This window comes from Pungitius pungitius, chromosome 10 (genome assembly GCF_949316345.1).
Source record: "Pungitius pungitius chromosome 10, fPunPun2.1, whole genome shotgun sequence".
In the NCBI taxonomy this organism is placed as follows: Eukaryota; Metazoa; Chordata; class Actinopteri; order Perciformes; family Gasterosteidae; genus Pungitius; species Pungitius pungitius.
Window position 1 is genome coordinate 11323659 of NC_084909.1, and position 112733 is coordinate 11436391.

The 112733-nt window shown below is 44.3% G+C and overlaps 3 protein-coding genes across 8 annotated transcripts; all 3 read right to left on the reverse strand.

The window, feature by feature from the left end:
* Positions 1 to 3779: 3779 nt before the first annotated feature.
* On the reverse strand, positions 3780 to 78676 carry myo16 (myosin XVI). Of its 6 annotated transcripts, none has more exons than XM_037488060.2 (36): positions 78534 to 78676; positions 77859 to 77939; positions 60701 to 60970; positions 54275 to 54345; positions 53610 to 53753; positions 49098 to 49206; positions 47476 to 47600; positions 47205 to 47330; positions 43830 to 43905; positions 42121 to 42271; positions 41823 to 41973; positions 40887 to 40997; positions 39126 to 39191; positions 37879 to 38006; positions 36568 to 36673; positions 35301 to 35418; positions 34732 to 34879; positions 34482 to 34599; positions 33044 to 33161; positions 32252 to 32323; positions 31821 to 31962; positions 31173 to 31245; positions 26365 to 26517; positions 25723 to 25923; positions 25000 to 25075; positions 23777 to 23973; positions 23134 to 23214; positions 21657 to 21862; positions 17251 to 17353; positions 16499 to 16595; positions 16115 to 16388; positions 14959 to 15341; positions 13613 to 14863; positions 11523 to 11678; positions 11102 to 11187; positions 3780 to 5502 (listed from the first exon to the last, which is right to left on the reverse strand). In XM_037488060.2, the coding sequence occupies exons 3-36, from the start codon at positions 60933 to 60935 to the stop codon at positions 5332 to 5334; spliced, it is 5823 nt and encodes a 1940-aa protein (XP_037343957.2). In that variant the 5' UTR covers positions 60936 to 60970; positions 77859 to 77939; positions 78534 to 78676; the 3' UTR covers positions 3780 to 5331. The 6 variants fall into 6 exon arrangements, 5 of the variants coding, with proteins under 5 accessions (XP_037343957.2, XP_062420778.1, XP_037343958.2 ...); XM_062564794.1 differs by lacking the exon at positions 78534 to 78676 and adding an exon at positions 78367 to 78383; XR_005121515.2 differs by lacking the exons at positions 77859 to 77939; positions 78534 to 78676 and adding exons at positions 9511 to 9620; positions 64724 to 65189 and having other exon boundaries at positions 5363 to 5502.
* A 2144-nt stretch (positions 78677 to 80820) lies between these two features.
* On the reverse strand, positions 80821 to 84556 carry tnfsf13b (TNF superfamily member 13b). The gene is made up of 6 exons (XM_037489660.2): positions 83883 to 84556; positions 83666 to 83777; positions 83142 to 83195; positions 82861 to 82985; positions 82250 to 82400; positions 80821 to 82002 (listed from the first exon to the last, which is right to left on the reverse strand). Exons 1-6 carry the CDS (start codon positions 84117 to 84119, stop codon positions 81890 to 81892), a joined length of 792 nt encoding a protein of 263 aa, XP_037345557.1. The 5' UTR covers positions 84120 to 84556; the 3' UTR covers positions 80821 to 81889.
* Positions 84557 to 84775: 219 nt separating this feature from the next.
* abhd13 (abhydrolase domain containing 13) lies at positions 84776 to 89297 on the reverse strand. The gene is made up of 2 exons (XM_037489231.2): positions 89037 to 89297; positions 84776 to 88113 (listed from the first exon to the last, which is right to left on the reverse strand). The coding sequence occupies exon 2, from the start codon at positions 88078 to 88080 to the stop codon at positions 87025 to 87027; it is 1056 nt and encodes a 351-aa protein (XP_037345128.1). The 5' UTR covers positions 88081 to 88113; positions 89037 to 89297; the 3' UTR covers positions 84776 to 87024.
* Between the last annotated feature and the right edge of the window lie 23436 nt (positions 89298 to 112733).

The window sequence follows — 112733 nt, forward strand, 5'->3', positions numbered from 1 at the left end:
AAGTGACCCCATCGCCATGTCTAGTGGGGGGAGTGAAATAAGAAACAACCCTCCTGTGACGGGTGTGTCCGTGGGTTAAGACTTTAAATATTATCTTTTTTTTATTTAGAAACATTGCAGTTGAGGAGTGGAAAAAAAAACTTCTAAATTTGCTATTTTTTATAAAACTGAATCAAACTACACCCTCTCATGGAAATGTTGCTTCTATTTTGAAGAATATATACAGCCTGAGAAAATGAAGGGAGCTTTTTTAAAGCTTTTTATAAAGGTATGAAAGATGCTTTTTTAGACAAATCATGTGTGGTTGTATGTGGTTATAAATGATCATGTTAACGCATAGTTAAAAGTCATAAAAAATCTTCACAAAAATACACGAAATAATAGGTTTGAAAACTAATGGCTGTATTTTTTGAATTTCAAAAAACGACATTTTCTTAATTTCTTACTTTAAAATAAAAATTGTATTTAATATTCCCTTTGCCCATATTTTATACTGTAGAGTTAAATTGTGTTGGAATGTTATTTGCCCTTTTGTCCATTGTCTCATTGTCTTACTGTCCAATGTTATGCAACAACCACCAGTCAAATTCCTTGTATGTCTAACATATTTTGGCAATAAATGTTCCTGATTCCAAAAGAAATAAACAACAGAAATTCTGGGTAGCAGTATCAGTTGTGCAAGTAGTAACGATGAACAAAATAACATGTGTTCTATATCTTGGGATTTCTCTTGGGATCCCGTCAGAGCTGGTGGACGTGGACGGGAAAGGAAACTTTGCCCCCCCGCGACCCACCGGGAAAGCTGTTAGAGATGAGATTAGAGATGAGATGACACAGGTTCAGACACTTTTCGCTATAATATTAAATAGTTTTGTTTCACTCAAAAGAAGCGGTGTACACACTTGTGTGTGTGTGTGTGTGTGTGTGTGTGACTGACGGATAACCTTCAACCTCCCACGCTCTTCAGGGAAGCTTCTCAGTGACTACAGCTTCGGGGAAACATTCCTCTAAGTTACTTCAGCGGATCGTTAATGTGGGAAGACACGGTTGTTCCAGCTAACATGACTACTGCTTGTCTTGACCTGATTCAGAGTGAGAAACAAGGCAGTTTAGTAAACACCTGGAAGTGCTCACTTCACACCCCCTTTACTATCAGCTCTGCAAACGTGTTCAACTTGGCAGTGGATCGTTGTCCAAAATGTAACAGAAGAGTTTTTTCTTACTTTGTTCTAGTTAATGACTGAATGTTTAGCTGATTTTGCTCCACACATCACAATCTGTGCGCAGGATTTTAAAAGTGAAACACACACATCAAGCCTCAATTATGGACCCTTTTACAGTTTGTCAAAGATGAAGTGTGGAGTGCAATACTTTTGCACTGGTCACATCTGCTCCCTTTGCCGTGGACACACACGCAAATGGACAAATTGACTTTCCAAATTCGTGCTAGTGGGTAGAACCGATTAGTGGACCAATATTTAGTTCCCAGATAAATACACATATTTGGGGAAGAAAACGAGCATGTGACCAGATCCAAACGTTTTGCCAAGAAACATGTGAAACCTTATTAAACATATTAAGTGGGTGATTGAAGTATCCGTGTCAACTGGTGACTCTCGCTGAATGCCCCCGAGGTCGCTTGTGGTGAAGGTGAGATTCCTGGTTCTTTAAAGATTAACAGTTCGCTCCAACGATTTAGAATTTCACTCCAATAACATTGTCAAACTCAAAGATCAGAGGTAATGCAGAAGAGATCTTTTTCATTTCATGCGTTCTTTTCCTTCTCAAAACCGGTCACCTTCATTCCCCTCCATGAAACTCAACCAGTTTGAGTATGATGCTACAATTTGACCTCACAGTGATGCCATTCCCTACTGGTCCCAAGCAGAGAAGAGCAGCCTCAGAGGTACGCTGTTCTGCTCTTAGTACTCTCAGCAGGCTCCAAGTAGTCTTAGGATGTGTCTTAGTAGCTCCTCGCAGGCTGCTTTGCTTTTATGCGTTGAAAGAATCAGTTGAAGGAGTATGAAGAAAAAAAGCAGTAAGTTTTGGATTTTATCTTGTTAAACTAAATTGTCACTATTGGCAGGGTCTAAAAGCTGGTAAATAGTGAGTTAGTTTTTTATAGAAATTAAGCTATCCCTGGATTTCCAGTAAAAACCACGAGTCCAAGCACCTAAATACTATCCAGAGAGAAATTGAATTTCCACCTAACGTGATAAGATTCTTTGGGGTGTTTATACTGTAATAATGGGAGTTGTCAACACAAAAAGTCTTCTGTCACTATTAAAGTTGAATAGTACCAACAAGGTATAAAGTGTGAAAACAATGGTTTCATTTCAAGTGTTCAAATCGGTTTACAGCTGGAGGAGTATGAATGAGTACTTAAGTTTAATTTAGAAATTCTGTTGATGTTTTAATGAAGGTTTTTGTGAGGAAATAATAGACAAAAAGGTGGTGGAATAGTAAGCGGGAGCTAAATATAGCTTGTGAGACCCAATGATGACAGAAATTGAAAAACTCAATTCCCAACGGATTCACTCTTTTATGCATCCAAGTCTGGAAATCTGCATTCACAAACACTGACGCCGGCATTGACACAATTGTGCTTTATTGCTGTACAGGTAGAGACTTATAAAACAGTGGAAACATAATGATGAAATATCACAATCTTTTCCCTTTAAAAAAATCATGTACAAAAGAAAGATTACCATAAAAAAAAAAACACTATGAAAAGCAGTGAGATAACCCCATTCAGATGATAAAATATTATGTCTCCACGGCTATATGTGGACTAGGGACAATAAGTTGGCCAATGTGCACTGGCTGTAGCACCAGAGCGCTGACGTGGGAGACGAGCGTTTTAGATTCATGCCCAACAGGAGTGACTGGCATATACAATACAGCCGATATGTTAAGGTGGATGTAGATGGATGAATAGTGTTGGGATAAGAGACAGGGGACAGTGTAGTGAATCACAGTGCAGGAAGAAGCAGTTCTTCACATTAGAGCATTCAGCATGAGCCCAACGTGTGGTCATGGAAGGTAAAAAGCACAATAAAAAACATCTCATCAATTCTTAAATATACACAAATACATACATCCATGATAGACATGATTAACCGAACCCGTATCATAATGAAGGGCCAATGGAGGCTGTAAATTCTTTCATTGCCATGGTTCACTAGCTTGATCTTGGTTCCTTTCTTTTTTTCTTGATCACGGGTAGGTTTGAGTCCTTGTGTGAACGAGCTGAACTCTAATGAAGATGTTTGCCATAGTTCTGCATTGCAGTACTGCACTATTCATGCAACCCCAATAGCAGCATCCAAAGTGTGAATCATGGAGCAAATCTATAGATTATTAGAAAATGCTGCATCCTTATGAGCCACTTTAAAAGAACTGGATGCATAACCTCTGAAGACAAGAATCACATTAAGGAGTCAGGTACACTGTATGATACAGGTGCATGTTCCAGTAATAAGTTACACAGGGTTTCAGGCAGAAAACGTCTATACAAAATATAAGTTTATACATTCAGCCAGTCAGTCCAAAACACAGCTCCACACATCTCTTGAATATCAGTGATCTTCTCCATTTCCTCTTGAATATTTGTGCGCCATGGCGCACTGACAGCAGCCGACATCGATCCTGTGATGGGACTGCTAATTCGTAAGGCTGAATCAATCAGTGGGAAATGAGGAATCAATTACAGCTATTGATACTTTGTGGCTCTAAACAATCCGAACCGATCTGTAGATCTAACAGCTTGTTGAGACACACCCAACCCATTGAGAAGTCAACAAGAAACCACATAAACATTGTGCAATAAAACATCCATATTGAATGGAAACATCTGCATTGCACATAGAAACGGAACCACAACAAAACAACTAAAAATGAAGAGAATAAAGAATTTCATAGCCATAGACAATCATTCTGAGAAAAAAAAGGTATTCCATCCTAAAATAAACTTCTCTTTACCTTAGTCATTGCATCTAACCCAAGACATTCTGGAATCTTAGTTTCACCATCATAGACAGTATTATCTTACCTCTTCCTCGCCTTTTAATTCTCTGTGCTTTTCCATTATAGTGAAAGCTAGAACATACAACACTGGTCACTATTTACAAAGCAGTTACCATGGAAACACCAGTAAAGCAGGTTTCATCCATTGAGAAGGGCGGAGGGGAGGGTCAAAGACCAAGTGGGGGAAGGGGTCTGCTAGTTTGGGTTAAGGGAGGGAAAGCAGATGAAGGGAGGACGTGGAAGGTGAGCCCCACTGGAGGAATCTATACAATAGTCGAGTTTGTCCGTGCGCGAGTTCCTGAGCTCTGCACAACCTGCTGAACAACATCGCTCCTTTTTTTTTTCTTCCTTCTGACCGATCTAGTCGCAGTAACAGCTATTTGGTCATTTAAAGTCAGTCTGTACATTTCAACATATGAGGACTACGTGTGTGTATATATTTGATCTTATAACTATACTATCTTTCACAAGTTGTGTCACTTTGGCACAGTTTTTGTTCACAACATAAACTGTATACCTTCCAGCTAAAGCTTTGTAACTTTGCCTTTACCTTCAAACCTTAAACCAAAGCGGGATTGTTTTTGGCTCTGTTTCCTAGTAAAGGTTAGCGCAGTAGGTGGCATTTAAGCTGGAGGTTTTTGTTCCTCAAAAGGCTGGTCTTAACAATGGGAAAGAGAAGTAGAGAAGTGCACCATGGGATATAACTGAGGTCACGCTGACCTATGTTTGCTCGATGCCGGGGCCGCAGTGGCACTTGGAGCCCAAACACCAGAAGCTAATTGAGGACTGTCCCTGAAAAAGGTCCCATATCTGAGCCAGTCCACTGATGCTAAAAACTGGAGGTGTACGAAGGCGTCTGTTGACATGTAAACTTCTGAGCCTCTGGGGCGCGCACACACACACACGCATTCATGGGAACCTCACAGGACGGCATAATCAGCACCATAGGGTCGAACTCCTTTGTCTGCAGCAGAACAACATACACAGACTAAAAAGGACCCTTTAACATCTGACTACTATTAAAACACTGCTGGTCTGATCTTTAATTCAGCCTAGACATCATACTTCTCAGAAGAACTGAAAAAGAATCATCTAAATGACTGTCGGAAGTTCACATGTTTGTTTTTTTGTCAGTGCTACAGAGGGCTGAACTTGTGTCCTCCACAGTCGAGGTCTAGAGGTGCCGAGGCAGGCGCTTCGGCCCAGGGACAAGGCTCATGCTTTGGGGCTGAGCATTGAGGTTAGATGGTCCACGTAAAAAAGAAAAGCAGGGCCAACACATAAGAGTGCATCTCCCAAACTCGGTCATGGAGAGGCCTTCCTATTGGTCCAAAGCAGCGTGGGGGGCGGGGGCGGGGATTGGGAAGGACTGTGCCTCCAGTCAGCCCGCCCCTCACACTGCACTCGCCGCCATCGCAGAAGCTCCCTGAGGGTGACACTTCCGTCCCTGTTGGACAGACGCAGGCGCTGGAACACCTGGAGCACCGAGGAGAGGGAAAAACAAAGCATGTTTACATTGAAAACACACAGTAAATAAAGACTCACTCAGGTGGATTGACACGCAGATGACAGAAAGCTGAAATGACTACGCCGTGACTTGGAGGAAGGAGGGAAAAGGAAGTATGAATGACAAGCAGTGTTTTTTTTTTATAAAAGAAGAAAGTCTCTCATTTCATTCAGAGCCCCAACACGGACAAAGCTGTTCAAATTACCATCATGACTCCACTACAGAGCATGAAAACAAGGACCTTTTCGTCTGCTACATCCTTTTAAAAGAGGCAGCGATCACTGGCTTTTCCTCTTAAAGTACGGCAGATTTAGTCACGAATCAGTCCAATAACCGACAGGTGGCTGAATGTGGAGCTGTCCCCAAGCCGTGCAATGGGACAGTTGACACCGAGGGAAGCACTGGGGGATCCCTTCTGTGACTGACAGCGCTAACAGTGACTCATTTCCATATTCTGTCCCTGGACCCACTAGAAATCCCCTCAAAGGTCCTGTGAATTACCCTGGGGATCCTTGTGCAGCGAGCAACTCCAGCAGCTCCGGTTTCTTCTCAGAGACACTCGGGTCAAATACCCAAAAGGTGCACACACGGCTTGCACATCGTTCTGTGCAAAGATCATCATCAGTCATCTGCCAGTCAACCCCACTGTAAACTGATCAGACAGGAATTCAAATCCGCCTCTTTCTGTAACCCTAATGATCAAAAACAGATCAGGAAGCTGAGGTTGTAATGGGGGCACTTGATGGGCTGCAAATAACTGTTCCTTCATGCCCGCAGATAAGATCTATAGGATCAGGTGAGCATTACTATACATGAATCTTACGGACTTCTCTATCCTGCCCCAGCGCAGCCTCATGCCCATTGGTTCCTCCTGCACACTAACGGAAACCTTTAACAAAACCACTCGTGTAGTTTCATGAAAGAGCTCAAACTAATTCCTAAAAACGTGGGTACTAGGGTTTTCAATAAATGTGATTCGAACAGGACTAACTAGTATATTTTCAACAGTGTTCAGCCAAGGATAAATTCCCATTAGTTGCACTGGGGAGTGATTACAGCTAAAGGATGTTGCTCAGAATGAGCCCATATTGATCCTGAAGGAACGTGTCCTCCTGTGCAAAGCGCTTTTGGACAACAATGACACCATGAAGACGAATACACTATATTGTCCCCTTTATATTGTTAGTAATGTAAATGCATTTTTGATTAAAGTCTTTTGATAAGATTTATTCTAAAAAGTACATCACCAGTTTATTCACTGATTAAACTTGAATCAATGCTTTGATCTCAGTTTTGTAAATTGTTTCTTGCATCAGGCGCTCCCTCTACCTCTACCTCCTTAGCCTTAAGCTAAGTTAAGTAAAGCAATAAATAAAATCTATTATTCACTCTGCATATTGCCACATACTTTGACAAAAACACGTAGGTGCACATATTTGGACAACTGCACACCTGTGAGTGTCCATATGCACATGCACTCAATCACACATACACATTGATTGACTGCACAAGCACCGTACTCAGTGACCTAATCCATAATTTACACCTCCCCGCCAGGCTATTCTCTGCTCTGGCGCCGGCCAGGAACACCGGCTACTGGAACAGTAGACAAGTAGGAACACTGTGTCCTGCGATGCATGACTGTACATGGACACACACACACACACACACACACACACACACACACACACACACACACACACACACACACACACACACACAATAATGCAACATCAGATACCAGGAAATTAGAATGCAATAGTTCAAAGAACATTTTAATAGATTCATAGTTTGCGGCCTGATCTAAATGGGGCCCAATGCAAGGTCATCTGGCAAAAGGTATCGAGCCCAAGCTCAACTTTCTACAGATCACATTGAGACTTAGCAGGATGCAGTGTGGGATAATCACATAGCCAAAACTGATATGAATTAATATAAAATTCCTGAAACAATTTAATAAAGTAGTTCAGACATCCTCATACATCTCACATCTTAACCCTTTCTTACAATTGCCTGGGGGAGGGAGCCCATAACCTGACCAGCATGTTAATCGTTAGTAATGTTATGCTAATAACATGGTAATGTCGCAAGTGTAGTGATCACTTCAAACTGTCACTCAAACACAGAATGCTGTGAGGCGAGAGTGGCTCAGAAAACCCACAAATATGTGCGTTTTATGATTGAACAATCATGCATCACAAATACACCCTGTTTGCAAATAAACAGCTCCACCAAGACAATAAAGAAGTTGTAACAATGACCTCACCACATAGTGAGACTTGATCCAGACTGTTGATACAAGGAGTAAAGCAAAGGGCGGCAAAAAAGAGGCCCTGCTGAGAGGAAGTGATGCTGTTGAGATCTTTCTGGGAATTTTGCGATGAGTTAGGTTTCATATTTCAGTGAAACTACTATGTCCTTTTATCTAAAACAATTTAGCCCAGCCAAACACTGAACACTATCATTGTCATCCTTATGGTTGTTATTCTAAATTGCAAATGTGGCACAATCCTCTTCTCACTTGAATCAGAATGACTTCAGCCCAGATTTAGTCTGAAGGAGGAAAGAACTAAAAATATGAATGTCCATATCACCAGTCATTTAGTAAGCAGACAGTCTACCTGGTGTTCATATGATAAGTCTAGCCTGCTGGCTAATAACTACAGGAACCAAAACAGACCAGTCCATTCATTCCTAATGGAGTTGTACATCCCCCTCGTCTTCCTTCATCCGTTCGTTGTCATTCATCCCGTTAGATCTGCTAATCCTATACAAACACGCTGTGGAATGCAGCTAATTGAAAGGCATTGTGGGTCACTGAGTTGTTCCCCATCTTTTGAATGAACTCATGGTAATGAACCTGTTCCAGACATCGCATTACTGAAGTAAAGAATCAAGATACAAGTTAAAGGATACCAGCAACTAACCACTAGTTTTCATGTTTTTTACACTGAGATTATGTCAGACATAGATATAGACTCCTTAGATGTGCCACTTTTAGTCAGAAGTAACTCCATTGACAACAAAAAAAACATTTTGATGCCTTGTGGCCTTTATCCAATGAACTACATTTTCCACTATTAATTTGAAGGAATGCAAACTGGACTAAAATGTTGGAACTTTGTCTTTTTCAAAGCTTATATTTATATCTTCTATTATCTCCAGGCATTTACGTTGCTGCAATAAATGTATATATGATATTTAATGCAAAACAGAAATTTAAAGAAATCCCCTTGAATGGACGAATACTGTTGGATATGCGGACAGACCATGTGCAACCCACAAGAACAACGTAAATCTTTTTTAAATCCAGCAGCTTGAAAAGAATCAAACTGAACAACTAATAATGTGGATGAAAAGGGGAAATGATGAGCAGGTACAGCGATGCAGAGAGAGGAGGGCGGAGCAGCAGTGTCACTTATTCTTGCATCTGACTTTTGATCCCAAATAGGACAAAGCACAGGTAGCTAAACTGATTCCGGACTAGTGTTTAGAGGAAAAAGAGCACAGTAAACAAGGGAAGTCGAAGAAGCCAAAAAGCAGCAGTTTTCAAGATTTTTCCTCTCAGGGTCCACCCCATTTTTTTATGTCTGAACCTTTGGGTTAAAGTAACCAGAAATTTTGGTCACATAAAATCTCTGCCTTAAAGATGCCGCTTCAAGCTACATTGTTTGTTGTTTTTTCAAATGTATGTTGGAAAAATATGTATCTAGGGGAGAACTGTCCTTTCAAATTCTGTTTATAATTGGAAAGCTAAATAACTAGTAAATGCAAGATGACCAGTTCCTTTGTTATCCACGAGGGAGACGACTAAACATTCTTTAAAGCCATTCTCCAGGAGGGTAGTTCCTTCCTGAATAATACCCTTTGATCTTTTTTATGCATGATAAGGATCCTTTATTTCACAATCCCACAATGGGTCTGTGAAAAACGCTGCTATTGGTGCCGCAGAGTAGCGAGGAATGACGTACACTCACCACATCCCTACATGTGAACAGGGCCTCCAGTGGGCCCCCCTGACCCCCCCCTCCTCGCTGTTTTAGAGGGCTGCCCCCGCACCGAACGGAGAAAAGTTGAGGTGACCCCTCTGAAAGATAAAAGCGGGAGTGAGGATAACAGCAGAGCTCATTAGAACCAAAAGGAGGAAGAGAGAGAGAGAAAGTCAGAGTCATTTCCATTCAACCTCACTAGTCAAAACTTGGAAAACTGGACCATTACATTCGCAGCCAAAATGTGATTCACTTTCACAGCAGCCTCAACTGGCTGAGTTCACCCCTAATGTGTAGGCAACCTGAGAATTGTGAAGTGGGTACATTTCGTGCCCTCCACGTCTCTAGTGGCTGTATCTTATGAATGTCCTTAGCTCCTCTGAAAGAGACACTGTGTGCTTTGTTCATTCTTGTGCTTCATGCACCACTGACAGTGATACTAAATCACTGACTGAAGCATGTGGAGAAACTTCCTGGAGCGGGACGGAAAGTCTGTATTCTGTAATAAAGGATGCAGCGCCACAGAATATAATATTGATCAGGGAATGTCCTTTGTGATTGTTGTTATGCAAGACATTCGAGATGTAATTCGACTTCCAGGTGAAACCAATCCAGTTATCGAGTACCTGGATAACCTGCAGTAAAGGCTGCAATGGTAATATTTGTAGATCCATTGTTGTTATGACAGCCGGTGACTTAAATAAATCCAATTTCCTGTTTGAGTCCGAGGGTTCACTGCTGAGCCCGTGGACATGAATTTAGTAACAACACGGTGGAAGTCTGAGGCTGTGTGTGTGTGTGTGTGTGTGTGTGCACGTTCAAGTGTGTCGTCCAGGCTCGGCGGAAACATTTTTAATATATTTTAAAGTTTTTAAAAATATTTAAAGTATATTTATGAAAGTTCTTTCATGTTTTAGAAGCATAAGAACACATCTACAGGTTATTTAGTGTAAAAAAAACGTGTGGCACAACATTAATAGAATGACTGCAGTTGCTTTCATTAACTCGTGCAAATACATCCACCGTAAACATAGGGGCCGTTGGAGACAAATGCGCATTAGTACTGACTGTATTGTGTGTATACAGATCCCCTTTTCTACCTTCCCTAGATAAATAAATAATAAGGAAGTGGAAGTTATAAGAAGCTATAAATCCAATACCAAATGATTTACTCAACAAGTTAATTCTTCAGTATGGGTCAACAACTTAAATGCCAAAATTAAGTGTTATAATATTGTAGTAACTTGTTGTAGCTTTGTTAATAAAAGACAATCCCATAAAATATCTATTTTTGTATGAGGTGATGCTGCAGCACAAGATCACTGTTATAAGTGTGTGTGTGTGTATTCTGCATGAGAGCATGCGCACCTGACATTTCATTTAATCCTGTAACCACACACCAATCTGCAGAGCCAGAGAAAGATCACATGTCATGAGTGATACATGTTGCTCAAAGGAGGCCACTTTCCTGTCCACTCAAAATGTCGACCAACCCCCCCAAAAATACAGGCCTGATACAGTTGTGTAGCCATTGTCCCCGGGTTAGTTTGCACTGTTAAGTGGGTGTCTATGCGTTTACCTGAGTATGATGGCTGTCCATGTGTCTGTGCAGAGAAGTGGCGCTGGAAGTGTTGGACTTGCTGTGACTCTCATCCTCTCGTGACCCTGAACACACAAAATCAAAAATACATTACATAGCAAAACAACGCGAGAGCGAGTCCTCCCACACACAGACGCACATCTCGCCCTTCAAACACAAACAAGGGTAAAAAGGCTTTTCTTGAAACATAAGAAAGGTCAAAAAAAGACGAGGATATTCAATATGTGAAGGGTATTTAAGTTCTACTGTGATTCTGTTGTGGTTTGGGCAGAAGGAGTGTTAGCTGCTACTTTCCTAACTCCACAGGACAGTCGCATACATTTATAAACAGTCGACCCGGACTGGATCCTTGCTGGACTCTAGCTTCTTGAGTTGTGCGTGTAAATACATTGGCTGTTACCGTTGGAGATCTGGTTGCCGTTCTCTATGGGGGCGGGGCTTGGGCAGTGAGGATGCGTGTGGTTGTTAGCGTTCTTGTCCTGAAGCTGCAGAGATGGCGAGGTGGGGGCCGAGCCATAATCTTCCCTCCCTGGCAGATTTATATTCGAATTGAATCCTGGGAGGAATAGAAAATACACTACATGTAATATGCAGTAGACAGCAGATAAAGTTGACAATGAATAATGCATAGTATTTGTGAGGCATAACAAAAATCCAAAACCGCACAACCAGTCATCATGTGTTCATTTCCAATATCTTCTCTCTATCTCCACCTTTCAAACTCCTTCTATCCTATGAAGTATTTGAAAAATGATTCATCCGCTCTGTCTGGCAGTGCGGTGACGCCACACGAGCTGCCTCTGCGCCTCGAGGCTCACATGCTGTGACACACCGTAAGAGTAAAAGACTGTGGGCACATACTGTATGTGCATGAGTGTGAATGGGAATTTGTCAGCTGCTGTTCCATACTGAGAATGTGTGCCTCCTGGTCCCGCCATGGTCACAAGATGCCTAAATATAAACTCGACAAACTCTACTCTAGGTCCCACGGGGCAGGTGTGCGTTTCTGAGGGAACTCAAGGACAGGTACAGGAAGGGTTTCCATGTGAGCGCTGCATGCTTGAGAAGCCTCATAGACTACAAATCTAAATCAATCACTATCGGGGAAAAGTTTGGACTTTTAACAGTTTCGGCCAATTTGTCCGTCGCTGTTGTGTAATGGGGCGATGACAGCAATTTCCGTCCCCAGGCATTCCCGTGGGCTTCTCACTCCCTGACATGAGAAAGGGGAGGAGGAGGAGGGCGAGGCAGCTGCTCTTCACAGAGATGTCTGGGATAGCAACTGTAACCCCTGGCTCCTCCCACAGCGTCAGGTATCACGCTACCCGCCGAAAGGGAACGGAAGTACGCCATCCTGTTAAGCCCATCGGCATCCCTCCGCGCTCTGATCTAAGTGGAGCGCCTCGCTATGCCTACTTGAAATAACAGCCAGGTTCATCGGTCACTGTTTCCATGACGCCAGGGCTTTTCCTTTGGAGGTCCAGGTTCTGACGAAGAGTGAAGGATAATATGTAATTTGAGGCCTCAGGATTTCAGCTTCCTTCCGCTTGAACTTCTTATGACACAGACAAACACACACCACTTTGTCTCATCTAAATTAATCAGATGCACAATAACATGAGAGCGATTATGGACAGCAACACTAGATTCAACAGCAGTGACAGTGCTTTCAGAAGAACATGAATGAGCTGTTCAATATTTGATATCCATACTCATCACTCTACTGCTCATGTATTATTCACCCAGCCACAACAAATACAAAGACTGCGACAAAAACACAGTTGGACAAGACCACAAGCACCTTTTCCAAAATACCCGTCCTTTCTCCAGCTGATGGTAGAAATGGAAAATTGTGGGAAATGGGAAAATTCAGTCTCATCAAGCCAAGCAAAAAGTAACCTCTGACCTGAGGATCCTCTCCTTTTCTTGTTGTAATTGTGAACCGTGCATGAGGCCTCTTTTTGCAAAGGACAACCTGTCGACCTGAATGTCCTCTGAATGAAGCACATGGAGCTACAAACCCAGCTAGAGCCACTTTATAGTGTCTATAGATCACTATGGAGCTGAATGGGCAACACCAGCTAGCTCATTTGGTACCATGTTAGAAAGCCGCGACCAGAGGGCACCTCACCTGGGACTGTAAGAAATGGGTTGCCTCAAGGGTGGCTGGCCACACCATTTGAATCAATGGAAGAAGTCTAACAGTAGAGAGGGAGAATTTATGAAAACAGCTGCTGCCTCCATCTCACCTCGCGACAGAGCACTTGCGTGTAAATCCACACACACGCAGACTCGCAACCCCACATGAAACCAGAGGTTATTACTCCCCTACAACCTCACTACAGAGAGGTGATAACCCAGTGCCCAGTGAATCATATGCCACGGAGCAGCCTGAGACTTTCATTGTGAACCGATCGCAGCCGGTAACAGACTGCTGCGCTCCTACCCGAATGTTTGACGGCACAACGCGTGTCAACGTTACGGACAAACCTCCATCTCGCAGCTTGCGCCCTGGGGTGGACTTCCTCAATAAGCTGCGTCCAGAGCTGAACAGAGTGTTGAGCTCGTCCAGCGGGCTGGTCAGGGGTCGGCCATTGGCTGGGTTGAACAGCAGGGGAGAGGAGGAGCACGAGTGCGCTCGCCGGGGCTCAGGGCGTGACATCTTCACGGGGGAGTAGGGAGGTGGCTTGCCAAGGGGTTCCCCACCTGCCCTATTAGAGGAGGAGATTTTGGGGGTCTCCGAGCTGCCTGTGACAGACGCTGCTCTGGTCAGAGAAAGGAAGTTAGCCTCAGGCGGGAAGGGGAAGTAGGAAGGAGGTCTGTAGGGAGGAGGAGCAGCATTTGGAGCAGGTGGTGGAGGTGGAGGGGTGAGAGGAGGTGTGGACCTTTTCTCCGGCATGAGGACGGTGAGGCTAGGGGAGGAGTCCGCTCTCTGGCGGGAAAACTGTGGGGAGAGGGGGCTGTCTGGGCCAGTAGCGTAGTTCAGGTTGGTCTCAAACACAGGCAGCTTCTTGACCTCTAGTGGGGTCAGGGGTGACTCATCTGACGCAGGGGAGCAGGTGACGGGAGACGGGGGAAACACCAGCAGAGGGGGACGGTGGGGAAGCAAGTTGGGGAAGGGAGCGGGGATGTCACAGTTGCCGTCTTTGCCATGAGTTTTGAGAACTGCGGCGCTCTGGGGGTGAGAAACGTCGGCGGCGGCGGTTGTCCCAGCTGCCATCCGTTTGCTGTCCGTGTGAGAAAGAGAGGGCCCCAATCCAGCCAGGCTCAAGCCGAGTGCCTCCAACTTGGCGGCCTTGCTAACCACAGTGGCCGGCTTTGCACCATCCTCGTGAGGATGATATTTCATCTCCTCGTAAACGGCCTCTGAGTCGGCCGGCTCTGGACTGTCGGGTGGCTCCTGGAGACTTCGAGCCCGCGGCTGGGCGCCCACCATCTCTATGTACACGTCCTCTTCATCTCGGCTCTGGTAAAGACTCAGGCCTAATCCCTGTGGGGCGTCCACAGAGGCCGCTTTCTGCAGCAAACCGCCGAACCCTCCGAACCCTCCGAATCCCCCGGCGCGGGACAGCAAGGCTAGCTTTATGTCGGTAGGACGCAGCTGGTGGATGTGGGGGGATACAGCGTTAATCTCCTCGTAGGAGCCCGAAAGCTTGGTGTTGGGACTGCGCTTTGGTTTCGGAGGCGGCACCTTCCTCATGGTTGTGTAGTCATCACTGTGGGGACGGGGTTTGCACAAGGCTGAGGAAATGACAAAGGATGCCATTAAATACAGAGAAAGTCAAGGTAAAGCATCGTCTGTTGCATGTTTTAAAAGAAAAGGTGAAGCCAATTACCTGCGGGGTCTGTGGGGGACAGCTGGGATTTATGGGGGCTTCCGGCTGGCGAACCAAACCCTTCAGGAGTGGGGCACTCTTTGGCTGCCATCGTCAACCCTGCGCTGACTGCTTCATAAGATGCACTCAGACGAGTGTTGGGGTCCCTCTTTGGTTTGGGCGGAGGTTGCTTCCGGGGAGAGGAAAGACCTCCCCCGCCTGCCGTGTCCTCATTGGTATGAGCAGCCTGCTGCAGGGCTGGTTTGATGGATGGACCGGCAGAGGAATGGACCAAGCTCTCCATGGCGAGGGGGATGGGGACGGAGCTGGACCGAAAGTGGCGAATAACTCGACTGCCCCCATTGACAGGACCGTCATAGACTTTCACGCTTTTATCCACAACCCTTCAATAGAAAAATATATATTTACGTGGCAGAAAGATCAAATATTTGACTGTATAATCTCCATCACTTCTGCTTCATGATTTTCCCCGGAGAAACATTGAAATTACAGGCACAACCTTTTTTCTCATCCACTGGTTTTGTGATCCAGATTGAGTTAATTATGTAATTTAAATCAGCATGCTCAAACCCAGCGTAGTCCTGCTTCAACTGTCATACCACAAATATGACCTAAGGAGGGCAATTGGAGGATAAAAACCAAAGAGATTATGCTTTAAATCTAATCTCCTTCCAGTGAAAACATTAAGCTTGATATTTCGGTTGCTAATCTGTATGAGCCATCTGTTGGTTGCAGGATTGCAGGCGGGGGGAGGGGTGTGTGTGTACATGATGGGGGGAGGAATTTTAATAACCTGCAGAGAAATTAGGTGAATATAATCCCCTCTACAACCGTGACGCTCCCAGTCTGACTACTGTCACCAGTCCTCCTGTTGGAAGCCTCGTGAATCATTTTCTACTTTTACAGCCACTTTAAAGTTGAATACATGCTTTATTGGGTTGGACAACAAATCTTAAACTAATGTATTCTCACTTTGTCAAATATTGGCAGAAAAAAATATGCTAATGAAATCAACACATGAATTATGCAGTGTAGAGCACATACAATATATTACAAGAATTAAAAAAAATTTGGAAACAATGAATAAGTGCACATCAATGTTGCGTCGTATCTTTATGAAGGCGTGTGAATCAAATGGGGGCGTTTGCTAATTTACCTTCTGACAGGCTGATCCTCCTCCTTGCCCACCGGCTCGGGCCGCTCGCCGAGCGGTGGGCTATTGCCTAGGGCGTTGAGAAAGCCGTTGCCGTGGCAGCGTAGGCGGTCGCTCTCTCGTGCGATGTCGGATGCGTTCTGGATGACCAAGTGGTCGTAGGTTCGCAGCCCCATGTTTTCTGCCCCCTGCAGGAAACGCTGAACACTGCACTCGTCTTTCTGCTGTAACAATAGCCGATGGCGAACGCGCCGCCGGACCAGCCAACCACGCGCCACTGAGACACGGGGAAGAGGAAGACAAGAGACGTCAGAGGTCTCAGGGAAGGCTGTACGGATCAACCCAAAGGAGAAACACGGCCTGATGGTTCATCATTTTGAATATTACCTTTCTGGCAGGTGATGATCTTTTTATGAAACCGGTAGCAGCGGTCGTTGAGCTGTTCCGCCTGCCAATATCTCAGAAAGACCTTGCTGCTGCCCATCTACACACACAACAACACAAGCCATCATTGATGTTCTCCACACTGCCATCATCATCATCAGCTTCTGGGAGTCTGGCTGTCCTCTGTTGGGGATCTGAGAAGGGTGCGTCCTGCTGGCTGAGAGATGGGACAGCAATGATGTAGCAAAGATGGAGGATAATAGCTGGGTGGGGTTGTGGGTTTGAATGTTGACCACATTCACTTTCTGGATTTTAGAGGGCGTTTAGGGGGAGGAGGTCACTAGATACCAGGTGCACAGAACTGTGTGTGGGGACACACACACACTTTGACACTATGCATTCCAGCATACGCTACTTAAGGGAGGGGCTTAAGAGTGTGTCGAGCAGAACTGCATGAAGAGGTGTCTGCGGAGCATTGTGGAAGAGTATATATGCGTGTGTGAGGGGGGAGCTGAGGTGACTTGTAGGGTCACCCACTCAGACACAACAGCAGCGTGGCAGACAGGGCAGCGGATGGGGTGTGGGGGTGCTTCTGTGTGTCTGTGAGGAGAATGATGATGAGGTGGGACAGCTGGAGTGAGTTGCCAAAGATTCCATGGGATCTTTCGAATAGAGGGTCAGGGATTAAGTTATTTGGCAAATCTTTTGTTATTGCTGGAGACAGAAAAAGAGGCAACACACACACACACACACACCTGCCATCCTTGGAGTTTGGACTGCTGCAGAACTGAGCGACATCTCTCCTCTGGTGACAATTTCTTCTGGTCTACCAAAGTTGGGACAACAAGGTCTTTATACCTGAAATACAAATAAACAACTTTAGAGCTGAAATTATTAAATTATTTAAAACAGACTGAACACGACAACCTCTTTTCACAAACAATGGGTTTAAAGGTCAGTGGGGTCATACGGCAGACCAGCCAAACAGCATCTGCTCCTATTGGTGTTGCCCTCGGCAACCGTTGCTATGAATGGTCAGCTGGCCGGACACAAGGTTTGTTTGTGCCTGGGACGGAGGGGCTGAAAGGGGGGGAGTGAGCAAGAGCAATGTTGACACAGAATCAAATGATAGAGAATAAGCAAGCTCTTAAAATATGGAAAACTGTAGACGTTAGAACTTGTAGAATGTTTTTGTAAAGACATTCTGAATATGTAGACATATGTGAATATTGTTTGACTACAGTAATGGTGGAAGGAGCTTATGAAGTGAGGCGATAAAAAATATATTTCCCCTCCATTAGCAGTTACTCCTTCCACCGATGTGTCAGCAGGAACAAAGGTCACACTGAAAACTCCAAAGGAGGAGTAGGGAGAATGAGAAAAAGGGGAAAAACAGGAGGAAGAGAAAGAAGGCTCCAGAAAACTCACTTGTTTCCGAGGACATATCATTTGACAGACTTATCAGGTGCAGTCCTCGTTTTTTTTTACATCTCAATGCTGGCAACCAGGCTTTGATGTCACATTGCTATGAATTGGTCATTCTGCTAAAGTCTGTAGAAATTCAGACTTATGGAAAGGGTTCATAAAAGGCTCCGAATGTCTGCGAGAGTCCTCAAACACTCAATGACTTAACAGTGGGAGCTGTAAACCCTCAAATGATTAATCAAAGATAGTATAGTATTCCCCAGAGTACATTGGTATTGGGTCACGTACAGCCTCATAATACAGATTAACACATACAGTTGTGTTAAACTGTAATGAGGGTAGCAGAAACCTGACACAGCAACCCAACCGGATGTCACATGAAAAGAAATATATAACAAGCAGTTGTAACTACTTGTTTTGTCAACAGTGACTTAGTAAGTGCATGTGAATGGATGAGTTTAATTTGTAGAAGAGGGGTCAGTCTGATTTCTCCGTTACCTTCTCTGTGTACGGTAACACCAGTCCTGCAGACGGCACACACGGTCCCCCATGGACCATAAAACCGAAAGGAACTCTGTAAACCCATGACCTCCGCCGTGTGACTATATGAAAACCATCAATGGTCTACTTTTACAAGACCCTAAGAAGCTTCACGTGGAGTCAAAGAATTGAAATAACCCCTTTGATTAGAGTTTAAAAGGAGACCAGGGCGTTAACGTGGTTCTCCGACCAATAGGACATCAGATAGCTGTTAGTGAGCATCACAAAAGGAGGTGAAGGCAAAGCAGCTTGAATTTAAACCTCCTCCCTAAAGCCAAAATTGTTGCCCCCCTTCACATTTTCATCCCAGTGTTCAGTCTGAAATGATTGAGGTAACTAAATAACCTACAAATGTGTGTGTTCATCCACCAGTGGGAGGTAAATAGGGCTTGAAACTCCCCTTCTTAGAAATCCTGACCTATGTGCTTGGAAGCTGTGTTTCTGACATGCTCTATGAATTCTGAGGCCTTTCTCATCCACTTTTTAAGAGACAAGATCTTAGCAAAGAAACAAGGTTCAAGTGGAAGCCTTTGACCTTACATATTGGCACAAAAGAAATCCCCTCACAAAACACATAGGGTACCATAAAAGACAAATAAAGGCAACAATAAAATAGATTTCCTCATAAATCACTGTGCTTTCTGGCACAATGATGTAATTAACTTCAGGTGTCAACTGTGGCCCGTGAAGGGTGAACTGGCCTCCATGGTTCTAGTAGGCAAGTCTGCATTTGGGTGAGCTTGTGTTAATAACAATATGGCAAGCTGAAGATTACCGGCGGATTTATTGTCCCGTCGGTTTGATTATCAAGGGCCGTGGCCTGTTTGGAAAAGAGTGGCAAATGGAAAGAAACAAACAGGACCGCAATCGTGTGTGTGCGCTCTTGAGAGAAAAAGAGAGGAAAGGACGGAAGAGGGAAAAAAAGGAAATGGTGGTTCACAAGAGGCAGCTTGTGAGGAAACGATAAGAGCTCTGTGAAGACACCAGTTTAGTCCACCCCCGCTCAGCAGCAGCTCCCCGCTCGGCCAAGGCTGTGTTCATTCATCGGCCGTGTCTGCGTTGAGCCAGATATGAATGGCACTTGGGCTCAACTGACTGGTGTCTTTGTGAGTGGCAGCCACTCGAAATGAGCACGGCATTAATGTATACACAGCAGAACGGGGACACACGTCAGACAAACGCAACGCTCCAAAAGGTCCATTTGTTTGCAGATAGCACACACGCTCGCAATGCACACCAACCGGGGCTGTTGAGTAACGCATTGATAAATAAAGTGAAACCTTAAATACACTTAGATTATAAACTGAATTCAAAGTCATAATAACTTGAGTAACGCGTTTCCATTCTTTAATTCCCAACTATCTTCGTGAGTGAATGGAACTGGCTATTCTACTAGCCCCGTACCCATTGGCCTAATAATTTGCATTGATTAAGATTAGGTCCTTATCCCTAACCTTTTACCCTAAATACAGCATGATAAATTCTGCAAATTATCATTGATGTCACTCAACCAGCAGATGGCCGATCCTGCCTCTCCAAGTCAAAGTTCATCTGTGTTCAAGCATTAGAGTATTTTTATAGACTATTTGGGGAGGAGCCTAACACTATGTCAAGTAGAAGTGATAGAAGGGCTGCAGCAGATAGCGGCCCAACAATGGACAACAGTCACCACACAGAGGGTGAAAGTCTCCTTTAGATACCATCCTCACTGGAATAAACAAAAACTCTTTACTTTTTGATGCTCAGTTATACAACATTTGCCTTCCTAATTTCATTTGACACTCACTGACTCAGACTTAACAAAGGCTCTCAAGAAACCCTCAGTAGGAATCTTTCAAAAACATCTTGAACAACGGGAGTGTTGGCTCTACACGGCATATTCATCAGATGCTTCTAGACAACTCAAAATGTAGTGGATTCACTTCTCCATTTGACACAGTTCTGCAAGTTAAATTCCCCGTTCAGGTTTTCCTCCTTGTTGGTGAAGCTCTCTATTCTATATTTTGATTCTTCACTCTAGTAGTACTTTTCTTTTTTTCTAACTGTTTATCTTGACAGCTACTCACCAAAATACCAAGAAAGGCTTGATGGCTGTAAACTAGTTTCTCATTTGCATTTCCAGTGCACCATCTTTTATCATGAAGAATTAATTCAGGATGAGGAACATGAACAGAAACTCTTGTTGACAAAATAAAAAAGTGAACTATAGTCTGTTTTTTAAAGTAGTAAAATGATATATTTAAAGTTAATACAATAATTCTTCCTTAAGAGAGATTCATCCATCTTTTAGGAAACAACTACATTTTGTGTGTTTCAAGGCTCGTGGAGTGATGTAATGATATCTACAGCAGGGAAGTGGAAACTTTTTGGGAGGTCATGTGACCAGCTTTGCGCCCTCTCGTATTATCTGGCAGGAATGTTCTTTTTGATCCCTTTCTAATCGTAAAAAGTGAGAGACAGCCCGGCAGACAGTTTCATAACTTTTTGTGCATTAGTGGAATACTTTAAGAAATGGGATTTGTTCATCCTAGACTTTACAGGGCGAGGTGACAGTGAAAGGCAACAGATTCTAATAGGGACATGGGAGGGAAAGTCTAGAGATGGATCTACCACTTTGAAGGGAAGCCGGAAACACAGTAAAGGGGATATGAAAAGTGGTCATAGGGAAAAATAATCATGGGCATTAAAGTGTGGGGGCACGGAGACCTGACACACAACTGACTGGTTAATGTGTGTCTCTGTGTGTGTGTGTGTCAGGCTGACATGGGAAACGTGATCGTGCCATCATCAGCTGCAATACACTTATTCTCTAAAAAAGCCATTCAAGGTCACGTCGTCCTTCCAAAAGCAAAGGTTGCCGTGACTTATAAATGCAAATGTGTCCATCTGCATGTGAACACATTATCATGTCCAATATCTACCGCTGCTTGCGGATGTAGAGGAGGAATATGCTCCCAAACCACATGCTTGCTTTGAGCTGCTCGCCCAGTCACTTGTAAAGCGATCAAGATCACCGTGACCTGCTGGGAGGTTGATGTATCTGTACAATTGAGGAAGCAGAGGAATCCAACATCTTAAAGAACTAACCCTCACAGATGAAGCCGAACGAGAAAAGGAGGCTTTTCAGGGAACGAATCAGCAAAGAGCGAATTACAGTCAGTGCACGGTTAATTATGCAACATGCTCTGAGACCGACCTGCTGAGGAAGCCTGGGAAGGACAGGCGGACAGGGTATCCATAGCGGATCATGCGCACCATCTCGAGAACCCCGATGTACTGCAGCTGGGCAGACACATGGAAGCTGTCAAAGCTGTCGGGCTGAGCGCTGGCGTCAGGGCGCACACACTCCACAAAGTGAGGCGTGCAGGCCTGCAGCTTACTGATCACCTCCGACAGAGAGTTCTGAAAGAAGGGCACAAAAAAGAGGAGATGCAGTCAAACTATCATTTTACAATCATAACAGAATGAGCAACATGTCGCGCTTTGATTAACGACAGAGGCTTGGCTCTGGCCGTTATTTGCTTCTGATGTGAGATCACGTTGTGTTTAAGATAAAGAAGGCTGATTTGGGGGGGGGGCGGGGGTGTTGCCTTTGGAGGAAGCAGAAACACAAAGAGCTCTTTTGAAGGGTGTTTTTCCTTCAAGCCCTAAATTAACAAACATCCATTGGATACAAGGTCACACATACGCACGCACCCTGTGCTCGGCATGCCGTTAGTTACAAAGAGCAATTAACACCCCAGCACTCGTCTTTGAAGTCACCAGCGTCTACGTCGCTGTCCTCCGAACACGCGCATGCTCACACACAAAGTTGTGCGCAGGCCCCACAGTGTAATGGTGGTTGTTCATTGTTCATTCATTCATTCACGTGGAGGGCTTCATGCTTGGCCTGGTACAGCATCATTCTTCAGCCCACTCTCTTCCTCCCTGAGGGACTTGTCCACCACAAGCCCACAACTCTGATTGTGTAACACACTGGCTGCATTCAAGCCAAAAGGTACGGATTCTCAGAGCCACATTTCAGCCCCTTTGCGTCACCAGCAGACATTGAACTACTTTCCTCTGACTGAATAGTATTGTCGGTTTATATAGTTATGAAATCTTAACCGGCCGTAATTTCTCATTTTACACAAACCCTAAGGTTACATTAACAAATCTTTCTATTCATTCAGCATTTCAGCCAGATGCTTGGCTGTAGGTTATGTATTGAATAGGGTATTCTGTAAAATGAAGACAAAAGTGAGATGAACAAAACCTCAAAACCGTTAATTCAGTTGTTGTGTATGTGCTGCAGTAAATGCGTGTTAAAATAATGACAAATACTACTTTAACAGTATGCTTTTGAAGAATCATTATTTGTTCAAACTTCTTTACTGTTTTGCAGAAGGACTGAGAGACTTCTATGACCCGCAAAATCCATGCGTTGTGCAGGAGACATGGTAGCTACAAGAACAGAACATATTCAGACAGCCAAAAACCTTCACAACCTGTGGACAATGAGTGCAATCACCTGACGTACACACATGCTCAGTTTGAGGAAATGAGTGCAAAAGCAAACCCATGCAGAGGACATTCAAACAACACACAGACACCTCGCTCATTAAAGGCTATGGTGGAAAAAAGAGCAAAATGAAGAATAATCCTGGCAAAAACTAAAAATGTGTGTTTCTTACCCTCAGCTGGACAGCCACTGTGATGGGCCCGCAGCGCTCAAGCCGTTGGAGGAAGGAGCTTGAGCCTCTCTTTTTCAAGATCTGGCAAAAGACAGATATAAGATTTAAGGAATCATTAAAAACAGAATGATCACATATGAACATCAAATTAGGACGTGTGGCTTTGACTGTAGATAAAAAAATTAAAAAAATTAAAATCAAAATCTCCCAATTCTGTGCAGAATGTTTGCTAAGCACATCTTCCACTCCTCGGTCAATTGCAAATGAGTTGCTTCCATATGCTTTGCAGTGTAACTCGACCCATTATTGTCTTCCATTGTTTCATCAATTGTCTCAAAGCTCAAGTCTGAGGTAACCGTTTAAGGCTGCTCGGACAGGTCAGGAAGAGGAAAAGGGTCCAATTGATGAATGTTCTCTTGTTGCTATCGGGCACATAGATGGAGCCCCAAGAGATTACACAACCAGCCTGCTTTCTAAACATTCAAAATAGATCAGAAGTGTGCATTTCGCATGACTGTTTGCATGCTTTTGTAGTTTGTTTGATAGCAATCCAATTCCCACAGGTTTATATATAGTTGTTGTGTACCTTGTATTTACATGGCCTTCAACACACGCTCACCACCCTGTGAAAGGTCTACTGTACCTTGGTATAGTCATAGCATCTCTGGGACTGTTGTGCCACAATGTTGGCAGTGACCAGGGAAGCTGATGGCCTCCTGTGGAGCAACAGGGCAGCTTTGGGGCCCCTCAACCCGACACGGCCATGGGCTGCTGGCACCAGAGAACCGGTCTGAGTCGGCTTGGACTGGAAGAGCTGCTGCAGTAACACGCTCTCACTGGCTGCATGGCACAAATCACATGTAGAGACAGAAGCAGAGGCGGGGGAAAAGGGATTGAAAAGAAGCAACAGCATTGGTGGAAACAAGGGGGTGGAGGGGAGTAAGGCAAGGTGGAATAAACAAAAGACCGATAGAATGAAGGAAAAATCGAAAAACATTAAAAAAAGAGGGAAGAAAGTAGGGAGGAACAGCAGGGATGATGTAAACAAGGGAGGAGTGAAACATCAGATGAGAAGTGGGGAGGAGGTTCAAAGTTAGGCATCACGTAAACAATAGGTCAGGCGACAAGAGAGGTCGGACCAACACGTGGAGTGTTCCACGATAACAATGAGCTCATTCAGTGGGCCAAACAACATGCATGTGAACGTGGGTGCATGGCTCTCATCTGAAAGGCTGACAGAGTCAAAGAGGAAAGGTTGATGGGAGGTGGGCGTACCAAGAAAAACACAAGGCCTGGACTCATTTAAGGGTTTAACTACACACAGCTCCAGGTGCAATTGTCTTCATTTAAAGCAATCATTGCCACCACCTGAATACGGACTTGCGTCGATCCCTTTCCTCCCCTATTGGCTTAAGGCTTAAACTTCAAGCAGGGCGGTGAGGACATCCGTTAGAGGAAACCACATAGTACGTATGTTAATGTGCGCGGCTGAACGGCGACGACGCATCGTCTCTGTCAGACAACAGCCAAGTGTGAGTGAAGGGCGAGCCTTTAGTAGATTAGCCTCATCATGGAAATTACAGCAATTAGGCTGCTGGATGCGTGGCCAGCCTGGCAGTCACACAACGAAGGCCTCTGTCCTGCTAACCACAACACCCCACATCTGGCATCTTCTATAGACAATATACACGCGGATGGTGCAGTCTGCCACATACGGGATGAAGCGCGCATAAACAAAAACAACCACACTTGGAGAGAGAGCAGCTGTGTGTGCAGCGCTGGTTTATGCAAGGAGTAAATCTTTGTGTTCTGCTTTGCTCTGACGTCACAATGTGGTCACACATGTTTCATTTATCGGGTACTTACACTTCATCGTGAACAGGATGTTCTGAGGAAGAGAGTCCTTGTTTCTAGCGAGGGATCCCGTGAGATCATAGCATATCTTTAAAAAAATGAAAAACATACATGGAAAATCAGTGTATTAAAAATTAAATGAAATGTAAAATAGTTTGGATGTGATCAGTTATAATACACGCCATAGCAACTTCTCTGGCTGCATAAAAATATTATGTATACTTTTAAAAGAAAACCTACACATTCCAATATTTTTTTATATTTATCTTATTTTTCTGGAAAGTATGGCCAAACCCCACCTAGTGGTGTCCATTGCATTATTTCACTGCATAGTGTTTGCTGTGAATAAATAAACTATTACGTTTCATTTGTGTGCAAAAAAGTTTGCATAGTGACTCATTTGTTTCCTGTAAGGACATTTAATTGTTATAGCATTTATGAATCAAAATATTGTTTTCTCTATTTTGTTTTTAAGATAATGTTTTTTCATTTTTTATTTAATTTTCAGCGGTGGAGGACAGGAGATCAACTTGGTAACTTCTTCTGCCTAGCAACTGCCAGTTTATTAGAAGAGTACTGAGCTGAATTAATGTTTGATCAGGTCGTATTTAGGGTCCATGATTTATGTTGGGTCTTTTGAGGTCTACTGCAATGAGTCAAGATATATTTCATGTTAGAACATGCCGCACTGGCTCCAATAAATGGGATGAAGACCGTTCTTTAATGCAGACAGACCTGTCCCGCATAGTGGCTGACAGTGAATGCTGGACCCTGGTCTTTGGGCGGCGGGTTTCCGTTGCCATCCTTAGTTGTGAGAGAAAGACCGTGAGTCGGATTGGAGTCCAGCTGATTTGAAAGTCTCTTGTACAGATTCTGCTCTGCCGGCCGCAGGCTCTGGCTCTCCTCGTCCAACACGCACAGCAGTCCCTGGGGCTTCTGGGGGATGAACAAACAAAAAGCGTCATTTAAGAACTGTTGATAAGAGTAATCTATTCTTTTTGTCATGGCACTTAGTGGTCCCTACAGGGTGAAGCTATCCATCTGATTTGAAATAACTTTTGGGGGGTAAATTATTAATAGAGGTAAAAGGGTAACATGCATTAGGGTTGAAATTACGTTATAGACATCCTGACTACTGGCCTACCCTCAGTCTGAACAGCAATAATCCAGTCAGTTTTTTTAATCAATACATACCTTTAAATCAATTTTAAAATAAAAAAAGAATTATAAAACAGCTTTTACATAGCTGAAACCGTGACAAAAGTGTGATTTTCATTAGTGTGATTTAAAGGCACTCAAAGCTCTGGGTGGGCTTGCAACGTTGAATTGCATCACAAGACATCAAACTGGACCAAACAAAGCATGCAGAAGGCCTACCTGAAGGAAGAAGGCCAGGACGGATGTCTGGTTGCCGGGGGAGCGAGGGGTCTCCATGGCAATGCCCTCCTGCAGACACTCAGACAGCTCCTGCTGGAATAGCACCTCAGAGACGTACTGCCTCAGCCGCTCGTTGGTCATGTTCATGCACAGCTGGAATGCACACAAAGAAAGCATTAACCTATAAACTCACACTTTGATGCACATTGTATGAAATTCCTTTTTAGGAGGCACTAAACTGAATGTTTTAGTTTTAGAGAAAAAAATACATGCACAAATACAACCTGGCACGTAACCTGCTGTGGCACCAACAGGGAAGTCGATGAGGCATAAATGAACCGACAACACACATCAGCACAACAGAGCCCAGAGCTTTTTACAGGTACACCACGTGCATGGTATACATAGTAATAGATGTTCCTATGTAGGGCCTTTATTCCACTGTGATAAGTGTTCCAGCTGGGACACAAACTCTTCATAACCTAGCAGTCAACCAATCACAGCACAGGAGTCAATTAGATGATGGTTTGTCTGGCGTGTGTAGCACTGGGGGGACTCAAGTGGGACATGTCACATTGATGTAATGAGAAGAAAGACAGAATATGAAGTGGAACAACACAGGACAGCAGTTGGCAGCAGAAGGCCTGTCTGAACTTCTCCTGAACCTGAATGTGTCACAACGTGGAACACAAAACCATTCTCAGTGTTTTAGTCTAGAAATTAAGTTGCCATCCTTGTACTTCAGTGAGTCCCTGTCCTCATGTTGATCCCAAAATCTGATGCATCTTTTCTTTGTAGTCCCACCTGACTCGAAAACTAATGCCAAACCAAGGCCATCTGAAGCATGAATGCGGTCTTTTAGGTAATAAAGGCAAGCTCACGGATAGAGTGAATATTTGAATAATCATGTTGTATTCTGTGCCAAAGAAAAGCAGTTTTATCTACCATAGTCATACATTCACAGAAAAAATGAATGTTTGGGGGGAGAAAAGTGCAAAAATATATAAACCTGCTTAAGTTTTTTTTCTGGGCCTGTCATGCGATTGAATTACAAAACAATCACAACTTGACCCACATTTTGTCTGACGGCTCGCTGAATGACACGTGCTCATCTAGAGGTGCGTTGTGCTGTGTCGGCCACGGCCCTGTGTTTGTCTACTCTTTGTCTTCAAGCTAGTCTAGTACATTAAAGGCTTAGTCCTAGCAGGTGGTTGATTGAGTTAGTGCATTAGCAAAGTGCTGAGCAGGTACAACACACCCCTGACAAACACGGCTCTAATTAACAAGCCGTAATGACCCCGATCATGCTGCGCATGTGGAGCCTGCCCGTGTACGAGCCTGCGCGTGTGTACAAACATGTCAGAGCCTGAGTGCTCTTTTGTTACTGATGAACCACATCTATTTGTGCGGGATCATCCAGTGGGTAACGTGTGATTTGCGGACAGGCGCATATTTAATAAAATGTCTGAGCATTCATTAATGTAGAAGATGTCTAGGAGAAAGAAGTGGGCAACGGTCCCAACAGCCAGCGAGGGCGTCCCTTTGTTTCGCTCCGTTTTATTAGCCACCTCCCCTCTGTTCCCTTCTGGCAGATGCCAGACCCGAAGGGGAAAGGTTGCACAATCCCTCGCTTCATCCCTCCCTTAGATTAGAGAATATCCAGGGAACGAACAAGATGCTGACATCTTAGTGCCAAACACACAAACGGACATCAAAGACAAAGACACACTGGCCTTAATAAAGGCTCGGAGGAGATTGGACGATCCTCAAGGGGAACGTAAGCTCTAAGTAGAAGGAATAAGCACTTAGCCTCTTGCGCACTACGAATTACACCCAAAACACCACACCGTGCGTGTGTGTGTACGATGATGCACAAACTTGTCTGCCCATCTTAGAATGGTCAAGTCTATCAACAGTGAATGCTTGAAGACAGGTTTAGCCTGCGACGCACTACATATCATGTTGTGTAATACCACACCCTGGCATGATCAAAACCAAGTATAGCAGACATGCTCATCCATTTATGTAAAGTAAAAGAACAGACAGAAATAAAAAAATCTAGATTCCTTAGCTAATCAAAATATACTACTGGCCGTCCCCTGTAGCTTCTGTATGAGGAGAAAGCAAGTCAGACAGTTCTAATTCAAACACCTCTGTAGGAAGAAGGATTATTATTGTTGCTTAGCCGTTTTCAGGCTCCCACTTAGCTTTAATACAACAATAATCTACAATCGATTATCAAACATAACTGGAAAATTAGCTTACTATATGCCCACAACACTTGACAATTTCTCCTGTTGGTTGTTTTTTTGAAGTGAACAATGTCCCCATTTGAAACAAATGTTAACATTCCCTGTAGAAAAGAACCATCTTTATTGGACCAAGATTTGATTCTGAAAAAAATGATTTGTATCGTGACACCAAAAATGCACTTAATCATAACGGTAAAAATAAGATTCAGACAAAGACACAGGTCTGTAGCAGCCCATCGATCCAACAGCTCACACACAGAGAAGCCCTTGTTTTTCGGCCCTCAGTTCATTTAAGGACAGCTGAAATCAGGCCAGAGTTAGCCACAGACCTCATCCCATTCATTACAATTAGAGAATAAAATGGGTTAAAATAGATCAAGTCCCAAATATGGCACTGGTGAAAATTACAAATGATCTTCTACTTGCATCGGACCAAGGACTTGTATCTTTTCTTGTATTGCTGGACCTCAGTGCTGCATTTGACACCATCGATCACCGTATCCTGCTGCAGAGACTGGAACACTTGATTGGCATCAAAGGAACTGCACTCAGCTGGTTTAAATCTTATTTATCGGATCGATCCCAGTTTGTGTTTGTGAACGGTGAATCATCGAGGACCACGAATGTTGGTCACGGAGTCCCACAAGGTTCTGTGCTTGGACCGATTCTATTTACCCTGTACATGCTTCCTTTGGGCGACGTTATCAGAAAACACCGCATAAACTTCCATTGTTATGCAGACGATACTCAACTGTATCTATCGATCAAGCCAGAAGACACCAACCAACTTGTTAGACTTCAGGACTGTCTTGGAGACATCAAAACCTGGATGACCTGCAACTTCCTGATGTTAAACTCGGAAAAAACGGAAGTTATCATGATAGGCCCAGAGCGCCTTCGAAGTCAGCTGTCACTGTGATACAGTCTCTATGGATGGAATTGCTCTGGTATCCAACAGCACCGTCAGAAATCTTGGAGTTCTCTTCGACCAGGATATGTCCTTTAACTCTCATATAAAGAAGACTTCAAGGACTGCCTTTTTTCATCTACGGAATATATCAAAAATCAGGAACTTCCTGTCTCAAAGTGATGCAGAAAAACTAGTTCATGCATTTGTTACTTCTAGACTGGATTACTGTAATTCTTTGTTATCAGGCTGCTCTTGTAAATCGCTTAAACCTCTCCAACTGATTCAGAATGCTGCAGCACGTGTATTAACAAGAACTAAGAAATGGGATCATATAACTCCTGTATTAACTTCTCTGCACTGGCTTCCTGTTAAATCAAGAATAGAATTTAAGGTACTTCTCCTCACCTACAAGGCACTTGCTGGTGAGGCACCGTCTTATCTTAAAGAGCTTGTTACACCGTATTGTCCTACAAGGCATCTACGCTCCATAGATGCTGGGCTACTTGTGGTTCCTAGAGTTTTAAAAAGTAGGATGGGGGCCAGAGCCTTCAGTTATCAAGCTCCTCTTTTGTGGAACCAGCTTCCACTTTCAGTCCGAGGGGCAGACTCGGTCAGTTCATTTAAGATAAAGCTTAAAACGTTCCTCTTTGATATTGCTTATAGTTAGGGCTGGCTCAGGTTAGCCTGGACCAGCCCTTAGTTAAGCTGCTCTAGGCTTAGACTGCCGGGGGACTTCTTAGGACACACCGAGCCCCTCTCTCACTCTCACTCTCTCCTCCCACAATCATCCATGCTTTATTAATGTACATCACTAATTAAGCTTCTTTCCGGGAGTTTTTTGTGCTTTCTCGCCTAGCAGGTCTCCGTGGATCATAGTTTCGTGCGGACCCCGGTTCTAACTCCTGGCTCATGGCTCTGCTGACACCTGCTGCTGCCATCATCATTACTTTAAATATGATTCATATTACTGTCATCAAAAACCAACATCTTTCTGCTCTCCCTCCCCACAGAAGCCTCTGTGGATGGTGGTTCGATCTGATGGAGGTTGTCCCTGCAGTGGTCCTGCCGTACACCTCTTCTGCTACTTGCAATTACTTGTATCATTTCAGTTAGAGAAATTGAATGTATTGTACATCTTTTACATTGTTGATTCTGTACACATGACATCCATTGCAGTCTGTCCATCCCGGGAGAGGGATCCCTCCTCTGACGTTCTCCCTAAGGTTTCTTCCCTTTTTTCCCCATTGAAGGGTTTTTTTCATATTTTGGGGAGTTTTTCCTGTGCCGATGTGAGGGTTTCGGGACAGAGGATGTTGCATGTGTACAGACTGTAAAGCCCTCTGAGGCAAATTTGTAATTTGCGATTTTGGGCTATACAAAATAAAATGAATTGAATTGAATTGAATTGAATTGAATTGAAATATCTTCACAATTTGATTAAGATCTGTTTAAAACTACAAATCCAAACACAGCACAAAAACCTTTTCAGCAGAGGGCGGACTTCGAAACCAATGATGTTAATCAGGGAATGTCATGAATGCATTTGGCTTGATTAGGAAAACAATTGTGTCGGCTTGAGAGGGTCACAACATTGATGCATATCTTCTGGAATGACAAAAATGGAATTTAACTAGGCATAGTCCAACCTGTTCAAATCCGTTCCTCTGAACTTCTTCAAACCCAAATATGTCCAAGATCCCAATTTCCATAGCAGGGTCACTAGAAGAAAGGGTCAGATAGAGAGCAAAAGTATGATGTTATGACTACTTCAACTTCACGATCAATATGATGACTAGTTTGCTTGCTTGCGTCACCCTGACGGGAATTATCATGTTTGTGTGCGTGCAATAACACATCTGAAGAGGGTGTGCCAGTAGTAAGTAGCGTGGTTGACAAATCAACTATGTGGTTTGTGTGTAGACAACGCAAAGCAGACACATTCCAAAAGATGGAACAGGGGTTATCTGACAATTTGTGATAAAACCGCACAACATCAACACCACCAAGGATCCATCAACCTCCATCCAAGAGTGTTTGTGTGTGTGTGCGCGCGCGTGTTTAAGTTGTTGTGTGCAAGACCTTCAAAAAAACCTTCAACGTGTCCTCTACCATGTTGTTCTGTATTTATCATTCGAGTGTACATGCCAATCCTGAATGTCATGTAAACTATTATAAACCTTCAATATAGAATCTGTCTATCACAATATTAGTGTTGTTACTGCAGAAGCCCTGAGGGAGAGACGCCTCTCATGACAGACAGACAGACAGACAGACAGACAGACAGACAGACAGACCTGATGCTGTCATCTTGTCCATGTAGGTAGTCGTTGATACTGTTGACCAGATAGCTGAAGAGGCGTCCATAGATCGCCTTTGCCAGCTGGTCTCTGTACTGCTCCGACATCTCCACTGTGTGACCCCTAGTGATTACGTCACCTGAAACAGAAGGGACATGGCAACACAAGTTGTTGATGATTATGTCGATAGCATAGTGAACATTGTAAAGTAAATCTGTAAAGTTCATTTGCTGACTTTAGGCCTTAAAGAAATGGCATATGTCCTTAGTGACAGGACGTCAGAAAAAAATCTGTGTTTCTGCACCTTGTTTAGAGATATGTGGATAACTTGAACAGTGTTTAGGTTAATCCAAAGATAAGTAATAGACTAATTCTGCTTTTGCATGTGGACAAGGGAGGGCCAGTGAAGGAGGCTGGTGAGTGGATACCTTTGAAGTACTGAACGTCAGAGGTGAGGGCGGTACTTAAGTCGCTGGAGCCCACCTGCAACAATCCGGCAACTGTGCAGAGGAAGATTGGGACAGAGAGAACCAAACCGTCAGAATAGCAGAGTGACTGTAAGTCAAAATAGCACAAATCATTGAAAATGAGGGTGTTAGAGAGGTAGCTCTGATAGAAACAAACGCGCTCTTCCCTTCACTGACGACAACATCAAGCTGCCAGCACAACCAGCTGAGCCCTAATTCAGATGACTCAGAACTAATCGATTAGCAGAACTGGCAACAATGAGTCATCAGTGGATTGCTGAGCGGAACCCATAAACAAGCAGAAACAGGTGACAACAACCCAGAATCCCTCTGCTGACATCACCAGCCCTTTATATCACATCTCCCTGACAACAACTGTCTCTTTCCCATGCAGGCACGGTTGTTGTTTTGTTTACCATCACACTAAGGTCAGCGGTTGCGTAATTGCAGAGATAGTAAGAGAAAAGAAAAAGGAGACACAAATAGCGGCTGTAGAACAGCGTTAAAGCGGGGGCTGTCTCCTCAACGTGGTTACGCTCTGGCAGGAAATGCAGCTCACCAAACAAGCGACCCTCCGGCCTTCGGCCTGTGCTGGCACGCTGCCGAGCAGAACTCCAAGATGCAGCGAAAGGGAGGAGCCAAGGCCGAACGAGGTAAACACTGAGTGCGTGTGATGCACCTCTTCTTCCTGCCCCACCTCACCTCCACATAGGGTGGAAATGTGAACCCGGTAATGTGATGGAGGGCACTAACCTCTCTCCAGCAACTGGAGGTCAGAAGGGAAGGCTGTATTGGCATCCGGCAGTGCAGTAAAACGTAGGTCCCCAATATGGAGCACAGCAGATAGCAGCATAAACACAGAGTCAACCTCCTGGCAGAGAGAGGGGGAATAGTAGGGAGTTAGAGAGGAAACAAATAGCAACTGGACATTTTGCAATAGTGATTAAAAACTGAATATTTTCGTTTTTGACTGCTCAATTCACAATGCAATTAGGACATCTTAAAGTATACAAACTCCACGAAAGAAAAAATAAAACAGAAATGCAATGCTATTTAAAGACCTCATTTTGCTCTCTCCGACTCTCCCTTCCTCTATGCCCTTGGGTAGAGGACGCTTAATGGAATACCCCATTACCCACTGCTCTGAATTTCTGAGAGGGGGATGCTCCAGTTTGAGGGTGTGTGCTTGCATGTGTGTGTCGCTGCGTCGGCTTGTGCACTCTCTCAAGGCGGGATATTGGAGCTGATATGTGGGAGATAAACACAAGCATTACTCTCTGTCTGACACTCTATACACAGACCGACTCCCCCTACTTAGGAAGGGGGAAGGACGGGAACTAGGGCACAGGGGAGAAAAAAGGAGGGATAGGGAGCGTTAGTGGCAATTGACCTTTGAGTCTGGACTAGGAGTCTCCCTCTGATTAGACTTAGACAAAGACCAATAGGTGGTCTATCACTTCCACTCTTAGCCCCGCCCCCCCTCCTTGCCACGTCCCTCTTATCCAGGGGACACTAGTGGTTTCTAATATAAGCCTACATACCTCCCTGGCCTCGGGTGCATTGATTGCTGCTGGATTAAAAGGTGAGCTGGTGGTCACTCACCGCTGACAGATGCTGAATGGGAACCTAAGAATAGAACCTGATAAGGGGCTGGGAGCACAGCTGGTGGTGCACAGGACGGCCCGTCCCACACACTGGAGCACACTACATGCACTCAGCAGGCATGAATCAATGTCTTCATGTGTTCTTTGGATAGATGATAGAAAATGGGAGATCAAAATATCGAGGCAAGATATGTTATCGGAAACAGATGACAGTTATTTCGAGGGCCTGAAGTCGGAGGACACATTGTTGTGTCCTTTGCATCACTCATTTTCCCGCAGCGGTCAATTGTTTAGTGGAGCATGGGCAATCCCTTTCGACCTGAAAATGTCTTTTGACCGTGGCATTATTCACCGCTATGATGTTTGTATATGTTTGGTATAATGGGTCAGTAGTACTTCAGTCCGTGAGGTGAGACACACTCCTTTTCAGCACCTGAACGCCAACTTACAGACTGTTCGTGAAGGAAAAACCTGTTGTGAAATGCCATTGACGACCTCATACGTGGCTACTTCAGGGTCTGTTAGGTCAACACTTTTAATGATCCCCGCTGTCAATACCAGAAGCCATCCGCAGTGCTAATCGATACCTGTTTGTTAAAGCCCAGGGCTCGCAGGGCTTGTTTTACTGCTGCGAGGCGTTCCCTACTGTGGGCTGAGGGTGTCACCATGGGAGGGTTCTCCCCTAGAAGCCCTCCACTCAGGTACCTGGAGTAAGGACAGAAACATTGGACAACGTGGACAAATATCTCAACAACAGTTCAGCAACCACAAAAACTAAATGATCCTAAAGTGAAATTAGTGGATATATTGTACACAAGGCAGCTGACAGATACTAACCTATGGGCCAGGACATTGTTGAGGTAAAGTGCGCTGTTCTCCTCAGGCGAAAGGCCTTCAGCCATCAAATAAAAGATGTTGAAGCTGTGTTGGTGAGGAGGCAGGTGGACCAGGCGAGACTTCTCCAGCATGTGGGTGTTCACACGGGCTTTAAACATGAGATTTGTTTAAATCTTCAACATCATGTGTGGATTACACTTCATCAGATGATAGTAGTAGAACTGAACATTCAATGGGTGCACATTGACCAAATGAACTGAGGTAAAAGAAGGTGCTCCAAGGACAGACTAATGGTCGTTTACTGCCCCCTGCTGGTGTCATCACAAAGTAGTCTGTGCCGTAGATATATTGTCAAACTAGTTTGGTTTATGTCCATTATCTCTCATTTTAAAGTAATGATCCAGAAATCCGATATCTGATCTAATTAAATAATTATGAATTTAAATGTGCGGTAATAGTAAAATTAAACTTATTGTGTTGAGCGACAGAGAAATGAAACCTTTCATTGTGAAGTTGACACTTGAGCATAGCATCATTCTCTTATGAGAATAGAGAGGAAAGTATGTTACCTCTGAGCAGGGTTTTCCTCTTGTCGCAGTATTGGATGGTCAACAACTTGATAAAGCGGCTGGAGTTGTTGTTCCTTAGAGTCTTTGCATGACCGAAGGCCTCCAGAATGCAGTTAACCTGCAATAATTTTTTTAAACCAGAGGAAATATTAACAGTGAGTTAATATTGCAGAGTATGCACTTTTCTCTTTTCAACTTGCAAAGTATATCTAGTGTGTTCACACCTGAATATAAAAAGTCCATTTCCACCACTAGGTGTCAGCATGCAACCGGTAAATGGGAACCCGGTGTTTTGCGTGAGACAGAGCTGACCCAGATATATTAACTGTATAACGATGACTTCATCAGAAACACATCACTTGTATTCCCAGCTACACATTGCTTTGTTTGTACACAGCAGTGAATTATGTGTTAACCACCACCAACATGTCGCAATCTGAACCCCGTCTACACATCGGGAAATAGACAAGGAGGCAATGAGGCAAGAGTTTCATTTCTTGTTGACATGCAGGATACCAACATCTGACATTAATTCTGACCTCAAATGCCTTGTTGAACAATATGAGTTTTTACAGTCGTAGCCTCTCTTGATTCACTGGAAAACAGTGTAGGGGATATGTCTATTTGGCAGTCAATTGTACTCTAATCAATATACCTTCAGTAGCCTGTAAAGACAAATGGACGACAAGAACAACAGCAAAATGATTCAGATTTGATAGCTGCAAATGGTTTTGTTCTTGAGAACAGTAAAGATAAGACCTTCTTAATAGCAATCTTGATGACGCAATCAAACTCTGGGTCTGAACGCTGTCTTTGACCACGGAACAACAATGAAGAAAAGACAACCCCCCCGCCCCCACTAATCCCTACGTCTATTCTCTCCTCCAGCATGGGGCACGGGGACAACAGCAGGAGATATTAACACCACTACGACCGCTGTCGTTTTATCATCTAATTTTTCTAAAACAGGTGACATGCAAGAGGGAAAAATAAGTACATAAACATTAACAAAACGCACAGAAAACCTGAATGTCGTGAACTTCTCAATGAGGACCAATTTTGCGGAGAATTTAATTTGAAATAAAAAAGAGGTCTACCATAAAAACTGTTGATCTAGTTGCAAATCCAAAGCAAAGACTCATATGCAACAAAGGATTCCAGACTAATGCTCAGAGATGTGCGTTACATCACTTATTCCAAAACCATTTAAGCCCACAAGACGCCTGGTGACTGTTTGTAGTGGTAGATGTATCAGGACCAGACTTACGTGCTTCATTCTGGGCTCCAGCACAAAGCCTTTGGGGCTGGAGCGGGCTGCCAGGTGTCTCACTATGTGCTTACAGGCCTCCGTTTTCCCAGAACCACTTTCACCACTGTAGAGACAGAAAAAAGGCTGATTCAACGACCTTAAATGATGCTCATAATTTGTCCAATCATATTTAATGCACTAGAACATTGACTGGTTTTACTTGCTATGTGCTTTCGAAATACAGTAAGTGACGGGGATACAAAATCCCCATATAACACTGAACGTTGGTTTAATATTTCAAGAGATTGCTGCAACACCTGCAAAGCATCTGGACAATGGGTTAGTAAAACTAATGAAATAAAGTTATTGGCTGCCATTCGTTTGCCAACGAAGACCATATCAATACGAAAACTAAGCACCAGTGTGAGTTACTATTCTCTGGGTGGATCTTTGAAGAACAGATGCAATGCATTAATCATCAGGGTGTTTCCCACATCTGTCCCCTCTGTTACACGTCTCCACCTACAATACATCACCCCTTGAGGAACCTCACCCATCACAATCTATTCCTTCTGGTCTGACTTAACCGACGTTGCTCCTCAATTTCCACAGTGTTGCAGCCACAACTTATGTGGCGGGTGGGCGTCCATTAGGGAACTTCTACAGTTCACGCCCTGACACCCACCGACATGCAGAGAGTACCACGGCAGCAGCAAGCAGATGGCTTCAGAAGGTCAGAAGCTAATGAACGGGCTGTTTGCCTGTGTCCATGTAGGTGTGTTACCTACAGCCCTGCTGTGAGCAAAGTCCGGAGGCCTTTCCCCGGTCTTTTCACTTAGCACTTTTTATTTAATTCCAAGGGCATTTTGTTAAATTACTAGCCTAAAGGAGGAATAAAGCGGAGCAGGAAAAGAACGAAAGGAGTGTGTACATGACGATGCATTGTGCAATGACCTAGCATGTGTATCTTTGTGCGAGTGAGATGGATAGCCTGTGGCCAGGGCACATTAACTCTGTCGGATTGGTTACAACTCAGCAGGAATGTCACTGCAGAGCCAGAGCGGGATTTAATTGCAATCAGGACGCTGCCTCCGTTTGCCGAGGACAAGACGACTATAAAGCTCCCAGTGAGCCCCATCCCGGGGTGCACATTGAGCTTGTACTGCCCGAGGGACTGTTTAACAGGTGTGTGGCAGTGTGAGGGTGGAAAAACCAGGTGGCCGGCCCAACGTCACTATAATTTGCAATTATTTGGCTCTGTAGAGATTCTTGTTTCACAATCCCGAGGCAGAGTTCGGTGTGAGTGTGAGCGTGTTGTGGTGCGTGTACCTCAAAATGAAACACTGCGGGCGTCCTTCCTGCAGCATCATGTGGTAAGCCCTCTCTGCTGAGGAGAAGATGTGAGGAGGCAGGGAGGAGCACAGACGCCCCGTGGAGCTCAGGTACAACTGACTCACCTGTGAGAGAAAGAAAGGTAGAGTCAACAACAATCGGAGCACTATTTGAGTCACATGGACACATGTGAGAGTTTAGCAACACAAGAGGATAATGTGTTTGCTGAACATAACCTCTCCAAGCCCAAAGTGAGTGAGTAAGGAAGCTCAACTCATTGTAGTGTGTTTTCTGCAGAAAGAGTTCTGCTCTTCCAGATGTTCTTATCTGGATAGTAGTGTTTCTCATTAAGTTACAAGAAGGGATTGAGTGGTATTACAACCCCTTACCTACAAGAGAAAGTAATGTAAATGCTGCACAATGTATGCCTTAGAAGAGACTGGCTTCCCTCCATCCACTGTTATACATCTATGTGCCACACCTTCTTCCTGGAAAACCCTGAGAAGATGTGTACCAGTACTAGTTTGGAGGATGGGCTTTGGACCATCAGACCAGAAGGGGGCAGATGGCCAGCACATATATCCATCACACTCTGGCTCCTCCCTGCTCGTCCACACATCCTCTCAGTCGAGTGTGGACGCCTTGAGAGAGTCCAGATGCAGGCAGGGATGGGACAGCCAGGAGGGGGCTTGCCTTCATTCTGTCAGGGCAGGAAAGAGACGTCTCCCCTCCATCCGACCCCTCCTGGGTCCACATGGGCAAGCACGAAGCTGGCGTTTAATTTAGTCATTTCAAAATGAGCCAACCACAGCTATAAATAAAGGTGACACACACTGTTAATTGATATCACAACATTAAAACACAATTGATATGTTTAATGATGTCTTGCACAGACAGCCTGAGGTGTTGAAAAAGCCGAATAAAGTCAGTCTTTGTGTGTGCTTTTGTGTCTGTAAGCTAAATTGGATACTTCCCTTCTCCTGCAGTTGGGTGTGTGCTGTGTACCATTGACAGGAAGACTGCATTATTTATCAACTATAAGGTCCATTTCATCTGTTCATATCCTGCTTATTATGCAGCAAACATACTCTACATTATGCTTTTGAATACAAAATGCATATTCTACCAAGGGTAATACCCTGTGTTTCAAGCTGAGATCATTTTACACAGAGCTGCTTATTAAATGTTAAGAGAAAGCTTTGCATATAATGTAAGCCTTTAGTTCATTTAAAATACCTGCTTACCAAAGTGGAGTAGATGGGGAGCTCTTTGTTTGGATTGACCAGCAGGAGGATGTGTCCAATGTAAGTCTACAAAAGAGAACAAAAAAAACACACCTGTCTTAATAAATCTGTGAGGAGTTTTTTAGTGGCTGTTTTGACATGCAAACAGGCTGAAGCTGGTTTGCAATTACTGTCAGACTGCCGGGTTTTCTTTCTTTAATCTTTTAATCTATTGCAGCGACAATCTCATCCATCAAAAGAATGTGGTAATCTCAGGCCAGAGAAAGGTAAAGAAGGAACCACCGATGATAATAACCTCAGCAATAACCGTTGTCCAAAAGAGGAAAAAAACACACCATTGTGCTCTCCTGAGGTCATTCAGATAAAAATGAACCAACTCTTAATTCCTGACCCTTTTCATTAGACTGCTTGCCCTCCGTTTCTCTCAGAGCCCCAGAGGGCGTTTGAAAGGCAACACTCTTTCCCCGGGAGGACGCTACCATCCTGTATCGGGTTGCTCCATCATCAGGCCCCGGCTCAAGGTCGACGACTTGAACACACACTACGCATTTAGCTTTTGGGTGTTTTGGAGGATAGAACTTCAACACTAACTGGGGAAGGCTGAACAGGGAGTTGACTCGTTTAAAAAACGTGTCATGTCCTTCCCTAGTTCCTTGCCGATTCCCCTCAGGGGCTTGGCAGTGCACTTGTCCTCCTACATTGGCAGAAGAACGCGCCTCAAAGCCCCCCTCTGAGCCCCCTGCTGGGAACATATGGAGAAATCAACAAACTTTGTCCTCTCCCTTTTTGTCCTTCATCAAATCTCTGCTTTCTTTACCACTTTCTTGAAATGCCTTCCCAGGTGTAGGAGGGCGGAAAATGTTCATTATGTATATCAGGCTTTATTTAGGAATATCATTGCTACAAAACCGAATCCTCACTGTATCATGTGAACCTTCACGAGGAGTTTTACACAATCAGATCAGAAATACTCCTACGGCCCCATGATGGCTTCACTTTGTCCTTTTTCCCCCCTATTTTCTTCTGCCAAATTGGACTGCATCTCTAGTGCTCATTATTTGGATTTCTTCTCATTTCTCTTTCCTTCACCAGACACTCTTATTGTCCTCCCCTTATCTGCTGTCCCCCGCTGTCGGTAACTGTACTGTGTGTCGCCCATCTGGGTTTCTATAATAACACACTATTACTGCTTCTTCACAGAGCTCCACGTTGATCTGGATCCAGTCTTTACAGCGCTCAGTCGGCATGGAGAAGTATGAGACAAAATACAGTTTTAAAGGAAGGGAGAAAATGACAGGACAACAAAGGGGACCAATTGTTGGAGTTCAAGGCACTTTTCTCCGGAATGACAGTTATAGATTCATCTGCCAATCGATTTAATGGTCACAGTTGGAATTGTAACCAGTGTATGTATGTGTGTCTTTGTGAGTGCTTTAGAATTGGTTATTCAGCAGGCCAAATGAAGAGGGATTCATCCTGGGATATCTGACTAAAAATCTCAATTTTATCTCCACAGCAATGTTCAGGAGAGAAGGTACAGTGTTTGTTTTGTACTGTTTTTACTTCGGAGTACACCTGCTGCAGTGCCCATGTGTATAAAGATTCCCAGGTTGTAAACGACAAAAACTCCACTACAAATGAACCAATGTAGCTGCCCAGTTATGCCTTTGAGAGTCTGCCTGCGTTTGTATTTCTCTCTGTCCTGTGTGTGCTCTGTGTATCCTGGTTCAGTGGCACAGTGACAGTGTAGATTTTTCTTACGTAGATTTGGTCATTTCCAAATCGCTTCTGCATCTCGTAGAGCAGGCTGCTGTCGGTCAGCTCACTGAGGGACGACAGGTCGTCATTGGGAGCAGGAGGCATCAGCTTGACCTGGAGGAAAGACCAACAGGCGGCCACTAAGTTGGAGTAGGTCGCCATGAGAAATTTAAAATGTGGGACAATGGTCTTCAGTTAAATTCCGCTGACGTTGAAAGACATTGGAACACTTTATTCCTATCAAGTTTTACACCCAGTTATTTCCTTCATTTTCCAAACTGGACGAAAACCGTTTGCATCCCTTCCATCTGGCAGGAGGCTGAGGTCCATCAGGACCAAGAGCCGATGCCAAACAAACACTTTCTTCCCATCGGCAGTCGGGGCTCATTAACAGAGCCTTTGTCCTCTTGTCCTCCACTGACTGGCTCTACTCAAAACACCTTTGGACACTTTCAATAGAAACTACATTTTTTTGCCTGCGCACTTTCACGTTTTTATTCTGTATTTTATCTCTTATATTCTATTGTTAATTTCATTGTACATTATTCTTCTGTGTTCCATGTATGCACCAACCACCATGACAATATCCTTGTATGTCCAACACACCACAAATAAATGTTTCTGATTGAGAATATCTACAATGGTATTGTGACTTAAATGCATACTATTAGAGACATCTAATTCACAAACCTATTAACTAGTACAGACTTGATTACTTCCTTATCGAGTAAATGAGTCAGATTCCCACTAAAGAAATGATGGGCTGTAATGCCCTGTGCTGGTTTCTTTGGCGTGTGTAAAGCATTTCATTCATTATGAAAACACGACAGGGTAACACATTCAATACATGAACTTTCTTCTTGGGGACATTTACAATTATCCATGTGCTTACTGCCTTATTGCGTTTTATGGTGCGTGAGCTGTAAGACGACAAAGTACCTGCTCCAGTTTGCTGGCTCCAGAGCTCAGGGGGCCGTCCAGGCCGTTGTCCTGTGAGGGCTGTCGGCTCAGCGCTCCGCTGGCCTCTCTGAACATGGCGCACCTCTCCAGAAGACAGTCCCGCTTAGAGATAGAGAGACCCAAGGGGTTCCTGTGTGATAGGTGGAAATGCAAAGTGTTTGAAAAGACAGTGAGAAAATGAACAGGAGGATGAGATAAATGTAGGAGGCAGGGGGACAATATTAACGATTAAGTAACCATAAAGATAAAGATTGAGCTCATGAAAGTGTTAACCTACAAGTTCTTGACAGGAGTGTTAAGGTCGTGAGAACCACCATCATAGCGTTGGTCAGTGGAAGGTAAAGGAGTGGAGGGGTCCTTTAGTCTTTGCAGCCAGCTCTCCTCTGCATTCTGCAGCATTTCAGCAATGGGCTCACATGTGGAAATGTCTAGTGAAATTGGAAATAGTTCATCTTTTACCATTCTGTGTCATCAATAAAAAAAGAAAACATACCATTGTTAAAGGACAGAGTACATTTCACTCTCAGCACACCAACCCTCCTTCCCTCTCCGGGTGAACGAGCCTACGCTGGTATCCAAAGTGAACCCCACTGAGGATCATCCGACTGTGCTTAAGGGAAGGGGGAGATAAGGCCCCCATCTGTAATGAGGTCTAACAGGGCACTAGGGAGGAGAAGGGCTTAATCCCGTCTTCATTTAAGTACGACTGATAACCCCCTGGACTCCCATCTCTTGCTTTCTCTTGTCATGTGACCGCTTCAAGTGAGAAAGAGGGGGAATTGTCTCAGTCTCTGAGGGCTTGTCTCACATTTTTTCTGAGCCTACATGCTAGAAGGAGCAATCGATTAAAGCTGGACTGATGCAGTCAGAGGTGTGATGAAGCCATGGGAATAAATAGTCAGAGGCAGCTGTGGTATTCTGTCCCCCTGATCACTGACATTTCCATTGACTACACTGCATTCACCAGCAGCCGGGTTCAGTGGATGGTGTAAAAGTGGATTCAGGTTTGCAAAGACTTCTTGTGGATTATGGCCTGCATATACAACAGGTTGCGTTACACACATAACCCCCTCTGCATCTTGCAGGGATGTGATGGAAGCATATTTCTCCATCTTTGTGCAGAAAAACACATCATTGGGCCAGAGATGAGCCTTTTGCCTACACAAAACATTAAAATATACCGTTAAATGACCTACTCCACTTCTACACTGACAATGATTATGAAAGGATTTTTAATCTTCAATCTTTCATATGAACCCCACTCGGTACACACCGACTTGGCTAAATGGCTCCTCCGAAGCGGTGAACCGCATTGAGCTGCCCTCACTTTTTATCATCACTCTCTGAGAAAGAGCAAAAAACTGCTTACCAGGCACCTTTAATTTGAAAAGGTAGGATTCTATGGGTTTTTTTCATTTAAAATAGCATTGTAATGGTCAAAATGTGATACAATGCTATTACATATAACGTAGCATTGTAGTGGTGGAGACCATTCCTCCAATGCTAGTTGCTTTAACTGTAGTGCATACCAGTGCAGACAGAATCCTCAAAGATCTACAGTCAAACAACTTGCCCCACATTGAATTAGGGCAAATTCAGCAAACTAATCACTCAAGCCTCTTTTGATTACTACCGACACTCCATTTAATCAATGAATGACTGAATGTGTGTACGTGCACGAGGATGGTGTTTTCTTTCATTAATAAATGAAACGCACTCAGATAAGCAAAGCTCAGCAGTGACTGATTGTGACGTAACCTCAGTCACTGTGTACCCAGTGTGTTTCATATTATCACTGATTATTAATGCATTTGCAGCTGAATAAGTCAAAATCCATTTAATCCGCTTTATTGCCTCATTAACTTTTGATTGATGAAAACGCAGGACCATCCTAGCAGCAACCTTGTGTGTGTGTGTGTGTGTGTGTGTGTGTGTGTGTGTGTGTGGGGACACATGCATTTTTGAATGACTGCTTTAATGTGTTACCTGAGGGCTTGTCTTGGCTGCAGTTCAACAGAGTCGGGTTCGCTCTGTGCCTCAGGAGCTGACTAACGATGCTCGTCTGTAAGAGAAGGGGGGAAACACCCGCATCCATTTCCATTAGATCCTAAAAGCTAACATTTCTAGCGCACTATTTACTGCAGCAACATAAGAAAACGTATAGAAAAACGTTTTTTTATAAGGCTGAAGGAGATTTTCCCACATTTGCTGCTACAGTGTAGATAAATGGATCTAAATGTGGGATATACAGACCTGGAGTTCAGATGATACAAACTATGTACATATGTCACACATGACACGTCTATTCAACCGTTGTCCCTGACAGGGGAGAGCCTTCGATAATAAGCCTATCCTCCACCACATGTCAGTCACACCATGTAATGGCGGTCACCTCCGTCCTCTATTTTTCAGTCAAGGTTTTTCAGTCGGTCAGGCTCTCAATCTGACATGTTCTTCCCTCCTGCTCATCGCCACCTTTATATTCTCGCTATTAACACTCCTATTTGACTCCAGGGACTATCCGCTGTAAGGAATCCAGGATGTGTGATCGGTGAATATATGATAAAGGATAATCTTCCGTTCTTGGTAATATAGGAATAAGAGCATGACCCGGCAACTATCAATCACCGCATCTAAATTAATAAAAAGGCCCTGAACTTACTCACCAAGAACATTCTGGGAAAACAATAAACCTAAGACATTGCATACTACTTTCACTATGCTACCCAATCACCAGAATAAAACAATCTTGTTAGGCTCTGCAAACCATGGAAATATTGAATCTTAGGAGTAAGAAACAGACAGAAAAAGGTTGTTATTCCAATTAGAGCATTGAATAACACATCTTTATGTGGTTATTAACTATATTTTCTTTCGGTTTTAAGTCAACTAAGAATAAATAAAACGCCTTATCTCTTCATAAGTGTATTGTTTTATCTGCGTGTGGCCGCAGTTTAAAAAGCAAGCACACCTGGAGATTTGCAGGAAAATCAGGACACATACAACACATTTCCACTGTTGTAATTCACTTGTGCAAAGAGACTATCAAACAGCAGGAAACCAGTGTTATCCTTAACCCAGTTGGTCAACAGTTCACTGAATCAACAAGGCTTCTGGGACGCTTCAATAGAAACAAACCTACAGGATAAAAACTAAAAATTGACTTTTTAAGACATGCTCATTTAATTACCATTACAATAAAAAGCCCCTCCACTGATTTTACACCTGAAGATGAATTTATTCATCCTGTGCAGTACCACTCAGCCTGTGAAAAAACACCTGTGTAATTTTATCAGTGGTTCCAAAGTAGCAGAACTCTGTTTTACCGAAGCAGAGCACCAGGCATCGCATGCAGAACGGAAGCGGGAGACTGAGCACATTCAGCGAACAGCTGTTTGGCTGTGAGTCGTAAGAGTCTCCTCTGCCAACAGGCCGTGTCAGCTTCACCCACACCCTTTAAATATGGACAACACACACGTCAGTGGCACCACACAACCGTAACTTGTTAATCGGTCAGGAGGATGAGGAAAAGGTCGTTACATTGGTTCCGCAGGCTCAGTCAAACATCATAACTGATGCATATTCACATAGACAGTGTGGCAACCCACGGGTGCAGGCCCCCAGACATCACCTCAGAAGACTGCTCAGGAGCAGAGATCAGCACCCAGGTCAGGTGACCAAAAGGGGAGACAACGAGCGGCCCAGCTGCGGCTCATGAGGCTGATGAAGGTTGGCCACACTATAAAGGACCAACCATTCCAACAGCAAGGGGAACCAGACGTGAGCAGGAGCTGGCGTCATGCCGGGGCATTTTTTGGGACATGTGTGTTTTCTGCAGTGAGGAGACCGAAGGCCGGACAGCGGGGTTGGACCGAGTGACCTGATCCCTCAAAAGAGGAAAAACATGTTTTTGCCCTTTTCCCTTTTGTTTGTCAGTTAAAATAAACCGTACCATTTTTGGTGCAGCCAGTCGTGACTCTAAGCGAAATCATTTAGCCCATTTTGCCACAAGTCTTTTTTTGTTTTTTAAAGGCCCAAATTTATTTTAAAAACATGTCGGTTCTAGAAGATGATGATGAGATTAACATTTAAATGGTTGCTAAATTGCAGCAGCTTCCACATGTACCGTCAATCTAAAAACGGATTAATTAATCCAACCCCAACACAAAACTATTAAAAATCCTTCCCTTTAGAGAAAACACCTTGAAGAGCCTCCAATCAAAGCGAAGACACCCAGAGCCGGGGTCTTACTTATCCGTCCATGAGACAGGGAGGTTTAATTAGCTGCAGTGATGGGGTCATGAATCTTCTTAAAGGGTCAGTGTCGTGCGTATGCCACGCTGCAGATGGGGATCGTAGGGTTCAACAGTCCAGCTCACGTTACCATTCAAGTGTTTCCAGCCAAGAGTTTGCTTCCTATAAGCGGAGCCCGTTCTTGGTGGACCAGTTGGTTTCATCCATTTACATATCTTGAAGCCATGACATGTCACTGTCAGTTTAAGGGAACCGTGAGAGGAAATGAGTGTTCGGACAGCTCAGGGAGTAGTTGGTATGCACGAGGCAAAGCACTGGCACCAGGAAAGAGTCGACAGCTGAGGTGATTTAGCACTGCAAGGGAAACTAATCGATTCTGCAATCCTCTGGAATGCCACTCTCAAGTCGGAAGCACTCACATCTCACACACACGCACACACACGAAAAATTTTGTTATTCCAATTAGAGGATTGAATATCACATCTTTATGTAGTTGTTAACAATTTTTTGGTCGGTTTTAAGTCAAATCCGAATAAATAAAACTCCTTTGCAGTGTGGGGAAATGTGTTTTTGTGCTGGATGAAACAGAGCGACTCTAAATACTGAATTCATATTCTTCCTTTTTTCTAGCAGCATAAGCACAGAGCTGAGAGATCTAATCAAATATCCAGTTGGGTCAGCAAGATCTGAATGTGTTCACTTCCCTTCTTTCATAGTTGGACCCCTTCCAAAGCAGATCTCATCGCGCCAACGAACCTCCACCCCATTTTGAAATCAATCTCCTCTCTGAGAGACCATTAAACTGCTAATCTAAAATGCTGTAACAAATGCATGTGCAGTACACAGCTCAGCGCCAGCAGTTTGACTGCTACTAATCAATATGCCCAAAAAGAGCAGCTTATCAGAGCGTGTACAGAGTAACTAGAGGCAACTTCCTCAGAGGAAGTACTCCTCAATCAATAACTTCCTTGTTATTTCTTTTATCTATTCATTCAATTGATGACCACAATCATATTGGATCAATGCAGCTAGATGAGTAGAAATTAGGAGAGTACTTCATTAATGTCAATGACCTTGTGATATCTTGTGAGAGCGCCTCAGAGTTACCTGTCCATATTTAGCAGCCAGGTGGAGAGGGGTCCAGAAATGGTTGTCGGCTGGATGAGGGTCAGCTCCACTCTCCAACAACACAGACACCACCTCTGTATAACCGCTGGCACATGCTATGTGCAGCTTCAGAGACAGAGGAAACAAAGATGAGCACAAGCTACCGTATCTCATTAAATCAGAGGTGAAGAAACAGAATAAACTACGACATGGGGGGGTGGGGGTCAATGCACGGACACACACACACACACACACACGTGAATGTGCTCACCAGCGTGACGCCGTCGTCGTTGGGCAAGTTGAGGCCTCCCCCGGTGGCCACCAGCTGTCTGACATCAGCGAGCATGGTGCTGGCGCTCTGCATCTTCATTGTGTGCCCAGATGACACGTCCACCCCTGAAACACACAAAAACAATTGAGACGCTGCTCAGGGAGGTTATTGGTTACAAGTAGTTTGACATTTTGAAGACGTCTGGCATGTGCGTTAGAATTAAAGCTGGAATCCCATGAAACAAAAGATAAAACAGCGAGCTGGGCTCCGTCTAAAGGAGACTGGCCTACGCAGCGGTTCTGACACTTTACATTTAAAGATTCTTTGAGGATTTGGCGTGGTGTCATCACGGCGCTCTCCGATAGCGGCTGAATTCCAGCACAACCTCAGTTCACAACTTACGGGAAGCTGTGTATACAGAACAACACAGGGAACATCTGGCTGAAATTAAAGCCAAATAAAGTGATTGCCAAAAGTGATCCTGATTAGGGTTATTCTTATTTCCATAAGCAATCTGAAGTCATCCAAGTAATAAAGAGCAAGGCTGCAGTAGCCGTCTCTCAGGCTGACACAGCCGAGCATCTATCCAAAACTAATGATAAATCAAAGCCAAAGGGCGAGTAGTTTTTTGATACATGCTCATGGGAACATTACCCCAACAGAAGAAAATTCCTATTCTCTAAAAGGCCAATGGCTGCTTGGTGAATTCCAGTATTACATGAAAAATAAATTACATGCACGCGACAACAAGAAACAGAATTCCCTTTTCTTTTTCCCCACAAACCTGATGGGGATAGAGCGAGTACAGCCAAGTTGCTATAGCAACACAGTATGAGTAAGAGTGTGGTTCACGGCGGCAAAGCCCAGCGTGATAAAGAGGTGGCTGAGGAGGAGTATCGGGGGGGGGGGGGGCACAGGAGGGGGAGTTCACCACAGGGGCTGCCTCTCCAAATTTTAGTCAGCCTGTGCACGTGTGTGTGCGTGTAAGGTGGTATTGACTTTGATTTGTTAGCTGTCTGTGTAGAGTCTTGAATTTCTCATATGAACTCGAGGCCAATGGGAGAAGGATGAGGGAAGACCCTCCATCAGTCTAAATCTGTGTCTAGCTTTGTCAGCATGATGTCCGCTCCGCTTTCTCCACCCATCTTTCGGTGCTGGCACTTTTCCCTTTCTCTCCCGCTGCCACTCAATGTCTGAGCCTTCATGTGTGCTTCCACCTCTCCTGTGCTTTCATCTCCGTTATGTGCAGCTGTGTTGTGTCTTGTGTTGACCTTCTCCGTTCCCCGTGGGAGACAAGTGTCCAAATTGTAATCCACCATCATTGGGCCTGTGGGTGTACTTCTCCTTCAAAACACACCCACACACGCGCGCAACGAACACTTCCCGTTTTAACTGCTGGTGTGTCATATAATAACCATTCATGCCACCCCTATGACTCTTTGGCAAAGAAATAGACATTGAGTAAGCTTAATTTCATTCCTTCTGTGGAAACATGTAAATGAGCCCGTGTTGCATTGATTCACACTTTTAACGGAGCCCTTGTTACGTGGAAAGTTAAACGTTAACATCCTCCCCCCCCCCATGGAGCAGTGCAGAACAAATGAGGTGCGCAGAGCTTTTACCTTTTTCCTCCAGGTGTTTTCGGAGAATAAAGCCGGTCTCGGTTCCTTCGGAGGCGTAGTCCAGAGGAAGGTTTCCGTTGACGTCCTGCAGCAGAACATTAGCCCCCGTCTTCCACGCGCAGACGGAAGCATAGGAGGGACGGAAAAAAGAAAATTAGTTTTAGCCGGGGGTCATTCATCAGACTTGAAATCGCTGACGTGGGCACAATTACCGTGGCTTCCCAGAGGCGTACACCTGAGCAGAACCACGGAGACATTAACAGACAATACAGTGGATTAAAGAAGTCATTAAATAACTGCCGGGGGAGGGGGGCCGAGGAAGCATGTCTGCGGGTGTAGACTTCAGATTATTGTGTATTTACTTAACAAAGACCCCGCCAAAGCAGTCTGTTTTAACACGAGATAACATGGAAGCCCCCCCCGGGATCCTTTAATGACCGTTACTCCAACGGCACAGTCCCTGGTCACAATGAGACAAACGATGAGATGCTTCCCTCCGGAGGAACTCAACTACACTTATTAATTGTGAAAATGTTGCCACATTTTACTAGTAAATGTGTACACGACTTAACTTCAGTCCTTTTCATTTGTATCATCCCCGGTGGGGCTGGCTACTAAAAGTGACGTCCATCCTTTCAAGAGCAGATGGTCAGCATTCAGCCATAAATTGCATCCTGTTATCTAAATTAGCCGTAAATGACAAGCGGGTGTAACGATGGAAGCTGGACCAGGTCTGATAACAGCGACCAGGGACTCCAAGAGAGGATCCTTACTGAATATTTACAGCTAATAGAAATCTAAGAGCCGAGTTGAAGCGCGGCAAAGAGATTTATGACCCAGTCCTTATGTAGACAGAAAGAAACGGGAGGAAGAGCGCTGAAAATGCGAGGAAGGAGCCGGCCGACATGAGAACAGTTAACTGAGAGGACGGCGAGCCTGAAACCATCTGTGCAACCACGCAATTAGTCATTTATTCCTAAGCAAACAATGTTTTCTCTTTAGAGCATTTTGAAGGGATACAAAAGGAGATGAAGAGCAGTTACAGCGTGACAATGTGGTCAATTCCGGTTATCAGGTTAATTGTGCACCAATGTGTCATCTAGTGGGGGCTCTTTTTGCTCACTTAACAAAGGGAATTAATTAACTCTCAGCTGCCGCTTGGTGACTATTCATGAGAAATGAAGAAACCTTATCGCGACGGGATGCACAGCTTGAACAGCAAATGATGAGATGAGTCAGGGAGACGATGCGCGTGTTATGATGCCCCTTCTACTTCCTCCATCAATATTCTTACAGATTTGTACTTTGATTTGCCCCCAAACAGTCATCAACTTCCACATAAACCTGAAGGCTCCACTGAGGGTGCCTGTCTTAAAAATGTGTGTGTGTGCTATAGCTGTGCACAATTAACTAGCAAACCGCCACAAACAGCAGTCATTTATCGCAACACACACACAAAATGCCTTAAACCAGCAGAGATTACGGAGACGGACGCATGGCGCGCGTTGACCATTGATCCAAAGACATTAATCATGTGTCACAGCTAACGAGATAAGTGCTGGCAGTTATAAATGAGTGGGCGCTAACAAGTTGACTTCTGACCCCGACGCGCTCCCAAGCCACGATATGATGAATCCACCTCGGACGTCCCGGGGACGGGAATCTGTTCATTCTGCGCTGCACGTGGGTTTTAATGGCAGCTGTTACATCCAGCCACTGCCACAGAATCAATATCAACTAGCACATATGCGCTGAAAGTGTCCCCTCGGGAAGTCGCGCTGCCCGTCACGTCACAGCCTGGCGGATTTCATCCCAAATATGGGTCCCCAAGCAATCTGGTTTTATTTTTAAAAAGGTCACATGTCATGCTTATATGCAGGGTGATACTGGAGTTGCAGATAGAGGTTTTTACAAGAGCATTGTACTGCGTTGTAATGAGTCTGAATGTGACATCTCCAAAAATTGACTGAGGTGGGTTGATTCACAGTTTGGGGGTCAGAAGGCTTCCAATGGGGTTATGACACGTCTCCTTAAAATCTAAAAATACATATTTTAATCTCCTAAATCAGAGGTGTATAATCCTTTCACTTTTTTCCATAGGTTTTAAATTTGCAATCCAGTGACCAGGAACCTTTACACCAAAAATATGTTACAAAGAAATGTACCGAGATGCAATTATTGTTCTCCTGTGATTGCAAGAAACATCTGCTCTGCTGTGATGCGCCTTGCTGCAGCGTTGTGTTGTAAATCTTCTAAAGTATTTTTGTTGATCGTGGTGCAGATACTAATGTTGTGATGATTCTATGCCCTGCAGACCACTCTAAAACTAAATGCTTCGTGGCAACATTCAATATTTACTCACAACGTCGTCACAATCCATACATTTAGTAGATAGCGTGCCACAGTTGCTTGTTTCATTTTAGAAAAGGGAGGGTTATATTTTCAGCAAAAAACTAAACTAGTGTGAACTGCAGCCGTGGGGCTGCTTGTTAACCGTTTGACTTCAAAGCACTCAGAGCTCAGAAGTTTTAAATTTGTCATTTTCCAGCATGGAAAGTGGGTCACTTCAAGAACTGTAACCCGGTTAGGTTTTAAACTTTGAGATGAGAAATGCCACTTTGGGACATAACCAGTCTACAGGCATCAAGTTATTGCATTACTACGTCTCCCCCGGCACAGGTTTACACACAGAAAGAGTATTTCACAGGGGAGCTACAATATAACAAAGAAGAAAAAGAACACAAATAAAGTACATCAATTGAAGTGCTTTGGAGGGAAGCAGTTGTTGAAGTTGTTCAGGAGTCCATACTTTCAGTATGCAATTAAGTCCAATTATCTAATCACTTAGCAAATCTTTTCAGTTCAGACTTTTACAAAGAACCAAATTAGGACGACATAATTGAGCCGCATAAGATGTAAAACTTGATAAGCATCCAGCAGGTTGCGGCTTTGAAGTTAAGATGTTACACGTGAAGATCAAGGCCCTCACTAACGCTTGTGTATGAGCCAAGTCTAACTAAGCTGGACTCGACATAAGAGACAATTCACCCGGTCTCTAAATGGACATTTAATTCTGAGTCTCTCAGAATGACCAACATCAGCCGGAGCGTTGGAGCTCGGACTGGGTTTGGCAATGTGCTGGGAATCAGACAGTTTAGAAATGGCTTGGTGCTTCTCCTGCCGTTTGGAAGCAGGAGATAAGAGACAAGAACATTACTGCCAGACACAGAGCAACAATGCCGCCCCGCCCCCATCCCCCTGCCCACAAGCCCGGTAACATCTGTCCGCAAAACAATATCTGCTTCTCGATGAAGGAACTGTAGACAAAAATAATAATCAAGGACGGAGGCAGAGGACAAGGGGATGGGGACAAGATAGAGAAGTGGGACCACATCCATATTAGGAGCAGTACTCCTTCCTGGGAGATAACGCTGCCAGTCAAGTAGAATTCTATTTCTCATTAGATGTAAACTTGTTATATTGGGAGGGAAGATCTGCATCTTACAGCTCTGATACGGCTGCAGCTTGCAGTGGAGCGGAACGACAGGCAGGGTTCGGTGTCGAAATGAATGCAAATTAATTAATGAAGCTTTGTCTTTACCCAGAGACACAGAGACTAGTTGTTACAGTTCTGTGGAAAAATTGACCTAATTTAGCTGAAACCGTTTGGGTCATCGCGGTGTATGGGAGACATTTAGTTACTTCCTTGCAGCACTACGACTCTCCTCTCTCCTGGTATTTCCCATCATGAGGGCATAACTCACTGCATAAATTGCATTTTCCGTATCCATGTCACACCATGCTCGATGATATAGGCAGCCGGCATCAATCTTTGCTTCGAGGGAATTCCAATGCCTGCAAACATGCAAATGCACAACACACACACAAGCCAGTCATGGCAGGCAGAGTATTTCTCTCTGCACATCCTTTCCCTGGCAGCTCTTCAAACAGATCTATTCCTCTCAGGAACGTCTCTTTCCCGCCCCACACACAGGCAGCAATCACTCAACACCCAATCAGCAGAACCAGGCTGTATTGGACCGCACTGCAGCCGTTTACCCTCCGTGGGTCCAATCAACGCCAGCAGAACAGCCAACGAGTAGACAGGGTGTGCAGGTCCTCCCCTGCAGCTGGCCCCGCTCTCGTTCTGGACCTAATCGGTACAACCGCAGCTCTCGTCAACAGAGACGCGTTAAGAAGTAGGGAAACCTCCTCCAGAGTGGCTTCTTTCTTTTTGATATCGTGCTAATGCACAAATTCTGAATATTCTCATTTTCAATGGAGCAGCCGGCGTTCAATCCCTAACCACGCGCTTCACTTTCTGGATGACTAATGGGAACACAGCCACTGGTCCAGAGCTGATTTGAAACCTGAAGTTAGCAATCCAACCCAAAACACTGAACTACAAATTGTGTGAGCATGCATGCGAGACCGTGTGTGTTCTTTTTGTCACCTCCCCCACCCCCCCCAAGCAATATGCCACAGGTTGATGTTTGCATGCTTGGTTCTCACCAGCAGCAGCAGCAGCACCACGTCTGCATGGTCACACACACACGCTACATGCAGGGCGGTCCACAGGTCTTCGTCCTGCAGGTCGACGTTCAGGCCACGCTCAATCAGAAGTTCCGCAGCAAACACGTTGCCATGGCGAGCACACTGAGGAATGCAACCACAACAGATCCCTTATAATTACTTTTCGGAAATGTGCTCTACTCATGTGTACATTGAGTGAGAAATTGTGTCAATGGTACTGGGAAAAGGGTATTTTTGTACAACAATGTTACATAGGCCTACTAGGGTTATAAATGCACCAGCTAAAGGACATGTAATAATGTATTAATATGATAAAAAGGGATGGACAACAGCTGATGAGACTGAGGACATCACCCTGTTTTTGCTGCAACATTTTATTTTTTCACAATTTTTTTTATCAACTTGAAAGAGAATGTCTCCATATGAAAAGGGGCAGTGTAGTTACTGGAAGGCTGCATACACACTTTGTGCAGAGAGATTGATTCTTCTAAAATATTACAAAAAAACAGGAGCAAATGTTTAAACCAAACAAAAACATTCTCTACCTTTGCATAATATAAGTGTGTTAGCAGTTAGTTTAATTTGGGATCTAGTGCAAGGTATGAATGGAAGTCAGTATAACGGTATAATACTGTGGGCCTCACCAGGTGTAGCAGGGATCCCCCAGAGGAAGTGGGAGCGTTGAGATCTGCTCCTTCCTTCAAGAGCCGCAACACTGCAACACAACAAACATCCAAAACGTTAACGCCTGCTGTACGTGAAGACACACCGGGTGCTGAGGGCCAATAGCGAAGACGTATAAACACATTGATCAGTAGGAGTCACTGGTAAAACCAACGTGTTGCTTGTCCTCGCCATGTCGGTGTGGATCAGTGTTAAAACTTGTGCGTGTTTACCAGCTCCTGGGTCACAACGCCTTTGGGTTACACGCATTCACATCGCAGACTGTAAGCTTGAGCGAGTCTCTCGACGCACTCGGCACACTGACACGCGTCGACTGAAGACAACACTGAGCACCGCAAACAGGTTCACGCAGTCGGCCGTGAACACACGCCAAGGCCGTCTGGGTCTGAGAAAGGGTCACAGTGATTTTACTTTACCACTCATGAGTTATTTATTCAACATGTTCCAAGAGAGGAGAGACAGGAGGGACAAACAGAGAGAGCATGACAGATAAATAGAGCAGGGTGGACAAACAAGAAAGGGGGGCCTGTGCGCTGTGGTTTGGACATTGAAAATTTGACCCGACACTGACAGCACTAGACGGATACTGACTAAACCCTGGAAGACCTTCTCCCAGCAGAGTAGCCACCAGTGTCACGCAATCCCACCACACACACAAACCCACACCAGGAGTTTGTGAGCAAAGAAAATGGCTGGTAGGATGGTAACCATGGTAATAAACCTGCTGACCCCTATGAGGTCTTTTCACTTAAAAGGGTCATTCTGAAGACCGGCATGCTTAAATAACCGCCCGCATAAAACCTTGCACACAGATACAAATATACGAGTGGTTTTTAAAAAAGTGGATGCTGGCAATAATCGGAATGTACTGAGACTACTGATGAATATGTGATCACTCATTCGTTGTCATAATGTATACAAAAGGTAACAATAACTGAAGGTTATATACATAACATTATAGAATCAATGCAATACAACTAAATTGTTGCCCCAAATAAATTGCATATCTTACAAACACACACACTCTGATCCTTTGAATGTTTAATTATTGTCGTAAGCTTGAGCACAACAATGTTTCTTCGGTACATCTGGGTAAAACTAATAAAGAGCATCTCTTCAAGAAATATATGTTTGTTGAACTGGGTTGAAGCCGTTTGGAAAGTGCTGTTTAAACATTATGATTCCACAGCACCAAACTGCTGCCTCTGAAATACGTGTGTAACAGTTCAGTTTGTATACAGACAGCTCTGCCTTTTCATACCCAAACCCATCTAGTATGTTATTGTGTGAAGTCTGATCATTACAGAACTATTTATTAATTATTTTAGTAAATAATGTGTTCTTCTGAGAAATGTAAAATCACACCTGCTCATCACCACCATGTTGAGTGATGAATGAATCAATAGATCTATATCCTCATTAAATGTGAGGGCATGCGGTTCTCTGTATTTATATTTTATATGAAACAATGTAGTAGGTTTGGTTTTCATGCATTTTGTCTGAGCAACTGACCCAAATAACAAAAATCATTTGATTGAAGGAAAGCTTGGAACTTGTGGTATTCTGATTCAAGATATTGTCAATAGTCCCTTCTGTCTGTTGACTAATCATTTTGAAAGCACATGGAGACACACCATTGGGCCAAACACCGTGTGCACAGACATCTCCCCACTCTTCTAATGGCCTTCAGTGCTTAATGGCCTTTAAATGGAGAAACAGGCTGGCTAACCTTTCAGTCAATCAGCACAATTATCTCCTGTATCCGCAATCTACTGTTGGGGCTCAGACTGTAAACCCTCAATTAAGGCTAATCTAGCACTGAAGTTCTTACCAGGGAATAGATAATGAGCCATCAAACCATAGATCATAGGGCTGCGTTTTAGCAAATGTGAAGCAGCGTTTTTTTTTTTTTTTAAGGAAGTGCGGTATCACGTGATTCGCTTTCTTGCAAAAATAAACTATTGATGAGTGCAAGTGGTCTGGAAAAGTGTCTTGAATCTGAAACTCCAATCCATTAGAGCCTGTTCATCTTAGTATTTGATACAAGCGTTTCAGGGCACATTATTTCATCTGATTAAAGAGAGCTCAAATGGTAAGGAGCTCAGTGTTGACCCTCAAGCAGTTGAGGAAACTCCATTCCCACTCCTGAGATTTTAACCAGGCTGCCTGTCAAGTGGCAGGTCAAGTACCAGGATGAATACAAATCATGATTGCCTTCAAGCTCTCAAGCAGCTGAATATCAAAACCAATCTGACAAGCATATGGGATTTCTGCAGTTAAATAAAAGGTTGTCATGTGGTCGTTTCATACCATGCAGAGTAAACAAGGCCTAATTATACAATCAGGGAAGCAGAGGTGTGTATAGGAGGCTACTGACTAAGGAATGGGGAGCAAAGCAAAGTTGGGTGTCATTTCATGGAAAATTGCAAAACAGCTGTGGGAGAAGTATGTGGAGTTTCCATGGCAACTAGATAGGAACTGGTAGCATAGTGGGACAAGAGAAACAAGCGGATTAGAGATAGAAACCTAAGAAATATACAGATTGATCGGCATGTAACAAGTCAAACTGCATTATTAAAGAAAGCCTCAAAACCGCTGCAGTCAGTTTGGGTTTGTGCATCGCGGGTCTTCTCTCCTCTTCTAACAATTACAAAGTATGTACCCTTTCAAGTGAAAAAATACTGCCATTCTCTAGCGAAAAGGTTGATGCAAAGAAACAATGACAAACGTCCACATCAAGCCGCGTCAGTGACAACGCCATATACATGAAATGCTTCATGGACAACATTCAGTGTAATATGGATACCTGCATAAATGCTTATCTAGTTATTGATCTCCAATAATGATCCATAAAACAGCTTATATTTGCTCCAATTTTCTTTGTACTGATCTGACCTGTGATCCAATCAGTGTGTCTTATCCGCGATACGATCTGAACCGTGACTTTTATCATCCGTTGCATTAATTTAATAAAACCCCTTGTAATAAATCATGCACAATGTGCCATTTAGACCTACAGCATCACTCCTTGGCACACTCTTGACTCAAATGCCTCAAAAGAAATAATGCTCTTGTTGGCCTTTAATAACAGTCACAGCCACAAGAGGCCCCGTCGCACTTCACTGGCCTATGTTTCTGAAATGAGCTGTAACAAGGTTTCACTCTTTAAGAAAAAAGGTATCTGTCTAGTTTTCCAATAATGCTTTAACTTTAAATGCAAATCATTGTTCTCTGGTCTACTTGTTCAGAAATGAGACTATTTTATGGAATGCAAGTCTGAAAGCATGCCATACAGCCACTGCTCATCAGCAGGTCAGTATGCATTCTCACAAGATACCATATGGGTATTCTAAGGAGTACTCTGCAACAAACATTTATGAAATGTTCACTCACAACATGGAAATAGCCTCCATGATTAACATGATGGGAGACAAAGCCCTTCTATTTTTCATGCTCTCGTGATGTTGATTGGATCGGTCCCACGGACCCACCTCATTGGGTTCCCGGTAAAATCAATTTGATGTCATCATTGTGGTCATGATGTTCATGTTGTATAGAAATCTAAAAAAATAATAAATAATAAATTAAAGTCCAGCATAGAGAAATAAGGTGTTTTCTTTTTACTTCCATTTTTTTTTATTCCAAGTGCAGCATCAGTTAAAATAGGGTGTTTCTCCTGAAAGCGAGAGATAGAGATGTTATGGCCTCTTTTAAATGTTAATACATCAGACATATTAAAAAGATTGACTGATGAGTCATTAAGTGAACCAATGGATGCAGAGTTTAACACCATTGCCAGGAGAAAGGTTGAAATATGCTGCCAGATGACAGTTCATAAGGATCCCTACTGTATCAGAGAGTCTTGTTTCAAATTGGATGCCAGTAAAAGATGTCATGACATCTTTCTCTACCTCCTGTGTGGGCCTCGGCCCCGTTCTGTCAAAAACATGACAAGTGTTGGCAAGCCTTTAATCCTAGCACGCACCATGGCAGAGAAATATGACAACATTCTTACACCATCACCTATATTCCTCCATCATTTACATCCATTACATTAACACAAGTTTAGAGAATACTATTTCCTTTGATAGGCGCACAGCATAACAAAAAATACTGCTAACTATACACATGCTATACTGCTGACTAAGGAGAGATATGGGCATAATCCCCTTTTTGCAGAATTTATCTGAATTAAGAGGTATTTCATGGTCTCAATTCAACAGGACGAAGCCCATTTAAAAACTACCAGAATATACGCTGCTCTGTTAAGACGCTTTGCTGGAGGCTGAACATTTTAAAACACTCAACATGGCGCAATATATTTTTCATATTATAGAAATGGTGCGTCAAGTTAATGAATTGTGTCTAAAGCAGCTGCTCCAGAAGAGACAGAGGTATTAGCTCTAAACTATTACATCCTACTTGCTTGACTTTCTGGCTATGGGGAACTGAGTCTGAGTCTCTGCGGATCCACACTTAGGGATTAATACATTCGGGTGAAATTACCAGTTGGACACGTATTCGCTAACATGATTAAAGCGTTGGAAAACTGAAACACAAAACTAAAGTAATGTCAGATGACACTACATTCTCTTAAATACTAAGATACTAGAGCAGACGTGTGGCCTACTAGATGAGGTTTTGGCATTTAGCAATGGATACATGCTATATTGGTGTTTTACATTAATACCAGAGGGTTTTCAAACCATCCACGTGGCATTACAAACACTTCCAAGATGTCCACTTTGGGCTTCACCTCATCTTAGATTTACCCGAATGACTGCTCACCGTTCTTCAGTGTTAACAAATGATTTATCCCCTTGTGTTTTGCAAGGAATTGTCAATTCAATAAAGAACCAAAGAGAGCAAAGTGTCCTATTTAACATCTTTATGCTTTAGAATGGGGAAGACATAATAAAAATAGACTGCTGGTTTCATGGCTACAAAGAAACAGCTGCTGCTGTTCCACATGGGCTTTGTTCTGATCAAGTTTCAAGATTGTTTTGGAAAAAGCAATTTCACCAAATGTCAAAATGCAAGTGAGCCAGATGTTTGCATACGACAGATGCAAGGAATGCTGGATGGGGAGAAAACACAGTGTGATCCTATCTAATATATATATCTATAGCTGTGTGCTGCTGGTGGTATACTACCCTTAAACCAACAATATCTGCCGTAATACATTTTTCATTTCAACGCCCCCATGTTCAACATTTCCTTTGTTCTCTATCCGGCTTCTCTTTATCTCATTCTCCTTCATCTTCTTTCCTGTACAACACAACTGATAACAAAAGAAATCCTTGAATGGCTGCATATGTGATATTTCTGCATAGTCATCAGTTTCTGGTCTGTTAATTGAATTCTCAAGCTCACTCACTGAAAAATGTCTTTAATTAGGACATCACATGGGTTCACTAATTCTCTTGTTCTATTCTCTTCTCGTCGCCCTTGTGTTCTTTCCTTTGGGCCTTATTTTGGGTTTTTTTTAGTATTAAGTTATTAAAAACAATGTTGATTCGCCCAAAGGTCTTTGTCCCGTTATTTCCATAAATTATGACCAAAACAGAAAAAGTTCATAACAGCCACATTAAAGACATCATGGTATCCAAGCTAACAGAAGCGCCTATAAAAATGTTTAGGATGCAGTTTCCTAACAAACAGGAAACAAGCACTCACACATGTTGAATATATCTGTAGAGGTTTGCTTTACAGCAAAGACTGGGGGATATTGGCATATTGGTCGGTGAGTCAAATGCAAATCTAATTACACCAACCGACCACATTAACCTGTGGGGTCTCAATCCAACCCAGTGTGTGTGTGCGTGTGCGCGCGCGCGCTCCTTGCTTAAAATGCCTTTGTAGTACGGTTAAAAATCCAGAAAAGCTATTAGCGCTCCACTAACCGGGACTGGTCCACTCAAGAAGAGCTAGATACGCGTCTCGGAGAGTCTGTTAGTAAATGAGTTTGTCCCTGTCAGGAGGTCGTCCCTTTAGCAACGCAGCAGCAGCCTGGAAAACCGTCCACTGCCATGGCGGCGCCTGGTTGGTAGGAAGGCTTTGGCAGGGCCTCGGATCTGATTATTGCTGAGCCAACATACGCTGATGGAAAACCAGCTGCACCCGAAAAGTGACTCCCAGTGGCTCTCAACCAGTCCACATCGTCAGCTTATCAAAGCTATTTTTGTTCTTGAGAACAGTTAGTATCAGCTTCACTCTGCTGTCAGTCGAGTGGACAGCCTCCAGCAGTGCAGTGTGTGACGTGCAGTCAGAAGGTGTGTGAGAGAGCGCTAGCATTGCAAATCTAACGGCCAGGTCTCCTCCCCAAATGTTTTTCTCACACACACACACACACACACACACACACACACACACACACACACGCACACCTTCTCTGTCGTCATGGCGAATGACTGCGTCCTGTACGGCGTCGGCGAGGCTGAAGCGGACACGTCGCCTCTTGGGGAAGGTGGACGCCGCTGGAACCATGTTCCCGTCCTGCTGGCGCTGAAGGCTCTTTTCCCTCTCGTAGTACGCCCTTATTTGGTCACAGCGCATCCTCCTGACCAGCCGCTGGCGCTGGCCGATGGGGAGGGACTCCAGCAGACACTGGTCTATCTCCATGTTTTGACGAAAGACATTACATAGCTGGAAACAACCTGAGGGGCAAGGAAAGAGAAAAATCGGTGAAAAACACTGCCATTCATAGCATTCATCATCACTATACACTTTGGTACTGAATCAGACAGGAGCAGAGTGATAAAAAGTGACTATCCCTCGAAGCTCAACTTGGGTTAATCGTTGGTCTGCACGTGCACAGGCTGTTTAGCCTCAGGGTGACTCGATGGAAGCATCACAGCGATTTTTGAGTCGTCTCTCCTGACGCAGCGATTCAGCTGACTCGGCAAGCTCTCTCCGCCTCTCGGTGGAACAGGTTGCATCCGAGGCATCTGCTAAACCTATTATGGTCTGCGTGGATGACTTGGATGCGCAGGAGCTTGTGCAGTAGCTGGGCTCAGAAAGTGTTTCACTGGAGCCGCGCTACACATCACATACTCTGATGTTGCTGTGCCTCGGCGGTTTACCGTTTCAACCGGTATATCGTTGTCAAATTTCCTTGCGGTATGAATTTTTCACAATGTCATTCCGGTGTACAGCCGTAAGAAATGATGTTGCTCTTCGGCAAGGGGCAGGATTTATTTGAACACCTCACCGCTGAGCGCGCAACGGTCGGAGCTACTTGTCTCACATGTGACAAAAGCTCTTTAACACCATGGCACAACAGTTTGTGACAAACAATTTGTAACACTAATAACTGCACATTCATAAAAGGACCCTGCCGAACAGAACATGAAGTAACTACTGTTACATGAAAACACGAAAAAGGGCAATGGAGTGTGAACAACGAGAGACCAGACAACAACACAACCGGTGCCCAATAGAGGAGCTGTGTCTGCTGTTCTGAGGAATTTTTGTTTTGGAAAATCCCACCTAAGTTAGTCAATGAATGAACGCGTTTACTTATTACTGAATTTTTGTCCTTGCCGCCCAGTCCTACCTTGCGCTGTGCAAGAGATCGTGGGGGACAACAGGCGGAGAAGCATGATGCTTGCACACCGCCAAAATGTCATAGGATGCAGCAGGACATCCTGGTATTTTTTTATTTGATATGAGACATAAAAATATTTTTTCAGAAAATTAAGTAGCATAGCAGAATGGGTAAATATAGATGTGTGATGCGTACAAAGAAAACCACATTACATAAGGGAGGTTTAAAGTGAATTGATGCGCGTCAGTCGGGCACTTCTAGCACTGATGATCCGACAAATACAAAAATGCAGGTCACAGTCACCCCGAAGCACAAGCAAAATGTGAGGAGGAGCTCTTGTCTCTTTCTGAATCACCACCTCATCCCTCTATGGCCCCTTCTGTGTCCATCTATTTTTTTTTTTAAATCAAGCTCAACTATGTTGCTCTTTTTCCCCTTTTATTGGGACCATCTTTGTTTCTCCAACAAGCGCCAGAGGTTTTCTATATCCCTATTTTATCTTTGAAGGCAGTCTGTTCGTCAATTGGAAAGTGTTAGTGGGACACCTTTGAAGTCCTCCATGTTGTCCCACAACACTGTCTGTGGTTGGACGACTGCCGCTGCGTCGTGTCTACTTTAGAAAATAAACTGGCGTTTCTTCTCTGCAGGAGCTGAGGTGTGTTTGGACTAGATCTGTAGCGGGCAGAGACAAAGACGTCCAGGCAGACAAATGGAGGCGCTGTCTCTCACAAGTGTACACGCACACACGCACGCACGCACACAAAGCCATCTGCTCCAGTTAGACTTGTAAAAAGGGCTCTTTTGATTTCATGTTCCAGACGAGGGGGTGGGTGGTCTGTATTTTATTGTTAATGCCAGGTGTCTGCTTCAACTGTATTTTATTCTGGTAACTGGCCTGCACATGAAGCAGATAAACACATACAAGTAATGAAATACCACTCCATCTCCCCACAGTCCAGCTTGCTCAGGTCACATCATTTCCCACGTCTGTTCACCTCTTCTACTCAGCCCATTTTGAGAGGCAACTTCCACTGGTAGCTGTGTGTGTGTGTGTGTGTGTGTGTGTGTGTGTGTGTGCGTGCGTGCGCGCTCCTTGCTTAAAATGGCTTTGTAGTATGTGTGTGTTCAGTCTGTGTCAACAGTGTACACCTGTACAAGTGTGGGTACTGATATATGACTACGAACCAGCGCATCAAGAGCAGGGCTGCTGGAGGTTTGAGATGTACGTGCATGGTGCACCGCGTTTCCCCACGCGTGCCTTGACTTTGTGACCGTCGTCTTGTCCCTAGTTTGGTATATCCTTCACACTCTGACGACCTCATGTATAGATCATCTACTGCGCAGGCATTCAAGGCTCCAGTCACATCAACCTCCCATAACCTGTGTGCACATAATGCGCCATACTAGATACAAACAGTCCCTCATGAGGCATATAACGGACATAGTAGAGGGACAGCCATTTGAAACATCAAGAAATGCTGGTCCCCACTCCGTAATAAACCATGTCTCAATAAATAATTAACGATGTACGTGTAGTAAAAAGGTTGACTTTAACGACACAGTTCACACGTGGCACTAAATGTTTTGATGTGTGGAGACGGAAAATGAGCTGTGTGCTGCTACATGCAATGTGGCTAAATTCATCATCCCTGAGACCATTTTGTTTGCATTTTGTTTTTAGAAGAACACATCAAATACGGCCAGTACTTGCAACAAAGATCAATACTAATTTGCCCTGAGTGAATGAATTCTTGAATGCCCATTTAAAAAAAATGAAAACTATGTAATTTCCCATCACACATGACCTAATATCTACTTTGAAGAGCCACGTGAAAATAATACAAGCCACGGAGCGGTGTATGAACCGACGGATGAAGTATGGATGAGAGGAAAAGAGCATTGACTAATGTTAAACATGGCTGAATGAATCTGCAAGATATGGACGGGACACAGAGAGAGAGGGATTGAAAGAAGCTTCTTCTCCCCCCACCCCATTGCCAGGGCGAACACTTTGGATCCTTGTGGAACATCCCATGCAGACTCCGGCTTACACACTCACAGCACTGCAGGACCTTGTAAAAGCAGAAGACCGCATACCGACATGCGAGGGCGCGCGCACCCACACACACAAAGCTGCACACAGCATGCATGTGCAGGTTATAAATATTATTCATGTAGAAATTTGGGGTTTGGATGGGTAAAATTCAGAGTTAAGGAGGGACTTCATGGAAAAATGCATCAATTCTATGAGAAATGTTGCGTAAAATGACCATCATCCTTTCAAATATCAGCATCCCTCTCCACCAGTCCTCCCCAAGTGTGCTCCCCCTTTTTCCGCACCACTTGGCCACGTTCTTCATAAGTCACCCCGTCTTCCCCCCCCCTTCCATTGCCCAATTCTGCAAAGCCTCATCTCTGCAACACTCTAAATCCCCCTCAGACGCTCTCCATTTTTCCTTCTCTCTCTGGGTTTGTCCCTTGCTGTCTAATGAATAGAAGCCAGACGTTAATGGGATTCTGCATCTGCAGGACTCGGTTTCCTCGCTCTTCCCTCTGACAGTACCTGCCGCATTCACCGGTCAACTTCACACATCTGCAGCAGCTCTCTGCAGCACCCTCACACACAGACATGCTGCATGCACACGCACGCACGCACGCACACACACACACACACACACACACACACACGGGTAGACATTTGAAGTTCAGATCGTGCTGCTGCGGCGGCGACAGCCGGGGAGCAGAATTCCTCAGCACATAAGCTCACGGTAAAATGAATATAATGACACTGCATACATAGTGAGGCACACGCTGATGTGCGGCTGCCGACATGCACAGTAAGACACGGCGAAAGGCTACTTACAGCATTTGATGAAATGGTAGTGAGACATTTTCTGAAAAGTCAGACAGTTCTTCAGTCAGGTAAAAACGGAAGGAAGGTGGGCGGGAAGCCAGCGGTCCAGCAGCCAGCTACAGGTTCCTGCAAAACTAATGCAGCGCTCGCAAGCCGGCAGCACGCATTGTTAATCTGGCTCCCTGCATGCTATCCAAACGCCGCGTCCCTGTCTGCATTATTCACCAGCAGGTCCGGTTGCAGCCCATGCGGAATCTACATGTGCACAGACCCCAACCCAACCATGTGCGCACACACACACACACACTCACACTCACTCACAGATTCACACACATTCATTCATTCACTCCCTTGATCAACCCGAGGAGAGCGTCTGTGTTTCTAGCTCTGCTAGCCCACAGCCAGATAACCACCGTGCAGCGTCTTCCCAGCCATGAAGCGACACACGTGCTCCTCTCGCGTCACTGACTGACAGCGGGCTCGGCCCACCCCCTGCTCAACACACCCCCGATGACGTAATGCTCTTCACCTCCTTACACACCCCCGTTCCAGTCTCCTATGTCTGTCACGCACGCGCAGTGACTCATGAGGATGCACACCTCTACCATCGAAAGGCAAGGAGGAGGGAGGAATGAATCCTTCAGATTTGATTTTTTAATACATTTTTAAAAAGAAGCACGGGAGGTCATTGGTATAAACAGGAGAAAAGGGTTAAGATGGGAGATTGAGGGAATGCAGATACAGCAGGGGGAGCAAGAGTTAGAAGGAAAAAAAAAACAGCACGGGCAGAGAGAGAGAGAGTTGAATTGGATAGGTGGAAAGCGAGAACGAATGAGACTACTGCAGTGCGGCTTTTGGTGCGGTGACATGTTAAGTACAAATTACCAACAGATAAGTATAGTTTAGTAGAAAGGTGAGGGGCCGAAACCTGCACATTGACGCACACTCTCCATCATGCGTTGATCATGTCCCAAACGCAGTGTTGAGTGATGAGCTATACATTATGTGCTTGCATTGTTATTAGGGGAAATCTGCCATTCTGCTTTTTGGCTCATTTGCATATATGAATACCAAAGCTTTGATTAGAAAGGATTTTCATGTGGTAGGTGAGAAGTTGAGGATAAACAAGTGAAAAGCAAGAAAGACTGCTTAATAAAGTGTGAAGCAAGCATAAGAAACAATATTTAAATAGATGCCCCAGTGCTCTCTCATCTGCAGATTATATAGCTGCAAATTCGGAAGGGCAGGAGTGGAAGGGGGCTTGAGGGGGGGTGTTGAGCATTTATCTCCCATCGCTAGTCAAACATTGGCATGTGGAGAGGAGATTGGATGAAAGGATGAGAGAAGCAGGTTTGCGAGGGTACCAAACAGACAGAGCAGCAGAGATAGAAAGGTTGGCAAAGAGTGTGCGCGTGTGTGTCAGACTGAATGCTAGAGTAATTCCTTTCATAGAAAATCAGGTCACTGAAGCAACTTGCTGGATCTTCAGCAATAAATTGCCGGAGCAACGTCATCAGCCACCTGAGGAAAGTGAGATGACAAGTTAGGAATGTGTATCTATAGATGCACACAGACACTATCTGTGGGGGCTAAGGAGGGGACGCGTCCTCCCAATTTCTACCCTTCCACGACAACATTTGGGTCAAGCACTTAGACCGTGAGGTACACAGAGTGGATCTACAGTATATACTACTTATAAATAATAGAGAGAAGGGGTTCATTAATAGGCCTTTTACAAATGCAGCAATTATACTGTAGAAAGCCCTTTAGAGCAAATACATAAAGTATGTGGAACAATATATTGTCATGTAAAGTATCAAACTAAGTGCTGTGACTGGTTGGTTGATTGTGCCGCATTGCTTTGACATGGCAGAGACGTGCTCTCATTTCCACAGCCTTTGTCCCACAGGAGTTGATGCATTTCCGTCTGTTTTGACGTATCACTCCGCCATCAACGCCCTCAGGTGGCAGTCGATACGACCGTTTCCACTGGGATGCCTTTGGTTACCGGCGTACTCAGGGTGCATACTGGATGCAAGCACTAGAACCGTGACAACGAGGGACCTTTGATGCAGGAAATGTTCACTACGGGGTGTGATTTATTATACACTAAGATTTATTATTCACCAAATGTGATATCTTTTACACAGAATATTTATGGTTTCAAGTACTATTTGCTTGCACCTGATGTGCCAATAAACCTTACACACTGGCTTGAAATACACACTCTAGAGAGTCTCTAGTCAAGACCACTTAAACCGACCAAATCATGTTCAGGTGAATCAAAAACCGAAAAGATCAAGACTTTGAGACCGTACAAAGTCTCACACTGCATGACACATGTACACTAAAATGTGGACGATGCAAAACACAAACACTCAAAATAATCAGAACAATGCCCGACACTTAAAACAAACTCCTTTTCTTTCTTATTGCTATTTGTGTTTGTATACTTGTTTCTACGTACAATCACAGTAGTGATGTTAAAAAAATAAATTGCATAGTGCGGACAAAGACGGAGACCGTGACCGATATAAAGCTATATGGCGTAGCCACTGACCTCCGTTGTCTCCTTCAGTCTCTACCTTAACCGCTCTCCTCTGTACTCGCCAAATCAAAGTCATTGGATTTGAGAATTTACACCTCATTTGTTACTATCAGGGGAACGACAACCTTATATTGCTTCATGTGGTTCCCCACATTGTTCTCCTTTAAATACACGGTGAAGTTAATAATTTACCATATAAAATCTGCTGCAATACTCAGAGCTGCGGTTTTTACACTGCGAGGACAGCTTGTGTTTTTTGGGACTACATTGGTTTTATTGTCAATAACACGGCTGTTTGTGTTAGTTATGCTACTGACGAAACATTCTGAAATGGCGCATTATTCATTCATGTTAGATTCTTTTTAAGGTTTTAACCAATTGGAAAATGGAATTGAATATATGCTGCCTATATCTCCAAAAGGTATGTGGTCTCCAGCCCAATTCGATTTTACTGAGCTGTAAGACTCGTTATTATCACTTGACGGTTCCTTCTGCCCTCTCATATCAAAACATTTTTTGCCACATCTTTACAGTCACATGCTCATTTTTTGGAGGATCAATAGCAACATGCAGTATATAACTGAGCGCTTGGATGTTTAACAAATGCTGAAATACTATAAAAGTTAGAAGAAACGTTTCCTATGTGGACAGTGGAATCTATGAATAATCTGTATCACCCTTTAGAATGGATTATATTGCAATCCAAACCTTTATCCATCCAAAACAGCAGCTCAATCCAGGTTTGAACTGAACAGCAAAGATTACAATTTAATATTCATAATACAAGATAAAAGCCTATAGCAGCTATATTAGTGAGGTTCAGTGCGGACTGTGGCCTGCAAAGATTGAAATGCTTCTCTACGCGATTCTGCAGAGCACCGAGAAACTCCACTGAATCAAATAGAGGTTTATGTGCCTTGCTCGGGTCCATATCAATGTTAATTACGCTGCACCATGCGGTTTATGAGCATTCAGGGGAAGAAAAACCCACAAGCAACTTATAGCCGTGACAAAATATTAACTTAGACAGTTCTAATGGATAACGACTGCCTACTGATGAGTCCAGAAAAGAGCAATATTTCATCCCACTGGAGTATTTCCTCTGCAGCTACAACTCAGCATTGAGAAAACGTACTATAAATGCATTAGTGGTGAAACATGACTGGGGGGACGTGATCAGTGTACGCGTGGAAAAAGACAACATTTTGTAACAAAGCGGTATTGTCGTTTGGCCGGCGTGGCTCACCCACAGACGAGCCGCTCACAGGCATCGATTGAACAGGCTGCAGTGACACGTTCCCTCCCCGTAAATCTGCTTTATGGGCTCACCTGACACGTGGCAGGCGATGTCTTTCCACTTGATCACTTTCTTTTGGTAACAGAAAAGTGTCTGCAGCACTAGACTATCGAAACCTTGGATTAATACATTTAGTCTGTATCCTATTTAGGCAACATGTTAGTATAGCTCCACAGTTGTACCACTATCATTAATGTCGTAGTGGTTTGGCTTTTTGTATCTGCAGTAGTATTAAGTAGCAAACTATGCAGTTTCCTCAAAGCAAAGAACATTGCAAATAAAACACACACATACAATATTAATCAGGTAAGCCAGAGTCTGTTCAAGTCATGTCAGACATTGGGCCACATAGAGGATCAACACTCGCTGTCAGGCAGATCCGTCTTTGTGCAAAAGAAAGCTCCCTAAACTTCCTTTAGAATCTTTCCTCCCTTTAAAAGACCACACAGCAAAATACCAAGACGAAAAGATGATCTCCCAAAATGTCTTTTAAATTAAGGAAAGGGAAACGCAAGTTTTGGAAAAACACCTCAAGAGCACTGGATCATAAGTCATCCAGTGGCTTTCAAGAGGAGCCAACGACAGCCTATAAAGTGGAAGACTTATGCGACAGAGGCGTGACTGCACGAGGGAGCGGCCGTGGGAAACGTCTGTGATGTCACAGCGCTGAAGGTGACTGGAGGACAGAGAGGTAACATTGTAGCATCTTCCGGTCGGCAGATTGCTACGAATGGAGCCCTGGAAGATGGATGAGGCTCATTATTGCTGCTGGCTAGGGGGTGATAAGAAATGCACATCATGAGCAAGGGGGAGCAGAGGAAAAAAAACCATCAGGGCCATTTGACAGACAAATGAAGGGATTTAGACTTGGACAAAGGCAGTATGAGACAAAAGGAGACACGTAGGAATCAATAACTTATGAGCCGGTTTCGTTCCCCTCACACTTCATGAACGACTTAGTTTCCTCTATAATTGTGTTCCTCCGAATCGCCTCCACTCATCGAGTCGACCCCGAGAGCTGGAGGCAGGTCCATAACTCCCCGGGAGCGCTTTTGTCTCCCCTGTTTTACCCACATCCCCTAGCTCAGTGTAAAGCAACAGGCATAATGGAACAACATGGGCACATAAAGGACGGCTGTGAGCTTCGGCGAAAGAGACAATCAATAACAAGACCAACAAAAGCGTGGTGCTCCCTCAACCCCCCCAACCCCCCCTGTCCTGCATGTGAGGAGCTCCCGTTTGGTTCTCGGCTGACAAAGAGGGAGAACCATGACCGCTGGCACCACTCAGGAGGCTGACAGACGCCTGCACAGTTGGGTCAAACTCGGGACGCACATCACCATGCTGCTGATGTTATGCCACACTCACAGCCGCGAGGAAGTGTCCACAAACACTGTACATTTATACTTCTTTGGGGGGCAAAAAAAACAAATTGACAATATCAAGTGATACAAACGGATAGTGGGGGAGAGCAGTAGGATAAAGTCTACATAATTATCAGTTTAATATTAATTAGTTTTGATAGGATGTGAAGAAAATAACAGCTGCAAGATTCTGGCCAAAAAGCAGGACAGTTATTGTTTTTAATATGAATATATATTTTTTATTCTAGGGACATAATTACAGAGCACTTTTTTGACTTCCATGCTGTGCTACATGAACTTAAAATCAGCTTGTTCTTCACAAGAAGTTAGTTTGTTTTTGCCTTTAGCATCTGCTCTCAGCAAAACGTACTACAAGTCATTTCCCAGTAGGACCCTGCCCTGCAGCAGCAACCTTCTCCCAAAGGTGGAGCAGTTTGATCAACCCTCCGTGCCTGCGCTACTGTGCTCAAAATGGAAGAAAAGTTAGTCTGAACAATAATCAACACCCTCCACACAGCCGGTGTACGTGTAGGAGAGTTTGCATAACGGTCCAGTCACCATATCGGACCACGGCGTTGCCAACCAGCTGGCGCCATAAGGATGAGGCACTGACTGCACACGCTCACACACAAGCTGACTTTATTGTGTAAATGGCACTCATCAACATCATTGGAACGCCTCCACCTTTCCAGTAGTTGCAAACAGTGAGCGAGAGGCGCGGAGTGAAGGGAAAACATAAGCAACAAAACTAGAGGCAGAAGAAAGGATGTTGCATCGACGGCTCAAAGCGGAGTGGCTTAGATACAACTTCAGATGAGCTACTTTCGTTACTGAAAAAGAACAAATGTTGAGTAGCGTTGTGCTACAGGGCAGTTCTGTTCTCAGAGCAGACACACACACACTGCTGACCCACTTGTGCCCCCGACCATGCCTTCCAAAAAACTGAAAGACTTCCAGCCTTCCACTCAGCAGGTTGAAAAGACATGACGTGAATGCTTTCTACTAGAGCCCTTTAATGACAAATTCCCCCCCCCAGGTTCAGGTTGATGCTCGGAGCCTACCTTGTGCAGAAGCTGGACTGATTGACTTCTAGCATCTCTCAGATCGCCGTATACTTTAGGTACTTTTTGAATTAGCTAAACAGTGCAAATCAAAACATAACTGTTGGAATGTACCCGCTAACTGTAGCCCAGTGTCCTTGGAGGTTAAATGCTCTAGTCAACATTAGCGTAGACTTAACGTTAGCCATTAGCCACTAAGATGCCAAACCGAACACCATCGCAAATTGCAGATTTCCAGAAGGGTTGCAGACTAGTTGATAGCTCTAGTAATGGATTACATTTTCCTAAATCTAGCTTACGTTTTTGAGCCTTTGATCCCCTACGTAATCTGCTCGCCTGTTCTGGATGCGGTCCTGAGTGAAGGGACACTGATCTAAGCAGGCCGATTGGCTTCGCAGTGACCTCAAGCCACACCTTTCAACTCCGGCCGGTGGTCCCACAGGGGTCGATGCAGGTCAACTCTAATTAATCACACGTCCAGATAAATGCTGAAGGCTTCGTCCGTGCAGGGTCGCGCCATGTCAGGCCGCCCTTTAAGAGTCATCAGATCCCCGCTGCAGTGTCCGGACAAGTGTTATTTAGCACTTTCACGCCCACGTACAGCTCTGAAGTGGGACAACCTATGCACGGATGCTAGTTCTCATTATAGCGAGGATCTCCGTGCACGTTGACTCTCGCACAATCAGCTGTTCCTTCCCTGCCAGAAACCCACGCATTCTTCCACACACACTTCCAGTGACATGCCGGGAGCATACCACACATGCGCACACACAACCAAACACAATTTCCCCAAGTCAGTCTCGCATGTTGTCAAGACAGTTATCGGAGTGTAAAAGGCTACCTACAGTTCTCATCCTCCAAGATTAGCCTTCCTTCTGGAGACACGAGAGAAGAGAGAAGAGAGAGAGAGAGAGAAGAGAGAAGAGAGAGAGAGAGCCTTACCGTTGAAAGCTGGTCCACAGGAGATGCCGGAGTGCGGAGGAGAGAGAAATGGGTCTGCCCGAAGAAAACCCAACGAGCGACCGCCTCCCCCGCGGGCCGCCACCAAATCAATTTCACACTCTCACCTCCCCGCCACTGTGATGTCATTCATTCATCCGTTTCCCCCGTAGCTATGGCAACTCTGCCGCTTGGAGCGGCTAATTCTTTAAATCTGTCTCTCTCTCTCGGTGTGTCAACGTCCCTCCCCCTCTCCAGACCCCAATGAACCCAGCCCAATTGCTCCGTCTGAAGGGCTACAGTTACACCACCCGCCCACCCCCAATTCCCCGGCACTCTATTCTCTACAAGCCAATGTTGGTGTAAAAGAAAAGAAAAAAACGAGGAGGAGGGTACGAATAGACAAGAGGAGGAGGCGCCTGAATCCTCCACATGTAGGGAACACGCCCTGGAGAGTTTGTGGTCAAAACGGGTGAACATTCGTCAAGGTTGCCCATAACAACAGCGCAATGAGAACTAGACCACGAGGGAGACACCACAGAGCCTGAAGAGGTGCGCCTGGAAAACCTCTTGTTTAGACGGGAGCCAGCTGTCTCATTTGCACACAATGCGGAGCCTAAATGCTGATGCTCTCAAAACCCCTCGGACACACACACACGGACACACACACACACGCACACACTGTGATGAATAGTTAATTACTATGGTGCCTCTCTGCTAATACACCCCATGTTGACCTTGGAAAAAGGGAGGTTGAAAATGTGGTCACTGACAGCACACACGAAAGCCCTCGCATCAGAAACTCCACAGGCATCGGACGTTCATCACTGCCTCACTTAAACCATTTCCTCCCCCATGGCTGCCAACCAATCACCACCCTGCTGTTTCCACATTTCAAATCTGCATCTCTTCTCCTGGCTGCTCGCATCTTCACCTGTGGGACAGAGACGCTGGAAGGCAGGAGATCAAACAGGGGAACAGGAAGACACTTTGTGAGGATAAAAGACAGAGGCAGCGGTTAAACAAGTAATCACACAATGAGAAGGTAAATCAAGGAGCCATTGAGACGAGGGGGATGTTCTCAGCAAGAGACAGATCTCATCTGTTTATTAATTAGCTTCTCGTGTCTCCATCTGTCTGCTCGTCCTTCCTAATCTCTGTGGCTTCTCACACTCTTAACAGTGCTCTCCACCATGTCAACCTTATTTCCTTGTATAGTAGGTCACCTCAAATGTCAACAGATTTAAACTAATGTCAGATAAAAATTCAGATTCAAACATATGCATCTTTATGTGTTTGGTTCCTTGGAGGAATTTAATGTTCTTGGGTTACATAACTGGCCAAACGTAAAAGCGTGTGAATGCTAATACTCAAAAGACTGAAGTCTCTTAACGTTCCAAATCTATAGGATCTGCCCTGGAGCAACCGCTAACATTAATACCAAGAGTCAGGCTGGTAGACCTTCATACTCAAACGCAGATACAAAGAGCGGATTAATCTCTGGCCTCTTGTGAAGTGCCGGCTGCATTTGGCCTCCAGCGCCTCACTATCTGCGATTCACCGCCGTGACCTTGACTTCACAAGACTCATCTACTCATCGGCAGTGCGTTACAGTGGGGTACGTGTAAGGTTGCGGTCTCTAGTCAAGCTAAACCCCATCTACTGTGGAACAGGGTCGATGGAGAAAGTGCAAGAATGCAGAAATGGAGGTGGGGGAGGTAAAGGAGAGAGGGTGGATTAAACCATTGAATTTAGGTGCATCAGGGAAAATTAAATTACCAGATTTCTGGCTCAAGAAAGACATGCACACCTGAGGAAGGAACCTGTAATCTACCTGTAAACCCAGGCAATCCCCTCTCCTCTATGAACTCTATCAAAGGGAGAATATACTCCTCTTTTGTGGCTGCTCTCACAAAAATAAGCAGAGAAAATAAAATGCAAGACTGACAGACATTCGTATACTGTTGCTTCCTCGTTGTGGTTTAAGCCGCCTTTCCCTCCCCATCACCGCATTCCACCGGCAGTCTGGCTATGCTGTGTGTTAATCTTTTTCTCACCCAATTGCCTTGCACTCGACTTCTTGCCTCACTGGTTCATGCACACATCCTGCGGCTCTCATCCCCCGGAGTTGTTTGACAGACATCCGAAGATTAGCCTGATAGAAGCTCGGAGTGAATCCCAGCATTGTAAGGGGGAGGGGGGGGGGGGGCATCATGCCCCATTAAGTATGGACCTAATTTGATTTGGCTTGAATGTGAGTGATGACAGGTTTCAAAATCAAGCACGCGCACACACATCACAACCAGACGTTATCTTTCATCTCTGGGTAAACTCCCCCCATGGCTTCTTGGATAGATCAAAGCAGTGTTTTTTTTTTTTTTAAAGGGAATGCTTAACAAGATCTGTTCACATCATCTGCATGGCTCTGCAGCTGGGCTCACACTCAGCCCTCTAATATACACCGTCGAGCTGCAGGCACAACAACCACGTAGGTGCACAAGTTTGTGTGTTCAGGGGGGAAAGTACGCACGTGTGCATGTTAAGAGATTTGATTGTGATGGGAACAGGGAAGCGGTCACACTTCATGCTCCTGACCTCCTACACCTTCCAGAGGGAAGACAAGGAGCGGCTTGAGGACCTACTCTCTTCCATCCCACCGCTTTCAGAGAGAGACATTTTACCATTTCCCCGTCCTCATCTCTGACGTGTCACACAATCCATTTTCTTTCCAACGTCCACTCCTCCGCTCATGAGTGGCTGCACAACATTGGAGGACCCCTTGGAGCACCTTGTGGTCCTTTACCTCAAGCAGAAACACCTGCACGGCTTGCTCTGCTTCAGTCTTCACAGGAAATACAGTGGTCTCATTCCAGTTCGACCACCAACAGGTGGAAAGCCATACAACGCCTCACACACACACACAGCAAGACCAGACATTGACCCTGCCACTGATGTCCCTTATTGACAGTGTTTCCCATAATAAAAACAAAGTCGGCAATGGCCGTCGGCCATGTGCCAGCAGGCCTGTATTAATATAGATGGGGTGCAGCCTCCCTCTCCATGGACGTAGACCACCTTCATATTAGGGCGTGGTCCACCGGTGCGGCTTTATCGAGTACACAAAGACTGCTTTGCTCCGATGACCTCGTTTCATCAGAGCGCCTCTGAGCAGGTTCGGATTTCATTTTGGGAACGGCTGGAAGTGTTCAACAGCCAAATGACATGTGGCTGCTGCCAGAAGCGCGTCCCACCACCTGTCTTTAGCTGCTGTTTGAAGCTGCCAACTGCCCAGTCACATGGGCCTCACTCATTAGAATAGTCTGGGATTTCATCTTAGGATCATTCAACACAAACAATTTTATATAAGGTCTTTGGTTTATTTTACTTTAATTCTGCTTTCATTTAAATATTTAAAGTTGGCTAAAATCCTATTTCCACGAGTTGTACATGTACGTATACAAGTCTTGGGAGGTTCAAGTGCATATCTGAAATGGTTGTTTACATTTTTGGAGGCTACCCACTCACAGCTATAATAGTCGGACCTAAATGTTGCTAGTACGCATATGTGTGTGGCTAAAGAAGGCACTAGGATTTTAGAAGGTCATGTATAACATTTTTTTTAAGATTTTATTTTATTTTATCCATCGCTAGTCCAACCAATTACAAGAGTGCTATGCTCATTTTTGTGGAGCACTGCTTTATGCAGGATTTGCTGATAATATAATACAGACTAAGTATTATAGTTGATGCAGTCCCAAATTCAATGCCTTTTGCTCCAATGCAAATGCATGCCTCTTATAGATATTGCACATTACCACTTACAGATATCCATCTCGTCATAGTTTGCCAATTATACATTGTGTGGATTACAATTTGCACTAATCAGATTTGAGAGGTGAAACTAATCTAAGGCTTCCCCAGATGAACAGCAACCCCCCTCATGCACCCCTCCTGCCCCCTCGTCTGCCTAGTCAGCTGTCTGCCTTCAGACGCATCTATCCGCTCAGGGTTTGTAGTCATGTGCTGTTCTTCTGAGGGGGGCAGTCCCATCCAAGAATAGATGAGCTTTTGGACACACCATGTCCATGAAATATGTGGATAAACCTCTGGCGGGCCAACAGTTGGATGGCCTGGGGCATTACAGGAGTTGGAAATAGTCCAGGTATATGCGGCGGGGGGCGGCTGTCATTTCTAGCTCTTCCAGCTGTGACTTTCACGACCTTTCGCCACGCTTCCCCACAGACGGCCGTGAGAACAAGAATTCGCCTCCTTAATCATGCATAAAAAAAGCTCTTATTTAAATCAGGCCAAAGCCACGGAGCCTCCGCGTCGCAACGCAGCCGGTGGGCTGCTTTACATAAGTTAAACCCTGGGAATGTGGGAGGGGGGAGCTGTAGATTCCTTGAACACCTCTGGAGCTCTGGCAGCAGCAGATCCTTCCAAATGCTTTCTTGCTGTGATAAGTCATTCTCCACATCATCGTCATCCTTTCGGTCCCCCCTGAGCATCGTAGTCATCCTCAATAAATCAACCCCTAATTACCAGGGACGGTGGGGACGAAGTCAGCGCAACAGCTGACCATGGCGCAGGGGACTGGGCTGCGTACCGACAGACTGACTGACTGACTGATTACGGTTTAACGACATTAGCCTCTCACCGGCTACACTCAAAGAACAACACAACGCGCTTTGGCATACTCCAAAAGAAGACAAATGTGAAAGATAAACGATGAGCCTGAAGGAAACCGCTGGAAAACCGCATTATAGAACCATGTGGCCGAGATAATCTCCTCAGTTTGAAGAGAGTAATACTGTCAGGCAACGCTGCCATACACGGAGGCCCCAAATCTGGCTAGGCAGGAGGACAGATGGGTGTAGGACACACACACACACACACACACACACACACACACACACACACACACACACACACACACACACACACACACACACACACACACACACACACACACACACACACACACACACACACACACACACACACACACACACACACACACACACACACACACACACACACACACACACACATTTTGTTGAAAAAGGTGGATTTGTACTGAAATGGCTAGTCCTCCTTGTACATCCGTTTACAGTGATTGATTGATTTTTTTTAAATGCAGTGTTAAACAGTTACAGATCAGCTTCCACAGGGTTGAACCCCAACAACTTAATGCTCTCTCGCATGGACAGACAAATACACCTCAGCTTTCTGAATGAGCCCATCTGTGAGCTCCTGTGAAACAAAAGCAGAGTTGTGTGGGTTGGCCGAGTTGTGTCGTTTGTCACACAGAGCAGTAAAAAGGTTAACAAACAGTTCTGTCTGACTGTCGCGAAACTTCCCAAATGCCTCCTCCTTTTTCAGCCCCCCCTCCCCTCTACTGCTTTTTTTATTTTTCTTTGTCTCTCAACGGTCTCCCTCTCACCAGTGTACCAGACGGCGCACATGTCATACACCCGCACGCGTTTGAGTGAAATCTGCTCAAGGTCCGCTGAATCTGCAATTCCCAACTGACATCAATCATCCTTGAGGCTTTTTGAAGAAGTGTGTGTGCGTGTGTGTGTGCAGTGATGAAGCCAAAAAATCTTTTTCTGTGCTGCCAGCAGGCACACATGAAACATCTCAGGCGAAACAACAGCAACACATGGAAGGGGGGGGGGGGGTAATAAAAAAGGCCCATCCACACTAAGACAGTGGCCATTAGAGGAGAAGAAATTGCCTCTCTCTTTGTAAACAAAGCAGAATCAATGCAGACATTGCACTGTCTGCAAGATGTCAGCTCAGATACGGAAACACATTTAAAAGAAGAGTCATCCTGAATGACAACAAACCAGCTGTGCGTTGAAGCAGTGTGTGAATGGTAAATACAGGAACTTAAACACACATTCACAAAGAGCCAAAACAACATGCAACGTACCTCACGGCAACATTTCCCCCCGTGGCTCTTGATCCTCTCTTTCCAGCCTCGTAATGAAATCCAGAGATGAACTGATCTAAGCTGAGAAGATGTGGGTGGGGGGGGAGAGCGAGAGAGAGAGAGAGAGAGAGAGAGAGAGAGGAGAGATATCAACTCCCAGCTCTCTCTACACTATTCCGTACGGTGCAATCCTCCACTGAAAAAGGAGAGAAATTTAGAAGTTTAGTTAGTAAGCATGTTTTTTTAAGAGGGAAAAAGCAAAAGTAGAACATGAGTACAAATCTCCAATACAACTGCTTACCAAAAGCCAACATCTTCTCGGGATGAATGACACCTGATACACACAAACTTCACTTTGTTACTTCTGCATCTTGTGTGCATTCTGTGTGTGTGTGTGTGTGTGTGTGTGTGTGTGTGTGTGTGTGTGTGTGTGTGTGTGTCAGTGGGGGGCAACCACCCAAACACTGAGAACGGACTGAATGTGAAACAGGAGAAGAACGGATCCCACCTACATGAGGCCTCGTGTAGGCCTCCTCCCTCCGCCCCTCACCACGAGGATGAAAGGAATGGGCCACCATTTAGTGACACTTGTTTTTCATTATTTGCAGTCAACACTTTCACAAAGTGTCTTCTCTACAGAGTGGTAAAGGAGTTTGTACATTTTACGTCGCTCACCTGTTTCACGGGGCCTCGTGCGACATCCTCGTCCTCCTGAACGTGCTTCACGTGCGGTTTCTCTTCACGGTCATTTCTCCAAAGAATTAACGTTGCGTCCCTCGAAGTCTACACGGTTCGGCAGCAGTGACGTCACACAGAAGACAACGTGTGGTATCCACCGGAGGACGTGGGACTCCACCACGCATAACTCCACCGCGCATAACTAGCGTAATTAGAGCACCTGTTGCGGGGGTGTTTGATTTGCGTCATTTGGCACGCCGACCGGGTCGTTCGTCAAAGCGGGGATTAATTAAAGCGACAGTGTGTTAGTTTGAGGACTTCGCTCAGACCTTTTAATTTCCGAAAGTGTGGGAGAATTAGCGATGGGCATCTTCGGGATTGAAGTTCAACATGGCCATCTATAGATGGATAGATAGATAATTATTTGGTGAAAAAGATGTATATAATGGCTGACTCCCTGGCTGTTTTGACGCAGGCAGCAGAGAAGTTAAAAAAAGAAGCTTTTTGACACGTTGTGTTTGTGTAAAAATGGCACTGTTGGTTGACTGAATTAGGTTTCACTTCCCTTTTAGGTAGACTAATGTCATGTCTAAGCATTCAACTAAAAGGTTTTTAGCCACTGTGACATCAATTTGTCCCCATCATGTTCATAAATTCGGTATCTTGAGTATGAATCATCTTTCCGAGCGAGATTTGCCTTTTTCTGAATTGCATTTTGTCATACAGGAAATTATCCAAAGATTTTGCTAACAAAAGAACAATGCAGCAATGACAACGTGTACAACACACAAACATACAGACCTAAATGTTGCTGACTCTGCCAAAACTCCATCATGGAGCCATAAAGTTGAATGTGGAGACTGAGAGATCATCTTATATTCCACGCAGCGAGCTGCAGGCCTCGGGATCAGCCTGATTACTTTGGTCCGACTGCATCAGATCAAAGTAATCCCCAAATACTAGAGAAGGTACACGGAACAACCGTGTCCAACACGTTGAGCACGTTTAAAAAAATATATATATTAGTGTTGACATTTTCGGTTCAGCTAAAAATAAATGAAATAAAATCTTAACTATTTGAATGCAAATGGGTGTTCACTCCATCGTTCAATGGGAGAAACTCATTGTTGTGTTAGTATAATATAAATCATAATATGTGACATGTTGTCATCTTCTTTTCAGCCTGTAATAATTTGTGAATTCACATCACACGTGTGTGTGTGTGTGTGTGTGTGTGTGTGTGAGCTACACAGTGTCAGCATGTGTACACAGCAGGCCTCATTTCCTGATTCTCCGGTCAGATGCTGGTTTCCCTTTTGAGATGGGAGCCCACAATGACATCAGCTTCCGCCAACACACCAGCCGTCTCCATGGCACCGCACAAAGACATTACTGGCACAGAAGGAGGGGGGGGGAGCATCATGCTTGACACGTTTATAGGAGAGGTCCATGCGACCCTGTGTGTTTGAACAGCAGCCTGCTTTGTTTACTGGATCATCAAAGAACTTCTCTGACTTCCATGGCCGCTTGTCTGGAGTCTGGCCTGCACTCTCTCTGCTTTAGACCCAAACAGCCTCTCTCTTCCCTCCCACTAATGGACACCCTGCTAACCATTAGGTCTGATTCAAAATCATTAAATCGTGAAATTAAGACTTTCTTACTACGCCCCCCCTACTCTCTCCTTGTTGAATGGAGCCTTGACTCCAAGGGCAACATGCCGAGTAAAGGAGTGGCCACCCAGGGGCGCTTTGTCTAACTCTGCCCCGGCGGACAGAAAGCCATTGTGTGTGTTTGTGAGCAAAAATATATTTATACAATGTCTTCAAAGTAAGAACATATATCTATAGGCATTACAAAAAGCCAACCTTTAAGTATAGAGCATCATGTTGCGATACTGGAATTCCTCTTTTCTTTAAATATATCAAAGGCAACTTCATTTTACTTATTTATTCCTGCTTATTCCTAATATTCATACATTATTTTAATCATCTGAAAATCAATTGTAGTTAGCAGTTTGGTTTGGAGCCAAGAAAACTAGTAAACTAGCATTATATGAGAAGGATTCCATTTCAATAATAACATTTGCAAAAATATTGTGATGTGGAAGATGTCCCTTTTAAGGCATTTTGCCCCAAACCCTTAGAGGCGGTTGTTACTGCCACCAAACAAACCTTTGTATTCAAAAGACGTTCCCTGACAGTAGATTAGAGCGACAAACTTAAATCAAACATTTTTGGTGGGGTGGGGGATAAAAATCACAGTATTTAGGTTTCCATTGTCCCCTGTGTCCCACTGTTGTGTTTTTATTTATTTATTAGGAAGCTGTACTCTGTGTGAATCATATTGTTCAGTTTTTAATAAACATTTGCTCAGATCATTTTTTTTGGCAGAACGGTACAAAATAATAACATGATGTTGTTCTGAAAAGCCATTAAAAATAACATATTACAACCCTGCCCTTCTTTACATTTTCATTTTCACAGAATGTTTAGTTCGGAAAACTATCGGTCAAAATGGGTCTAAATCCGAGGTGTAAAAACAGCAAAAACAGCCATCCATTGAGAACACATCATCATGTCGTTACAAACGCATTGAGCAGGAGCCCCTTTGAACGTGCACACATCATCTGCCGGTACAGCCTCGCCTCAATCTAAAAATAGCCACCTTTACCTGAGTCCCAGTGTTCCTGCTCAGCCTTGGCTCTCTGCTGCCTGGCAGGATGGTCTGTCACACGGAAACCTCTCCTCCTTCTCGCGGCCAACAGATGAGCAGCAACCTCCAACCCAGATTCCAGTCAAACATTTTGCAAAGAACTGTCACTTTTTTGCATTTGAATTTAATGAAGTGAAATCAAATGATGGCTATCAGATGATACAGGTGTGTCTGAATATCTAAAAAATATGTAAAACCTTCAGGAATGTTACAAGAGGAAAGATTATGTATCAATGCAGTATGAGAATGACGCACAAGTCACACCTCTTACAAGTAAGGAACAAAGTCACGTCTCAGGGATTATTTGAAGATAAAGTACTTGATTCTAAAATTTTACAAATGAGCATAGTACAGCTAGTAGCTACATGTATAAGGTGCATCTGTTTTAAGAGTAAACGCTGTGTCATCGACTGATCGTCCCCTTCGTTGAGCCCTCAGGCGGCGCAGCCTGAGTCCCTCCCACTCAGTCTCTCGCTCAGCCGGAACAGAAAGGGCTGCTTTCTGTATTCTTCTCACCTCGCAGATTCACGTCAGCCAAAGTCAGACGAGGTCACCAGCCCCCGCGCCGCGTTGCTCCCTTCGTGGCACCTCTTCCCCTCACCACCGCAGTGTTCCTCCGGTCCCAAATCGGGTGACACATTTTAAGCCAATTTGACAGCCCCCAGGAAGGTGGTGTCTCCGTACAGGGACACGTTGGCTGTGGACCGAGGGATCAGCAGCTCCACGTGGTCCCCGACCTCCAGCTTCACAATACCTGAGCAATTCAAATGCACAATAGATGTTGAACTTTTTGGTTTTTTAAAATGTTTTTCTTGCTACAATCCCCCAATCACACATGTGCAGGCCGTTCACAGATATACACACAGATATACACACACACACACACACACACACACGCACGTTTGAAAGCTTGACTGGAGAACACCAGCTGACATCCCGCAGCAGCAGCTGCTGTAAAGTCGGGCGAGCACAGCTCGACACAAACAATAACTCAGACTCGCCTCCTGTGTAGCAGGTGTTGTAAGGGTGGATAGGGTTCATGTTCTGGATGCAGCGGAACAAGATCACATACTGTGGCTCGTCTCCCACCACGTTCCCCTTCCTCCGGATCACCACGTGACCCATTGCAAAGGTGCTGTCCATGTAGTAGACCTGAGCACATCAGAAACACAGGGCTCAATCTATGCCGTCAGGGAAAGGGTTTCAAGCACTTACAACATATAACTACTCACCAGCTTTTCAATGTTATACATATATAAGAGAAAAATAATTGACAAAGAGGACATTTTCTGACACATATATAGAAAAATAAGACCATATGGCCTGTCTTAATTATAGAGCCTAAAGGTTAACGCACAGAGACAGTCAGGTGAGGGGTACATCATTTAATACCTCATTAATTATGCATACATCATTAGCATTTCCTCTTCTTTATCTGACCTTTCTTCAAGGTCTGTTAACCCATCGAGCACATCGTTTTCCTCCCCCCTGCAGTGTGTGAAAGACACTCCCCCCCCCCCCCCCCCGCCCCCGGCACGTGAAATGTGGCGCATGGGCGAGCAGCGCCTTCGAGTGGAGAACCGGTGGAACGACACAACTGAGACAGACTGACCTGACTGTACACGAAGTAGAAGCCCTCCTCTCTGACCAGCATGCTGTCGCCATCGGGCTCCAGGGCCGAGCCTCTCCTCAGACCGGCCTGCCAGGGGATACCCGTGTGTGGCTCAGAGTTATATTCTGCATCCGGGAAGCAAAGCCCCAGAGAAGGCGTCAAATCGTCATACCTGCATTACATTCAATTAATACGAATATACTCTAACTGTAATGGCTCCAAAGCTAATATGAAATTCACTATGAGCCAACCGTTAAACCCCCGGACAAGAAACACCGTACCTTTCCTGAAAGTTTTCCGGCTGTTGTTTGCCAACAACTGCAAGCAAGGCTGAACTGTAAGAAAACATCCAAGAACTTTAGACGTGTTCATGCGGGTCACTTGGTTCCTTAGAAATCTCCATGTGGCTTTTCCCGTGTTTGTCTCTCTTTTTCCCTTTTCTTATATTCCATTGACAAACTTTTAAAAGGCTTGAGCTGATGGTTGACCATCAGACACCTTTTAAGTTTAAAGTCATCCAAACACAGCTTTGTCCACAGTGCCATTCGAGGAGAGGGATTTTTTCCTTTTGTGCAGGATACGTACAAATTGTGAAGCCCATTTGAGCGATATAAATGTAAAATGTTGGCATACAAAATATCATCACAATAAGGAATGGATTAAAGAACTTAATCACCACATTAAACACGGGAAATGAAATTGGTCACACTCTTGTTAATCACTTCTTTGAGAATGACTTTTGCACTTTATTCAAACTAAAAGAAGCCAGTGGACTAATACTTTCACAGTGAACTGTCAGACTTACTTGATGTTTCTGATCCAGTCACAAACCTTTTCTTCCTCGTCGGGGGCACGGCGTGCCGAGGGCCCGGTTGGTGCAGCGACTCCTGGCTGTTTCTCCTACTGACATTCTCAGTCTGAAAAGACACAACAAAGTGTGTGTGTGTGTGTGGGGGGGGGGGGGGGATTAACAACATGTGCTTCTTTACAAATGTCCTCTGAGGACTCTCCGTCTCTCTCACCTGGCCCGCGTGCTCGGCCTCCCGCCCCTCTTCTCTCCTGCGACCCAGCTCTGACTTGAGTCCCTCCACCTCGGCTCTGAGGGCCACCAGCTGGTACAGGGACAGGGCCGAGAGCGAGGACGAGGTGACGGCAGCCAGCGTCAGCAGGAAAACTGGCCAGGACAGCCTCCCGTCACCTGTCCTCGGCCCGTTCCCAGGCTGCGCCCCCCCCGCCAAAGCGGCCATCGTGGGGCCCATGACAAGTCTCCCCGAGCGCTCACACGGAACCACCCTGCCTGTCTCCTGGTCGGACCCGGGGCAGGAATGATGGCATCGATGTTGTCCCCAGCTTTACCTCAATACCAGGGGACAAGCTCCGCTGGTGTTCTTAAGAGTCGTTTCACTCTCCTCCTTCAGTAGCTGGTTCCGGTTTAGTCTGTGGGACTACGCAGAGGAAACACTGTACAAAAAAAAAGAAGGGGCAAAATAGCTTCCCCTATACTGTTCCGCTCGGCTAACCACACTCACAGCTTCCTGCCCTGATGGGTCTCTGACCGCTTTCTGTCCCTCTCATAAACACGTCTCGGCCGCTCCGCAAGGCAACAAACAGGCCGGGCGATTGTCACAGGGCGTAAACAGGAAGGAGAGGTAGGCAGCGAGATAAGTGACAGCCCGCTGGGGGGAACGGGGGAGGAGGAAAAAAAGGCACATAATCCATGACAGGTCACGACTGAATTTGACAGTTAGAGGAGCCGACGCAAACTGAAAGAAGGAAGTACCAAAGTTACTCGGCAAAAACAAACAAACGGCGATTCCAAGAATTAAAAAAAGTGAAGTGATGCCAAGTTCAATAAATGAGTTTAGAAGTGTCACATAAAAGAAAGCTCTAACAGGACAAGCAATTTCAATGTATCAATTTATTGCTTTACAGTACAGAAAATAGAAAGTGAAAATGTGCACTTACAAAAGAAGTTGACATTGTTTTGAAATAGAAAAGAAACATACGTAAGTGAAATGGATAAATCACTCATTCACATGTCCGACTCTTTATCTGTGAGTCATAGATGAACACAAATATAGTCAACGTTCAGGTCCGTTACAGACTCAACATGCCGGCTTGCAAATTTTTTTATGTTATGGCCACACTTTGGACAGCATTCATTTCACTATTAACAATCATATGAAGATATTAAATATGTTACATAGTGCATTTGCAGAATACCTGGTAAATTATTTTCTTTATAGAAAAAAAGAAAACACATTCATTTTTATTTCATTTCTTTTAGTCAACTTTGGACAGTACCAATACAATTTGGATAGGAAAAGAAAAGCCAACCGAACGATAAATCAAATGAATGATGAGTTGCATCTTTTGTTAAATCAAGAGAACAGGAGAAGTGAGTAAAACAAAGTGACTGTAGCCAAGTTACTCAATCCGTCTTTGGCTGAATTCAGATTACACAATGACAAACATTTGTTGGGACAAATCCCGCTCCGTTTATGGATCATCATCAAATGCAAACCAAGGTTTCCCGCTGGAGGCAAAGAGTCACAAGAGAAGACCATCTCTGCATTACTTCTTGAAACGCACACTCGTACCTTCACAAACTGTTCGGAGCAGCCTTGAGGCTGTTTTAAGGTCACAGAGACAAACACCTTGTCAACTTGATGTTTGTTTCTGGCAAGTAAGAAAACATAATTGAACAATCAGTTATGGCTGAAGAGATTCATTTAAAAGGCTTTAACACCCCCAAAAAAATTGTTCAAAATTACTGTTTTTTCTCAGTTCTTAAAGAATATGTTGAAATTTGTTTCAGGAGTAAGGGAAATACTCAAATCAAAACTGTACTTGCATGTACGTTGAGACACAAATTGGTCGCAGTTATTGTTCCTCCTTTTAAGTGTTGCAACGGGGCGATACATTTATAGTACCAATAGGTCTAATGCCGTGTCAAGTAGGCCAATTCAATTGAAGAAATGCACTGCAGAACATTACATGTAATGTTTACCAGAATACTATAGTGTAAGATGGAAGAATCGTGTCTGCCTTTGCTATGATAAGGGTGCACTTCTAGCTGTATATGAAACAGTAAGTAAAATATCAGCAAACTAATTTTCCATTTCATTCCACATGATTCCCCAAAATTCATGCTCATGGGAAGTTTCTACTTCAGAGGTTCACATCATTTTTGCAACGCTATTGCGGTTTATGCTCTGTACTGGACATCAAATCTATTCTTGGTTCAAACAATAACATAATAGAAAAAAGTACTCACTTGATTCCTCTTACTGAGAGGGTTTAAGCCTCATATTATCCTCTGCTCAATTTTGGAATTTTCTTTTTGCATTAAAAAGATGATTTAGAATTGACAAACATTTCTTCAAGATCAGTGAGGATTGCAGCAACCAATCATATTTCAGTGTATATATGATCATGTGTAAATCTGCACCCATCATTTATTAACAAAACCAAACACAAGAGCATAATGTTCCTTAACAAACCACAGGAGAAGAATATCTTGAAGTTTATCCATATATACTATATATATATGAAAATTGATCAGTACTATGTCTTGTCATGCCAGGAAGATGCAATGATGATCCTCAACCATTTCAGAAAAAACAAACATCCCAATACTCCTCAGTTACTGCACAGGAGATGTGAGCCTACTCAGGTAAAACAGAACAAAAAGATATATACAGTTGAGAACTACATATTGTCAGTGTCTTATTTTGGTTACCAGAAGTAGTATTTTTTTAATTCCAGTCAAATCACTATTCACTGAAATATTGTAGTAGCTCATATGATCATTAGACTATGAGCAAATGTTTCATGGATTTTTACCCATTTAATAAAGAGCCTGATTACAGAGAGTGTTCTGCGGTTGTGGCATGTCTCACAGTTTGGGCATGTGTACTCTGGCTTCATTCGTTTAAGGGCAAAAACACACCTTCATAGCAACAACACAAAATAAGCCATGAGGGGATTGTTGCCCTCCAGCGCCATGATAGTCAAATTATGTTAAAAATATATTTACAGGAAGTGAAAGGTAGAAAGAGCGAAATGAAAAAGAAAAAGTACATTCTTTCCAAATAAAAGAGCCTTTGACAGCCATCACTTACTCCACCTCATCGCTTGAAGTCAACAATCAAATGATTTTTTTCAGATAATGGTGACACTAGATGAGGGCTGAGCACTCTCCTCATGTGCATGGCTCTTCAGCAGGTCTTTTGTGAACTGCTCCAAGGCAGCAAAGTAGCCCTGACACTGCCAAGTGTCGTTGTGTGTGCCCTCTGGAAAGATAGCAAGACGTTTAGTCCGCGTGGGAGACAGCTCATAAAGCTGTTTCATCATGACGGGTGGGATCAGCTGGTCCGACAGACCAGACACAAACAGCGAGGGCATGCGGCACAGCGCGACCTGTCGATAGGACAGGAACTGATTCCTATAGCACCACAAGGGCAGCAGGCGCATGGGCAGGAAGGAGAAGAGCGTAGCGGCCATGTGGGGGATGCTGAGGAAGGTGTTTTCAACAATGATGGCGGCGACGCGGTGAGGGTTGACCGACGCCAAGCGCACGGCTACAGCACCGCCCAGTGAGCGGCCAAATAGCACAACCTTTGTCTTGTCCAGGTCAGGACGGGTCATCACGTAGTCCAGTGTGGCCTCGGCATCCAGGAACAGCCCGTCCTCACTGGGCTCGCCTTCACTCTTTCCGTAGCCACGGTAGTCCACCAGCACGACATTGGCTTTCAGGTTGACCAGCATCAGCAGGGCGTTTGGCACCCTGTGGCCAATATTACCTGCATTACCATGAAAATAAAGGATGGTAGGAGGAGCAGAGGAAGTGGGGCTGCTTTGATTGCCAGGGTTGACTCCAGAAGGCTGGTCACCTCCTGTGTAGCGAAGCAGGATGAGGTTAAGCTTCACACCGTCCTTGGTGCGAATGTACACATTCTCATGGGGGATTCCTGTTGGCATGGGAACATAAAGGCGAGAGGAGGGGGGCTGGTCTGGGAAATAGAGGAGCACGTCCTGAAACTTGTAGAGAATGCCTGCCACAGAGGCCAGGATAAGAGCTAGAAGGAAGAATCCCCCATACAGGTGGAAGGTGAGGATGAGGGCCAAAAGGGAGACTCGACAAGCACCCCAGGACCAGGAGGCCAGAGTCAGGGTGCAACGCTCGATTGCCCCCCACAGCCTCCAGGGCTTCTCCATGGCGAAACCGAGAGCAGTCAGATGACACACACTCTGAAAAGACAGAGCACATAAAGAGCAGGGAAGAGAAAGAGGTTTAGTTTAAATGTGCAGTGTCAAGGATCGAGTGAGTCGATTACACCAATTATACATTTTAAAAAAGAGATAAGGAACACACTCCATCAGCGCATCAATTAGTAGATTTGTTTGTGATTTCAAACTAAAAACGACCCAAGCATCACTGCCCAAAGTGATGGTTGCCAAATGCAATAAATGAATGAATGAATGAATGAATTCATTGCTAGGTGTGGTCAGGTGTGAGCCGAGCAGAGACCGACGTAACCAGCAAGTCAGCGGTGCTGGGGCTCCACAGGACAAGGAATGAGCACCAACTAAGGGGTTAACGTTACGTTAAAGTAATTAAGCCAGGTACCAAATGGGAAAACAATAGCTAATTAATATTACAAGACTGAAACACGTCGTGACCCCACCCACGCGGGAGGAGGAAACGGAGATAGCCGCAGCCTGCCCCGGGGAAGGCACCGGTTAGCAGCGACTGACACCGGAGCTTCGGCAGTTGGCGTTAGCAAGTTAACGTTAGCAAGCATTCAACGTTACCAAACATCCGTCAAACTCAATAGAATACATTTCACGCACAAAAGCTGCTTGTCGGTGTTGAATAATGAATCAGCACCGACCATTGTAACGCTATGTGCGGGCTGTCAAAAAAGGAGCAGTTACCGAGACGGTGACATACCAGGAATTTTAAGTTAACGTGACTGGACATAAAAGACAGATGAATCACCATAAAAAATGACGTTAGCTAGCTTAGCTGCAAGTTAGCACCATGACAGGTATGCTTTCCAGCTTTCCAGCTACACCGCCACTGGTGCTTCCAGCACTGTTTCGCCGTATAAATGAACATTACACAGCCTCTGTTACGTCTTCTATGGTTAGCAAGGTATCCACATACTCACCCTCCTCTCATTTCTTTAGCACATCAGCCGCATGAATGTTTCACCAAACAGTGGCACGCAGAAAGCACCGTCACTGTCATGCAGCTCTTCAGCCGTTAAGTATATGGCATTGACAGTAAACTGATGCGATAAACAATGTGAACTATTGTCAGCCGGCGAGGCTAACTTAGCTGTACCTCCTGCTAGCATTAACGTCATTAATGTGTGTACCCTTCAAGAGTTCCGTACATGTCCTAACAGCGCGAGAAAGGTTCCTTCTTATTCTCGTTCTTTGTTTTACAGTAACTGGCATCGACATTTTGCTCTACTGCCACCTCCTGGAGATACACTAGAAAATGCATTTCCTGCTGAAAATGCGTTGGAATGTATAAAGCTGAAATTAATTTCAGAAAGTTGCTTAAAGTACAGAAATGAAAAAAAACTGAAATAAATTCTAAACATTGCTGAAATAATAGAAATAGGAGAAGCTGAAATAAATTAAACAATTGCTGAAAATACAGAAATGGGAAAAGCTGAAATGAACTTGAAAGAATTGCAAAAAAACAGAAATGGGAGAAGGTTCTATGAATTTGAAAAAATACAGAACTAATAAAATCTTAAATTACTTCTAAACATTGCTGAAAGAATAGAAATGGGAAATGCTAAAATAAATTTTAAAGAATTGCAAAAAATACAGAAATGGGAGAAGCTGATATGAAAAAAATACAGAAATAATATAAGTTGTGAAAATGTTATTTTTGTAGTAATTTAAGGTTTAGTACTAGTTGTAGTTGTAATTGTGGTAGTAGCAGTAGAAGAAGTAAGTACTAGTTGTACTAGTATTTGAAATAGCAGTTCGTATTTTAACAAAACAGCTGTAACCCCCCCCTTTTCTCTTCTTTGTCCGTAAAGAAGCGGGCTACTTTTAAATTGAACTCGATTCCCGGGCCACACCAATACAGCGAGGAAACAGCCAGACAAGATATATACGTATCAAAACAATAATTTATTTCTATTTAAGATAAGTTTAAGAATTTTAAAACACATCAAGTAAAAAGCCAGGAGACGATAAAACCCGAGGGATGATTCGATCCAGCGTAAAAGAACCTGTTAAGGTTCAGTCCAGAGTGTGATTTGATCCGGGTTTTCCTCAGTCCCAGGCACCGAATGGATCACTCTCACGTGATTTCAATGAGTCCGTTTCACATGAAGGAGTCCGGGGACCAGGGTTTCTGGGGCGCCACTCTGCTCCTTCACTACGCGTCTCCCCAATATTGTTCCGCCGTCAGCTGCCGGACCGGGCACCTTCCATTAGGGAGTAGCGGACGTTGCCCTTGGGGATTCCAGGAAACGGCTCCAGCAGGGCACAGGGGATCCAGCCAGTGATTCCGGGGGACACACGTCCAGCCGTCCGAGCCGCTGCTTCTCGTGCAGCACGCCTATCCGTTTTGGAAAGAGATCTCACCTCCTTTTATTGGGAGGGATCTTCCAGCTGGCCAATCCGAGCTAATTAGGTGCAGGTGTGTCAATTAATCGTGAGAGGGAAAGAAATACAGGTTGACAGCTATATTCAATAACGCAAAACCACAGCAACAACTAAGAAAATCACAGCAAACAATATATAGAGACCACAGCAAACAATAAGTAACTATACAAAATAAACTAAACTCAATCACCTGCTCACTTAATTATATTATGTGACACTCCTCCCCCCTTTAACCATTGTCGTCCCGACAAAGTCCTAGTGTCCATACCTGTCTGGAGGCCTACCCCTATTTTGTCTCTGGGACCTACGCAGGGGTGATCCATCTCCTGGCTCAAGTCCCGCCATAGGGACTACTGGGTCATCGTCCACTAAAACTGCAGGGGGGTCGCATGCTATGGGCACAAGGGTCAGAGGGAACAACAAGGGCCCAGGATACAAGTCATTTGCAATATTAGGGTTCACCGTTTCAGTCTCAGGCGCTTGTTGAGGCTCCTCAGGGGGTTCGAAAAGACAAGGCCTCAGGTGATTCCGATGGATTGTCCTGATGGGGCCCTCCTTTCCTTCAGGCTTTATCTGAAAAACTGGCAGGCCTGGGCGTAGTTGGTCAATAACCACATAAAGTTGGGGTTGCCAGTGAGGTGCCAACTTCCCTTGCTCTCTGCGACGGAAGTTGCGCAAGAGCACTCTCTCTCCGGGCAACAAGGGGAGGTTCCTTGTTTTCTGATCATACCTGGCCTTGTCCCGCATTCTGCTCTCTCTGGTTTTTACTGCCACCTGTCTGTAGACTCTCTGTAGGGTCTGGTTGTGTTGATAAACCCAACCCTCCAAGTCTTGTCTTTGGGTCAATGGAGGTGCACTGACAACCGTTTCCACTGGCAGGCGAGCGTGTCGGCCAAACATGACAAAGTGAGGGGTCAATCCTATGGTCTCGTGAGGGGTGTTGTTATACATCTGCAGGAGTGTTGGCAAGTGATCTGGCCACCGTACTTGGTCTTCTGGGCTCAATGCTCCTAACAGAGAAAGAACAGTCTTGTTAAACCTTTCACAGGCCCCATTTCCTTGGGGCCTGTAGGGTGTAGTTCGGATTTTGGTACACCCATACAGACTGCACAGCTGTGCCATCATGGTTGACTCAAAGGCTGCTCCCTGATCTGAAAGGATTCGTTCTGGACATCCCCATGGCTGGATTAGGTGTCGCCAAAGAGCACGTGTCGTAGTGGCTGCTGTCTGGTCCTTTGTAGGGACAGCCCATCCGTACTTGGAAAACAGATCAGTTATTACCAACAGATAAGGATAGGCATCACCATGTCTACCAAGCGACAAATAGTCAATCGAAACAGTTTCCAAAGGATATGATGCAAAAATAGGCACCATCGGTGCCCTTACCTCTGGTCCTCTTTTCTGTTGAGTGCAAGTTAAACATTTAGATGCCCATTCTTTCAAGTCAGCACCCATCCTGGGCCAATAGAAGGTTTTTCTTAGCAAGCCCTCAATCTTTGCTATCCCCATATGGCCTGAGGCGTTGTGATACTTCTCCCACAACTTCTGGGTCTTGTCCATGGGAACCACGATCTGGTGGAGGCTCAACCCTGTATGATGTTCTTGGGCCTTCCGCTTTAACACACCCTCCTGGATGTGTAGTCGGTTCCATTCCTTTAGGAGGCGTTTTGTTGCAGGCAAACATGCTTTCCTCTCCTCGGCTCCTGGGAAGTGATTTCCATCCACCCAATTCTTCATTTGGGCCACCGTCGGGTCTTCCTCCTGCCAATCCTTCCAATTGTCTTTGGCTTTTGTGCTGGCCTCTGACTCCACCATGGCTGTCCCCACTTGGGCCTGTTTGTCAGGCTCCATTTCCTGAGGTAACCTAGACAAAACATCAGCATTACGATTGGAAGCACCAGGGCGATACTTAAGTTCAAAATCAAAATTCGCCAGTTGTGCTGCCCACCGTTGTTCTGTAGCTCCCAAGTGTGCTGTATTTAGGTGGACGAGAGGGTTATTATCCGTAAAGGCCAGGAATTTATTCCCCCACAAATAGTCTTTAAACTTTTCAGTCACCGCCCATTTAAGGGCTAGAAACTCCAGTTTAAAAGAACTGTAGTTTTGATCGTTCCTTTCGTTGGGATTAAGGCTCCTGCTGGCGTAAGCTATAACTCTCTCTCTACCATCCTGTAGCTGTGCCAACACAGCCCCCAACCCCCCCAGGCTGGCGTCAGTATAAAGATGGAAGGGTTTTGAGAAGTCAGCATATGCTAAGATTGGGGCACTCACCAGAGCAGTCTTCAAAGAGTCAAATGCCATCTGGCAGTCTGAAGTCCAATTGATGGCAGTATTTCCTCTCCGCATACTAGCAGAACCTACTAGGAGAGCATTCAGGGGTGCTGCCGTTTTGGAAAACCCCTTCACAAACCTTCTGTAGTACCCCACAAACCCGAGAAATGATCGTACCTGCTTAATGGTAGAGGGGATGGGCCAGTTCTCAACGACAGCCGTCTTTTCAGGATCTGTGGATATCCCCTCACCGGAGATGACATGGCCAAGGTATGTGACTTTCTTCTGGAACAGGCTGCATTTGTGGGGTTGCAACTTTAAGCCATGGGATGCCAACTTCTCGAAAACCTGCTCCAGATGGTGGATGTGAGTGTCAAAGTCCGGGGAGTATACAACAACATCATCCAAGTATATCAGGAGAGAGTCATGGACCTGCCCGCCCAGGCACCGCTGCATCAGACGTTGAAACGTTGCAGGTGCATTACAAAGGCCAAAGGGCATCCTTTGGAACTCATACAAGCCCAGGGGTGTGGTGAATGCAGTCTTCTCTCGATCCCTCGGGTCCACATCTACTTGCCAATATCCACTGGCCAGGTCCAGGGTAGAATACCAAGCAGCTTGCTTGAGACTGGTGAGGGATTCTTCTATCCTTGGCAAGGGGTAGGCATCTTTGTGGGTTAGGGCGTTGAGCTTCCTGTAGTCCACGCAGAAACGCCAGGATCCATCCTTCTTCTTCACAAGGACAATTGGTGCTGCCCAAGGGCTGGAGCTTTCCTTTATGACATCATTGTCCAGCATGTTTTGCAGAAGTTCTCTCAATTCAGGATAAAGGCTTGGTGGAACTGGCCTGTAGCGCTCCCTGCTGGGTGGTGCAGAACCTGTAGGTATTGAGTGGAGGACTGCACTGGTCTGGCCAAAGTCCTTGTCACCCGCTGCAAAGATGTCTCTCCATCGCTGTAGCAGTGAGTCCATCTGCTGTTGTTGGTCTACTGTTAAGCCATCACCTTTCAGTAAGTCGACTGGATGCTGTTCTTTTGTGCTGATGTGATTGGTTTGCACAGCCACTTCCACCACACCTGGATCTACAGTCCTCAAGACAAGGTCCTTTTCCCCTCGAATTTGCTTTGGGTCAACCTGGAAGACATTAGCAAGGGGGCGCCGTTGAGGTATCAATACAGGGTAAGGATTTAAGTTACGTACCCTTATAGAGAGGCGTCCTTTCACCACAGTGGTAACAGTCCGGGCCACCTGCCACTCATCATCTCGTTCTGGGCCTTCCACCAAAGCACAAAAATCCGACCTGGTTTTCGCACCATAGAGGTGTGTCCACAGCACCATCTCACTGTTAGGAGGCAAATAGACTGGATCTTGGCGGGTTAACCTGGCCACTCCAATCAGTCCATCAGATGATTCATCCTGTGACACTTTTTGACAAACAGCAAAAGCACGCTGCCATTCCCCCTTTGCTTCACGCGACATAGTTGCACCAAAGACAGTCAGGCCAGGGTGGACTCCCTGAAACAGCTCCTTCCAGCAGTGTGAAATTACATTCATCCCTAGGATTCCCCTTTCAGCACTCAGGCACTCATCCTTTACAATGATAACACCTTTACTTGGCACTGTGACTCCTCCCACAGAAAAATCCAAGATGGCGTAGCCAGTATATGGGATCTGTAGTCCATTAGCTGCTTTTAGAGAAAGCCAGAGCAGATCTTGTGGGCTTCGCTTCTGCTCTCCACTCAGCCATTTCTGGAAGAAAGTTTCACTGAACAGCGTAACTTGTGAGCCTGTATCAAGCAAGCAGGGCAATTTCACTCCTGCAACAACAACTTCAACTCCTGGACACATCCCCACCAGGGATGGTTTGTCCGTTTGGTCCACCTCCCCAACCACCTGGCTCTCAGTGGTCGGGGCAGCTAGTTTAAATGCCTCCTCCCCTGTTGACAGTACCTCTGGATGTGACCAGCTTTCCCACAGCCTCTGCAGATTGGTTTGCCCCGGTCGTCCCATTCCAGAGTGTGATGGCGCCTAGGGGAGGTAGTATAGTGGCCTTCCCGAACAGCCCCCCTAGAGGTTAAGGGCGGGTCTCTACGCACCATAGTCTGAGAAGAGAATTGGTGTTTAATCTCAGCAGTTAGGGTTTCTTTAAGGACAGAAAATTGGTCTAAAAATTCTTGTCTAAGTTCGGCTCTTACTGTCTCCCTCCACTCCTCTAGGCTAGGTGCGACCATGGATGGGTTTGGCTGTGGCACAGAGATACGTGAGGCACGGACAGGCTCCATCTTGAGCTCAGCTTCTAATGCTTTCACTTCACTACACACTTCGGTAAAGGTCAGTGTAGGCATTCTACGCACCTGCCTTTGGAGTTCTTGTTGTACCACACCAGGCCTCAAACCCAGGACAAGCTGGTCTCTAATAGTCATCTGGTCCTGGGCAGACCCCGCTGGTTCCTGCTCCTTCCATGCAGAGAATAACTCCCGGAGACGAAGAATAAAAGCAGCAACAGTTTCCTCTTCCTGTTGGAGACATTTAAAAAAACGTGCCCGGAGTTGGGCTACTGGGGTTACATGCCCATACAGCCTCTTTAGCTCCTGCAGCATGTCGACGCTTGTGGAGCATCTTCCTGGGTTCAGTAGCCTCATCTCTCTCTTTGCGTCACCCTCAAGTGCCCCATATATAAAATCAACTTTCTGTTCCTCATTTAACCCTTGTGCCCTCAGCATTGCCTGCACCTGCCCACTCCATTCAGCAAAACTCATTTTACTAGAGTCCCCATTAAATCTTGGGATCCAGGGGACTCCCATAAACCAAGGCATCATCATTGCATTTATCACAGGCGGACTAGGCAGAACACTCTCTGATCTGGCCCCAATTCCCTGTGACACACTACACCCTGGACCGTCAGGCTGCCCTTCATTTTCGTCTGCCATTCCACGCTGCATGGTGTGGGAAGGGAATCCTGCCAGCAACGCCACTAATGTAACCCCCCCCTTTTCTCTTCTTTGTCCGTAAAGAAGCGGGCTACTTTTAAATTGAACTCGATTCCCGGGCCACACCAATACAGCGAGGAAACAGCCAGACAAGATATATACGTATCAAAACAATAATTTATTTCTATTTAAGATAAGTTTAAGAATTTTAAAACACATCAAGTAAAAAGCCAGGAGACGATAAAACCCGAGGGATGATTCGATCCAGCGTAAAAGAACCTGTTAAGGTTCAGTCCAGAGTGTGATTTGATCCGGGTTTTCCTCAGTCCCAGGCACCGAATGGATCACTCTCACGTGATTTCAATGAGTCCGTTTCACATGAAGGAGTCCGGGGACCAGGGTTTCTGGGGCGCCACTCTGCTCCTTCACTACGCGTCTCCCCAATATTGTTCCGCCGTCAGCTGCCGGACCGGGCACCTTCCATTAGGGAGTAGCGGACGTTGCCCTTGGGGATTCCAGGAAACGGCTCCAGCAGGGCACAGGGGATCCAGCCAGTGATTCCGGGGGACACACGTCCAGCCGTCCGAGCCGCTGCTTCTCGTGCAGCACGCCTATCCGTTTTGGAAAGAGATCTCACCTCCTTTTATTGGGAGGGATCTTCCAGCTGGCCAATCCGAGCTAATTAGGTGCAGGTGTGTCAATTAATCGTGAGAGGGAAAGAAATACAGGTTGACAGCTATATTCAATAACGCAAAACCACAGCAACAACTAAGAAAATCACAGCAAACAATATATAGAGACCACAGCAAACAATAAGTAACTATACAAAATAAACTAAACTCAATCACCTGCTCACTTAATTATATTATGTGACACAGCTTCATTCTGTGCTTCATGGTTGAGGTACAGATAATTATAATAATTGAAAATATAGTAATTTCAGCTTTTTTCATTTTTGTATTTTCAGAAATGATCTGAAATTCTTTTGAGGCCTTTGATCATTCCAATGCATTTTCAGCAGGAAATGCATTTTCTAGTATCAGAAGTATTTTAAAAAACGGTCACAATATTATGAGGGGCCGTTTAGGACTTAACTATTGAGACACTATGCGCACACTACTGAACAGGCTCCTCACTGCAGCGTGAGATGAGGCTGACCGCCCGGTGCTGGAGGGATATGACGGTCCCCGTTAACTACACCCAGGGCCGGCTCTAGCCCGTTGGCTACCTATAGGCGTTAGTAAAATTTGCACCCCCCACCTATCACATAGGCCCACATTGAACTATATCCATTCCATGTCATCATTCTGATATACATTATTTTGTATGTATTATTCTGTACATTTATATTTGATGAATGTACTACAGGCAATATAATGGTGTCACACTCCGGCTGGGGCATGCTGCAGTGAGGACTCAGGCGCAGAGTTTCTTCCATCAAAGTGCTCTTTATTCTCAAAAACCAATAACGTGCTCCAACGACGAGGGACATATAGACAATGACGCGACAAAGGACAACAGGCACACAGGGCTTAACTACACAAGGGAGGTGCAGGTGATTGGACACAGGTGGAGACAATCACGCAATCACAAGACAAGGCAGGAAGTGAAGTTAACCCAGGACCACAAGAGACATGAAACTTCAAACTAAAACAGGAAGCGAGGCCAAACCGTGACAAATGGTCTCAGAACATTTTCATTTTTAGTAACTTTGGAACTTGACAAAATCCAAAAATGGGTTATGGTGGCGCATGGAGCAGTGGGATGCGCTGGGAGCTGCAAGGTTGGTGGTTCGAATCCCGCCTGCTTGGTACTCCGTCCCTTATGCAGCTTCATATTGACCTGAGACTCACTGTCTCTAGTCCTACCCAGGGATTAACCACATATCATTCCTCACCTAGTTACAAAACGCTGTGTTAGAACTGTCACATAATATAGAAATGCAGGCTTTCCTGGAGCTTTGAGTCATGTTGGACACTGTCCTCCCTATCTGGTCATCCAGTGTCCACTGATTCCCGTCCTGGTGTTTTTAAAGTGAAACAGCGCCCCAGAAAATAGAGGCTTTAGGATCTTGAGTTACTGTTAGTAGTATTTTTAAGGCACACAGATTTTATCCATAGAAGGGAGATGTGGTTTTGTTTACCAACGGTTTTATTGAAAGAATCAAAGAAATTAAGAAATGATTCCCAATCCAAGATAATTCTAGCTATCCATCCGTCAGTCGAATGAATAAATTCAGACATTTGCATATACTTATATGTATATTCATTAACATTTATTTAGCATCTTATAGATACAACAAACTAACTACTATTCGATGACTGTATGACAACAAACCCACAGGTAATCTGTATAGGCCTTTCGAGGAAGAGGTAGAACAGTAATACACAGCTGTAGCTTCTTGACCATCAACAACCTGTGTGACTGGATGGACATGAGAGACGGGACATCTGTTGATCATAAACGGTCCCCGTCCATGGGGAAAACAATCCCTTTATGAGGCTGACAAATAGAAGGGAATGGTGGAACACAGCATAGTCCGATAAAATGACTAAATGTTTGTGATTCACAAAAACACAACTGATATTTAATTATTAACATGAGAGGGCTTTTATTATCTGGTCCAAAGACACCAGTGCAGACATTAAGGCTCTACTTAAGAAAAACCTAATTTGAGCTCCTTCACCACAGCTTCCAGGAAACATAACTGTCACCGTTACCTCGGACAGGACCCAGACGCAGACCAGATCAGTTGGGGTGAAACAAAAAGGTTTATTTTGTTGTGAGTCTGATAACAAAAACAACAAAACAGAAAAAACCCAGTAGTCCGCAACTTTCTGGTTCCAGGAGTGGCCCCTTCACAGAATCCTTGACCCACAAGAGATACGGGCGTGTCAGGGGGCCCGAAGTGTGGTGAGGCGAAGTCCAGCAGGTTGACCGACGGGCGTAGAAGGGATAATCTCTCTGGAGGATGGAGGTGTCGGGTGAAGGCTCAGGCCTGGATCTGGACCAAGCTGGAGGTTGAGCAGGTTTCCGGAGCTGTCTTCCAGGATTGAAGGTGTGTTAATACTGAATTACTATCAAATAAAAACATACAACTAAATACAACTTAATACAAAAAATACAGCTTGATGAAACTTAAATATTATTAACATGTAAATCATTTTACTCCATGTAAGTAATTTCAAACTCAGATAAAGTCCTTTCAAATCAATAAACATTCTTATTTGGATCATGGTGCCTAATATTACCTGGAGCTTCAGTGAGTCTATTGCACCACCAGCTGTCAAACTGGTCTCTCCACCCTAGATAAACCCTCATGTCTACCACCTAATCTGGTTCAGGCTGGTCCCACAATGGCCGACACTCACCAGGACTTACCTGCAATGGTACCCCGGGTCCCTGAGGAGGTTTAGGGGGACTTATCTGCAAAGATTTAATGTCGGAGTACCAGGGGCTCTGTTACACCACCAGCTGTTTAACTGGTTTCCCACTCCACTCCAGCACAGCTCCTTTTCAATAATTGTTCATGGAGACTATTCCTTAAAGACTTACCTGGTCGCTGAGGTGGTTCTGGGGGACCTACCCTTGAAGACTTCCCTGAGATGGATTAGAGGCACTGGAATAATAAAAAAAAATGAGCAGCGTTTCACAGGTCCTCGCTACTCATTGCACGTCGGGGCACTGGCCGAACGCTTACAAATGCGGCTGAGGAACAAAAATAGTTACACAGTAATTCCACTTTAGGCAGAGAGTACACATCAACTGGGTGTGACTTAGTGATAACCAGGACCTTTGGATGTACCAGTCCAAAATAAAAGCCTCTCAAAATACCATACATCACCAAGGTTTAAAAGGAAACAATCGATACTTTCCTGACCATTCCACTTCAGGTTGATAGTACACATCCCCAAGGTTTCACTTATGGATAACCAGGACATTATGAATGTACCATCCCAAAATAAAAGCCTCTCAAAATACCATACATGACACAACTTTCTTCGAAATCTTTCAAAAAGTGTTTTTTTTTAATATGGCTCCCTACGCACATAGTTTTATATTTCTTCCGGCACAATGCAATTTTTAGAGGCCAAAATCTCAAGAGCACACTGTGTGGATTTGAAAAGAATCGGGTTTAATCTCTGGGAGGATTTCGGTCTTATACAACTGTAAGACATTATGAAAATATGCCAAAAAGGCACATCTTTAATGATTAAATGCAGCGCCCCCTAATCTTCACAAATTATGAAAAAATTAGGGTGTGTTCAGGGGTTCAATGTTTACACATCCTGCAATTTTGGTGAGGCCAGGCCAAGCCATTTGGAAGTTATAAATCCTGCCAGATTAAGCCACACCCCTTGCAAAGTTCATTAACTGTGATATCTCCTTCAAACCATAAGACAGGTCAGAAATGATCATATGGATGTTTAAAGGGTGAGAAGTTCATGCTATATGAGGAATATGGAGGACATTAGATAAAGTATAGTCAAGTTATAACAACTTCAACGTTCGTGGCGAATGGTGGTTTTGGGAAAATGCTCCCTACACACATAGTTTGGAAATTCAAAATGGCGGAAAATCTAGTTAGGTGCATTTGCATACCATGATTTACTTTTTTGTAGAGCATGTCGAAGAGGACCTGTGTGCCAACTTTCAAGTTGATCGGACATTGAGGGCGGAAACTGGCCTAGTGTGGTCATTTTTAAATTTCTATAGTGCGCTATAGACATTTCTTTATACACAAACGTGAGACCCAAAAATCATCAAATTTTTCAGAGGCAACATCATCCCATAGACGGTTAAATTGAATAAAAGACTAAACGGATGTAGTTGTTTTGAAGCCAAGAAGGAACAATTAGACGTCAACGCTATGCTTGGATCAACAATGGTGAAAACCAGAGACCAAATCGCACCATTTATCTGGAATAAAATACTAGAAAACTACAGGTCGGCTACAACTGTCACTTTAAAAAGACTCAAAGAGGCAAATCATTTTTTTAAATGCACTCTAGCTTTTATTTTGGCTCTTTAATGCTATTAGTTGTATTTTAGTGACATTTTGTGGTTTGTTTTGTCTCAACACTTGTTGTTTTGTGTAATAATGGTCTCGTCACGGGTATGTGTTGAATGAATAAAACGTACCTTCTCTTGAGGCGCCTAAGGGTGGAAATTGAGGGGATGCTACGGGAAGAACTAAAGGAGGAGCTAGAAGAAAAGACGCTTTTTACCGTGGAGTTCTGGCCACCACAGCTGCCAGCATTTCACCGTATTTTAAACAGATTTCTTTTTACAGTGTTGCTGTGTTGCTGTTGCTACAAAAACGAGAAGTGACTAGAGTACACTTCCCCTGTCTCATACATATCATGTAAGTTATATCACATTGACACTGGGTGTTATTTACAGTATAGTGGCCTGATCTGAAGGTGTGTGCTATTTGATCTTTGCCCACCAGATGCTGCTCTTGGAAAGAATATAATCTATAAAATGTCTCTGTTCCCTTTCACAGGTCAGGAGTCAAATCCCCAAATGAAGATAATGAGATGCTTCACGAATAGTCCGGAATGTTGGGTTAGGAAGCACAGAGAGACAGGGCTCAGTAGCTATCATTTATCCACGACGTTGAGGTAGTATGGCTTCGTATGTTTTGTTGATGACGGCCCACTAGCATCTCACCACTAAAGAGCTAGATTCCCGAAAATAGGTTTCAAAGTTTACAAAATATTGCTAATAAATTTGTAATGCTGCTGACACACAGAGGAACAGTGAGGTGTTAACCCGTACAAAGCGTTCTACTGCATCCACTGAGATCAACAAAATGAACAAATTGAGATGACTCTTAAACTGTATTCTCACACGTGTGGGAATATGGACCCGAAGGTTTGTGGGATACACATCTGTTTGTATGTTAGTTTTATCCCCTCTTGCCAGTTGACTGTTAGTATTGCAGTAACATCAAGCGCGCCCTCTGTGTGACCTTGGAGGAGACAGACATATTATGTGCAGACTAGCACAGCTGTTGGTCGGTCCGCTCTGTCCTTGAGGTTCGTTAATTTGATTCTGTGGCGCTGTATTAAAACCTTGGCAGGATCCCCCTTCTATTCTGTCTGACAAAAACTTCATAGGCAACTGAAATAATTCAGTCTGTGAAAACACGTGTCAACTGATTATAGTTAAGGCAGAAATGCTGACACTGGCAACAATAGCTGCGGCACAGATGCAACCTTTCGGTCCACACGTAAACAATTGTGTTACCATCGCTGGATGAATTTTTATCTCAACAGAAAGATGTGAATCTGTATATTGTGGTTGGCCTGTGCAAAATCTGTTTGGTAGACTGCAGGATTTTATATTAAGACTCACAAAACTCAACTTTATGCAAGAGCTCACTTGGAAAATGGCCTTGAAAGGGAACATGTTTTTTGTTCAATGAAATGAGAAATTAGGATAAAGGGATATATTCTTTTCAACTGATTATGCCCGTGTTCAAATGTCAATATTTATTCACACTGTTGAAACAAAGAATGAAGGGTGGAGCTAATTACGTATGAATCCTAGTGCCTTTTGCACACCCTCTCACACACGTACACAAACAAACACACACACTTGTCTCTTTGGGTCATAGGAAGTGCTGTATTCTGATGGATTCAGCTTTTAAGAAACTGACAGCTGGCAAGTTCCCTCTCTCTTATCTACAACTCAATTACCTTTGACGTGCCAGTCAAAACATATATATTAAGCACACACACACACACGGAAAACCATACACCCGCATACTCTGAGGCTCCGCTCTCGTTTCCCACCACTCAATTACTTGAAATATAACACTCCAAAGAGCTGGGGGGCGTGAGCACAATAATACGAATCGAGAGCGGCTACAGGACGGGCTGAGACTGCCGTGACCTCGCTGGGAATATCATATCGTCAGGCCAAGGGACATGCTTGTCATTCACCTCATGCTACCCAGTAGCCAAGCAATTGACACACATTGATTTCTCTGTCAGTCAGCATCTTTTGCGACTGGTGCTGGGACTTTATATCTTCAAGTGTTGCTGTCACTGCATTTTTGCTCGATGAGTGAAAGACGTGGCTGAACTCCTCTGACATCATCATGAGGGATGACTCTTTGATTTGCAAGTCACTGAATGCCGGGCCGGGGGTGATAGATGTGGTGTTCATGGCTACAATAAATGTGTTGTCACCTTGGAGACGGAGCATTGCTTGAAGCCGGAGAGGACGGCTACATGAATGGCAGCTCCTCATTTCCAACACATCACAGAAGTGGGGAAGCTAGAGCCAGGAGATACTTCTCACTTCAATACAACATTAAACTGCCTTTTTTTTCTGTCATGCAGATTCATAATTAACAACATACGAGCTGCGGTAGCTCCTACGGCTGTTGTGTCAGTAAACAAGGCGTGTTAACCCACAGATATACATTCGTCACTGTGCCATACTGTGCCATACAGAGCCCTCTGGGCTCCACAATGGCTAAATCTGCAGAACTTGAAGCTCCATTTGTTCACACCTGACTGATTTAAATATCCTTACCATGAAAAGTAGATCAAAGAAGTGGTCTCCACTCTAGCTTAAATGCTTTTATCATGCCTGCAGCATCTGTAGAGCGTAAATAGTCTTATCCTAAAATGTCATTAATCTCCCCGTCTTTGGTAGAGATAGATAATTAGCACGTTTAACCACTGTGCCAAAAATAAAGATGACTTTCTCAAGCTTTCTCCAGACACCTTGAACAATCTCCACAGTGGTACTACCAATCGCCAGGAGCTAAATCTAGCATTTTTTAAGTGGTTTCCTTATGCAATTCATCTAAGTGTTTGTCTTTTTGACTAGTGTGAATGCCATCTTTTTGTCAAAACAAGTCAAGTCGACATTTTATGTAATAGTACAATACCACAAATCATTAATTTGCCTCAAGGGGCAACAATCTAGGCCTGCTCTTCCTCCCTGCTCCCCGTCTTTATGCAGAGCTGATCACCTGCTGTTTCCAGATGCAGACAAAAAGGTGGTATCGATCTTCTCTTCTTACTCTTAGCAGAAAAGAAAATATTCATATTTTGTGAACCCTTCTTCTGAGGAAATGACCCTCTCGGCTGCCACCATAACAGCGCCGATCACCATCATCCTTAACATCGTCATGAAAAACAGTCAAATCATGCTGGGCAAACCCTCAACACGGTTCTGTGTGAAGCAAGTTTTCTTTTTGGAAGAAGTGCAAACACGAGTGTCAGCAGCAAGCCCTGTTTGATAAAAGTGCAATATCAAGGGCATGCTGTAATTACAATTTGTCCAACTCAGCCCGTGGAGACTTTCCTCCCTGCACAGAGTCAGAACCCACTGTCCTTGAAAAAATGCAGCCATGTTTTTACCTTTAAGGGAAGTCACAATGCTTCTAAAGGTGGGGTAAACTCTAGGAATGCATATTGCCACCTAAAGAGGGAATTCACTCAATTTACAGAATACTAAGTCCTTTTGTGAAGGTCAGTCAGACCGGTAGAATTAATGAGTGATTATTGAGTGGTTTAGGGAGATCACTCCCAAATGAGCCGATACCAGAGGACATGTGGTCGGAAAAAAAAAAGACAGCGAGGGTTGTTGTCCAGATGAAAAGTTACTGTTTCCTCCTGCGAGGACGGAAAAGCAAGTATGTGGGTGTGAGAATATGCGAGTTTGAGTTGGTAAACTGAATAATGGATATTACATACAAGAAAAGTCAGGGATGTTTTCATCATACAAAATGGATCTTAGTTTATAAGTTAAACACTACATTAAAACATGACTTGTTAAACATTGCTGAATAAAAGGTGACAAGAATGGTGATGAAACTAAAGCTTTGTGTTATGTAGGTGGGAGAAAAAGGCACTTAGTCATTATTTTGTATCAGCAGGTCATGCTCTAAAGACAATTTGCTGCAGTGTGTTGTAAATAAAGACTAGTTGGGGGCAAATAGTCTCCTCCTAATGGAACAATACTTTGGTAGCAGCTATCCATCCAATTATGATCTTGTTTCAAGAATGCAATGCACGTAATATCTTAAAATATCGAAAAAAATTGTCAATACTGGGGGGTTGTGGGCAAGGAGGGAGGACTCAGACGTGGAGTGTTCAAAATAAAAGGACTTTAATAGTGAAATAATCAAAAACTAAACTCGAAAACCACTCCACCCGAGAAAAAAGGGGAAGGAGGGAAAAAAATAAATCTTAACAAAAGAAACATCATAAATCCCACACGTGGCACCACGACGACGACGACAAGAGACTCACAGGGCTTAAATACAAAAGGAGGTGCAGGTGATTGGACACAGGTGGAAACGATCAGGCACGGCAGACAATCACAGGGGAAGACAGGACAAGGCAGGAAGTGAAGTCACCCAGGAACACCAGAGACATGAAAACTACAAAATAAGACAAGAACCCAAACCGTGATAAAAATCAGTAATCTAGGATAGTTTATGATAAATTATGTTGAAATAGAAAAAGTCTATGGAAATAAATGTATGGTCTTGATGATTGATGAAATGTATATGTAAAAACAAACACTTTATTTAAAAAAGATGTGATGGATCAGAACTGATAATCGTGACAAACATCGAGTCCGTTGTTGGGTAGGTAGACCCAAGCATTCAGATGCCCTTTGTATTGTTTTACTGTCAACAGAGACTGAAATGAATTATTCACACGTATTGCTACAACTTCAATAGTGGATGTAAAATTACACAAAAGTGGCACAGTATGCCATTAACTGTTGGGCTTCGAAGCTTTAGTGTTATTTATTTGTAAAAAGGCAATTATTTATAAAAAAATATTTTTTATTTGACAATTAAAGAATTATAAAAACATACAACAACAGAAGACACTTTTCAGAAGACATTTCTGCACAAGAACTGTCGTCAAACGAGGCCCAATGAGACAGTTCATACATACAGCCCAACATGTAGTGATCTCCCAGTCAGATGACCCTGAAGTAAATCATTAATAGCCATAATAGTCATTGCTTAGGGAGCCTTAAGATTTGAACACAAGAGTTTCAAACAGTAAATCTGGACCCCCCCCAACTTACTGTTACCTGTTACCTTATTTATGTCCACACTTGGATCTTAGTTGTTGGCTTTGTCAAGGTGTTTCTCTCTCTCTCTCTCTCCCTCACACACAGGGAGACACACTGTCCCTGACGTCTCCCCTCCTCCACCCTGAGGCCCACACAGAACGACCTTAATGAAAAGGTACTGTACACTGGCGGCTGTGCACTAGGGAGATATCTGTGAATGTCACTGTTAATGGGAGGGATTAGCAGAAAGCCTGCTGTTCTTATCGGTGTGTTAACGTGTGCATCCTGATGGCAGTGTATGATACCTGGATGACCGAGGCATGGCTTATTTGTGCCGCTGTGCGTGCGTGTGTTAGTTCACCACACAGCAGCACGCAGCGGCACACGGCGGCGGTTCTACCGGCTGATTTATGTTCCCCAGGTTGCCGCTCTGCAGACCCTGGCTTGATTACAGTGTATCACTGCTGCTACAGCCATGACCATGATGTGACCCCATAAATTAGCCCCACTGCATGATGGGAGATCACAAAATCAGATGATGCCGATCCTCTCAAGCTGATTTATTTGATTCCACTGTATCGTTTATTTCTCCCATGTCTCCTTCTTTTAAATTCAAGTATCTCAGTGCTGTAATAGATCACGGCTGTAGTGAGCCTAAAGGAGCACGACAAAAAGGATTGATGTTCCTCCATGCATCATTGCTGAGAGGCTGTTTAATTTGAAAAGCCATGATTTACAGAACATGCTTTAATAAGCCGGTGTTGTATGCAGATCATGTGCTGTCTTATAGTCTCAGCGGATCACTCCATGTTACCTGAAATGGAGCACATCAACCTTTCTCAAACACTGGATTTACATTGACAAAGCAGTAGAGCAAAATGAATCACTTTTGACCTTTTCCTGAGCCTCACTCTGTCTTCGGCAAATATTTACATCGATATTTACAGAGAAGAACATAACTTATGGAGGAAGGCGGAAAGTTGGAGAATAGCGCGTCACAAGTACTGTGTGTGTGTGTGTGTGTGTGTGTGTGTTGGGACTTATTACTGTAGCATCCCACAGCATCCGCCACATCAAAGAAGCTTTCAGGCAGCAATTAACAGAGCTTCAAATAGGCGGATAACTCATTTAATAGAGACACTATCTTTACATTCAACATGGCCGCAGGTTAACTTCGTTTAGAGGGGAGCGTGTCAAAAGCAACTAGTGAACAGTTGCTGATGGATGGCCCTCCTCCTTTGATCGACTCCCTTACGTATAGGTTTTGGATCACCAGGAGAAGCACCGCTGTGATCCGGAGTAGAACAAGCAACCACAGGGAGAGGGGGAGAGATTCCCACGTGACTGGTGGACTGCAGAGTGTCTGCAAAGTCATCTGAGGTCGGCCAGTCAGCGTGATGAGATGGATGACGCAGAGAACGGGGCTCAGGCCGAGCACAGCACAGCGCCACGCGGGTCCGAGCCCACACGCACAACGCACCCTCTGCATGCGAGATTTGATTGAAATTTAGTTTTGGCTCATTTGCATGAAGTACGTGGCTACATAAAGGAGTAGTAAGACCAAGCGATTGCAGCCAACATTGTGAGGGTGTGATTGGACCCAGTGGTGCTTTGAGCTTAAATCATGTGTCAACTCAAATGGCCAAAGTGACAATTTCATTGGCAGGTACAATGATTACCATGTTTGTCATCTTAGTTAGCATGCTAACGTTTGCAAATCAGCACTGAACATATTGCAGCTGAAGCTGATGAGCTGAATAATTATTCTTGCCAACTGATTTTAAAATGATGGCCTGATGACCCCGTCTTGAATTACACGACAATCCGTTCAATTGTTTCGTAGAGATTTCAAACAAATCACGAAATGAAAAGAAAATTGTTCTTCACTTTTGATCATAAAATATATCTGATCCATTTTTTGCAATTACTCTGTAAGAGCGATACGAGTGAGACGTACTGGACAGAGAAGACAGAACCGGCGTGATTTTCCCTGTGAGGTGTGGTGTAACACAGAGGCAAGCTTCTTAGAGATGTTCACTCAGCACGACTCTCCAATCTGAGGAGAAGAAGAGGAGAGGCAGGAGAGAGGAGCCCTGGTGAATGGAGCAGAGCTGCCGTGGTCATCCTCGGCTGCAGCTATAGGTGTATTCCTGTGAACACAACCCTTCTCCAGGATGAAAAGCGATTGCATCTCTGATCTTGATGTTTCTCAGGTTTTAGCCAGGATTTGACTTCATTCATAGTTCTTCAAAGGCTTCATCGCCCCTCCCCCAACATCCCACCTCCCACACGCACACATTTTCCTGTTGGATTCTAACGTATCCCTTTAATCTGGAGATGCTTTTCTCTGACAGCACAAATTGCTGGGAGGCAAAATGCGTTTGGAAACGCCAGCCTCATTTCACCTGCTAGCACACGGAGGCCTTACCAATTGCTTTGCATTAAAAAATGTTCCATCCCAAGTCTTTTATCTGTTGTCCCATGCATTACATCCAGGGTTCGAAATGACTTAGGACTCTTGGGGGGTCCCCTAAAAGGTAACTATAAAAAATACTGAAGACTACCTTGCTACACTATACACTGCAGGCAAAATTATATTGACATATTTTGAAGGTGGGATAATGGTCTTGGGATGTTTTTCATGGTTTAGGCTAGTCCCCGTATTGTAGTGGTGTCCCGATCGTTCCAATCTTTTTTTAAATATATTTTCTTGAATACATGTTTTCATACGTGGTTGTGATGTACTTATACAACTTTGTACTTATACAATCTTGAACGCTGCAATGGATTTGTGATGCGTTTTGTAGATTTTCATCAATATGTTTGTGAATGTGCTGCTGTTAGCTGGCAGGTTGTTTGGCTTCATACACATACAGGAAGAAACGTTGACTAACGCACTCTTCTAATCATTACGTTACACTGGGTATCTAAGTTAGTTAATGCAATATGAGTTGGTGTTCCTATTGATATAGGAACACCAACTCCAAATATTTTACTAGAATAAGCAATTATTATAGAGATATAAACATAATCGAAGCACTTACAGCATTTTCATGAGGGATTTCACTTTTTGTGAGGCTTCGTTTTTGCCGCGCAACAATAACCTACGTGTCTGCGCCATAGACCACAACAACAATCTGTGATGCTATTGGCTGCCCTGATTGCTGCCCTATCGCGCTAGGAAATAAATAAATTATTGTTATAAATATAAAACGTCACTAAAGACCTTTTCACAATCATTTTTAATGTTAAAAATATTTGTCGGTGACCCCCCAGAATCCAAAAATATATTCTTATAGGGGGTCCCTAATGACTTGTAGGGGGTGCGGGACCCCTCCAGACTCCCCTCATTTCGAACCCTGAATACATCCATACAACATTTTTATGTAAGCTCAAGGAAGAACTTCAAGTGACACCAATTTCTCCGTGTGGAGGAAAATCAAATTCAAAAGAGTTTGATCTTTATTTTTGAAGTACGAGGAATTCATTGTACAGATAGTGTCAGAGAAGAGCACGTGGAGGCAGATGGGGAAGGCACTGTGGGTTAAGCTCAGGTTAGAGTCTGCAGCAGGGCTGCTTGGTGACAAAAACACTTTGCGTTCTCTCTGCTGGAGTGTGGAGCCTCAGTCTCAGCCCTGGAGTTCCTGTAAATCCTGCCTTCTGCTGTTTACACTCGGGCTGAAGCTAATGTTACAGAGACCCGCTCCTTCCATCTGGACGAAGCAGGCCCCCGGTTTTGGTGTTGATCAAGGCACTCTTTGGATTCAAGAACGCCTCAGAAAAAAATGTGTGCCTGGCCAATATAAGTAGGATGTATTGGACACATTTACATTTTGGCTCTATAGAGGAAAAGTGATCACAAATTATGTTGAGGGAGGTTGGATTGCAGTTGTCTAGACATTTCAAATCATCCACATCAACCTGTTGGTGGAGAAGTCAGACGATCACTGAAGTCATTAGGTTTTATCATCTGGGTACCATGCATGTCTGTACAAAATGTCCTTGCAATCCATTCAACAGTTGATGACATCAGTTTAAATCTGTGGACTCGCAGACCGATCTGTTTCCCTAAAATAGTGAGATTATTATCTTCATGGTAAAATAAATTATGTGATGGCTAAAAAATTATTGTGCTTTTGCTCAAATCAAAGTATTCCTGTCACGTCCATTTGGAAAAAAGAGCACAATACTTAGATAATGATCGTGTTATCTCAGAAAAACAGGGCAAACACTATTTCTCAAGAGAATGCGTGCTCCGCATAGCTTAATATTAAGACATGTCTGCACACCCAACATTATGAGGACACAACGAATGTCATATGCTCCTCATCAATTAATTATGACCATCATAATTCTACAAATTCACAAAACATTTCATCAAAAGCATGGTATTTGTTGCTTAAAGACACAGAGTATGCTGTTAGAACTGCGGTAAGAACAGTTGAACTCACATGGGATCATCATTTCTACAGCCCTGTGGTCCCTCCTTATCCATGGGAGGGGATTGGGAGCGCTTATAGTCCCAGGACATAAGTGATGTAACATTAGGGTAAGAGAGGATGACTAACAAATACAAATACATATAATTAAGTTATGCACATATTCAACAGTGTTTCAAATGGCTGTTATTTTACGGGTATGGCTGCAAAATCTTTTCAACAGGAACGTTTTAAATCAGTGCAATATTTAAATGAGATGTTGACCAATAGGACGTAGAAACATCAGCTGTCTAAGCTGCTGGTCAAACAATGCTAATAATACGCACAGCACAAATATCAGTCGATTTTATTCTAACGTAAACATGTCTCCTGTGCTATGTATTTGTTTTCTGTATTCCTTGCCATGAAGCTGCCTTCCCCGGCACATTTCCTTTGAAGCTGGTGAACACAGAGATCCAGCGTGCACGTGGGAATATAGGCCAGGAATCCAGGATCTTGGATATGGGAATAGCTGTGTCCTTGGGAAAGTGAGCTGTGTCGATCAGCTAGATGGAAACAGGATGAGCCAATCGATCAGGAGAGTAAAACCTTGAGGTTTTGATTTGGATGATGTTATCTCCATCATCAGCTCTATTCATATATATATATAGTCAAGGTCATGACATAGTTTGGTGCATAGTTTTTATACATTCAATAAAATACCATTCAGGACAATTTCAAGAATATTTTAATGGATTTTGAAATAAACTGAAGTTGCCCTTGAGTTTATTTTGTCAAACTGGGAATCCTTAGGTCAAGAATAAACATTTGCATTAAAGGAATAACACTCCCAACTCAGTTGAATACACTCAGTAGCAGAATGCACAGACACGTTAAACACAAACCCCATCATGTACTCTCACATATGAACACGGGGATAATCCATCGACCTTACTGTAAATCTCAATTCAGAAACCTACAGTGAGGACAGTAAACCAGTGCAGAGGGTGTTGTCTTCTCTGACCAATCAGAGAGGACGATCCTGTCTCTTTCTCCTCTCTGACGTCAGGCAGTTAAAAGGGAGGGAGACTGAGACGGAGAAGCAAAGGGTGATGGTGAGCTGAAGGAGGAGCAATATGAGAGAAGTCAAATATGGTCAGCTGATTAGGAGAGCGGTGAAGAAAAAGGTGGTGAAAAAATGGCGGCAGTAGGAAACAAACAGAATGCTGTCAGACAAAAAAAATTAGGAACAGGGGAATATGGAAGAGGAGTAAAAAAGACAGCAGATGCATCTTAAATCTTCACGCTGACACCGTGTGCAGAAGGTTTGATGGCGCTGGATTATATGTCACCTGTCTCTTTCCTTTCCCCTTGTTCGCCTCCTCTGACTGTTGTCAGGTCTACCTCCTTTTTTGTCCTTGATTCCCTCCATCAGGGCAAAGTGTAAGTAAAAAAAGGCATTGCCAAAACTTGAGGAGAAGAAAGAGAAAAAGAATACATGCTTAATTGAATCCTGGGATGACATTTTATACATCCAAACACATCCAAAATACACATCCAAAAAATGGCCTTCTGCACGTGGAAAGATGTCAGACTACGGGGCGTTGCGGTTAGCACTTATAAGCGGGGGCTTGGGGGTTTGTCAACACTACTCGGAGGCACTACTCAATCCACTCTCCCCTCCTGTTCCCAAGTCCCAGTGGACAAAGCTGCCAACATCGTGCCTTAAAAAAGCTTCAATGGCAATGAACCCACTACTCTGTTATATTTTATTAAAGATTTTTAAATAGATATTCAAACAGTTGATTGAACTTTGACACAGACAGAGCAATGATGTAAAAATAGACACGATTATTGATATTTCATCTATTTCTGTTTCCAACATACTTGAAAGGAAAAAAAGATGAGTGGACAAATAACCTTTTATTAGGCAAGAGTTTTTGTACAGCATATTGAGAAAATATAATCTACACGTGCAGGGACAGTTGATGCAGTGCGGACACACACACATGTCCCCGTCATAGAGAAGGAGTCATGTCTGCCAGCCCCAACTGTTACTGTAACAGCTGGAGATTTAAGGGACAGCTATCTTCCCTCATTGCACCGACCAATCCTTTCTCTCCTGCGTCTCTGGCTTTGTCTCTCTACTCTGCCTCACTCTTGCCCCCACGCTACTTGTGTGTGTGTGTACAAACACACACACACACACACCAACACACACAAATTCAGGTAGGGAAAGTGTTTAGAGTGGTGTGAAACTGACAACTCTCTGCTGTGCCAGACACACACTCCGTATGTTGTTGGTTGGCCACCTCTCAAGAGCTGACATAAGTCAGGCGTTCAGCTCAACACAAATCAAATTGCAGAATTGGAAATGGTATTATGAAACTCCTGGCAGGGTGCCTATATCCATATGTCTACCAACAGTGCAGTCGGGGGTGGGCCCACATGTCCAAACACACACACACACACACACAACAGTTAGAGTTGGAGACATAGCAGGAAAGTAATACAACTAGTTAAAGGCATATTAGACAATCCCAGCCAAAGT

Excerpts from the sequence above, each read along its gene's own strand:
- myo16 (XM_037488059.2), bottom strand. The coding sequence starts at position 64,751 with ATGTCTCACTACCATTTCATCAAATGCT. Across the intron at positions 25,924-26,364 it reads TCCTGGCCTTCTTCCTTCAG|AAGCCCCAGGGACTGCTGTG; the intron begins GTAGGCCTTCTG and ends TTCATCCCCCAG. Across the intron at positions 14,864-14,958 it reads GTCCCCCACAGACCCCGCAG|CCTTGTGCAAACCCCGTCCC; the intron begins GTAATTGGCTTC and ends TCATTTCCTCAG.
- tnfsf13b (XM_037489660.2), bottom strand. The coding sequence starts at position 84,119 with ATGGGCCCCACGATGGCCGCTTTGGCGGGGGGGGCGCAGCCTGGGAAC. Across the intron at positions 83,778-83,882 it reads AGGCCGAGCACGCGGGCCAG|ACTGAGAATGTCAGTAGGAG; the intron begins GTGAGAGAGACG and ends GTGTCTTTTCAG. Across the intron at positions 82,401-82,860 it reads TCTACTTCGTGTACAGTCAG|GTCTACTACATGGACAGCAC; the intron begins GTCAGTCTGTCT and ends TGATGTGCTCAG.
- abhd13 (XM_037489231.2), bottom strand. The coding sequence starts at position 88,080 with ATGGAGAAGCCCTGGAGGCTGTGGGGGGCAATCGAGCGTTGCACCCTG.